The following is a 144179-nucleotide window of genomic DNA, read 5'->3' as shown; positions in this document are numbered from 1 at the left end:
CGGGACATCTTCGGGACATCTTCGGGACATCTTCGGGACATCTTCGGGACATTTTCGGGACATCTTCGGGACATCTTCGGGACATCTTCGGGACATCTTCGGGACATGCTCGGGACATCTTCGGGGCATGCTCGGGACATCTTCGGGACATCTTCGGGACATGCTCGGGACACATTCGGGACATCTTCGAGACATCTTCGTCACATGCTCGGGACAACTTCGGGACATGCTCGGGACATCTTCGGGACATGCTCGGGACATCTTCGGGACATCTTCGGGACATGCTCGGGACATCTTCGGGACATCTTCGGGACATGCTCGGGACATCTTCGGGACATGCTCGGGACATCTTCGGGACATCTTCGGGACATGCTCGGGACATCTTCGGGACATGCTCGGGACATCTTCGGGACATGCTCATGACATCTTCGGGACACCTTCTTGACATCTTCGGGACATCTTCGGGACATCTTCGGGACATCTTCGGGACATCTTCGGTTGTAATAGGGGCCATTTTTTCTTACGCTGAAGGTCATGGCTTTTAATTCAGACTGTTATTTTTAGATGAGCTCAAGAAGTGATAAAAACATTAAATTTTGGCAAAAAATTTAAATTTTACTTTGTTCCTGTTATTGAAATTTTTAAATAGGTAGGTACCTACACCGTACACACTGAGCCTTGGTTTTTCCACGAGCTCTTGTGAGACGATTTTAATTTTTTTATTGTCTCAAAACGCAGAGTAAAAATAATCCTTAAAATAATCAATAAAAAAAAAAAAAAATTTCTTGATTTCATCTATAAGAAGAAGGGATTGACAATCTCTAATAGTTTAAGTTTAAATATCCACACTATTTTGTTCAGGCTTCTTAGCAAAAACAAAAGTAACAATAAGCTCTAATCTTTTCTAAATGCGTCTATTCTGCGCCACCTTCAAAACAAATTAAAACTAAAAACTTCAAAAAAAAACTTGGATTTTTCTTTAGGAAAAAATTTCCCTTCAGTTAGGTTTTCATTGTCTACAAACAAAAATTCCCAATTACAAAGTTTTTCTTCAAAATTTAGTATTTTTTTACCCCAACTTCCTGTTGGAGTATAATTCTTTTTACTGGTTTTGTTGGTTTCAATTGCAGTTAGCAAAAGCGGCAGCAGTAGTCAGGGAGAAAGCAAAAAGCAGCAAAAAGCAAAGCAACCCATCGCAGCGCACAAAATTAAACTATGAAAATGAATTGTCCTTCCGTGGCTGGTCTGGATGGACGGACGGACGAAGTAGCGTCCTGGTAAGGGATATGTGCGGTATGTAGAAACATATACATAATGCTTAGCTCATATATAGATAGGTACTGCAAATAGGAACGTTATCAAATGTCCTTTTTCATATATACACACACAAAAACACACATATGGCCAATTGGTCCCCATGGATGCGGAACAGGGCAAACGGAGGCAAACTTGTGCCCAGTTATAAATCTTAACTTTTGCGACATACGAGCTGTACGAAGTCGAAGTCCGTCCCGTCCGTTGTCCTAGGTTCATTTTCTTCGAATATAGCTCCTCTTTTTACTACTACGGATGTCCCAGGGGTAAATGTATTTTCTTCTTTCACTTTTAGCTTCTTGATATTCATGCTGTTCTAAGCTGATATCGTAGGAGGAATGGTAATGGATACATAGGGCTAGAGGGTTGACAAAAATAAAAAGAAAAAACAAAAAAAAGAGCGATGGCGGTAGGTGAGAACGGATAGTTTTCGGCCCTGAGGCAGGGTGAGGAAAATTTATGTTCTCTGGCACTCGTCCAGATGAATTATGTCTATGTGTATCATCCCTATGCATGGATTACGTTACGACCAACGACCGGCAACAGTATACCTATAGAAAATATAGGTATAGTAAGTTATCGTTAGTCCCAAAAAAAAAAAACTCTACTCAGCCCTTCGTCAACACTAACGAAGCCAAATCAGGAAGTGCACCACAAAAATTAATTTTACGCGAACAGCGAGTGGTTGATAAAACTCAAACATGGTGACACAGTCTTGTTTGCCTGGTTTTTGGCTTCTGAACGCTGCACCGCACCATGACTACGACGACATGCATGTATACCAGGATTAATCTGTCTGGCAGGAAGTTAGTTGGTCGGGGTAGATTTTACATGACTCCGAGGACATAAATTGGCAACAATAATTACCTACCCATAGACTATGTCTTTTCTACCTTTTGTACCTGTCTGATGGTTAATGGAGGGTAAGCTTCGGTTTGGTGTTCGGTGTGATATTTCTATTCTGCGAACGTTTGGCAAATGGGCAATTTGGTAGTTTGCACTTTTCTGACAAACGAAGGGTTATTTATTATGCCAGGACTCCTTGAACGGGGATGCAATTTTCAATTGTCTTTTGGAGCGCCTTACTGGTGTTCTATTAGCCAGGTTCCCATTTGGTATAAGGCCGTCATATGAGCGCACTTGAAATAAACGACAACGCGACGGCAAGAAGAGGAGAAAATCGAATAACTCATGGCTGAAACATGTTGCCGGGAAATCGGAATGTTGCCGGAGTAATAAATACCCACACGTCAAGTGTCGCAATTCCCTGTCCACCCAAACACAGGGCTAAAGTGACAAACAGCAGGCGTTTAGCTTCATACCCCCTCAAACTATGCAATTGCAATTGATTACAAACGTCTGTTCCAAATAATATTGTCTAGCAAAAGGACATGTTTGTGTGTGTAGTGTGTGTTTGTATGTGTGTGTGTGTGTTTTAAAGGAATACAAACAAATCGACAGGCAATATGCGGCAACCATTACGGATTATACGGAATCGTTAATTCGGAGTGGTTGCTGCGGCAAACTGTATCCGGTCTCTAGACGAACGAGAGACTAGCTTCCATATTCCATTAGCAGATTGCTGGCTTCTGTGAGAGGTGTGATGTTACAATACCTGACCGACCGGAAGTCATCAATATCGCACAATGAACTGGATGCAATTGAATTTTCAAAATCCGCCTACAAAATGCACGTACCAACTCTACCAAGTATAGATAGAATAGTAGATATTCAATGTTTCCATCCTTCAGTTACATCGAAAGCGAAACAGCCCCTGATGTGTACAAATTGTTGTCGCTTAGACAGAACGATGGTGGTCAATTGATATGTATTCCGAATTTATATTCACATCCGTATCCGTATTCATTTGGATGTAATTCAGAGAACTTGAACGTGCAAATAAGATGTGTTGGACCGTTATAGCAGTTGAATGAGGGGCTTTTGGTTTTAGTATGTGGCTTCGACTATATTCGATTTGATTCAATTGTTTTGCACGAAGGATATTTTAATGGAATTATGAAAAGGAATAAAGGGAATTCCAATGATTGTTATAGGTATAGGTTTGAAGTTATATTGAAAGGAATTTGATTTGCTATCTTGTACATTGGTTTTAGATGGATAAAGTGGTTAAGATTGTTTTAGGAAAGATATTTCTTAAGCTAAAGGCTAAGTGAGTTCAATGTGTTATGCCTATATGGACAAGAATTAATAAGTAAATTCTGATTAGAAATATTAGTTCATTTTATTCAGCATACAAATGCTTGGATTTCTCATGATAGAAGGAATGTAAACTTTACTGCTTAGATAATAAAGAAACAGCGGTTGACAAAAGCTATTTTTATTGTGTATTGACAGGGGCGAACGCAGAAAAAAAATTCAAAAAATTAACTAACCGTTTTTTTTTTATTAGTAATGAGCCTTGTTCTGAGTTTCACGTGGACATTCGCCCGAAATATTTTTGCTCTCCAGGAATTTAAAAAGCTATTGCAAGTTTCATCGGAAGGAAAATTTTTACCAAAATTTCAGTGAGCTGCTTACCTCGCATATTAACTGAAAAAAAAAAAAAATACGAGGAGTTTTCAACTTGTCGCCCGCAACTGACAATAGAGCAAAAGTGAAATTTAAATTTTCCCGTTCGAGTCTTGTTAACGTGAAACTCCCAATAGGGCTGAATATGTTTTTCGGGGAACATATCGTCGCTTGAAAAATAAAGTGAATGTTGCCAACTTAATTCGAAACTAGTGCGAGCTTGGCCTTATGGTAGTCGGGTTGACACTGGAACTCAACCACTGGAACGACTCAGAGAAAAAAACCAAGCTTTATCAATTTTTACACCGATCGACGAAAATACTCTTCCGGAACACCTTCATAAACATCTCGGTTTCTCTGTTTTGCGATAATCATTCTTCATAAAGTAGTTCAATGGGAAAAAATCTGAACAAATTGTGACGTCAGATTAGTTTGGATGCAGCATTGAAGAGGGGTTTCTAAGTATAAATCTCAATTTCTCGAGAACTTGTCGCACAGAAAATTTGTAAAATTCATAACTATGTATCTTAACTACTCTCATACACTATGCAATAGCTAAGATCGTATTCTTTTTTTGTAAACAAATCACTTAGATTCTTCATAAGGCAAAAAATTGGTGGATCACTCTTAGTGAAGCAAAATGGCTTGAATCCATCAGTTTTCAATTTGTTTTCATCAAGAACCCACAAATCAATCCACATTCACATAGCGAAATTATAATATCTACTTTATAAGTGCTAAACTTTGGGAATTTCAGCAGCAAATTAATGTTTTTTTCAGTTTTTAAAACAAAAAAATTCGGGTGGGGGGGGGGGTTCAAACACCAATCCCGCCCCCCTGCGTTCGCCACTAAGTGTTGATGATGTATAATAGTGAATCAAACTTGTTGAGTCTGATGTCTTCTCGATGACATTTTATAACTGAAGGAATTACTGAAAACATTGCCAAGTTGTCAGCTGGACCTATACTGAATAGCTCTCTCAAACGTGGAAATCCTGTAGAAATGCACCAACAACTAGATACATGAACTACAATGAAATATTCTTCCTAAACAACATTTGAAAAATTCTGGAAGAAGTAAGATCGAAGAAGTCTCAGATCGAAAATTTAATTAGGTACTTTTACGAAAATACGATAATTCCTGAAGTTTCGTTTTGCTGTTGATAAGGACTCTCAGCATTCGAACTGAAATATCATATTCAGTTTAATGTGACGCCACATAGGTAGTCCATAATCAACAAACAAGCAAGATGCTTTAATAGGTTCTTCCCTTTTTAAAATACGATAAATAGTTTATAAGTTATGATGGTACAGATAAACATACAACATACTGATCCAATAGCAATCAACCAAAAACTATTTTTTCCTTCATTCTTTCATTTTTTTGTAAAAAAAAATTTTAACGCCGCACAGTGTGCAATTTTACATATCTAGTGGAACTTTATTAAAATTCGAAGTTTTCCGAATATAAATATTTTGATGTATAATGAAAGGTTAAATTCCATACAATGAAATGTTAACAAAGAAACAAAAATGAACATAAGATTAAAATAAGCAAAAATATATTTAAAGTTAGTTGATTTTTTTGAGTGAAACTAATAGTTGTGTATTTTATTATTTATCAAAGCTAGCTGGACAAACATTTTTCTGTATTATTTTTTGGTATTCTATTATGATGTTACCACAACAAAAATGTGTTGTTAAGTCTTAAAATGGAAGAAAATTTAATTTTGTTTCAAGACCTTAGGCCCTTTATTTCAATTATTTGTTCCGACTTCGTCAAGCGTTTTAAAAATGTACCCGCATGTATCCTTCGTGAAATGGTGCTCAGGACCTCGCTCAATATTCTATTTATCAGAATCCGTTAAGGGTTTTTGTGAATAGCTGCGGCCCCCATACAATATTTTTTTTTTGTTCAGATTTATAGGCCAAAAATGTATTTTCGATATTTTCAAAAATCGTAAATCAGATTTTTGTGAATCGAAAATTATTTTTTTAGACTCCTCATGATGAATTTTTCGATATCTCGCTTCGTTTTCGAGATATAGATAGTTTATACACTCCTGCTCAAAATTAACGCACACTTTTTTCTTCTTTAGCTATACCCCTGCATCTTATTTAAAATGGCCTTAAAATTATTTGTTGTATTTTTTTGTGTTTGCTTATTGTTTAGCAAGTCAGAAAAATGCTAAACTGAAACAGTATTATCAACCAAAAAAAAGATGAACCAAATTTAGCAATTCAAGGTCTGAAAACTGATATTAAAATAATTTTTGTTTTTTAAGAAAAAAAATGTTAAAAAATGGAAGCGCGTGACAGTTCTTTCCAATAATTTTATTCAATACTTGGCATTGTCTCCTCTAGCGCATATGATAATTTGGAGTTGTCTATTCATTCCACAAATTAAATTTTGAAGGTTTTGTTGCAACTTTTTTTTTTACTGCAGTTTTCTGTTGATCAAGAATGCTTAGAGGTGGATTTCGGCCGCAAATGCATTTTTTTCAACATCTTCTAGACATGTTTTATTGAATTGAAATCCGAATATCTGTGTGGTCATTTCAAAGCTGGCATATTTTAACCTTGAAGATATTCTCAAACCACTCTAGCATGCATTATCGTGCATCAGACTCAACTGTGGACCAAATCTAGGGGTGATTGGAACCGGATGCTGTTCGAGGATATCAGTCAAGTATCTTTGGGTACTTAAAGTAGGTCTAGGAGACCTCACTAACTCCGTAGGTGTTGTAAAGCAGAGTTTACTCCAATAAAATTTATGACTCATCTCTAAAAGGTTCGCGGGTTGACAGATAGACTTCAGCATACCGCTCCAAATCTTCCCCACAAACACTTTATTCCATACATTCAATTTAAGCTAACTCCTGTCTTATTTGAGAAAATAACCACGATACTGTGAGATAAAGTAATAGTAGGACTTTTTTGTAAAATAAATATGACGTGCGTTAAATTTGAGCAGGAGTGTATAAACAACTCCCAAAATGGATTGCTCGATGTCGGCTCTTCTCCATCTATTTTGTACATTATGTACTCCGATACCTCATAATTAGATATATATACCTAAAAATCAATAAGGCACTTGTAGAAATACATATTTAATATAATTAAACTGGTTTTCATAGCAAAAATTAAGTGTACTTGGAACCACGAATTTAGTTCCGCTGGATTGGCCAAATTGCACACTGTGCGCCGTGTTGACCTTTACCCATTAAGATTTTTCGATTGTAGATTGACATTTAAATGTCAAATTTGTGTTATTTTAATGTCTGGGTCGAGAAAGGACATTTTTATTAGATGTGGAAATTCAACGAACTCCATTCGTGTGTTTCCTCCCACACATGGGTGCAATATGAAATAAGTTTTTAAACAAAAATGATAGGAAATGTCAAGTTTATAACTTTTTACTTTGCTTTCAATAATAATTCTTTTGGAATATAAAGATTTTGATTTCGAGATACGCGCAACTTCTTGTGATACACCATCAAAATTTACTTTTTTGAAAAAGTTTTTAAATTTTTTTTGTTTCAAAAAACTTTCTTAATCTTTTTAATCTTTTTTTTTTAATGAAGAACTAACTTAAATTGTATTTAGAAGAACTTTAAAATAATTCATAAAATAGAATTTTGTATGTTTTTACTTGAAATAAGCCACAAACCTCATTACCCAATGCTTGTTAAGTAAAGAATTTCAACTTTACCTCAAAATGTTTCTTCAACATAATACATATGTAATAATGATACCTTTAGATTTAAATATCCTCCATGCAAGAATTTTGCATTGAATTTAACGCATGCCATTTATTTTGATAAACTACTTCACATAGTAAATGAAAAGAATCTAAATTACGAACACAATCTCCATCGAACGGATAAGGATTGACTGTGGAAGGCAACAAAAAAGAGGTTGCAAAACTTTATCGGCTTATACACACTTACTTGTTGAACACTCATGAAGTACTCTTAGCTTACACAAGAGTGCCATGAAGAAGTTTATGAACAGTTTATATTTTGGCCTGCATTAACACTTCTTAGTATTTTTGATGGGTTTCTAGAATAGGATTTAAGTCTTTAAGTTTAATCGAAAAAATTAGGTAGAAAGGTTTTTATAGAATTTTTAAGTTTTTTTTTTGAGTTCGACAAAGGTGTTTTCTCTTTCATTTTCCAAATTCTAGTTAAAGTTTTTGAATGCTTTTTTTTAAATTTTGTTTTCAATAATATACGAAGCGAGAGTTAACTATACACAAATCTCGAAGAAAATTGACCTCAAAATTAAATAAATTGCACGACTGGGGTCGCACGTACTTGCTCTTATGCTTAAAGTAACTATAATGTTAAAGCTTTTTATTCAAGAAATTTAAAATTCGATATTTTGAAGAAATTTCATAAGTAGTATAAAAAAATTAAATCTGTTTTTATAATTAATAAAACTCCGTTTTAAAATATCTTAAAAAAAAAAACAAATATGCCATTTTATTTCTCGTATAAAAAGGTATTTTTAGAAAAAAAATTTTGAAAATTGTAGGAGCCGTTTTTTAAAAAAATAATTTTTTATATATAAAATTTTTTTAACATTTTTCAAAAAAAAAGTTGGTATGCCATTTTGAAGAAATAATTAATTTACACATAAAAACTAAATTTCAAAATTTTTCATTGATCCGTTTTCAAAAAATTGATTTTTCAAAAAAAAAATTTGAAATATTTTTTAAAAAACCAAAAATGCGTTTTTTGAAAATTTTCGAAATTTTTAATATTATCTTTACTTACACACGTTTGTATAAAAATTTTCATTTAAATCGGGTTAATTTTGTACGAGATATTCAGAAACGAAAAAAACCGTTCTATGACAGGTACCGTTAATAACGGTACAAAAAATATTTTTTTTATTTAAAATGTTGGCCCTTATGTGTAGTATTACACACAAAAATTTTAATCAAAATCGTTAGAGCCGTTTTTGAAAAAAATTAACTTTTCTATTTCCGTTATATGGCAGGTACCGTTAGTTTTGGTCATAAAAAAAAAATTTCAATTTCCCCTCTAGGGAATCACCAAAAACTGCTAACTACCAAGTTTGAAGAAAATCACTTCACTCGTTTAGGCTGCAGCTCCAGATAGAGACAGACGGACAGACAGACAGACAGACAGACAGACAGACAGACAGACAGAATTGCCGGACCCACTTTTTTGGCATTCTCCATCATCGTAATGTCATGTAAAATTGTTATCTCGAGTTCGATTTTTTTTACGAATCCTAAACTTGCCCTATAGTACCTATATCGCAAGTAAAAATGGTATAAGAAAAAATTAACAGCTTTAAAAATTAATATGTACTATCTGATCAATTGAAAAAGATAATAATATTTTTAACGCATTAATTTAGAATAACATTTCTTCTAAAAATAAAGACCTTTTACAAAGTTCCTTATAAACTTGATTATTCATAAAAATAAGTTGTTTTAAATTTATTTTTTAAAACACTTTATTTTCTTAACACTTAAAATAAGTTTTGTTTCATTTTCTTTATATTTTATAATTTCATTCCTAGTCCAGTAATTTTAGGTTTTATCTGCGAAAATTTTGGTATACACCTTTATTACGTTGTAATGAAGATGTGAAAAATCGACATTGATATCGTGCCGCCTTAAAAAGTTATAAGGGTCAAAAGTTCACGAAAAGTTTTTCGGAAATATCTCGCGATCTATTGATCGGAGGTCATCAGAGGTCATCAGAGGTCATTATAAAAATGGTTCGTCATGAAATTATCTACAACATATCCTTGTAACATTTTTCTGTAAAATTAACCGTTTCGAGAGTAGAGCGCAGAGAGAGAAGGTTACTAGATTGCACTCACATACGAAAAAAATAAATATTTTTGGTTTATTTTGCTAAATTTTTGATTATTTTATCGAAGTAGCTTAAAATTATTTTGGTCTATTAAATTATCTTATTACGTAAATACGGATTAACTAAAAAAAAAGTAAAAATGTAAACATTGAGATGAAAATTAATATATTAATATGTTTTTCTTTTTGGTGCAATAAGCGCCTTCATTATTTAAAACAAACTTTTTAAAGATGATTCAATTTTAGTTTTGAGGTTGTTATCAATCTTAAATTACCATTAAGCATTTTCAGCAGCTAATTTTATGCTGTTATAAGGCATCTTTAAAAAGTGTGTTCTAAATAATGAAGGCGCTTATTGTACCAAAAAAGGAAAACATACAAAATTAAAAAAAAAAAACGTGTTCTCCAATGTGACAGTGAAAATGCGTTAAAAATAAGAACGAACAAAGATCATAGAAAATTCTGTCAAAATTGAGAAACCTTAAAAAACTCTCACGTCTTTTGAATAAAAATGTTGATGAGAAATGTTTTAAAAATTTATAAAAAAAGTGTGAAAAAACTCCTGGGAAAGTGTGAAAAAACTGTGGATGGAAAAAATTTTCACGAGTCAATTTTTGACGTGCGGTGTAACTTTTCCACACTTGAAAGATCATTCTAATTCTTTTCTAAAAAAACATTTCCGTTTTCTTTACTAGAAGATGTCGTTTTGCGATCTTAAAGTGAAAATGAGTAAAATACAAATTTTAGGTAATTTTTTTAAATCTATTTAGTCAAACTGTAAAAACTTTGCTGATGTCAAAGAAAACTGTGTCATTCACAATCAGAATAGGTAAAATAGACAATAAGTATAAACAAAATTGTTTCCCTCATGAGACTCGTAAAAAACACTTAAGACCAAAATTTTGCGGAATATTTCAATTTGTCAGCAAGTAAAAAAGTTAAATACTTTTGAGTTTTTAGCGATTGTTAACACATGACATTTTTTTTAATTTTCGGTTTGCTCCCAATTGCAAGCCTACAACAAAACACGGAACCTTTTACGCTAAATATGCTCAAGTTTATTAAATATAGTAAAATAACAATTGTATATACATCAAAAAATGTGTCAACTGTGATTTTTTCAATAATTCCCGCTTATATTCTTAGCAAATTAATTGTATGAATGTTAAAGTTTTTATTGGGACTACAACCAACAATCAATAATAATTAATTCCGTATCTTCTTAAACCGAAATGATGTTAGCTTTTCAATATGATTGTTTTCTATTTCCTTATTTATAATTTGAGTTTTTAATCTCTTACATCCGAAAGCATTTATAATAAATTATTATGAAAATTTTCAGCTCTATCCTAAATGACACCATTCAAGTTAAATAACTTCCAAGGACAACTTTTCTCATAAAAACTATACCTTCCTTTCATCCTTTCTTTCCCAAAATAAAAATAAAAACAAACTTTACCACTGACCCCAAACAATCTGAAGTGCATCTCCGCCATGAATACCTTGACTTATCAAAAACCAAACTACAAATACCATTACTCAAAAAATAGAGCTATCTTTTCCTCGAGCATTCTGGGTTATTTATTTCAACGAATAAAACTTGTTTAACATTCTTTCATCCATAGAAAGATGATAACTTTTTTTTTTTGTAAACTTCAAAAGAGCAAGCGAGCACAAAGGCGATATCGTACAATAAAAGGTGTGAACAAAACTAATTCCACTAAAAAGTGTACAAATGTCTAACCAACTTTGGCGGTGGAGGCTGTCCGTCGGTCGTCGACTGCAACGCTAACCCTGGCCCCCTCACATCCTTTGCCCGCCAAAAAAAAAAAAAAAACTTTAAGTAATGAGTTTCTTTTTGTGAGCAAGCCTTATTCCTTCAGCTCTTACTGGCTGGCTGCTTGCCTTGTCCCACAAAAGTAGAAAAAATATCATCACTGCAGCATTTTGTACTGCACAATCAAGGAATTCGCAATCCAACTTAAGATAGAAAAATGGAAGAACAAAAAAATAAATATAAATTGTGAAAAAAACTAGAGAATAGATAGAAAACCTCAAAACCATTTTTCACAACTTGCGGTCTGCATTGTATCTCATTCCTTTTATTCGTATCCTTCTGATAAAAGCATTACAAAAATCGCTTGGCATTATATTTCAGTGTTTTGCTGACCAACAAAATAAAAAAGTTTATTCAAAGTTTCTCAGCAAAGCACACAACCGGAGATTACTAACCACACTATCGTCAAGGATTATTACGACCAGCGAGCGCCAGCACAAGGATTTCTTTTCCAATGATGATGGTCGTCGGCGATGTTAGGTGCTGTGGTTTATTCCGCAAGTTCTCTCAGCCAATTGTTTCGCAGAAAAGAAATCAAGGTGAGAAGGCTTTGTGTGGTGCAATATAGCAGTGTTGCATCCAACCGAGAGTCGTCTTTTGTTGATGATGAGAACTTTTTCTTTTGACTTTTTAAAAAAATAAATAAAGAAACAAAGAGAGAAATATTGATATGTGTATGTTGCTTGCCTCAAGATTGCCCACCCGTTGCTATTATTAAATTTATATATCATCCAATCTAACGGATTGACAAACTCTTAACATTATCTTGATATCAAATATTTACGAAAAAGATAAAAGATACAAAGCATTGAAAAAAAAAGAAAAATGAACACAAGTTAAAAAAAAAAATATGAAGACATGGAGACAAAACTAATAATATATCGCATTTCATTGTGATAACGTATGGAACAGAGGACGAAATAGATAGAAAAGAAGCATGCGGAAGACTTCCTGAAGGATGAACACTTTTGCCATTTAAGAAAATCCTCCCTAGAGATCACAAAAATGAAACAAACTTTTATATTTGTCTCCACAGTTAGGTGGGTGGATTGGGATTGCAGTGAGAGTGGGGATTTTTCTCGATGATGTATGATTTTTCAGAGCCGCACTTGGAATTTTTGATGTTATCAGGCATGGAAAACTTACAACTACAACTCAAATTGCCTATTATTATTTGTGTTTCAACTTGGTGGCTTCTAAATGGCATCCAGAACCCAGAATCAGTATTTAAGTTGCCATATAAACAGAAGAATAAACAGATGCACCAACGCACAATGGGACCAAACGACCAAAACCATCTCAAAATTGGTTTTAACAAATGTGATCATTTCAAAAAAGTAATGATTGTTTAACATAATAGAAATGTGCGCAATTATGATAGCATATACATTGTTTGTAATATATTTTGGTTAAAAGTACTTAAAATGAGTCTCGAACCTTACAATTCAATTTTTATTGTTTTTTTCTCCTTTGCCGACGACTGCCGATGTCGAGTTATGAATGAATTTAGAATCTCATTTTACTCAAAATTAATTAATAAAAATAAAATTTTGCGCATATTTGCGCCATTTTGATTTACGGTCAAAAATGTATAAAATACAAATTTTTCAAAAATGTTCGCAAATCTTTTTTTTACTGTCATCTACAGGTTGTCTCAAAATTAATGATTCAAATGAAATATTCTGATAGGCTATTTAAAGGGCTCTTAAAATTTGGTAACTTGTTTATCCCAAATATTTACGGTTTTCGATTAAATGCACTTCTTGTGAAATTCCTACTTTAAAACAGTATTTTGCTTCTTCTGTTCATAGTTTATTTTTGTTTTTTTACAAATCTGTCCCTAAAACAATAATTGACAATTAGGAACAATTGACAAATAAAAAAAAAATATTTCGCTACAAATTAGTTCAAACAAAAGCCTATGTTTTTTATTGTTTTTTTTTTTTTTTACTCTGAAAAACCTTGTTTTGTTGAATTCAAATTATAGTATCTTTCATCCTAACTTCAATTTCCGAATTTTGTATACTTTTTTTGAAAACTTTGATAACTAGGCAAGTTATAAAAATGATAAACCAGTTTTAAAACGTACAGTTAATTTTTTAGAGTGTTGCTCTAAAATAAAAGTAAGAAATTGAGTTTCATTAAAACTGCTAACTAATTTGTAGCGATATGGCGAACATAATAAATAATGTTTTGATTAAATAATTGATTCTTATTTACCAATGTTTTAGTGAACGTTTGTTAAAACAAAAATCAATTATGAACAGGGGAAGTAAAATACTATTTCAAAGTAGGAAAAATTTCACAAGAAGTGTAAATGCACTTCGAAAATGGTAAGAATTTGAGATATGTATTTTAAATTTTTACTTTTGGGATCCCCTATAAAGGGAATTCCCAACAAGCTTGACATTCTGAACGGATTTCAAGTAACATTTTCTGCCGCAAATCAAAATCTGCAGATTTGATTTTATTTTATTTCATCCCATTTTTTCAAACTTTAATTTTTTTACGCTATTTTAATTCTTATCTCAAGCTTTTGTTTTATTTAAAAAGTCTTCTCTATAAAATATAAATTATTTTCATATTCTATTTCGTTTTAATACTTTCCTCTTCAACCCTTTTTTGTTCTTTGAGTTTTATAAAATACACAATAATTTTGATTTTATTAAGAAAGTGGTTAATTTAGTCTCTACGTTTTTGGATACTTATTCTTTTCACATTTTTTCTTTACTTATAAAATAAATTCTACCTACAATAAATTTTATATTATCTTTCATTCGTATGCTTTTTTTGAATTTATAATCTTTTAATTTTTGCTTTCTTATCAATATATTATATAAAGAATAACTTCACTTATATTTAACACAAATTACAACGACTTAAAATATAATTTTGTATATGAATTAAGCCATTAATTGATGAATTTGAGCTATTTTTCATAATTTCTGTTTTTTGTATGTATTATAATAAATACATACATAATTTTTTTAGTTCTGATGTGGAAGCATATACATTGTAGTATATTTGTGTCAAATTTCAAAAAAAAATATTGAGAAACAAAAAAGTTATGGAATTTTGAGATGATTTACATCGTTTGGTCCCATAGTGCAACGCCACGCACAAACCGGCAATGGACAGTGTGACAAAAACTCATTTTTAAAAATCCATTTGCTATCCATTAATAAATAATAATAATAAGAAATATAGATAAAATACATGATTGTTTTTAATGGAGTGCGTGAAGATATCCCCGTTTTTTTTAAAACGTTTCTTTTGAAAGATGTTTAAGATTTTTCCCGATTTTTTCCGGAATGTTCCAATTTTTTTTTTTAAATCATTGTTTTCAATAAATTATTTGTATACCTTTTACGCATTGTAAAAATCTAAGTATGGCTTTATTCTTTAGAAAAAATATTAAACTTTTTAATGGCGTAATATTTTTTAAAGCTTTTCATCTAAAAAATTGATATAATGATAAAAAAGGTATTTGTTTTAGCATTTTCTTGTAAATTATGATAGGATTCAAAAAGTTATTCCGTTTTTCTACAAACCATACAGATATAAAAAATACATACCTATATCATTTTTTTAACAAAAGCACACGACCTGTTTTCTAATGATGTCGTAAAAAATCATCGTCCGTAAACGGCCTTTAGAGAAAACCACCTTTTTTTTTGAAAATTTATCAAAAATGAGTGTTTTAGAGCAAAAAACCGCTTTATTAGTCCCCCTTTTTTTCGAAAGGTTTTAAAAGTTGCTCCTAACAATGTTCCAAATTTTTGGACCTAATTTCAATATTAGAGACCAAAAACAAAAAAATTCTAATTCCTCTTTTCCGATTTTTTAGGTTTTAAATATTTTTTTTTTCAATTTATAAAAAGTGTTCTAACCATTATTGCCACCAAGAAACTGAGGTCGAAAATTTTTTTTCCAAAAAGCTAAAAAAAAAACTTTTATAGTTTTTGTTTTCCAAAAAAGGTATTTTGAAATCGAATATTTAACCATGTTTACAAATACATATTCTTAGTAAATACAGTTTTTTCCAGTAAGAGTATCAACTCTATAATGCACTTTCAAAGTCCATCGTGATGATTTTACAATTTTAAAAATTATACCACAGACACCCTTTTTTCCAAATTTCCAGGTTGAACATTTAAATTTCTTAAGCCCTACCAAAAATCGCTTGGAAAAACAAACAACTAGACATTTTGACATTTTTTTTTGTTTATCAAAAACATGGTATAAAAATATTATCTGTTTCAAAGATATTTCAAGTCTAAAATATTACAAAAAAAAAACACCGTCCTCCAAATTCGAAAATTTAATAATTCAAATAACAGACTTTAAAAAATTCAAAAATCAATATTTACTATACAACATAATCTCTGCCCCTTCCCACCCCCTTTCGAATTCCGAAAAAAAAACTTGTTCCAGGCTGTTCTAAAATGGTCCAGACTTTCGCTTCTTGATATTGATTTTTAGCACTAAAAATAAAAAATAAAAGCTTTTTGTCTCTTCTTTTTGAGTAATATGAATTGACATAAATTTCTAAGGCTTATAGGTTTGTGGGTTTTTCGATAAAAAGGTGAAACCATTCGCATAACACTAATTTACAAAAAATATTTTTTTTTAGACACCAAGTGCCTTAGTGCTTTTCGTATAAATTTGAGCCCAGAAAACTCGAAAATCTAATCTAAAAAAATGTTTGTGGATAGGATTTCGAGATATGATTTTTCAAAATTCTTTGTCGTTGTTTTTCCCAGCATACTTAGTATTCGATTTATATCTTGAGTAGTAAGCAATCACCTGAAAGCTAAATATGTAAGCAAGAAACACTAGAATAACTTTTTTGGGTTACTCCAAATGTTTAATCTAACAAAAATCGATTTTATAAAGAAAATTTTTGACAAAAAATTTACTGACTGAAAGAAAAATTAAAATCTTTAGAATTCACATATAGTTTTAAGTTTTCCATGTGTAGAACACTTTCTGACAAAGATAACAAGATACTTTTCTTCAAAATCTACGGATAAATTATGTAACGATCAAAATTTTTGACTCTTTTTGTTACTTTTTGAGTTTTTGTCTATATTTTGAAAAGCAAGCCGAATTTGAAAATTTTTATTAAGTAGCTTTTTGTAGATAATTTCCTATCGATATGCATCCCTTTAAAAAAATTTAAATTCAAAATATTGCAAAAAACATTATGTTGAAAGATAAAGTATATTTTTTCTCCCTTACATGCTCAATATCTATAAAGGCTCAAAGGATAAAAATATACTATCTAGTAAAAACACTAAAAATGTCTTTTTTTTCTCTATTTTTTAATATTTTTTAAAAGTTTTTTGCAATATATTATAAAAACTATGAAGAATCATGTCTCGAATACGTATCCATCCTAAGCCGTCGTAGGCCACGTTCCAGATTCAAATTAATTTATTTTCCATTTAACCACATCTCTAGATTTTAATTTACCCTCGAGAATAATAGCACCTAAAAGCAGACAAAGTCCAGTATAATTTACTTCCTTACATTGCGTTTTAAAATACATATTTTTTGTGCTTTAATTAGGATTTAGAAGAAACACTGGTCAAAGGTTCGTGATTATTACCGACATCTTTTTTTATTAAAATCGCTTATGCGCCCTGCTTCTCAAATCGTCCCTGTCGATAGTTGTTGGCAGTACGAGTCGATTCGTTTTTTTTTTTCGTTATTGCTGCAAGTGAATCCTTTCTCTCAGTACGATACCTATACCAACAAAAGAAAGTAAAAAAAAAAACACAAAATAGAAAAAAACACAAGCATTGAAATAGAAGATAGACGATTCTTCCTAGATCTTCCTTTTCCCTGTATGCGAATAAATTTCATCGTCCTGGTGCTCCAGCTGGAGTAGAAAATTTGTGTTTGGTGTTTGGATTTCTCGAAAAATATGAAACGTTCCACAAGCGTGTTTATGTATGTGTGTGTGCCATATAGGACCTTCACACAAATTTGGAAACATATAGAAAGAATGAATATCATCCCAGCAAGGACCCAGGTAACTTCACCCAAAAACCCAAACCAGAAATCATATCCTAAACCGCACCCAGTGATGTATGCAAAATTTACTAAACTGTAATAAAAGTTTTATTTGATATTTGCGGTGGGATTTACAATAATTCCGAATTTTGGAGGTTGGTGGCGCTCGCTATCTTCTCCTGCTGTTCCGTCGTCGTGCTTAAGCTCGGATGCTTACTCTCAAGTTTGTCTGTGCTCGTATTTGAATTATGTGGAATGTTGTATCGTCTGCATTTAAATTTACCGAAGGTGGGCGTATACCCAATTTACAGTCTATTATATAAAGGGCAATTGTTTTCTTGGATTGTGTGTGCCCTTTATTTTGGTTTATCGAAGACGTGGTATATATAGTTTGGGTATGGATTTTATTTTATTTCTTACTTACTGGGGGAGTGTGTGTGTGACTTTTGAAATCTACCATTGAAGTTTATTTGCCAGTATGAGCGCAAAAGGGAGGAAATATTGAGACTTGAGAGTCTCGCAAATATGTAGGTTAGATTTTTTAGTTGAACTTGCATATGGGGGATTTTTTTCTTTATTTGTTTTTGTTTTTTTTTTTAAGAAAAATGATTTATGGAAGTTTATTTGCTCAGAGGTAGTTTAAGTAGATTTTTGATATTTATATGGAAAAAGTTACGAAGAGAAATGGTACGTGTGAGATTTTATTGAATTTTTAGAATGTTAGAAGCTTTAAAATCAAGGTAAGTAAGTACTTTCTGAGGTTTTGTTTGACTTGCCAAAGAGATTATGGATGCATTATGTGTTTGTAAAAGAGATTCTTTAGGAATGTGTAGAGTATTATGTATTTGATTTAAATAAAAGTGGTAACCATGAAGTTACAAAGGAGTAAATGATCATTTAATAGATTTCTTCAAACAATGTTAAATTACCGTTTATAGTAGGTAGGTACACAAATATACATTTAACTTTTCTTACCTAAAGTTGAAGTTAATAAAGTTCAAATAAAAGCTTTTTTCCATCCTTTACTTGAAAAACGTTAAAAATAACAAAAAAAAAAATCCAGTTGTTAAAAGAATTATCCATGCCCTCAAAAATTATTTTCCTAAAAGATTTCTTGCAAGCCTAATAAGGTGCTTTTGGAAGAAGAAAAAATTGCAATTACCTTCCCTAAAAAGGTAAGGAACTCAAAACAAAAGCCTAAGATTTTCGTGATCAATTTGCTTTCTCATCAATTGCTACTGAAAATAGCTTTCTGGAACAATCAATCAGGTTACGATTCAATCTGGGTAAGTCATTGGTCCAACAAAAGATTAATATTTTCAAAATAAAAATATTGCATTTTTAGGAAACTAAGAAGTTGTTCGATTTGGAAGTCACTGTGGCGTATGCGTAACCTGTTTATGTATAGAAAAACTTAAACTGTTATTTAAAAATATCTATTCTCGACCTAAAAATTTAACCAAATTATTTGCAGAATATAATTTTCTAGTCATTTGAATGACGTTCATTGCTGATTGCTCAAAAACTGTAGGATGTGAAAATTATAGAGCCGGTCTTGAATAATTAATTTTCTAATAAAGAGGGTGATTAGCATTAGTGCAAAAACTATGTCATGTATGTGGAAATTTAAGCAAGAGGAAAAATTATTTGAGAGGGTGTTTATTTTTGTTCTCAAGCTTGGAATTTCGAAAAATTTACATTTATTTTATTTTTTTCTCAACAAATATAATTTTTTTTTTTTCAAAATATACCTACTCAAAATATTTATTTAATTTTAAGGTATAAGAACTGATTTCTTAAGATAAATTTTAAACAAATTTGGTTCAAATTCGGAAGAGTCGACAAAACTCAGAATCGTAATCTGCTCTTAATTTTCATTTTAATTATGAAGAAAAGTAATCCTTTTTCTTCGAAAATTTGTTGTTTTTAACCCTTTGTACTTGAATAATTATAAAACACGTATTTTTATAAAAATTTATATTTTTTTATTTTTTTAGTTATTTTTTCGACATTTATCAAAATAATAATCATTTGTATCTAAAAACAAAACCGACTTCCATGGGTCAAAACAGGGTTTTATCGTTTTTCTAATAGTTCCCATGGCTTAAACTGAACGAAATTAAAATGGGACCACATTGCAGCCACCAGCTTTCCATTACAAAAAGAATTATAAAAAATGGTTTACTCAGTCCAAAGTTATGAGGTAACAAACATAAAAAAAAAAAAAAAAAAAATACAGACGAAAGGAGGAGGTATTCATCCTCCTTTTTGGAAGTCGGTAAAAAAGTGTAAAATGCTGTTTTCAATTTATAAAATGCGAAAATTAAATCAACAAACTATTAAATATTTACTTTTACACACTTTGCAAAAGTCCAAAAAATTAATTCCAAAAAAAGTATTGTTTTTTTTTTTTGTTGGACCTTTTTTGGTATGTAACAGAAATGTCAAATTTTTGATTGAATACAGTCTCTCAAAAATGAATTAAAAAACATAAATTAATTCACCAGGTTATATTTTTTGTTCCCTATATTTAAGATATATTAAGCAGTATATAATTAGTACTTTAATCTGAAAAATTTTTTAGTAAACAGTTTTTTTTTTAAAGCAAATTTGTGCCAATTTGGGAACATATTCTTAGATAAGCATTCAACCACAAAATGAAAAGAATTTATTTTGAAACTTATTTAAAAGTTTGGGTACTAGCTATGTATAAACCAAGGCTGTAAACTATCATTTTTTTAATGCATTTGTTTTCCATTACAAATAAAATTATAAGAAATTCGACGAATATTAAAAAAAATTTTATATACATACACGTTTTGCATTGATTTCTTTTTTTATGTAGAAATTTTTTTATTTGCAATACTTTTTTTTTTAATGCAAAATATTTTTGTTTCCAATCAAAATTTTATATTCAATGCAAATATTTTTTAATTGTAATAACAATAGAAAATTTTTTGATATGCAACAAATATTTTTTTTTTTTTAATTTCAAATGCATTTTTTTAAATTGATATTTTTACAACTCTGTTACAAACCAGAAATTAAAAAAATGAAAACTCTACCTATATGCTTTTAACCTGGAATATTTCCATATTAAATCTCTGAAAAAACTGGAGTATCTTTTCATTTTTAAATACAGCCATATCATTGGTCTACGAACAAATTGAATTTCAGGTCACTATGGTGTATGTGTAACATTTTCTATAAAAAAAAACTTAGACTTTCAATATAAAAAAATATATATATAATATGTATGACGATGACCATCTTCTAGTTCTTTACACGATTTGTTATAATAGCTCGTCTGTTGGTTTAATATTAAGCTTTAATAGAACTTAGATACCTATACATACTTTTGCACTAATTAATTTCGCCCAGGTATGACAGTGGGTTCATCAGTTACATTCTATTGTACCCTTCTAAGGTGCAATATTTTGATCGATATATAGTGACTCTTATACTCGTAAAAACAAAGACTTGTTTCAAATTTAAAGTTTTATTTGAGCTTACAGAAATTTTATTTATAAAAACAAAACCAAAAAAAAAACATTTCAAACTTTTTAAAAATATTTTCAACCCTTCCCAAAAGATAACAACTTAAAAAAAAAAAAAACATTGAAAATCCGTTAATTTCAAAATCTCAAACAATGTTGAAAAGTATTAATCCCAAGGACTATAAAGCTGTCATACAGATATGATGACTGATTTTGATGCCACTTAAAATTCATGTTTAATTTTCAATATCTCTAGACTCCGCACATTTGTGAAACACTGATTATATGAAAAGTTTCTCTGGGATAATAAAAGGAGGATCCTTTTTTTTCAGCCTATATTCATCTTCATATTATAGACTCAAAGGATTATCAAATAAAGCACATACACACCTACACTGAAGTGAAAAATGTTTATTTAACCCTTGTCTGGAGAATAAAAATGAGGTTTATTATTAGATAAGTGCGAAGAAATATAAACTCCTTTTAAATTTGAGAATTTTTATCAGAGCATTTCCAGAATATGTTCATAAAGTACTGTGGAGAAATAATTTTTTTAATGTAGTTTTTGAAAAAATTTAATGTTAGGTCGAAAATGTTTTACGTAGAGAGCTAAAATGTTGAAAGTTCTCAGTAAAGGAAATACATACTTACAACTCTTATCTTTTTTATCAATTTCAAGGCTTTTATTTGCAACAACTTTGTCCTAAGAGAATAGAAAGTGGTATACAAATGTGTGAATCTAATACCTTAAAAAGTGGGATAGTAAAATTATTTCCACAGCATTGTTTATAGGCGTTAAAAAATCGGCAACAATTTTAATACAGTCTCCCAAATCCTGTTTATATTGTCTTTGGCTCTAATTCTACCAAATTCAATGTGGTTATTATAGCCAAAGAGAAACTTCAATTTAAATTTAATTGAAATTGATTGCATTAATCGCATTTCTCCCAGAAAGTACCACAAATCAGTTTCTCAACGTTCACCTAAAAGTCGAATAATATCGATCGACAGCCAGAGAGTTTGTTTTTTGGCCAATGGCATATTTATTCAGTGAATCTGCTAAACTTGAAACAACACCATCTTTGTCTCCGAGGTCGAAATAGAAACCTCGGTTCGACGATTCCTACCTTAATTAAGGCCATCTCTCTGAATATCATATGTCAAGTAGTGGGGAGCCAGCCAGACAAAGCTAAAAACCCACACAAAACAATACAAAAATATATAGATAACGAGTGTATGCTTGGCAAATAGAAAATTTAATCAAATCCACCACAGGATTTTGGAAACTTGATGTTGTTATTTGGCAAAAAATTTATAGGAACAATAATTTCCAAATTCGAAAAGTGTGTATAAAATATTCACTCGTTTAGACAATAGTTTCATTTTTTTTTTTTTGTTGGAATCAAGTTGGTTAGTGAGTTTTGGGTTTGGGTTAAGGTTAAGGGTTTGTTGGGGCGGACATGAGTGGCAGCGGTTGATGCCACCACATCGTAGCAGGAAGTCTCGAGTGAGTGCAGCACTTTACAGAGGGTTACTCCCTACACACATCGCGTCGCGTCGCTGTCGGTTGGTGGCATCACCGTCATCCTCGTTGTTGGTTGGTGCGGCGGAGTCAACTCAAAAGTTGAAGTTTGGCAGCAAGCAGCAACTAGCACTATCAACCAAGTCTTGGTTCCATGGGGAAATCAAACATTTTGGAAGCTTGGTTGTCAGGAAGAAGAAACTTTGTTGAAATAGCTGTTAGCACGGCGAGTACGAAATGATGACGAGGAAGCATTCTTGTTGCACAATGAAAATGAAATTTGTAAATGTAGCGAGAAAGATACACAAACATACATACATGAGAGAGGTAAGTCAAAAACGTAGCACAATTGGGACTTAAATTCTTGGCACTGTGGTTATGGCTAAAGTTTTCTATTATCCCAAAACGATAAGAACCAAAAAAGGAAGAACAATGTTGTGTTGGCAATGATAAAAGGGACATAGTAAATTGAGTCTTCTTTTTTACTCCATTTCCTCTCTTGAACAAGGATGTGCAGTCTTCGTAGTTATTGGATTATCGGAAGTGGTTTGGTTGACTGTCAAAGATGGGTATAGTCAATTGGTGGTGGGCGAGTGAAATGTCTTTGTCATTGTAGGTATAGTGTGGACTTTTTTTTTTTTGGAAATTTCAAAATCGATCAGGAACAAGGAGAAGTTCGAGGAATGTGTTGAAAATAAACGAACATGACTTGTTTGATAATGTAAAATGAAGTTGATTGAATAGGTAAACGTGTCGCAAGTTTAGTAATTATTGATGGAATTTTTACTTTCAAGGCAGTGAGTTTAAGTAGTTTTCAAGGAGCTGAATTTTTGATACATGGTGGTAAACGAATAGAAGGTCACTTAAGGCAAGACAATGTGATTGGGATTATTAAATATTTTTTAAATTCCCATTTGAAGTACCACATATGTAGTAAATAATTGGTGTGATTTGCGGATTTGAAGAAATTAACTTAAATCTATGTTTTGAGGTGTCAGAAAAAGAAGATTTTTACTCTTTAGAGGATATAGGGCGGAGGATAACCAATTTTTTTTTTTTTTTCGTCAAAGAATTTTAAATAAAATTACGAATTGCGTAATAGATACATTTTATATTAATTCTTAGTAAAGAACGTACTTCCTCCTGTGGTTAAAGTTGCTTAGAATTGTTGCGGTAAATTTTACCACAAAAAGTTTTACCTTCCCATTCCATTCCCTTTTAATCATTTTCTTGAATCCCATTCTTTTGCTGCTCCAAAATGCTCGAAGAGATTATTAGAGACCTGGTCCATCAGCCAGAAGCTTGTTCTTTGAGTATCTTGGAAAAGCAAACAAAACAGGTTTACATTACAACATATAGTGTGACGTGTGATTGATGGTTCACACAGACTATAAAGTCAGTATTGGACGGGCGGTCCATACTTTTTGAGAATTATATTATATCTATTTGGACGGGCGGTCCATAAAATGACTTGAAGAAAGATACATGTGATATGTTTGTGAGAGATGACTCACCCAGGATATAAAGGCATGAAGTATTTACCCATGCCCAACGTAAATGTGAATTATAATTCACCAACATAAATTTAGCATGGCCGAGTGCCCACCATAAGTGCCTTGCATAAAAGTAAAACCACTTTGCGATGTGTTTCCCTTCCCCTAATTGTCTGCGCGAAGGTCTACGGTTTTAGTTTAATTAACTTTCGCGTTTGAATCCTTTCTCGCGGTTTAATTTGAAAATGTAAATGGTCGTGACTCCGTCTAGAAGAAATATTTTCCTCCAATTTATTAGTTCTGGGCCGGTTTGGGCTGGGGACTTTGCGTGATTTTTAAATAGTTTTTCGTTTAATTCTTTTTAAATGGAATTGGCGGAAGCGGGCTGAATGCGTCCACTGAGCCACTGTTGGTGAGAATATCACCAACGCATGAGATCGCATGCGATGGTTTTTCAACATCGGAACAGGCCGCTAGCCAATAGGCAGGGTGCTGTTGTTAGACCGAGACAGAAAACCTCCATGCACTAAGATCAGAAGAGGATGACCATATGGTCGTGGCGGCATGTTCGTTTTGGCCCGCCATTATTACTTCACTTCTTGGAAGACTTTTAAGCGAGTTAGTGGTGAAAAGTTTAAACGAAAAATTATTACGATTTTTGCGATTTTATTTTTGAGAGTTAACTTGCGATTGAGAAAATATAAGTCCAGTTGGGGGCGAATATTTTCTAGTAAATTTTGGAGGAAAATTCTAATTCGGAGGAGGTCCGATAGATACCATTTGAGGGAGGAAATTTGTTGGGGACAAAATACCAGGAAAAAGGATTCAATTGTTGAGATAAGTATTTGGTTTTTATTTGTGAAAAAATAGTATTTGAAATTTCGTTTTTGAGTGGCCCTAAAGTGGGAATAATTTGTTGACCGATTAGGCCTTCGTAACGTTTTGTTTTATCCCGATATTTTGCGGGACTCGCGACCGTTTAGTTTTGCCGTTGTCTTTCGGGATCTTTCCCAAAGTGGTTTTGCTTTGTGTCTTTTTGGCACAAAGAAATTGTAATTTTACTTTGGCTTTTGGTTTTCTTTTATTTTTTTTGCATATCTACATTTTGAATTTCATTCTTCGTTTCAAATAAATTATTATTGTATTTTTTTCTTGTTTTCGAAAAGATACTGGGTTTTTGTCCAGGACTACCAAGGTTTCCCAGTCTTTAAAAATAAAATTTCTTAAATTCCAATTAGGAAATAAATTCATTTCTTTTATTTTCAATTTTTGAAGATTACTTTTCAGTTTAGGTTTGGTTTTGGTAAACTTCCATTTAAAAAGTTTCCTGGCGCCCACCCTAGTAAGTAGAAGTAACACCCTGTGTTTACTTTTATTTAATTTCCATTTAGATAATTTTTTTTTATTGTTGTGTATTTTTTTTATTGTTGTTTGATACATTTTATTAATCGGACGGATTAATAAAGTGTATCAAAAAGTCTGAACCCACCCCATCACACTGAGCTACGGGATACAGCATAATTTTGTTGTATGTTTGCATATTTTATTTCATCGAACGCGCTCATTGTTTGACAGTTGTCATTTGCATCATAAAAATTAATTTCATAAAGTCGCGCTGCACGCAGGTGCTTTCGTTTGTTTGCTTTATAAAATAATTAATTAATTAGATTCGCGTTTCGTTTTGTTTTCATTAAAGTCCAATTATAAAATAATAATAATAATAAAATAACGTAAAAGATCGGTGAAATAAAAATTGCAACAATTGGCGCCCAACGTGGGGCCCATTTGAGAAGTTGTTGGAAAAAAATACATAGTTATCTACCTACCTAACCTAACCTGTGCAGTGTGCATATTTTTGGAGTTCTCTAATTGAGATTGAAAGTGTTTGTTTTGGTGTCATTTTATTTTCTTTTAATTTCTCTTATTGTTTAAATTGGAAACTAAAAGTGTTTTATTCCCTAGGTACAATTTGATTCTTTTTTTAATTGAGTGATCGCAGCAGGGCGAAGTTGCAGTGTTAAAAACAACAACAACATCAACCCCATTTTGTTTGGATTTGTTCGAGTTTTTTTTGTTGGACAAGTGAAGTGAGGAAGTACATTGTAAGGTTAAAGCTTTTAACAAACTTAATTAAAGAATAATTTAATTTAATTTTATCAATAATTTTATAAGAAATGTAAAAAAGTATTAAATTTTTCTTAAATTAAATTAAGAAAACGCCTTTTTAAATGGGTTTAATCTCCAAATGAAGTACAAAGAATTTTTGGATTTTTTTTTGAAAATTTGTAAAGTTATAGGGGAAATGGGGGCAAGACCGCCTATGGGGCAGGACGGTTTTCGTACTATGTTGTATGAAAAAAAGTTAAATTGCCTACACTTGCAATATAAAATAGGTGCCCTTTGGTACGATCGATCACTTCTGTAAGTTTTAACAATTTCGGTTAAGACCCCGAAGAGTTACGGTAAATTTTGTGATTTTTCATCAAATTGTTATCGTTCATGTGAAAAGTCAGTTGTATTTTTGACACTGAAATAATTAAAATTTTTAACTTTTCCTTTTTTATAATAGAAAGTGAATATTAAAAAGTATTTTCTGTAAAAGATGGAGTCATAAAAATAATTTAAAAAAAAAAATAATACAGAACATGAAATTGTTGCCATAAATTAAAGTCTGTGATAAGAAATTGTGATAATAGTTCTAAGTATTTGTTGTAGTGTTTTGTTTAGTTTTTCATGTTAATTTATTAAATTATTTATTTAAAATTTTAAATTCAAACAACAATAATAAAAATGTACTAAAATTTAATTTTCACCACTAAAATCAAATAAAAATACCCTGAGGAAGCTGGAAAGAAACCGGCGAAACGTAGGGTAACAAAAAGATGAATTAATGTTTCATTAATTGCATCAAAAAATAAAGATCATTAAAACCCAAATAAAACCTAAAAATTTAAATTTCAATCATATGATCAAAAATTCACATATAAAACAAAAACAATACTGTAATTGATGATTCTGATGAAGAGGACTTTGCAGATTGTATTTGTACGTTCTATCTGCAACTGTTTTCTAGATCCAATCCACAGTATTGTTGGATTAAGTGCAAAATGTGTACCAAATGGTACCAAAAAGCTTGTGCTGGAGTGAGAACTAATGAAAATATAGCATAATTGTGTTATTATTACAAATAGACTGCATTTAAAACAATAGAAACGGTCAAACACTAAGTGGGCGGTCTTGCCCCCACTTCCCCTACATAAGTATATAAAATATTTCTTTAACAAATTAGGTGACTTTTCTTAAATTTAAAATAATTTTTTTATTGTAGACTTTAAGCCTACAATAAAAAATTTATTTTAAATATAAAATATTTCGAGAATTTTTGAAGAAATTATTTTTCAACATATTTACCTAAACAAAATTTCAAATAAATCAAATAGTAAATAAATTAAAAACAAAAATATTTTTAAGAATCCGAAATTGACTTTTATGAAAATTTGTCTTAAATTTTAAATTAAGGCTACATAAACTTGTTTGTACAAAAATTGTAGTTGAAATTGGTTAAGTGATATACGAGAAAGTCAGAAATCTAGAAAAAGGTTCTGTGGGAGGTTCCATTAATAAAGGTCAACATTTTTACTATATCAAAAGTTAGAACCACAGTACATCAAAACCGTTAGAGCCGCTTTGAGAAAAACAAGACTTTTTACATTTTTTCATATGGCAAGTACCGTTAAGTTTCGTCCCAAAAATAAAATTTCAATAGGAAATCTTATAAAATTCATAATTACCAAAGTTTGAAGAAAATCGATCAAGTAGTTAAGGCAGTACTTGAAGCAGACAGAAAGACAGATAGACATACAAAATTACTGGCTCCACTTTTTCATAATTCTTTACCTATCATCGGTTATGTCGTGTCTGATTGTTATCTCGAGTTATATTTTTTTTACGAATCCGAAACCTACAAACACAATATCGCCAGTAAAAAAAAGTATCATATAATAAAACGGCGAACGTGGTTTTTGTTGTACAAAATACCGGGCCCACAAAACCCGAAGGGCCATAAATTATACACCGAACGATAGAGAATGACCTCTAGAATTGCAGAATCATTTTTTTTAAATTTTTTTTTTTATCGAAATACCGAAATTTGTTTAATTAATTAATTAAAAATTCGATATAAAAAAAAAAAAACAAAACCAAAACAACTACCTGTTGGAAAAATTTCCAATCGACTGGAATGAAATGTTATTCATGACTGAATGAATGAATGAAAGCATTCAGCGAAAATAAAAAAAACATTAAGGTGGGTTCACATTGGTGCGCTGTTTTAAGATCGCATGTTAACTATGGTTAACTTTCATTGTTTTAGTTATTTAAGTTTAGAAGTAAGATGTTTGTTTTATTACCATGGATTTTTTTTTTGTTAAAATCGAATTCTATTAAAATCGAGTCTAGGGTTCAATCTTTTATAAACACTTTTGATACCAATGAAATCTATCTTCGTCCTTTTCTCTCTTGAAAGAATAAAAGAATTTGACAGTTCCTTTACCATTTACCAAGTTTTCACTTTTAGACGTTTTCATTTTTGCATAAAAGGCACTAATATTTTATCGCCGCATGGCAAAGCGCTTTTTTTTGTTCCTTAAATACAATAACCTAAAAAGTGAAAAAAAGTGAAATTTACAAAATTAAATTTTTTTTATTTGTTTCTAGCGCTATTTGTATTTATTTATTAAAGCAAAAAATAAGGTTTCTTCATCATTATTTTTGATTTTAAGGTAAGAAAAACTGTCAAAAAATGAGTTTGAAAATGTTCACTTTTTTTCTCGCTAGCGTAATTTTTTTTTAAAAAAGAGTTAACAAATTGTTTTTATACAAAAAAAAAAAAATGCTTTTTGCATTTTTTGTTTTAATTTTCTAGCCCGAAAACCATACAAAAATGAGTTTGAAAATTTTCACTTTTGTACTTTTTCACATTTTGAGCCAATGTAGTTAAAGGTATAACTACAACGGCCACTTTTTGCAAAAAGTCAAAAAGTGAAAATTTTCAAACTCATTTTGTGATAGTTTTTTCGACCAAAAAATTAAAAATAATGATGCAGAAAGCTTATTATTTAGTTTGAAAAACAATTTTTGTAGTTTTTTCCAAAAACAAAAAGAAAAAAATAATTTTTTTTTTTTACTTTTGTAAATTTCCTAGTTTTTCATTTTTTAGGTCATTGTAGTTAAGCCTTAAGGCTTTAAAAGTATAACTACAACGGCAACTTTTTGCAAAAAGCCGAAAAGTGATAGATTTCAAACTCATTTTATGACAGTTTTTACGACGACAGCATAAAAAATAATGATGCAAAAAGCTTATTTTTTGGTTTAAAAAAAAATTTTGTATTTTTTTTCCAAAAACAAATATTGCTAGAAAGAAATAAAAAATAATAATTTTGTAAATTTCCCACTTTTTCACTTTTTAGGTCACTTTAAGGTATGTATAACTACAATGGCCAATTAAAATTTTCAAACTCATTTTGTGACAGTTTCTCCGACCACAAAATTAAAAATAATTATAGAGAAAGCCTATTTTTTGGTTTCAAAAAACAATTTTTGTAGTTTTTTCCATAAATTTTTACAAAAACAAATAGTGCTAGAAAGAAATAAAAAAATTTAATTTTGTAAATTTCCCACTTTTGCACTTTTTAGGTCATTGTAGTTATGGCTTTAACATAAAAAAGACGTTGTCGTGATACGCAGTTGGTGTGCTAAAACCTTAAGAATTGATTTGATTGATTAAAAAATGTCGATTCTCACTTTCAAAGGGATGTTTTGCTTAAAATTTCACTGCCACACAGTACCACGGATTACCTTTTTACTACTGTATACTGTGAAGATCTACACGTGAACGCACCTTTAATAAATGTGAACATATCTTTAATCATTAATAAGTATCTGAACGCATTCATTAAAATTTTCCTGGAGAAATTTACACGGATTTGCACACACACTTGGAAGATTTGACATTTCTCAAACGTCAAGCTGAAAGATTTCTTCGTGTTGTTAATTTGAGAACACCAACTTCAAATAAAGAGTGAATTCTAATTGAATATCGTTTTTTTATTGCGGAAAAATATAAAATATATATAAAAAAAAAAAAAACAATTTGCGATCAAAATATATTTTTTCCTGGCATGGTTATTGTGAAAAAGTCAAATTACTGCGACTTTTCTTCCCGTGATTGTCTTCAGGATATTTTTTCTCTGTAAAACGACAGCATACGGCCAAAATAATTAACTTTCTACTTCATCTTCACTCAGATCTTAATAATATCTGCAATTTCCTATTGATTTTGATTTAATTGAATTTATATTACCGAAGAAAATAAACAAAATTATTGACAAAAGGAATCTCTGGTTTTATTTTGCAGAAGTTGTTTTGATTTCAGATTGACGTACGTGTAAAAATTGTTGTCAAAGGACACACAGACAGTCGCAAAAAGAACTCGGCTTGTTTTCATGTTCCCTTTTAACACAAAAAATTCGTTTTTTTTAGTCGATTCTAAAAATTGAAAGGAATTCGACAATAAACTACAAGCTAAATGAAAAAAATAATGAAGTGTGAATGACAAATTTGAGTGAAGTTGGTGGAGGTTGAATGATTGACGGATGGAATTTGAACGAATGGAACATGAAGCAGGTTGAATTGAATTGAAATGCATGGTACAAACACAATGCCCTTAAGGCGATTACACTTTGCATTTTTTTTTTCAATACTTTTTTTACGTAGTTGAGCGTAGTTAAAACATAGTTCAACAATATCTAAATTAGGTTTAAAATATATCAAAAAGTATATATATTATTATATAGAAAACAACAACAAATACTATAAAAAATAAAGAAACTATTTTGGTATCATTGTGTTCAAAATTGTTGCAAATAAAAAAAAATAAAGAAATTGGCACTCGAATTTCGAGGGCTGGGTCGGCTAGTTTATATATTTATAAAAAAAAGTAAGTATACACCACAGTGAACAATTTGTTAATATTCGTAAATCTAAATTATATTCACGATTCTTAATTCTTACAAGAGACAAGAGAAATACAAAAACAAATAAAAATAATAGGTAAACATGCAAAAATTATGAAGCAGCACTTCATGCAAACGGAATCCGATGTTTTTTGTTAGGAATTTGTAAGTTGGGTTTTGTTTAATTAGTTTCATTCAAGAAGCAGATTTGACAACACTAAGGTCCATTTTCTTCACTCGGAGTTGAACATAACTTGAGAATTTTTAATATAAAAATTCTCAAGTTTTGTTCAACTCCGAGTGAAGAAAATGGACCTAAGTTGTCTGCGTGAAAGCTTTAGGTACTTAGATACTTAGCACCTAATTTGCTGAAGTGGTCTTTTTCTTCCAATTTCAGAAGATTTTTTCTGGAAAATAAAATTGTTTTTGAGGCACAATTAGAATTATTGTATGATTTAAAATTCTAGTAAGTTCTTATAAAGGTGGATGTATGTTCTTTCTTTCTACAAGATATTTTTAATTTAGTATCGTACTCCCATTACGTATCCAATATAGTCCACTCAATCATAAATTATCGATTTTGAAAAAAATAACGAATTTTTAAAATTAATTTGTTAAAATTTTTTGCGTAAGTTTCATTAATAATTCTAAAATATTAATTTGGCTTGAAAGTTTAACTTTTTCCAGTTTCATTTTGAACTTCCCTCATCGAATACATCAATGTTTAAATATTTGTCATGGTGTTAAAGTTTAGCCGCAACTAACCAAAATGTTATGCACTACATAAACAATGTAAAACTTTAATATGTTAAAAATATAGGTTCCTACCTATATAGAGCTATAGAACTAACGTTCATGTTCACACGAAGTGAGTGCTTATTAACAAAACCTAATTTACATTCAGCCAGACTTAATGATAAGCTTTGGTTCGGTAAAATAATTGGTTTAAATTTTCATTGTTTTTCCATGAATTAAAGATAAACTAGAATAATTTTTTTAATGATTTTTTTTTTTTTTTCTGAACGTTATGTTCCCTTTCTGTACGTAGTGTCCTCTCATGGGTGTAATAATTACGACGGAATCGTTTAAAACCTGATGATTTTCAACAAAAATTCTCATTAACATCTCTGTTTAGGCACCAGTGTTGCCAAGGGATCAGAAAATATTTTATTATTCTTCGGTAATTTGCCAAAAATTAAAAATAGGATAGAATAATGGAGTATTTCCTTCGTGAAGTTTTTAGGACTAGTTAGGTGATAAATCAAATTTCTTAATTTTTTTTTATAAGAACATTGCAACCCTTCCAGAATAATATTTATCCTCTTATATTCCATGCTTAAAGGTTCTAAAACAATTTTTTTTATGCCACTTTTTAGACTGATTTTAGAATTTTAAGTTGGAAATTTTCGAAAAGCCGTGAAAAACTATAACCATTTGTGGCAATACTGATTATTGGCTTGTAGTCAGGGAGCCAACACTATTTTACACAATATTTTAGGTCTACACTTTCACACCAACTACATCAGACATTGTTCTCACCCAACGGTGCGTTATTTTAACTTCAACGCTCTATGCAACAAGCCCAACGACGAACGAAATTATATTCATTTTTGTTTTAAATTGAGATTAAATGGGAATATTTTGCACCACAGATAGGCACAGCAGTTGGTGTATGTGGAAAGCGGGGACAATTTTTCGTACGGAATCCGATCAATTTTTAACCAATAATCTCCCTCCAGTGTCCTGTGTGAGGTTAGTGCGGAGTGGACAAGAGTTAAGGAGGGATGTGCTTTGCATTTTATTGAAAAAAAAAAAAAATAGCTTATATATTTGACCTAGGAGCTTCAGCTATTCTACCTACCTACTTCTCTGAATGGGAAATGACCCAAACCGAAACGAAATATTATGTGGTATTTCGATGCGAATAATTTATTAGTGATTTGTTTAGCGATTATGTTCGGACAACCAAAATAGATGAAATTATTACGTTTTATATTATTTTGTTATTATTTTTTTTGTGTAGCATTTTTGAGCTGCAATGTGTAGCTTTACAAACGATGCGCTGGTCTGTGTCACCGACGCGTGTGTTGCGAATTAATTTGTGTGATGGGATTACGAAATTTACCGATGTAAATAATTATTTTCAATTTCAATTAATTTTAATATTAATAAAAATGTTTTTTTTTTTGTTTTGTTTCTTTGCAACAAATAAAGAGAATAGAAATGATGGCATGGGGTTTATACAAAAAATTAATTTTATAAAAAAAAAAATAATACACGGCCCTCATGCCTCGCCGATATGGCTAGTTTTGGAGCTTAAGCTGTGACAACAGTAGCGGAAGAATCAACATTTATGCAAAGGCTCTTTGTGTAAGTATTTATTAGTCTAGCTAGCAATACATTTTTGGAGATATGGTTTTTTAGTTGCGATATAAGTACCTACTATAAAGGCTAGACCACACCGAAGGATTATGCGGTAGCGGTACGGGTGTACTTGTATGAAAAAAATTCCAAACTGACATATCAACGTTCAGATGTGGGACTTTTTAAATAAAAATATCGTTACCGCTACCCGTACCGCTACCGCATACCCTCCGGTGTTGCCAAGCGTTGAGGCAAGTTTAGGATTCATAAAAAAATCGAACTCGAGATAACAATCAGTCATGACATTGCGATGATGGAGAATGCCAAAAAATAGTAAATAGTAAAGCGATTTTCTTCAAACTTGGAAGTTAGCAGTTTTGGGTGAATCCCTAGAGCAGACATTGAAATTTGTTTTTTAGGAACAAAACTAACGGTATCTGCCATATAATGGAAATATAAAAATTAATTTTTTTCAAAAAGAGCTTTAACGATTTTGATAAAAAATTTTGTGTGTAATGTAACAAATAAGACCCAACTTTTGAAATAAAAAAAATATTTTTTTTTTTGAACTGTTGTTAACGGTACCTGCCATAGAACCGTTTTTTGTTTTATTTTCTGAATATCTCGAAAAAGATAACCCGATTTTAACAAAAAAAATATACAATAAGGTAATTTAAGGTTTAAGAAAGTTTTCAAAAAAAAAAAAAAAAACAAATTATTGGATTTTTTAAAAATATTTCAAATTTTTTTTAATAATCAATTTTTTGAAAACGGCTTAGTAAAATATTTCGAAATTTTGTTTTTAAGTGTTATTTATTTATTTCTTCAAAATGGCACACCAACTTTTTTTTTTTAAAAAAAAAATGTTAGAAAATATTTATATAGGTACAAAAATTATTTTTTAAAACGGCTTTAACTATTTTCGAAATTTTTTTTCTAAATACATACATATTAAATACTTTGTTTATTGATCAAAGTCAAAAACGGTGTCTCATTAATTATAAAACAGATTTTATGTATTTTTTTACAACATGAAAAATGCTTTAAAAAATACAATTATAATTTTCCCCAATTTTTTTCATAAAAAGTTTTAATGTAATGAAAAAGTCCGTGCGATGCAGTCGTGCATTTTATATAATTTTGTTGTCTTTTTTTAGCTGTACCTGACCAGTTTGAATACAGGAATCAGAATATGACAACTAAATACATAGCTACATACATGCTATTCAATGAAAAAATTAAAGAAAAAAAAATAAATGTAAAAAAAATGAAAGGAAAGATTTTCCAAGAAAAAAATAATAATAAAAAAAAATTTGAATTGATTTCTCGAAAACGAATTGTCAGAAAAAAAAAACTAAACCGCTAGCTACAGCCATTTTTAATATTTTTTCATTTTTAATGATGTCAAAAAAAATAAAAATTAAAATAACATATTTATTTAATAATTATTTTCAAAATATATAAATATTTTTTTAATAAAAAAACTTTTTTTAATTGAAAAAATTTGTTATACAAAAATTTTATTTTTGATTTCCACTAAGAATACCTCTTTTTCAAAAAGCTAAGTTATTGAAAAATTCTTTGAAATCCGTCCAGTTGCTGAAAATGAAAAGTCAGAAATTTTGAAATAGGTTATATTAGAGATACCTACTGGTTATGTTTTTGGCCTACCTATTTTATTATTTTGGATGGACAAGAACATAAAACATTTATAACATGACGATTGACTATCCAAACGAGGAAATTAACACATGATTCCATAGATTTAGAAAACATTGGTTATTTTCTGCGGACTGCGGTGGTGAATGTTGAGCACTATGAATTAATAGATTATAATAAACCTCATTATATAATTAAATAAACATATAAGGGTCAATTGCCTTACACAAATAGGGAGTCAAAAAATTCAAAAATACCTATACGAAATCTTTAAAAACAAAAATTCTTGCAAAAAAAAAAATAGGAATTGTGTTCTAAATTGTTAGACCCTCATAATATGTATAATAAAAGCTTTAGGTAGCCTTCTCAAATTCTCATTACTTTCTCTTGTCGTTTATATGGGGGAAAAATTCTTGATTTCTTAATTGATACTGTCACAAAATCTTTTTTTCTCAAAATTGAATTAATTTCTTTGTGCACATTTCCTTATTTGTATGCATATTAGGTCTTATTTAAGTAGGTAAGGGCATTACATTTGTTTGTATGTACGTTAGAGTGGAGCGTTTTTGGAATTCTCTTTCAGATCACTGAGTGCAGTTCAGGGTTCAAGCGTTATGGTCTTCTGAATTTATTTTTCACGTTTTTCACGGAAATCGATAGTCTCTCGGATCATATTATGTATGATTCCCTTTTTTTTTGTAGTCAATGGAAAACACGAAGTCGGGAAGCCTCTGAAAAATGCACATTTTCGCAAAAACTCAACCTCAGATTTATTAAATTGTACAAAATTTCACCTAGAATAACTAGCTTTTACTATTTTTTTAGTATTTGCTACGTTAATTAGAACATTAATAGCTTGATTTTTAGATAAAATACTAGCCTTTGTAGCTGCGCTTAATTTAGGTATGATGATATTTTATTTCTGTCTTTAGAGTAAAGTAAAGTAAAGTAAAAGGAGGGGGTCTATTAAGCCTTGTTTAGCGGGAAGGGACAGCTAAAAAATATTTAATTCATAAAAATAAGTCAATTTTTTTTTAAACTGCCCCCCGATAAACGAGGGGAAAAGACTCCCCCCCCCCCCCTTATATACAATTTTTTCTTGTCTAGACCCAACTTACACAATCTAACTTTTTGGCACATTCCTCCTGAATCACTTTGTAGGTATATCGTTTTGGGATCTGAAGAAACACAAAGCAAATTTTGTGAAATGACAAGTTTGAGAGTCAAATAAATAACCAAATGAAAATTTGCAAAATAAAACCTACGAGATAAATGAATATTTTTGTATATAGCGATATTATGAGCTTGCGGAATAATTACACTGTGATAGTTCAAAAAACCGACAGAGGGCTCTTATGTCTACTAAAGATAATTCGAGTATGCTGAACACAATGGTGTTCTTAGTTTTTCTGGATTAGGTCAAATAAGAAAGATTTTTGCGTTTGAAATTTTGTTTGCACATGCCAAAACTGAGGGTATAAAACACCATATATTTTCCAATTTTTGATTTTTTATCGATGAAAAATTATGCGAAATTTATTTTTTTTGGAAGTATTATTCGTAAAAGAAGTTATTTGAAAAAATCATTATTTTATGGCAAAAAACGTCGACTTTTCTTTAACTTTTTCTTACATTTTTTAACTATAAAGGTACAAATATATGCGAAAACTCAACATTTTTTTTGTACACACCTTTTATGTGTTAGTACTCTGGAATTATTATACATATGTAGATGTAGATATTTAATTAAAAAATCAGGCATGATATCAATATTTTTATTTAATTTTTTTTAAGTTCAAAAAATCATTTTTTTTCAATTTGTTTTAAAATTAAAACATATTTACTATTACTTCCATCTGCATTATATGAGCTCACATACACAACACATAATTGTGATTGTCACAGTCCATCTTTAACTTACGGGGGTTTTTCACTTAAACGAACCCCGTTTAACTGAAGAAAATATTTAAAGATCAGAAAAGTGTTTCAGATAAGCGGGTTTTCTCTTAAGAGGGTTTCTCTTAAGAGGGTTTTTATGCTACTTGAGCCCATGTTCGTTTTGCCCCCTTCCGATCTTACCTGATATTCTAGAATATGTTTTTTACTTAAGGTTCAAACCTTTAAAATTCATTCTTTCACAAGAAAGTACTCTTGAATAATCAACTTTCATTATAAAGAATAAGTTAAAAACTTTAACTATCTCACGGTTAAAAGTGCAACTTACTTTTAACATAAACGGTAACGATTTGTTGAAAAATCACAAGAGTTTCGGCGTTTCAACCAAACATGCTCATACTTTCAGACATGGTCGATCATACCAAAAGCCACTTTTTCATATTGCAAGGTTTGCCAGTTTTATTATTATTTTTTTTTTCATACAACATAGTAAGAAAACGATTTTGCCCCCACTTTCCCTACATATGTATTGCATTTAAACTTTTTGTAATTTTTTATTTTATAAACTAAAAAATTTAAAAAAAACAGTGTTTTACTGCTACTTTTTCACTCTTAAGCTTAACCAATATTGTAGATAGGTAGGCACTGCCTATTCGTATTTGTAAACAAAGCCATATTCTATCCTGAAATACAAGATCAAATCGCTGCATTTTAATTTAAGTAATACGAAAAATATTAGAAAAATTGAAGAAAAATCGACGTTTTTTTGACATAAAATAATGATTTAAAATGTCATTCGACAGATTTTTTTTCAAATAACTTCTTGTATGAATAATACTTGGAAAAAAATAGATTTTCCATCATTTTTCATCGATAAAAAATCAAAAATTGGAAAATATATGGTGTTTTATACCCTCAGTTTTGGCATGTGCAAACAAAATTTCAAACGCAAAAATCTTTCTTATTTGACCTAATCCAGAAAAACTAAGAACGCCATTGTGTTCAGCATACTCGAATTATCTTTAGTAGATATGAGAGCCCTCTGTCGGAAAAAAAAGTTCCATTTTCGAACACAGTGTTATTGTTGATGGAATGTCACGGGTTCCACCTCCCACTTTTCTTCCTTATAACGTTTTCATACAGTATAATAGACTTTATATTGGCTAACAAAAAAATGGTTTTCTAATAAAACCAATTCCACATTGACTTTCACTTTTTTTGTTTGAATGAATGAACAACCTGTTAAATTTATAATTCAATCAGGAAATTGAATCTGATTCTGCACTATCGCATACAATCATGTTTGTTGAATGATTCAAAAGTTGTCTGTCTGGAGTACTTGACTAAAATAAAACACAATTAGGCATTTTGACTCCAAATTGAGTTTCAAAATTGACTTATTTCCAACCAATATTTAGCAATGTTTATACCTTGTTAAGCTTAAATACGGTCCAGCAGCTATTATACGGCGCTGTATTGAACCGTATTCCACCACTGTCTGGTGGCTGATGCTCGCAGCCTGTATTTTCTCCATCCATTGGGATCATATTGAACGTGACTGTCTCTGGCATGCAAATATTGTCAGAAACAAAACACACCCGGTGTTGATTTATTTGTTTTGTGACATTGAACAAAGTCTTTGTTCTCGCAGTCAGTCAGCCTCAGCACCAGCGATAGCGCCAGCGACTAGGTATAGCCGAGAGGTGGTGATGGAGGTGTACATATAGAAATAGATGGGCGTGGCACAACGTTTAATATTGTACAATTTCAATTAAGTTTTCCCCAATTTCACTGATTAAATTGAATTGAAATGTAGATATTGAATTGGCGGTATGCCATTGATTGCTAGTATCTGATATTCAAATGACCGGCGAGAGGTCATGTCACCGTTTTGGTCGCATGGTTGCATCTATACCACCTGTCTGATGTAGGTAGCATAGCATAGTAAAAGCAGAAGCAATTTCCTAATTCTCAGCTTAGTACCTAATAAGGGTAATCAAATCAGACGCGCAGACATTAATTAAACGACGATGAACAGAGTAAATGACCATAGCTATTTGCAAGGAGCAACTATGCCATCGCGCTTTCTGATTGTGCCTTCCCTGGGGAAGGATGGCAAAAGTCATTATGAGATTGCGAGAGGAGCTAAATTGCCAGGGAATTACCCGGGACATACACTTCCATGATGTTGAAACTGTTGTAGGTATACTATGATTCTATGAGTACCTAACAACAGTGAAGCCTATTCCACTTGGTGGTTGGTTCTGGTGCAAATGAGTATTGGCGACATAATGGGACTTCTAAATGAGGCTTTCATCCGACACGACGACAACGACGTGTATCTAGGTATACAAGGCTTGTACCTACATCGCGCAAGGAGAGACCATCATCAGGATCTAGGAAAGTCAGATATTTCCGGATATGATGGAGTCATAACCGGGAATATATTAGGTTTTACTACTTTTGGGTGTTGTCGGTCGGTATGTTCAAGTTGTCCATTGAGATTAGTTTAGATCGTAGATTTTCGTTAAAGACTCAAATAGTTTTCATAGTTTAACTTAAGGGGGGGGGACAAGTTTCATGAAAATGTATTGGCAAGAGTCAAAATTTTCAACACACTCAAAAATTATAAAATAAAAGAGAAGTAGTGTGCATAGTTCTACCTAAATGAATTTTTGAGGTTTATTTTTGTGAATTTTTTGGTAATTATAAATAACAAAATAACTAAGATAAATGTGATTTTATAATTGCTTTAATAAATTGCCGTATTTAGTCATTCGTAAATTTTAATGTTTGTTGATGTTATTGTTAATTTCTGGTGGTCTTTAAAGCAGTTTAGAAAATATTTAGGTACTTTAGAATATTCAAATGGAGTAACGAGTTTTTCAATGGAAGATGTTTTGAATCATTCATTGATCTTTAGTCATCTAATAGACTGTGGGGTAAAAAAAAACTTTTAACAAATAAAAGAATATGGAGTATGGAGACCTAAGAACGCCTCATTTGCTTTCAATTAAACTTAAAATTCTGATGTGCTCGATAAACTATTGAATTAATTTCTTAGGATTTCGATTTTTTTGGTTGTGGTTGGCCAAGGAACTAATGGGTGCACTTTTTGGTAAAAAACATGAAATTTGCGGGGTTAAGCTCGTATGATAGGTTCCTACTTCTTTGTTTCCTTATATTAAATAGCTTAAAAAAGAAAATAGAGCAGTATAACATCTTTCGAATGCAATATCACATAAAGAGTGAGCAGTGAGCGCGTAAACACAACAAACAAAAATCCAAAAAAGTCACAAAAAGTCCTAAAAACATACAATTAGACAGACAAACGGAACGGCAAGGCGGAGGATTTCTAATTGTTACTCCCAAGTCCGAAATCCTTTCTTCAATTCTACTATAATGAGTATGTAAACAATAGCATTTTGTAATATTGTTGGTGGATGTACAATCGCAAAGTAAAATAAATGGATATAAATTTTTAAAAAATCGATTGATTTGCATAAAAAAAAATTTCCGGTTCTCAATTTAAAAACTAAGCTTTCTTCGAGTGCAGTGGGGAAAAATTATTATATTTTAAACTTTAAGCCCTTTTGTATTACTATTTTTCGTTTGTGGCAGCATTTCTTCTAAATAAAATTAGCTTATGAATTAATTTTTGTTTAAATTATATTATTGAAAGTGAAATTTTTTGTTAAAGTATCGAAAAAAATTATTTTTTCGAAAAAAACTTGCAGTAAATATTGAACTTAACTTTCTAATAACACTTTTTTAACATATCAACGAACATTCTAGAACGAAAAGAACATAAGGAACCATGAACTGTATCACAAAATGTGGGCTAACGAAAAAAAGTGATGTAATTTGTTGTAATTAGCATGGTTAATTGAGAAAAAATGTAAAAAGGACAATTTTTACACAGAAGAAACAAATTTTGATTTTTAAGAAGTTGGTAATTTAAAAAAAAAAGTTTTTTTTTTTCGTATACTGAAAAAGAAATCACTTCTCACCATTTTCTATTAATTGTTACTTTTTAAGAATCCTTGGATGTATTTTACTATGCATGTAGCTTTTCTAGGTGCTTATAATGGCAAACCAAAAAATCAATGATTTTTACACTTGAAAAAAATATGTATTTTTTAATGTGAAATAACAACTTAAGCTGCATAACAGGAATGTTATATGGACTACATTCAATCAAGTAAACATTTTAAGACAAATAAATAATTTTAGAGGCGCAATGCAAGCATCAGTGGATTTAATTGTTCTTAATTATAAATTTAAAAAAGGTCACTGTGGTGTATACGTACTTTTCTTGTGTGGTGAATAAAATCTAATTCTTCTATAATGAAGAAAAAAAAAAATTAGGCTATCCTGGGCTAACGTTGGGCAAACGAATCACAGTGCAAAACCAACAATTTTAACACTGAATAAAAAAAATTATTTTTGTTATTTTTGAGGTGAAAAAAAATAATTCCGTTATAATTTTAGAACTAAGGTTGGGCTAGCGACAAGAAATCTTTTGCTATCCTGAGATAACCTTGGGCAATAAAACTAGGCAGGTTTGAAAAAAAAAATAGCTTTTGAGGGTGCCAACTTCACATAGCCCCTGGGCTCACACTGGTATTTATTCTGTTAATTAAAGACTAGGATCCAGTAAAAATTAATTGCATACAGTGATTTTAGAGATTAAAATTAATATTTCAATTCAAAGGGGGAATCGCACAGAAATCAACTTGAAGAACTTTCGATGAAATTCTTGATTCCAAGTTTTATCGATGGCTTCCGCACTAGCAAACGCTATAATGTTAGCGTTTCCTAAGGCTTATCTACAGCAACGCTCACTCTAATTTGATCAACACTCTCAGTACACGTTCCATATACTGAATAGTTATGTATGTTAGGGTGTGTCACTCTTGTGTGGCCGAAAAAAAGTACTCCAATTTTGCAATGTAATAGTGGTCAAAAGTTTTATAAGGGTCTGAGGCTTAATGATATGTTAAAAAAATAATAATATCGTCCGTCTTTGGCTCCCTCAAATTGGTTGAAGTTGTTAAAAAAAAAAACCGTTTTATATGGAAAAATGATTTTTTTTTCTTTCGCTTACTATTTCGCAGCTTCTTTACTAAGTGTTTAATTCCAACAAATGTAAGCTTAAAAGTTTTTTCTTGAAATTATCTTTCGTGAGAAAGCCTAAAAATATTCAATATGTTTTTTTTTTGTATCCAAACGGCGCAATTAAAAAAAACACATACATATGTATATGTATTTCAAAAACCTCTAAGAATCAAAATTTCTTCGATTTCTTCCTATATTTTGAGCGAGCCAAAGATATTAATTAAAATGAAAATGGTAAACGTAGGATTTCATTTTGATAAGCAATGCAACTTTTAAAAGCTATTACATTTAAAGATTACATAGTTCAGCATTTTGACACACCCTAATGTATGTCAAAATGACATTTAATTCATTATCTTAACTTTAATTAGTAATATCGCTATTATACAGAGACTCTAACTATTAACTATGCAGACAAATTTGAGGTTGTTTTTATATTTCCAACAGTTCTAGTAATCCAAACCATCTAATCTGTTGAACTCTGTTTCCTACTTACGGTAATATAATGAAATATTACTTTTAACCGCATAACCTGTTGACTTTTTTTGTCTAACTTCTTATTAACTGAAATTTTCACCAGCCAACATACATAACTTGCAAATACGAGCAAAAATCCATTTAAATCAAACAACAACATTGCTTCGATTCATTAATATTCATTTTATTTCACTGTTTTTTGAAAAATTCTTCAACATTATTCATCTTCTTCTTTCTCATTTTTTAACAAAAAAAAATAACGATTCGGGTACACACATGCGGATAAAGAAAAATAAAATTAAAAAAAAAAATCATTATACACTAATAATAATAATAATAATGATCAAATTTACAAATATTTTACATTACGTATTAAATAAATAATCTTATTTGTATAATATATCCAAATCAATTTTTAAACTTAATAAAGGAAGCATATTTTTCATAAAGAAAAACAAAAAATCACCACTATCAATTTTTCCTCTCAAAAAATACTTTTTTTTTTAAGTTTTAAATCTTAAAATATTAATTCATCTACATTGTTTATAATTATGTGTTGTTTTCCTTGTATATAATATATATATATAATTTGTTTATATATAATAATATTTTTTTAAAGTAATTTTTGGTCTTTTTGATGATGTTTACAAATTTATAATTTTTTTTTTCTTGTGTTTGTGCAAAAATTCTTATACAACTTAACAATAAAAAAAAAGGAATAATAATAATTATAAAATTAACTTATATAAGATTAAGGAAACCGTTTCGATTGGAAATTAATTCTAAGCGGTTTTAAATTGATTTTAATAAAAATAATAATATCTTAAGGTACTGGTTTGAAATAAGTATTACAAAAATTAATTATAAATATACAATTTATATCATATGTACGCCTTTGTTTATGCTTTATATTTTGCTTAAAAACAAATTTATTTTTTTATTATTCATTAAACTAAATCCTCTAGAACTACTCAACGTTTTGACAGGTGGCAGTTCGTGTGGCAGTGTGGTGGAAGTTTATATATTTATTTTGGGTTTTTCAAAAAGATATGTGAGTTCCTAAAATGGAACCTTGTGGAACTCCAAAATAAACGGAAGAACAAAAAACAAAAAAAAATGTCTCACTGCCACTTTTGTCACCTGCTTGGATTTTGTGCTTAATTATTTATTTATGTTTATTATATCTTAATTTAATGGCATTACAATAGTAACGATAAACTGTTCACCGACACATTTTCCTAATAATTTTAAATCGATACTCTATTTATCAATAAGCAACACGCTGCATTGTTGCAATTTTTTTTTTCATAATTACATTTAGTTATTATTTTTATTATGTTTAACATTTTCTCATTCCATTTTGAAGCGTATTTTTCAATTTTGTTTTAATTTTTTATTTTTGTTTGAGAAGCAAAATTTGATAAATCGATTTTTTTCTTTTGTTTTCTATTGCTATAATAATTAAATTTTATGTTTGTTTTTATTTTCAGAAATTTTCATTTGCTCTGTGATAAGTCAAAGACGTGTGTTGCTAATAAAACGTGTCAAAAACATTCGCTCAATTTGAAAAAGTTATGTAAATAAAGAAAAATAAACTCAACACTTGGCGTTGACGACGCTTCAACATGATATGATGCTAACAATTTATTTTTTTTTTGTGGTGTTTTTTGTTTTTAAATTTTTTTTTGTTTGTTTAATCTTATCTAAGAAATTGACTAAAGTTTCGAAATTGCTTTACCGAGTGTCATCGGGGATTGTGATTTCATTTTAAGGGGTGCGTTTTTGAGTGGCTGGCTGAATTAACACAGCAATGTCAACATTGCTACTTTTTGTTTGTTTGCTGATTTACCATGGTAAAATCTATCTTCTGTGGTGATATGTGAGTGCTATTGCAACTGCTATTATGAGTCCTATCAATGATTGCGGTTGGAGTCGATGACCAGCTCCAGGCTCTCCATCTCTACATGCACCCGGATGTCGTGTGTATTCTTCACAATAGAGCTGAAATGATAGGAATTCATTATTTAGGGGTCCTTTGTCTGTGTACATATTTTTCTTTTTAATAAAATGCACTTCCTATTGGTTAGAGAAAGCTTTATAAGCCTTTTTTTAAAACTTTTTACATATAAAACTTTTTTCATATTACAGTGATTTTTTTAACAAAACCTTGAATATTTTAAAAATCGTTCTATAGCTAAAAAATTACGGTTTGTCCCAGAAATTACATTTTCATGAAAAAAAAATGTTTTTTTTTTTGTTTCCATTACCTATTGGCTTGAGCAAACCCGAAGTGAACTTTTTAAACTTGAAACTTAAATTACTTATAAGACGTACAAAATTAATTTTTTCGCACAAAATTAACATGAGCTAGCTCTTATTTTTAAGACTGAATGCCACAATGTGTGCAGGGGTGTAAAATAATCATTTTTTTTTAATGCATTTGTTTTTAATTACAAATTAAAAACAAAATATTTATTGCAATAAAAAAAATTTTCATAAAAAAAATTGCATTAGAAAAAAATATTTATTGAAAAAAAAATTGCATTAAGAAAAAATGTTATTGCAACTGAAAAATAGGGGAGAGTGGGGCCAAATGTAACACTTTTTTCTAAAATCGATGGTTCTCCTACAAATTTGAAAGTGGGTCAACCAGACCTTTTTTAAATTAAGGACCCATGTTTTAGCTCCAAGATCCATCATAAAAATTTAGCAAAACATAACGGTAATGTTGAAAAATAAAGCTTCCAAAAAAAAAAGCGTGTTGTTTCAACTTACCCCACATACGGGGCAAAGTGTAACACATACCGGGGTAGGTTGTACCAAGAACTAAAAATAAGAGAAAAATACCTTTATTTGTTTATATTTATTTATTTTTAATTAATAACAATAAAACAAACCTCAGTCATGAAATTTTGGTGCAAATTTGTAAAAAGTGGAGCAAATCCAAGATTTCCAGAGAAAATTTGACAGTAGTCTTAAATAAAAGTTATTCGAATTCATAAATTGTTTTATAAGCTTTATGAATTCAAGTGGTGGTTCAAAAATGTGTTTCCAATTTCAAAATAAATACAAATTCAATTACAAGCATTCATATTCAGGGTTGTTAATTATATTAGGTAAACAATTTTTCAGTTTAGGTAGGTTTTTACATGGTACAACTTGCCCCGGAAAAATGTTACAACTAGCCCCAGCATGAAATTTGGCACATAAAATCAATTTAAAAAAAAGCGAAACTGATATAGACATAACATATACACGCAATTTGAGCCAAAACACAGTTGCATATAACAAAAAAACACTTAGCACTCTATCTTTTTCGGGTAAAGAGGTAGACCAAAAATAAAATTAAAAAAAAAAGTTACAAACATGCATTTTTTGGGCACCACTAGTGTAACTTCTCACCCTGTCGTCTAATCTTCATCTGAAGAAAATGTGCCGGTAGATATGCAAAAATTGAGCATTTTTCTCCTTTACGCGTTTCTTAATATTGAAAGGAACATCGCTTTTTTTAGCTGTTAATTCTTACCCCTGTTACATTTAGCCCCACTCTCCCCTACTTGCATTGAAAATATATTTTTATTGCAAATTAAAATATTTTGCATCAAAAAAAAAAATAAAAAATTTTCTGCATTGAAAAAAAAAATCAATGCAAAATGTGATCTTTAAATAATTATTTTTAATATTCATCGAATTTCTTACAATTTTTACTATTTGGCATTTAAATAAAACTAATTCAACTATTATATTGAACCGAATGTAAGGCCAAATAGTCAACATTTTTTTTTAAGCAAAATATTTGTTTTTAGTAAAAATTTTATTTTCAATGCTAAATTTTTTTATTCGCAACAAATATTTTTTTTATGCAAATATTTTTCTGTTGCAATACATATTTTTTTTAATGCAAATGCAATAGTTGCAATAATTATTTTTTTTTTTATTTCAAATGCATTGTTTTTCAATTGATATTTTTAAAATTCTGAATGTGTGACCTGTGCATGAACTAGTGAGAATAACAAGAGAACTTGAGGCCGAAAGGATTTTATACAACGATGTTTTATTTTCTCCACAAAATGATATATTAAAAATTACGTCGTTTTAAAGTTTTTTTTTAAAAAAGTAAAACTTTAGTAAAAATTAAACCTTAAAATGCTCATTTACTTCCCTCTGTTTTATGAAAACGAAAGAAACACAAAAATAATCCTGTGCTATCTATAAGGAAAATTTTAAAGCAATTTTCATGTAAAAATAAACAATAATTTTGCATTCCTTTAAATATGAAATCCTATTTACTTGTAGCACACAACCAAACACCTATACATTTTAAATAAATATCTGATTTATATAATACCATAAATTTCAACTCTCAAGATATTAACAATAAAACTGGGAAAAACAATTATTTTCTTTGTCAAAGAAACAAAAACTTACCTTTGTCAAACTATTCGCATACTTGTCTACAAGTTCTCTAGTGAATTTTGCTGCTTCATTACCACAGACTTTTCTTGCTGCATCCTCTGAGCAATCGACAAGTTCATTTATGGAACTGCAAAGATGAAATAAAATTTAAGATCAAAAATATGAAAATCCCAAGTTCCCCAAAGCAAAATTTTATTATTATAGAAGTTGTCTTTTGACCAAAGACCCAATCAAGCAACCAACTTACCAGCATATCGTTTTAATATTCTCATTGAGAGTTATATTCTCATGATTTTCTTGATTCTTATTGGGCTTCATAAAGACCATTGTCTCTTTGTATTTAGAAGAGCACACCTCAAATTCCTTCTTGGCCATTTCTGAGCATGGTGCATGCTTAAGATACTCTGTCAAGGATTTAACATAAAAAGAAGGATGAAACAAAAATTGAAACAATAAATTCAAAGTTCAGGTTCAGCAAGAAGTGCAAATGAGTCGAGGATGAGGAAGAGGACAACACATATCACCCAGACGAACGAACTAAAATGGTTGAATATTAATGAGTCCTCAACCTCACCATCATACACCATCTCACCATAACAATTTATTTTCTTCGGAAAATGCTGAAAATGCTTAAAATGCTTACCGTCCTGGAATTCGCCTTTATTGCATAAATCCCGAATGAATTGATTAGTGCCATGGTATAATTTATTAAATTGATTCCTCTGCTGCAGATCCATGCACCTTCTTGTATAGCTTTGTATACAACGGACACCTTTACGCAGTTCCCTATTTAAATTTTTGACAAAAAGAGAAAGAGAAGAGAGAGAACAGTTTGGTTAATGAAGGACTTTTGTTTGAGTGTGTGTGTGGGTAGGTTTAAAAATTATTCCCATTCCATTTCTTGATGTTTAAGTGACAGATCGACAGGAATTTACTACCCTAATTACATTATTTGCCCTATAACGATGCATGACACTGCAATTCATCATGCATGCAGTCGTTTGTTCATTCGTCCTCGTCCTCGTTTTCGCACATAGTATAGTTGTATAGTCGTATTATAGTCGTCCTATGTCAAGTGCGAAACCATTTCTTCAGCGTGTGTGCATTTCAGAGTTTCGTCTCTCTGACACCCTATCAGTTTTCGAAATTTGCATTTGCAATAAAAAAACATAAAAGTTCTTAGCCTGGTCGTAGGGTCTTGCTCTTAGAAGGAGCTACTAAATAAAGTTGGAGGTGTAGGGGAAAATTTTGCATTATATTGTTGCTGAGAATACATAGTTGAAAGATGCCTGAGCTGAGACCTCCTACTATGCTGAATTTCGTTTAGTTTTCCTATTTGAGTTACCTAAAATATCAGAGAATTCTGAGGTCTAAGAATGAAATTCCAAGCTTTAAGAGAAATTATTGAAAATTATATTTTTAAAAGTCGAATAGGTACAAACGTTTAGGACCTCCTATCCGATTTCCATTTTTTTTATTTTTCGGTTTCGACAGACTGACTAACGGCTTAGTCGGAGAGTTTAAAACAAAAATGAAAGACACCGAGGAATTTATTTTAAACTGAAATTCCAAGGTCTAAGGTGTAGAAGATGGTAAGGACCTCATGGTTATCATGGCTGACTGAAACTTAGAAGAAGAGTTTTGAAGTCTTAGCTGAATAGTTTTGAAAAAAAAAAAAAACAAATAAGTCTTACGATATCCAACTGTAGATCTATTGAGTCCTAGATAAAAGATCCCTAGGACCTCATACAACGCTGAGTTTCTTTAATTTTTTTTTTTCTAAATCGATTGGAAAAATTAAAGTGTAAGATTCATAAGCTTAAGATAGTGACTTAAAAATAGTTGCTGTTAATGTTTAAATATCGTCGCTTTCAAGGCAAAGTGGCATAAGTCAAAATTTGCCATTTTTGAGTTTAGAGCATAGAACTGTAAAAAAAAACGCAATTTTTCTGTGTAATCAGCGCTTTTCTACTTCTTCTACTTCCCACGTTATGAAAAAGTGCTCCTGTTAATTTTCACAAATATCCCTTTCATTTTGTATACATTAATGGCATTTCTTTAGTTATGCCGTTATCGTAGATAGGATTGGTTTTGTGCTGTCGAAGAAAACGGAACAACTAAGAAAATGACCCATAATAAAAGAGCAACCCGGTAAGATTTTTACATCATTTTAGCTTTTTTTGTCGAATTATACTGTTCTTAAGTCCGGTTCTGTAACTGAGTTAAAAAGATGAATTTAAATAAGTTTTTGTTTATGTTTTTCGTATAAGTTAGAAAAATCGCATTTTTTGTATCTTTTTCGTTACCTAGGTACCTATTAAATAAATAAAATTGAATTAACATAAAATAATATTTTTATATTTTTATTTTTGTCTTTTAATAACGTGCAAAACGGCACTTTTTCCTTAGAGGCAGAAAAAGACAATTTCAAAAATAATTCTATTTTTTCGAAAAACGGCATAACTCAAAACTATTTTTGAGTATGAATAACAACGCATACCAAAAAAAAAAATGCAATTTTTCAGTGTATATAACTTCTTTTGAGTTTTGTTTTTTATTGACAACGAAAATGATTTTTTAGTGATTCAAAAAACTTTAAATGTCTCTCCTGAAAATTAGCAAATTCCGACTTATGCCACTTTGCCTTGAAAGCGACGATATATTTAAGACCTCCGTTAAAACTTCCCATTTCTAGTTGATAAATTTGTCTCAATTTCAGAGGACTGAAACGTAAAATTTTTAAGTCACAGACAAAAAAGTAATAATAAACTTAAAAAAATGCTTAGGACCTTCTACTCTAGATTTATTGATACTTAAACAAAATATCATTACGACATCATAGGTACTACCAACTGACAAAAAAAAATAGATTTCCCAAGGCTAAGACGTAAAATTTATAGGTATAAGGTTTTGTAACTTGTTGAAAATAAATGTCTAATTCACAATATTAGCTAACTAATACGAATTCATTTCTTAAATATTGTGAAAGATGTTTAGGACCTTCTTCTTGGTATTAGGTGTAAGTGCGTTGTTGGGTCTTAGATAGAAAACTGCTTGCAAATTTTTTTTTTTGAATGAAAATAGGAAAACTTTCAAGTCTATGATGATTCATAAGATTTAAGTATAGAGTTAAGTTTAAAATATAAAATGCTTTATATTTAGGACCTCTTACTACACTTTTCCAGTGGAAAATTTCTTTAGCTTGTTCTACTTTATATCTATTAATAATTTGGAATTTACACAAAGTACCAATACCAAATATGCAGTTCTCTTTGAAAATTATATTGCGTGGCGTAGACCCACAAAGTTTTTTCAGGCAATAAATTGTTTATAAATGAACAACTTACCCTTAAATTACCAATATTTTTAAATAAAAAGAATAAAAACCCTTTTATAAAAAGGATATACTGATGATGTCACACACAATGAGTGGCACGAATGTATTTCTGAACATCAGACAGATATATCTTGCGAAGGGATCGGAAAGGGGATAAATATCAACGTCACCGTCATCGTCGTTGTCGTATAGTCGTCGTCATGTCGTTTTGGACGAACACCACTTCCATTTCTCCTAATGATTCAATTCAACAACCTGTCGGCGTTTTGGTGTTGTAATAGTTCCACAACCACCGCACCGCCGCATGACGGGAGTAAATTTCATTTTTATATTCACTCGGCTTCAGGGGTGGCTGCATTTGATTTTCAAGACATCCACCATATCGTTTCTCGGGAAAGCTTTTCGCATCGTTCTCCTTCTCTACCTTAACAGCAACAGTGTATCCCTTTACTGCATTACTATAAATAGGTCTATCTTTATAGAGTAGATGGTGTAATTGATCCATTGTTGTTATATTATGTGCGGGGATAAGAATAGTGAAAGTTCAAGGAGGCTAATGTATAGAGGTTTCATCTTTCATGGCAACTACTATATACTAAGGACTTGAGGATGAATTAAAGGGTTTAAAGCGTTGAGTTTACACAAGAAGATTAATATTGAAATCGGTTTTATGCTTCATTTAATAATTTCTAAGGAATAGATTATGAATATGAATTTTAAACAAAAGCACTCTATTGAAGTAATTTGTGGATTATTTCAATTAAAGACAAAAGGAGTAGAAGTATTACAAAAGGACTTTCAGAAATATTTTTTTTTTTTTTTGAAATTCCTTTAAGGAGGTATGGAAGGTCTTATACGTTGAGAATGGAATTGAAATCTAGTGCTAAAGGTGTTAATATATTTTTTTATTAACTCAATTTTTTACCATTGAGTAAGGTTCGGAAAAATATTTAAATATTTGGAACTCATAGAAACGCCTCCATTTCAGATCTTTCAATTGTTTTTCGGAAAGACTTCGATGAAAGAATTAATGGAATTGAAATGTAGCTTAGCTATGATATTATTATTATTATTTATTCTTTTTTATTTTGGTTTTCTTGATTTAAACACTTGAGAATCTATGGTTTTAAGAATTTATGTTCTCCAGATTTATTACACCCTCATTATATTTTAGTTAAATTTTTAAAGTTCAAGATTTTAGATCTTATGTGAGAGAGGTTCTGTATCTACCTTTTGACTTGAAATTTAAGATTTTTGCTTTTTTTCTATTTTATTGGGCTCACAGAATATTGATTTATATGTTATGAGGAGCGAAAACAACAATTTTAAACTGAAAAGAGTGTTTCTTTTTAAATATGTTTTTGTTTCTTGATTTAAAAACTGTATTATCGGTACCGTTTTATGAATTAAGAACTTTCTCGTAAATGATCAAGCCCAGTGGCAGTAAATTTTGTATACATGATCAAGTACGCTTTATAGTTTAAAAAAAGTTTAACATATTTTGGATCTTTAAATAATTTTTTTTCAAAAATAATAATTTTTCGAAAACTATTGAGTAATAAACTTTTGTTATGCATTCTTTTTCAAGATTTGTTTGGAAAACAAAAATTTTTGAAAGTGGGTTTTTAAATAAAATGAAAGAAATAAATTTAGAGCTTAAAAACTATTGGTCTGAAAACATTTTTTTTTTTTCAAAATTTCCTAACGTTTCTAAAACAGAGCATCTTAAAGTTGTGAACAATACACAAATTTGAAATGAACTTAACCAGTCATTATTCTGAATATATTATAAAGATGAAGAATTTGAAAAGTTGGAGAAAGAAAAACGTTATAGACGTAGTTTGAAATAGCCGAAATTGATGTAGTAAGCCTTTAAATTTAAGGTCAGCGACGGACATTCCCCTTTGTTTTTTTTTTTAATATTCAATCGAAGGAATCAAAAGAACGGTTGGTATGGATTAATTTGAAACTCTGTAGGATTTATGTGGTGGTTGTATTGAACTGTAGCGTTTAATTTTTCAATTACATAATTGTACATTAAGAGCCAATTTTTCAATAATAATTTTTCACGAATAAAGTTATTAGGCTCATAAACAATCAGATAAAAACATTGAATTTTTCAATTAAGAATAATTTATTCTACAGAATAACAAAAAAAATTGTCAAATTCAAAAATATTTAAAATTAAACGTCATTTTTATTCATGATTGTTTTTGTTTTCTTGTGTTCCACTGTATTTTTTTCAAAATTCTTTCAAAACAGCTTTGACAACTGACTGAATATTTTTGTTGAGATTATTCCTTAGAATAATTTTTATTCGTCTCTGAAAGAAGCAGATAGTTTTATTCTAAGGAATAGGTAAGCTATATCTGCTTGTTGAAAAATTGATTTTTTCTCTATCCTTAGGAATAAGTACTAAATGACTGTTTAACTGACTATTGAAAAATTGGCCCTAAGAGATATAAATCATCCCAAAAAGGACAGAATATGAGTAATGTGCCAAAAAGCTGGAGCGTGTAGGTTGGGTCGAGACAAGAAAAAAATCGTATGGGAGGTGGGGGGGTTCTATTCCCCTTCGTTTAGCGGGGAGGGACAATTTAACAAAAAACTGACTTAATTTAAAAAAAAATATTAAAAATTAACGGTTACACCTACAATAACGTACTATACCTAGATTTGTAGCTCTTACAGCTAGAATCAATGGGCGGCGAGCACCCCAGACATAGTAAGAAAATCTCTTAGGTAAGTTTTCAGGTGTTATCCTTTTAAAAAGATTGATCAATTTAGGGTTAATCCAATACTGTATCACTTTATTGTATCCTTATTTGAGTCTTAAAATTTAAAAAAATAATTGCCGAATGGTTAATGTTTCATAAATTAATTTATCAACAAGTTCAGCCACGTAAAAACAGAAAATAAAGAGGTTTTTTTTAGAAAAAAGTAGTTTTGGTTTTTGTTAATTTCTCGAAAACGACAAGATATTTTTGAATACGGTTTTATGTTTTTGTTTAAAGACAAAAGAGAGCATCGAATTTCAAAAACTAAATCAGTACTTAGATAACATAAAATTTTGAGAAAAATTAGTTTGATTTTGATTTTGAAAATTAATATTTCAAAAACTGTACCATAAATTGGCTTTATTTTAAATTTTTGTAAAAGACTAGACTAGACTAGCTCTACAAAAAGGTATAGTATGTTATTGTAGGTGTAACCGTTAATTTTTAATATTTTTTTTTTGGCACATTACTCCTGAATCACCCTGTATATTAGAGTGGCGCAGAAAAATTATTTATTTCGATATTTGGTCCCATCCGCAAAGTTTGTTCCACTTATCTATAATAATAACAGGGTAACAGGATAACGTTTACGTTTTGAACGTAATCTTGATTTGTTTTTAAGCTTCTTTGAAAAGCCAATATTTTTTTTAAGTTTTACTTATCTTTACTAAACATATAAAATATTTTTTTTTTTTCACAGACAAAATGTGAGCAATAATTAAACATAATAATAAATAAGCAAAAAGTGCAAATAAAAAGTCTGTGTTATACCTCAGCCAACATCCGTGTGTGCTGTCGGATGTGGATCCAAACTATGGGGTGGCCCGACCACTTTTTGAAAAGCGAAAACATAATTCGTCGCCCGAGAGTTGTTTTGTCGTAAACGCCAAAATGCACTTTTTTAAACTGGATATGTAGTAATAGGTTTTAGAACGTTCTCTTTTCATTTCTGTTATCAGATTTGTCCTATCGTTTACCGTTACTGAGATAATTAGTGTGCATTTTGTCGTATATCCACAAAATAAGCATCGGATTAGCGTTGGTTTGTCGTAAGCGTCAACTTTTGGCGTTTACGACAAAAATTCTATGTATTTTTCAGCTTTTTTTTCTTCAGTATTGGTTTGTCGTACGTCGTACAAAACATATAGGGTAGAAAATTTCGAACTTGTTTTGTCTTACATGTATGTAGGTATATGACCCAAATAGAATATAAACAAATATAATAAACCTACTAGAAAAGTATTTATTGAAAATAAGGACTTCATGTGCTATAAGGACAACGAATTTAAAAACTAAGGGCTGCATTAAGCTTTGCGCTATTTGAGGTTATGCACTATTCCTAGAGGTGCAAGGAAGAAAAAAGTGCATCTGAGTGTTGTATTTAATTTTGTCATGGTTCTTGTCGTTTGTTCCTGCCGCTAGATACTTGGCCTCATCCTCGGTCGCAAGTACCGCTTATAAATATGTACACTTGTTGATCTTCTATCGAACACAAGATCAAGAAGTCGACCGTCGGTCGCAGGCGCCGCTTCGTTCAAGCGCGTTGTCTTGAGCGAAGTGAAAAAAGGTCGCAGTTTTATTGTTTTATTGTTGTACACTTATTGATCTTGTCACTTCGTTCGCGCGCGCTGTCTTCAACGAAGTAAAGTGAAAAAAAGGTTGCTGTTTTATTGCTGTATACTTATTGATCTTGTATCGAACACACAAGTTCAACAAGTCGACTGTAGTCGTGGGCGCGCGCCGAGCCCGTGGCGCCTCTTCGTTCACGCGCGTTGTCGTGAACGAAGCGAAAAAGGGTTGCTGTGAGTTTTGTTATTGCACCCGCTCGCAAAAAACACCTGCTGGTTGAAAATTATTTTTTTAAGGCGCCATTGTTCTTCGCTAAATTTGCGATATTGTTTTGCAAATTGATGATACTGATGATACTTTTACACTATTTTATAAAGCGAGCGGTAGAAAAGTGGAATATAAAAGCTCATCAATATTTAAAACATATAAAAAGTCTAGCATAGCAACTCCTGTAAATTTGTTCAGCCAATGTCTTCAAATTACTAAAAAATCTAACTCGATAACTAGCTATGGAAAAGATTATTGATATTAAAAGCCTTTTCATATTTATGCCTAAATCGGACCAAGAATATTATGAAGCGTTATTCAAATCAAAAAATTAGAATATATTCTTAAGTTTGATATTTATTTAATTTACTTTTATTTATGACCATATATTAATTTATTAATTTAACCAAACTTGGTTTATTTTTATTTTATTTCTTTCATATTTCATAGCCATAGGATGACTTTTATTTTTTGTAAAGACGTTTTTTAAATTTTTTTTATGTTTATGGTCATATTTGTTGGTTTTTCTTTATTTTAAATATATTTATTTTAATAATTGAGCCTCTAAGTCAAACCAATACTACTTCTATGAAATAAGAAACTATATTTTAAATGTTTAATTAATAAATAAAAACGAACTGTGAAAATTTTTTTATTTATTTTTTAGTATTGGAATGTTGTACGTGCGCCTACTTTGTCGTACGTGTACGGGATGGAAAAAAAAGTTGATTTTGGTGGCGTTTACGACAAACTGATTTTGGATAAAAACCTTGATAATTTGAAAACTAAAATAGATGTGACAATTTTGACAACATAAATATGAAGAAGATATCGCACAAAATATTCTATTAAAAATTGAAAAAAATCTATCGGCCAGTTTTTTTTTTATAAAAGCTCAAACCTTAAAATGCGATTTCCTAAAATTCCAAAATTGGCGTATACGACAAAACAATTCTCAGGCGACGAATTGCCAAGTAACTATCCATTAGGGTGTCCGTTATTTTCCAAAGTGATTTTTTCGAGGGAGACACCCCCTAGATCGAAAGTTTAGGGCCTAAATAAGAGGAATTTAGCAAAAAAAAATTTTTTGAAGATCATTAACCCGTGCCTCTAGGGTCATTCTTTCCCCATACAAATTGGTATAGGAAATTTTTAACTCATACATAAATTTTTTTTCTCTCGAGTTAAATCATCTTTTTTTAAAATGTTTGATAATTCTGGTTGGAAAACAGTTACTTTAAAAGATCACATTCAAAATTTTCCAATAAAATATTTTTTTAATTTTCGGAAAAAAATAAATTTAAACGTATATAAAAACGGCAAAAATTTCAAATAAAAATTTAAAAAATTAAATTTTTTGATTTATACACACATTTTTGAATGCAATATTTGAAAATATTTTAAAAACCAATAAAACTGCATCAAACTGTACTTTAAAAATAACAAAATAAAACGTAAAAGCAAAAACTACGAAAACAGCTAATAATTTCAAAAACCGAAATAAAATATAAAAAAAATTTTTAACGAAAAATTTTGAATGTGATCTTTTAAAGTAACTGTTTTCCAACCAGAATTATCAAACATTTTAAAAAAAGATGATTTAACTCGAGAGAAAAAAATTTTATGTATGAGTTAAAAATTTTCCATACAAATTTGTATGGGGAAAGTATGACCCTAGAGGCACGGGTTAATGACCTCCAACAAATTTTTGTTTGCTAAATTCCCCTTATTTAGGCCCTAAACTTTCGATCTAGGGGGTGTCTCCCCGGAAAAAATCACTTTGGGAAATAACGGACACTCTTATATCCATAATCCTAGTTTTGATACATTTTCGATAATTTGTTTTGCTTTAAGGTAACTAAAAACGAAAAATATTTGTCTTCTTTATTCAACAGAAGTCTCTAATACTATAATTATCAGAATTCATCCTGAAAATAGAACAAAGTGCTTTATACTTATTCGTTTTGATAGCTCTTCTTATACAATATCTCCGTTGTTTAACATTGAATATCTACCAAACGATGAAGCTCTTCATGCAATCACTCATTCCATTTTCTATTTATCGTAAATAAATTTCTTAATCAAAATGAAAAAAAAAGAACAATCGAAAGCTTGATAAAACTTTAACCAAAATCAACTCAACCTTGTATAGATATACCTGGTGTATAACAATATACATCCTTATAACTTAGGTAGGTATCACCGGAATTTAAATTTCACAAATAATTAGATTATGTCATTGTCCTTCCTTCCTTTTTCACGACCCATTTATAGTTTGTTTGGTTAGGAGCAGAGCAAAGCAAAAGAAAAAAAAAATCAAGAAACCAGCCCGAGTATTGTAGGAAAAAATCCGTTTATAGAATTTTTAATGAGCCATCAGGCTCTAACTGTGTATATTATGTATGAAACCTCGTTCACTCCTATAACGGTCCATCTTCGTTTTTCATATAGCTAATTCTAAGGAGTGACATTTCCTTTTAGCACAGTTCAATAAGTCATGAATTCCCGGGCATTAATAAGGATACACTAATGTCCTCTTAGTAAAAATAACAAAAAACAAAAAGTACGCACCCAGGATGGCCAGGCAAAAAATAAAAACAAAAACACACACATACAAAAAACCAGAAAAAAGGTCATTCTTTTCTTTAAAATACACCAAAAAGCCATTGATAGTAGCTCAAAAAAAGAAATAAGGAAACAAACGAAAGAAAAAAAAAACTCGATCGGATGTTTTCTATGTCCTAGCGCTAACGGTCGGTCTTCGTTCATACCCGGTCGTCTGTTTTGTGCAAAAGTTATAAATTCAATTTAAGTCCTCGAAAATGTATCGAGAGGATCTTCTTCTCTGCATCTCTTCTTCCTCTTTGCTAGGGGTTTTGTTTTTTAAGTTTTTTTTTTTATTTTGTTGTTTTTTGGTTGTGCTCTGTTTGTAGGAGTGTCCTTGAGTTTTTTTTTTCCCAATTTTCCTCCTACAGTTTTTTTTTACCCATCCTCTTGCCAAAATCTATGGACATGTTTTGAATTGAAAATAGTGCATCGGGATAAGTTGCTTTGGTCCTTCGGTCGGTTGTCTGTTAAATTGCCCCCCTGGTTCCTTTTTGATCAATTCGAATGAAAGAAAGGGCTTTTGGCCACTGCTCTTCTTCTGCTGTGGAAAACCAATTTCAGCAGTTAAAAAAGAAAAGACAGAAAAACAGAAACAACAAGAAAAAGGAACTTTTATCATTTTCCAAAAGCTGTGTGCAATTTTTAAGGAGCTAGTGCGAATTAGCTAAGGAAAAATAGTCTCTGTATCCTTCCCAATTAAAAGCTTATGTTACTTTGAAGGAAAAATAAAATAAAAGGAAATGAGAAAAATTCCAGGAGCAACATCAATTGGTCACAATTAATTCCATTAGAGACTCTCGTTCCCCTTCATTGTAGTCGCCCACCCACGGTGTATATTACAAACGTGTACACTAGGGGTCTACTGATTAGTCCTTTTAAGAAGTTTATATTTTGAATACTTAATTCTGGTTGTGAAGTTGACATTTTTTACCTAGCTATTCGAAACGGGTTGGGTTCATAATTCCGAAAACCCAAAAACCGGAAAATCCAAAATCCAGAAAACCCAAAATCCCCAAAAAAAAACAGAATCCCTAAAACCCAGAATCCTGAAAATCCAAAATCCCGAAAACCCAGAATCCCAAAAAACCAAAATCCCAAAAACCCAAAATCCCCAAAAACCCAGAATCCCGAAAATCCCGAACTCCCGAAACTCCGAAGTCCCGAATAGGATCCTGAAATCCCAAAAATTATATAAAATGAAAACTAACCGCAAACCGGGATTTTGGTTTTGCAGGATTTTGGGTTTTCCGGATTTGGGATTTTTGGGATTCTGAGTTTTCGGGATTTGGGATTTTCGGGATTCTGAGTTCCCTGGATTATGGATTTTGGGCCTTTTCGGGATTGTGTGCCTTTCCCATTAGTAGTAATAGTTAATTTAAGTTTTTTCTGTCTTTTATAATTCACATTTCCTTGTCTACCTTCTAAAAAAAAACTTCATTTAAGAAACGAAGTGGAGGATCGAGATTGATTAAATGTTTGCTAAATTTTGTAAAACTGAATTTATAAATATATTCCCCACAAATTTTTTACCAATCTAAAGAAGGAACCTCAAATATGTTGTCTAAAAAAAAGTTAATATTTATTGTATATCTATTCAATTAACCCGAACTGTATTATGTCCATTTATCTATTTTACCATTTAGTATAAGGATCTTATGTGAGCACAACTTACTGGCAAAGTTTGTCTAGTTCTTCCTTTTTGGAGGCCCCAATTGAAAACTCAGACGTTAGATGAAGCATGTCTAGGGGCTCTGAGCACTTTGTGAATTCCTCTTGGCCACATTCCTCGGCGCTTGTTACCACTGCCATGCACGATGCAACTGAAACGATTCAAATAAGAAAAAAAAAAATAAAAATATCAGTAAAAATTAAACGAGAGGGCATTGACAAAAAAATTTCAAAAAAAAAACCTCACACCATACACACTCTGCTTAAGCAGTTAAAAGGATAACTACTGGTGGATGGGGATTTTTAAAATAAAAAAAAAATGTCATCCAGCTTTTCAGTTAGTCGCTCGTAAAAAGGAATCAAATAGAAATATTTCGCTTTTTATCTTTAGGACTTTTTTTTTTTCTTTATTATCCTTTTTTTGAAACACACACATATCCAGCCCCCAACAAACCCACCCCTCAAATAGTAATAGTTTGCCAAAGATTGGTATATTGGGGGCAAAATTGAAAAAAAAAACACAACAAAAACATTGAAACAATGAAATATTACCGTTATTTTCCCTTCGTGTCGCATATTAGGTATATTCGGTTTGTTCCATTTTCATTTTTTTTGTTTTGTTTTGTTTTGTGGACGTGTTTTTTTTTTTGTGTCGTTAAATTCCATTTCTAGAAAACAATAATTTCTTCGCTTGTCAGTTTTTTTTTAGGGCAGCTTAAGAGGATACCAAAGCACCGAGCGATGGTAGACGTCTACTTTTTTTTCAAACTTAGATAGGTACTACTTTGGCCTTAGGACAAGAGTATTGGTTTCGTGTAAGCTCACAAAAATTTGGATTAATGAAAAATAGTTGACTGATTTTTCTTATACCTAGTAAAAATATTCAAAAAATAACATAAGCGAATAATTTGCTTTCAAAAATTTATTAATTTTATAAATTCAAACATTTTTTTTTTTGAAAATTTGTCACCATAGCCTTCAGTTTATAGTTCACACCAGTAGAAAATGTTTTGAAATTCAAATGAGGCGTTCAGAATAATAATTCAGGTTAAGACAATTACAAACTGGTCCAACATAGGTACACAAAATGGAAAACCTCTGTTTTAGATTAGAAACTGAAGGTGTTTAAAAATAAAATGCACGACTGGGTAGCACAAACTTGCTTTAAATGTTCAATTTCCTTAAATTGTTAAGGCTTTTTATATAAAAATTTGGGAAATGTAGGAAGGTATATAAGAATGTACCTAAATTAAAAAAAAAAAAACATAAAATTCGTTTTTCAAAGCAATAAAACAACATCTGAAATCAAATTGCCCTCCAAAACAAGTATGCAATTTTATTTGATACATTAAGGTGCATTTTGAGCAAAAAAAAATTAAGATTAGTTTTTTTTTAAAAACTGCTTTAAGTTAATTTTTTTAATTTATTTTTTTTATAAATTTCTAATTTTTTGGAAAAATGTTTTAAAATAAAATTGGTACGCCATTTTGCAAAAATCTCTTATCAATATCTGAGAACAAAATTTCAAAAAAATTAAATGCAACGTTTTCGAAAATTTGATTTAAAAAAAAAATTTTCAAATTTTTTAAAAATCAATAAATTTTTTTTTTTCAAAAAATTTTTCTGATTTATACCTATTAAAATATTATATTATATTAAATTATAAAAAAATACATAAATCTATATTGAAATATATATTTATATAAATGCTTTTATATAAAAAATTTCGTTGAAATACAATTAGCAGTTTGGCAGAAAATTAGATTTGAAAAAAGCAGTTCTATGGTAGGCGCCGTTAATAATGATTTTCAAAAAAAAAAAATTTTCATCAAAAAATAGACCTTGTTTAAAAACTAACATTTGAGTTTTTTTTTTTTTATCGTTGGAGCCATTTTTGAGAAAATTAAACTTTTCCGAAATTAGTTTATGACAGGTAAAGTTATTTTTGGTAAGGTCGAAAAAAACCCTACATTTCTTTTCTCTATTAAGTCTTTGCCTGCCATGGCTAACATTTTTCGGCGACACCTAATGTCAAATATCAGAGCATTAAAAATCTGGCAGTCAAAGGGTTAATGTATTGTAATACAGGATTGTCATCGGATACAGGATTTGCATATTGATAAATGTAGTATCAACGTACATATAATATCGTAATTAAAAATTTAGTTAGTGAAAGTTTCTCCCACATTTTAAAACGATTTTTAAATAAAATTAAATTTGATTTTAATACATTCTCCCTAAAAATTAAAATTAAAAAAAAAATAAAAAAAAAAACAACTCATAAAAATATTTTTTTATATACCTAGTTAATTTAAATTTTTTATTGAATGTATTTCGGCATTTATTTGATATCAGCAGTTTAAATTTTAAAGTTAAATTTAAAAAAATTGTATTTTATAATTCTTTTATTTTAAAAATTAAAATTCAATATTTAATTTAATGGTTAAAAACATGGTTTTGAAGAATTAAATGTGAAAATCTTGCCATACTTACAGGTAAAAAATCTCTAATTCCACTGTTATAGTTAAAATTATTTTAGAATTGGGTTTTAATTTAAGAAAAAATCCGTTTTTTCGTAAATGTGTTGGAAAATAATTTTTAAATTTTGTTTTTAAATTGTGGTTTCTATTTCATTTATTTTGAAAAACTGCTCAAACGATTTTGAAGTTTTTTGTATCATTTCTGTAGTTTCTTGAAAAAAAAAAAAAAAAAAAAAATAAAGTAAAATAAAATAAAACAAAAATTGCACATTTTCAAAGGATCTTACATCTACTTTATTTTATCAGTACAAAGTTTGGACGTACCGGGTTCATACACCAAATGCCCCTTGATTTAGGAAAAAAAAATTAAAACAAATTTTTAACTTTTTTTCCATTGATTTTAGGTTGGAATTTTAGTCAAAACTAATTTTTAGAATTTTTTTTAAACACCTTAACTTGATAAAAAATTTAATTTGCTATAAAAAGTGTATTTGAACCATTTCAAAGTTAGGCTTGGTTTTCGAGTTAAATCAGAAAAACTTAAAACCGACCAGTCAGTGTTGCCGTTTTCTCATAAATACATTAATTTAGAAGCATTTTTGGCTGAAGTATACTTTCATGCCAAGGAATTATATTTAGCAATAAAAACTCTTAAACGAATTTGTTCTATTCAAAAGGGTCTATTTAATAGATTAATAAGTACCTACTTGTATATAAATAAGTACCTATAAAGGCAGTTATTCTAAAATTTAAAAAATGACGTGGAGGCTAAGATGACTTTATGACCTTTTGATCCATCAAACATTGTTCACAGAAAACCTTAGTAATTGAATCCTCTCATAAATTAAAACAATTTTATAAAAACAATGCTGCAAAATTTTCGAAATAAGTAGATATTATAAAGATACTGAGTTTTTTTCATTTTATAAAATAATTGCAAGGATTTTGTAATTCGGAGTATAGAGTAGGGTATTTATAAAAAATAATGTAACTATAACTTCCTATGCCAAATTCACTAAGTTTTGGGATTTTTTTAATTCAATTAAGAATTTAATTCAATTTCAATTCATAGCTTCAACTCAACAATTTCGAATTTGGGAGATTTTCGATTTTAGTACTAAAACATAAAATAAAAATTCAAAAGTATAAATTAGTGCTAAACTAGAATTAAACACTAACTTTCTTCAGTCAGTTATTATTATTATTAAACGGAATGAAAAATTTTATAGTTGAGAAAAATATGTCCATCTACAAAAGTACCCTACATCCTACATATATCTGAACTGAAAATTTAATTTTTTTTTGTACCAAAAATTTAAATAAAATCTCTCTTCAATATAACCATTTCCTATTTAAGGAAATCACGCCAAAGCATGTAACCTCCACAGACAGAAAAAAAGCATGTCCTTATTGTGTGCTTATATATATTTTTTTTAAATCCGCCTCTGGGAAAAGGATAAAGTTTTGTGTTTTGCTGTAGGATTATTTCGCTCACTCTATTTTTGAAAGAGTAGAAGATATAGTTTGCAAGTTATCGTTGAAGTTTTTTTTTTTTTGTTTCTTTTTCGTTTTGTAACTTTACGTCACCCATGAAGACAGAAAAAGTAAAAAGACTATTGTTGCAATTTCATTGTTAAGTTCGATGATTTGATTTGAAAAGAAAAAAAAGAAAAAACGACTAAAGAAAGCTAACAGGACATGCGACGCATTTTACTTTAATAATGTAGAGATAGAGAGTCAAAAGTTTGCTTATTTTTTTTTTCCATAGAATATTTTTGGATTGAAGATCGAATATAGATAAAGTAAATTCTAAACGTGTTCATTTAAAAGGTTATTGAAGCTGTATTAGAAAATGGTTATGGTTTATTTCAGTTCCTCTGTTTCTGTGTTGGCGATTTTATAAAATTATACCTAAAAGCTATCATAATTCCAATTAAAACACTTCTACAGTGCTTTACTCCTTACCTGAAAGAACAAGAAAGTAACTATAGTTGTTGTCAGTAAAGTTGAAAAAAAAATCCTAATTTTTTTTAGCGAAAACAGAGTACTTTTATACTCTCATCATATCTGTTATAATAATACTCTTGAAACTTCATTTCAACGACAAAACAAACCTCGTCATTTTATCCAAAGGCATCACAAAAGCGTTCACTTTTGCCATATTCTAAGGACAAAACTAAGCTGCACACTCTTGAGCTTGAATTCTACAAGAGAATGAGAATATTCATCACCATAGTCTTTTTCATATAAAAAAATATACCTACACATAGGCATATGTATTTATATGCAGTGTGTTTGTGTATATAATTTTGAATAGTAGAATGAGAAAAGAAAAACAGTTATTTAAACTCAAGTATTTCAGAAAACAAGGACTTATGAAATAAATGCCCGTAAACTTGGGGATTTTTTTTTTTTTTTTTCATAAATTGAAAGGCGAGAGAGAGTGGTGTAGTTGATGTTGAGATGGTGAAGCAGTTGGGGAAACAGGAACAGGGTTGTCGTTTTTACTATTATTTAATTTCTTTATCATTATAAGTGGCAGAACAATTTCTATGTACATAAACATAACTCTTATAAATAACAAATATTTAAGAAAGTAAACAATTGCGCCTTTAAATGCAAATAATTTTTTTTAACTCCAAGTTAAATTGACAATATGTGATTTTATTTAGAATTTACAAATGTACCTAATCATGATTTTACTATCGAATTCGGTGTAAATTGGAGGTATAATTGAATATCTCATAAATTTTAAATAAATTTTAGATTCCTAGTTTTCTCTCAGGCCTTTCTTAGTTCATAAAATCCCTCACTCACATAAAACTAAATTGTATTCTCAGCTGATACATCTGAAATGGTGAAAAGAAATTAGATGCAACTGTGATGGCAGTATTTATGCGAACTCGAATATCGATATACCTAATTCAAAATCGACACTTTTTGAGTTGTCGCACCAGCCCACATAGAGGTATTTGCATGATCTACTCGGCCAAAAGTCAAAATATCAAAGTTAACACATATCCATTATTATTGCAGTCCACAAGTAGGGGACACTCCAACAAACAACAATCTTCTCCAATTGCGAGAAACCAAAAAAAAAAAAATTAGTCGGAACTTAATCATTGAAAATTTGTAAGACAGGACTGATTTGCAGTGTTTAAATTTTTTCTGCTGAAAATAGCGAAGGATACGGAAACAACAGGTACTAGACATTTCAAATACAATATATTTTATGAAATTTGGTTTACCTTAATATTTGTTTAGTGGTAGGCAAAAAGGGGCCAAAATAAAGATAATTTTTTAAAGAATTTTTATGTATGAAAATAAATTTCGTTGTGTATACTGCTAGATCTCGCAGTTATTGTTATTTGTATGAAAACTTGAACGTTTTATCTAACAAGTTCTTAACAATTGAGCCGCGGAATACAGCAGTCGCGCGAATTTTGAGCACATAGAACATTTTAATATATTTGCAAAATTATTATTAAAAAAATTATAATCTGAATTTTTTCTCCCGTTATCAAATAATTTTGTATATTGGGCATTTAAAAATATTTTTTTTTTAATTTAAAAAAAAAAAAAAATTCAAGAAAAAAAATTTGTTTCCAAAAAAAATAATTTATTTAAAAAAAAGTTTTTTTGTAGCAAAAACAATTGATTTTAGTCATTTGCGTGTTATAAAATAAAAAAAATTTTATCCGCTTAGATTGTTGAAATACCTCTATGTGCACTGTCTCGATATGCAAGTATTTTCTCAATTAAGAAATACTCGATATGCCCATTTAAACTCTAAACTAGTATTCAATGTAGGTATATCTTTTTTTTTAGCTATTGTGGCTTTTGAAATGAAAATTATGTTTTTTTTTTAATCTGTACACTTCTTTTGCTAGAATTTATAGAGAAATCGCTTTCTGCTGTTTAATATTTTTGTGAAGCTAGTAAGGAAGTTCCTTAAGTATTATTAAGCACTGAACCCATATGCGCAACAACAACAACGCATTGCCAATCAAACCATTTGCTCTTAAATTTGTTTAATACAAAAAAAAAAAAATTACGTATACGCCAGAGTGTCCTCTTTTGGAAAAAAGTAGGTAGTATAGTTTTTACCTGCTTATCCATAATGTAAAAATAATTGGTCAATATCACACAGTAACTATTACTATCTCATGATGTAGTGTTTGTCTTTCGTGATTAACAAACCACCGTATACTATACATATTCTCAGAGAAAAATTCAAAATAGATTGTACACTTCTTGTTCCTTATTTTGGTTGTAATATGTATATTAAAATGAACTAGATGCTTTGATTTTTCATAAGATTCTTTTAAAAGAATGTATCCAAAACAATAAAATATTATTGTAGTAAGTACATACAATTGACAGCACTGTTGAGGGAGAGGAAATAGTGGTAGGGTTAAAAAAAGATGTAATTTTTTCCAGCCATTTCTATTTGATGTGCTTAAGTTAAACAGAAATCCAATTCAAAAGAACTAAAGCAGGACACTAAAAGATACGGTCACAGGCAAACAGGACGAACAAAACAAAAAATAAAACAAAGGACGAATGAAAAAAAAAAACGCGACAACAGGCCAAAAAATATAACAAGAAGAAAAAAAGTTTAAACAAAACAAGAGCAAAAAAAAAAAAATACAAAAAGTTTTCTGTTTGTTTGTTCTCGGCACCTTTTTGTTAGCAGTGTCATTCAGCAACAACGAAAATTCGCATCAGCCATTGTGAGGGAGCATTTTGTAGAAAATTATGTTAAGAGGATTTGTTTGCGTTTTCCTTCATCTCTATACACCATCTGAACTGAGTTCATGGGCTATTCTAGGCCAAGCAAGGGGGTTCACAGTTTAGGCCATAGACACATGTAAAGATGAAGACAAAATACAAAAAAAAAAAAAAAAATTAAGAAACATAAGAAAAAATTAAATATTTGCTCGAAATATGAATATTGTTTAGAGAGTAAAGTGCACAAGTACATCAAGAGATCAGCAGTGAAATAAACACTTGACATTCAATTTTTGTTTTGTTTCTTTTTTTTTTGACACTCAGATGGTGTTAGGATGTTTCTCAGTGTGACACGTTTTGTCTTTATTTCCTCTCTAAAAATCTTATGCATAGTGATTTTTTTTTTGTCTATTTCAGTTGAACTTGGGACACGAAAAAAAAAATCTAATGACACTCCCTGCATCATTCCGAATGAGTGAACGAATTGACAACCTTGAAAATCCGGTGTAGTGTGTTAAACATCACAATAAAATATTCCTATGTAGAAGCTATATGTGCAATTAAATTGTCTTCATTTCGAAAAGTGTTTGAGCACAGTTGCTCAAGGATATGCACTTTTTTTTTTTTTGCATATCGTCGTAATGACAGTCTTAAGAGTGATAGAGGTATCATGGATGTTCTCAGATATATATTAATATCATATAGTGTATAGTTAAATAATTTAAAGGTAATTAGTTTAATGGACCTAGCAAAAAGAAAGTGAGTTGGCGCAAGTTTTTTGATGAAAACTTCTTGAAATGTATATACCTATCATATTATTTTCGTTTTCATGTGAGCAAACTAAAAGATGTTCATTTGCAAGTCTCAAGGTGTTTTGATGAATTGACTTTGAGAAGAGTGATGTGTTTTTTTTTTTTTTGTGAAAATGAAATAAGACTTTGCTAACTTGAAGGTGAAAACAAATATTGTGAAGGGTATGAAAAGATTTTTCGTTAAGGAAGTGTATGAATAATTTAATTTGAACTTCTGGAACCAACATATTGAGTTAAGTCTAAAAAATTAGTTCATTTTTGATGTCCAAACAAAACTCCATCGCAGAAAATTTTTTTCGGAAGGAACAAACTATGGGTCCGATTTTATAAATGCACTCAACAAGCAATAAAAAAAAATATTAAGTGACTGGAATTTTCCTTATAATAAATTGGTCTCAATGGAATTGAAGGATTTTGAAGCTGAAAATTTCTAGTTTTGAGATCTAACAGTGACAAAATTCTGTAAGCAACGTTTCTCCACAATTTTATTGAATATCAATTTTTTTTTACTTGCTCTATAGGGCAAGTATTCTTTTGGTGTAGAAAAAAAAATTCGAGGTTTTAATCAAAACCAAAATTACGATGATGGAGAAGATAAAAAAGTGGTTTTCGTCATGCCATCCGTCGGTGTGTGCGTTTGTGCGTCTGTCTGTGCGTCCATCTGTACATCGAGAATAACGTTTTCGAAGTATTTCAATTTTCTCGAAAACGGCACCAACGATTTTGATTAAATTTGGTGTACGTAATACTCTTATTGCTTCTAACAAAACTGCGTTTAGTTTTTCTCAAAAAATTCGAAAAACGGAAATATGGCGTTGCCGTTTTTCAAAAATTGACATATTTTTTTAGGTTCATATATTTGATCTTCTCCATTATTTTTATTGCAACTAAAAATATTTTGCATTAATAAAAAAATTAATTTGCAAATGAAAAAAATTGCACTGAAAATAAAAATATTTTTCACTGAAAAAAAAAAAAAATTTATTGCAAATAAAAAATCTTCTGCATTGAAAAAAAAAAAATCAATGCAAAGTGTGTACCTACATTAAAAAATATTTTTGAAGGGAAAACTTCTTTAGTATCGTAGTGATTTGAAACAAGATAAAACGACAAAGCGACAGGAAAAATCAATTGACTATAACTTTTTTGTTTTAATAGATGAATGAAATTTATACTGTAGATAGGTAATCAAATAAACTATAGCTGTGCAAAATTTCAATTAATTTCATCCTTAGATAACGGTAAAAAGATGTCTTTTTTCTAAACACGTTATATCCTTTGATCTAGCGCACATACAAATTTTATTTAACTTTAATACGCATGGTAATAATATTACCTTGCACAAATAACGGTACGTGCTCTTTAATTAAAAAAAAAAACTTTAAAAAAAATACCACAAAACACCTGTGGAAATCTGTTACCGATGACCAGCCACCAGTGTAGGAAGTACCGTAATCTCAGTTTGAAATTTCGACATGGTTGGCTTTATAAAATTCTTACTTTTTTTGTAGGTATGGTAGAAATATGATTGAAGCACAATATTAAAGGTGAAATAATAAGCTTTCAGATGATATATGGATTTAAAGGTGATGGATTTTTGTTTGCAAGAAAAATGATTTTTTAAGGTTTCACTTCTACCACGTGTGAATTGCACACATAATTTTTTTTTTAATATTTGTCGAATTTCTTACAATTTTGAATATTTGACCATACATTTTTTTTTTTTTTTTTTTTTAAGGGATTTTTTTAATAATTTATTAGGATGTTCACAAAAGTAATTCATAGAAACTATACCATAACCTGTCATAAAGTGCACTAATAGCTCAAATAAAAATATGAAGAAGTAAAGGCATGTATGACCTATGTACATTGTAGGTGTAACCCTGAGATTTAACCAAAGTCTCTGGAGGTTAAACACAATGATGAAGTTTTACTTTGCAGGTACACCGAAAAAAAAACCAATAACAATTTAACATTTTTTAAATATTAAATATCAGCCAAAAATGCTCTATAAAATGTGTTTTATGATATTTAAAATGTTAAAACAACATTTTTATTATCAGGATGATATTTAAATGTCACATTTTGGAAATTTTTTTTGATATTTTATTATCATTTTTTCATATCAATTTCTCATCCCAAATTATTGAAAAATATTAAATAAAAAATTCTTATTGTGTACTAATTTAAAGGCGCTTTGTGTTTTTTCGAAGTAAAATGTATGCTTTACTGAGAAAATTTGATTGGCACTAAGATTTTACTTCACATAGTTTGGGAGAAAATAACAAAACAATTATATCACTTATAATAAAAAAAATAATATCACCATTATTTTGTAAAGAATATTCCCTTTCAGTAATGTTTTGAAAAAAGAAAGAAAATTCTTAAAATAATAAAAATAATAAAAATGAAAAGGAAAGAAATAGGTTTCATTATAATAAACTAAAACGTAAAATCTAGTCAACATTGGCATTTTAATTGTCAAAGTGAAATTTTCACTATCCACTAAAACTTAAAAAAATGTCAAAATGATATTTTAATTGACAAAGTGAAATTTTCACTATTCCACCTGAAATTAAAAAATGTCAAAATGATATGATAAAATATCAAAATTGATATTTTAATTGTTGGACGACTTTTGTCACTGAAAAATGTTAAGTTAATAGCTGTTATTATCAATTTTTTTTTTCGGTGTAGGTATTTAAAATTTCGCTTATAAATGTAGTTTCATTGAGAAACACTTATATATGCATTTTTATGAATTTAGTAAACAAAATATTTCAAATAGTTTTGGATTTGTTAAAATATGTAGATACTTGGATTCTTTAAACTGAAAAGCTTCTAATATTTGCTTCATCTCTATATCATTTCATGAAAAATTTCATTAAAATTCCCAAAAATACGCTCTGTTTTGGTGTTCCAGTCTTTTATTTTTATTTTTTTTTTAATTGAGTTTATAAACTCTTCCAACTGAATGAGTAATTAGTGTTTTTTTTTTTTAACTATGCTGGCCAGTTCTGAATAATTTATTCGTAATAATTATTCTGTTCAACTTGTCTATCGTCCAGCAGGCAAAGTGACTAACGTAGTTTTTCTGAACTCTTTTGTTGTACCAGTACTTTTACATACATAATTGTGGGTTTATTTTGTATTTTATTGAGACAAAATAATAAAGTGCGATCGAGCCATATCCTGATGGTTTCTCATGGAATCAGTTAAATAAAAAAAAAAAAATGTTTTCCTTTTTTTATTTACCACTTAAGCCATCGCACATAACCAAAACATATTTTATATGTAACCGTTGCCATATATATAAAGTACACACACAGATGTGTGTGGTGATGCGTATATACACCAACCAATGCACCAGCAGCAACACACGATTCGTGAAGGTGGTTTCGTTTTCAATTTCCGCCAATAAATTCATTTAATTTAATTAGCTAGTGAACAGTATTAATGTGAATTATTGGCCGAGTACTCATTGCATCACATTGAACAGTGAGCAGGAGTTTAATGAAAATCATATAAAAAAAAAATAGTACAGTTTTATTGAAAAAATATATAGTAGTGGTATTTATTTATAGAGAATTGTATACCTTACCAGCATAAGCATAATGCAGGAGTGAATTTTAAATAACGTTTAATTAAAAATATATTTGTGTAGACTCTGTTTTTTTTTTTTTTTTTTTTTTTAAATAGGTATCTCATCTCAGGAAGAGGAAAAAGTTTTTTTTTTTATTTTTGTACAATTTTATTGGTAAAATAGGTATGAATTTGGTCGATTGGATGAATGATAAAGTGGAATTTGAGTGTCACCAATGATAGCATTATCTGCTTGATGTTAATAATAATCAAAAACTAAAGTGGCCCTTTATAAATAAATAAATTGTACTCAATTGAAGTTTTTCTTTTTAACAAAAACGTAGTGGGAATTACATATTTGAGGTTAAAGAATATCAGAACCGACTGTGGGTTATCTGAAACTATTACAATTGTTTTTAGTTTATCTGTTAATGTCATATGAATTCTCATGTATTTTTTCAATAAAGTATTTTTCTATATGAAGATTTTTTTGGTTTGTCTCAATTATTTCAATAGCGCATTTTCCGACAAATTGTACAAAAATATTATTTAGAATGTAAAATAATGTGAATTTTACAACTATTATAATTTGGAAACTGTGTACTTTTATTTTTGGTATACCTTCACTCCTATAATTTGCTGTGATCTTTTACACTATTTCCTTGAATGCAGGATAAAAAATAATCGATTCCAGGCAGTTTATAGTATTTCGCAGTAGAGCTTCAGAAAATCATATGGGAAAATCACTGAGGGAAAAAGCGCAACGTGAAATGTAATATGGTCAGCGTTGAAAAAACTAACATGAAACATCTTTAAATTAAATTTGAAACAACGTAAAAAAAAACAGAGGTTGTCTGTAAACCCAGTTTACGGACGATGATTTTACGTGATAACGTCGTAAGAAAACAGGTTGTGTGCTTTTAAAATGAGTCAATGAATCTCCAAAAAGAGCTAGAATTTTTTGAAATCGATCAATTTTCATCAAAAAAAGCAAAAAAAAAACATATACCTAATTTTATGTTCTCACGGTATTGAATCAATTTTTTTCAATGACAACCTATACAAAATTTTATATCATGTGATATATTTCACCTTACATTACATAAAGCCATACTTAAATTAAAAATTAAATGCGCAAAAAGTAGGTACAAAAATAATTTATTGAAAACAATCATTTTCATCAAAAAAAGCAAAGAAAACATGAATTTTTATCTTCTCACGTCATTAATTCCATTTTTTTCAGCAACAACCTACAAAAAATTTTATATAATCTGAAAGCTTATTGTCTTAGCTCAAAATATATATATCGATCAGGTTTATGAGACATCCATTTTTGAACTAACCATTTTTGAACTCGATCAAACTTCAAAAGTTATAACCTGTTGAATTCTAAAATTATTATTTATTTTACCGTTATCTCAAAATTGTGTTTACGAGAATGATTGAAACTTCGCACACATATAGTCGTAGCCATGGTCTATCATTACTCTTAATACTTTATTCCTGTATCTATTAAAGAAAAAAAGATTAAAATAAAAAACAATTAAAATCGGTTAAAAACTGTCAAAAAACGTGTTTTTTTTAAACTTGTTTCTTCTGTTATTCAGTCAAAACTCACTAGACGATTCCAAGTTTTTGCACATGTATGCATAAGGCAAAAAACTACGTGTTCTATAAGTTTGAGATTTTTTGAAAGCTCCAAAAAAAAATCTAAAAATCAAAAATTACACAAAAATACCCCTAAAAAACAAGGTGTTTTTCAAAAATTCATATTTTGAAACGCAGAGTGTTGAAAAAAAATCCGTATTAGACGCCTAATTTTTTTCCCTCATCTTTCATATGGCATCTTTAGAATTGTCAAAAAAAATTTCCTTTACACAAAATCATCATTTTGTCATAGCCCCAACACGTGTACAACGTTCAAACAAAACGTTACAGCTTAGTTTCAAAATTTTTGAGAATTTTTTCTAAAATTCTAATTCTAAAATTAATCTCATCTATCTATAGCAAAAAAAAATCAATTCTGTACGATTTTGCGTTTAGATTTCAGCCCAAATTTCATCTTTCCGTTTTACACCTGTTTTCCCTATTAAATGACGGAATTTTTAAAAATCCTTCATTTGAATTAAGCTTTAGGTTATTATCTTTCAAATATTTAATTTATAATTGAAATTTTTTGCCGCACTGCGGAAGTGCGAGAGTGTAACGTTAGAAAATGGCGTGACTTTTTTGTGGTGGCTGCCATGGTTAATCAATTTATAAGACGTTATCACGTCAAAAAAATCAATTTTTGTAGCACTTTAGCTTTTGTTGCATTTTATCACCCTAATTTTCAAAAGTGAGATAGCACGTTGGTAAGGCATTCGCCTAGAGACCAAGAGTTGTGGGTTCAATCCCCAGTGGCTGCCAATTTGTTCTTTTTTTTATTTAAATTGATGCTTTTTTTCAAAGTTGAAACAACTTCGATTTAAGTATGTTTTGTAAACCACTGTAAACCACTTTAAACTAAATATGTTCTACTTTTCGTCTTCAACGCAAAATCATTCCGAAAAATAGTTGATTCAACGTGGTTTTCGTTAATTTTAAGTTGTTTTTCCCCTCAGTGTATTCGTTACTTATATTCGAATAATCACTTTAGTAACCATTAACGAAACGTTACTTCTTAAATATTGCCGTTATTTGTATTTTCCGTTGCTGACACTGAGCTAGTTTTAAGAAACATACGAAGCTAACGAGTAACAACGAAATTCAAATTCCAATACCAAATCAGATATACGAGATACGAAACGAAAACGAAACTGTACATTCAATTTGTTACATGTAACATTTTTTATTGGTATCGTTACCATAGTCTAACATCAATTTTTCCACGCAGATATTTCCATTTTCCAGCCAACAAATACTTTTGGCTCAAAATTAGAAACATTTCAAGCCATAGGTCCAACTCTTTTTCAAAACATGGTATACCTACAGATCAACAAAGTCGAAAGATGCAATGACTGATATAGTATATGAAAGTAGAAAAATATATTGCCCACAAACAAATTGGGGGAAAGATGGTGTGTGGAGCGCAAAAATCGTGTTTTTTACGAAGTTAAATACAAAAGATTCAGATAATACAACTCTTACACTTTTTCTAAAAAAAAATGTTTATACACTTGCGCAAATTAAATTAATTTAGTTAAAGGCACACAAAAAATAGGAACATTTTGGTGTTTGAAGAGTTTCATTGATTTAGCCATTTTACCATTAAAAATAAAATATTTAGTAGGTACTTAAATCAAAAAACTAGAAGAATGTAGCTTTCGCATGCTTTTTATTTTGTCATGATACCTACGATCATTTACTGCGATACAGTCTATCGAAAATCACAAAGAAAATCACAAATTTTTCTTGTCCCTTTAATTTTTTGGGCTCAAAATTAATTAATGGGAAAATGCAAAAATAAGATTTTTCGTTTTTATTTTTATCTTTTACAGAAATATGTAGTTGGATTTTAATAGAACTTGGTTAAAACTTACTTTTTTTATGTTTTTTACCAATTTTTTTCAGCAAAATATTATCTTTTAAAATTTGAAAAACATCCGTTTTTTAAATGAAAAAGGTTCCTGAAAAAATTTTGGAATGTCGTGTTTTAGATTACCTATACCTTTTATTTAAGCCTATGTGGACAAATTACACTTTTTATTCAAAAAAACAAAATTGACGGAAGCAGCTTTAGTCAGCAAATCCTGTGATTTCACCAGAGCGATTAGTGATTTGATCGAGAAAACATCTCTGCAACACCAATGCAAGAGTTGGGCAACAGCATTGCGAAAGAACTTGCTGTTGGAGCTCAAGTTAAATTAGCTAATTCAATATTTATTTTTGCATTGAAAAAATCGCTGAAATTGAACCATTACCTACAAAATTTGTAAGACATTCAGAAATTAAAAAAAAAAAAACGGTTCTACCGTTTATAACGATTATTGAAAAAATTTGTTTTCATGAAAAGATAGACCTTATCTAAGAAGTAATTTTTAAATTCAGAAATAAACTTGTAAAAAATTTTTTACTGTTACTTTTGGTAAATTTCAAAAACCCCTCTGCATAGGGTCCAAAAATTGCTACCACCCTGTGTGTTTTTTTTTATGTGAGTAGGCATGTCGGATGTAGGTATTTATTTATTCCCAAAAAGAAAACCTTTTGATTTGTCATAATTAATTAAGAAACCACAGCTAAAAAAAAATAATAAGTAAGTAGTGCCCGAGGGTAATTTATATTAATTCATATTAATTTAATGCTTAATAAACCCTTTGAGTTAAACGGGTAGTGCAGCAATGCGTTTCATACTACTACACGCTGTAGCCATGTTTTTATCCCTAAAAGTAAAAAAAAAAACACAAAAAAACAAAATGAAATCTACTGCAATTTGTGCAGCACCTTTACACCAGCAGCAGGAGCAGCCAACTAAGCCAACAACCGAAACGAGAAACATACGACAAGAGTTTAACACTATGAAACCCATGTAAGCCCCATTGCAGTGGTCCCTTACTTGAAGCACATTCCGCTCGGATAAATTTCACATCGATTTACCCCGCCGCGTGGCGCGTCGTTGTTGTCGTCCTCCTGCCTCCATGAAGATTTGTTCTTAAAATTTAATTCAATTAATGGAAATGCTTTCAGTCACTTCTGGTCTGCTTGAATCGGCAGCTCCGCGGCCGGGGCGGTTTCTGGGCCGCGTAGAAAGCCCATCTTTCGGCCAATTCACGCCTGACCGAATCCTGTAAAATCACAACCCGACAACTTTACATAGTTACACAAGAGAGGCAAAAGCGAGTGGTAGCGGAAGCTGCCCTACCTGCGAAGTAAGTTCTCTGGAATCAGATTCTGAACTATACAACGTGAATTTTTTGGGTTGGAAATAATGAAACACACACGCTGCATATTGCAGAAGCGATTCGCGAGATCGAAATTTAATTAGTTCGCATTAAGTTTCGTTAATTAGGACCATGGGTGCATTGTGCCACTTCGTCGGATGATGTTGACGATGACGACGATGATGATGATGGTCCATGGAAATCATTCACACCAAGCATGCCAATCATTCTGCCACATTCACTGTATCCACGCAGTATTCATCCCATGAGATAGAGGTAGCAATTGCAAAACATATGGGCGTATATGTATGGACGTGTGGCAGCCCAAAGATGGTCGACCAACAATTAGCCGATGCATGGTTGCTCTTCCGGTGAATGCTAGTGTCCATTATCACTATGCTACCACCACCAGTTCGCCGCACCCTAGCCTCCATGGTTGGCCATTACATTTATTGTTGTCTACGTTGAAAACGTCGTCGCCGGTCGTATATTGTGATGGAATGATATACACCCTGTGTGTCACTATTGATGTTGAACGAACAGTGTCACCATCACATTTCTGCTGTCTGTGTTCATGCAAATGATTTAAGTTAATTATTTTTGTTCTGTTTAACATGCAAAGTGCTGGTGATTGGTACTTTCGTCCTTGTCAATTGATAATGCTGTCCCAATCAATATACTGTATAAGTTGATGCAGATACATTCAAAACTTCGGTATTGATAAAGAAGGAAGCAAAAAAGTAAGGAAACGGATACAGATACGCATATAATTCTTCTGTTGAAATTCATCAAATAATGGGACTCAAGTTGAGTTTTACTAAAAATAAAGGTGATACTAGGTATATTTTAAATTTTAATTCAGTTGTTTGGAAAATAAAATAATCCATTAACAAAACCTTAGCGGAACAAAAAAAATTCACTATTAAAATAACGGGGGAAAAAAAGTACCTTTATATCTTCTATAACATTTTTTGTTTCAATATTTTTGTACAGTTAAAAAAATGCCAATCAAAAATATCAAAGGACTTTGATTGATTTTAAGGCTTCTTTTCATGAGTTTTTAAATTGATTCTGAAGTTGAAGTGGATTTTTCTCTATAAATTCATTTTATTTTCGTGCATTTTCCATTGAAACAATAAAATCCATTGATATTATACTCAAACATAAAAACATCTGAAAAATTGATTCCCAACACTAAAAAAATTCAATGAGAACCTTGGAGCACTTTTTGTTTACGAAATATTCGATTGAGGAATTGTCGCGTTATCCCTGAACATGTTTCAAAATTTCTAAGAAATTTATGGTATTTATTGGTTTTAAAACATTTCATGTATCAAGTGCAACTTCGGATGATCTAGCAAGATAGAGTTCAACAAAATGAAATATTTAAAATTTCAGCTGAATATTTGTTGCGGGAACGACTTTACTGGGCTTACAAATTTATTAATTACGTTGACTTACGCCATCGTATTTAAAATTGATTGCTTTAAATTAAATACTTCTTAGTTTCTACATGTTCAAACTTAAAAAAATAAAAATTTCGGGAACTTTGCCGCCCTATATCTTCTCAATCAGTAACTAGAGAGATTCAAACCCGTGACATAAAATTTTCAAAATTTTGAGTTGAATGTTTTTTGCTCTCAAACTTTTAAGCTATCATTTAAAATAATTTCATTAATTGGATTTGAAAAATTGAGATTCTGAAATGGTGGGGAACGGTGGCAAGGGGGAATACATCAATTTGTATTTTAATATTTAGACTTCAAGAAACATTAAAACGCAAATAAACGCAAATAAAATAAATGATCAACCGCACTAACCATTAAAATATTTGAAGTTAGATATAGAGAATGAGAGAAATATTTTTCTACGATTATGATATAAAGCGGTATAGGGTCAATGTGGGTAAATGTAAACAATTTCATGTCTTTTTTTTTTCTTTTGACTTTAGATTTTAATATGTTTTCACGGAACAACTTGACTGGTATCTTCAAATGCAAATATGAAATGATGGCAATTCTTTTTTATAAATATAAACAAATATTTCCTAAATTGTTTAAATTACTGTTAAATATGGCATGTTTACAAATACCCCACCATGTTTGTGTTTTTTTTTTTTTACAAATTCGGGGTAAATGTAAACAGTGGTTTAAAATTTAGAATTTCCGCTGTATCATATGAATAACGACTTGAAAAACGTTGAAGAAGGTATTTGACAAAAAATTTTTCAAATTCCAATAAATGTTTTTGTTTTCTTCATTTGTTTCTTTATATAGGCACCTAATATGCATCCTGAGCAGCTCTGAACGTCATATTTTTTTTTTTATTACGTCAAAGACCGATTTTGCAACATCATCCACTGAAAATGATGGTGTTGGATACTTCAAAATGTGACTCCGCGGCACTTTAGCAATAGTAGTTGACTAAAAATACTTTAGGTATTTTTATTAAAACCAATAATTTCAGAAAAAAATATATGTTTACATTTACCCCCAGAATACGTTGTTTACATTTTCCCATTATGAAAAATTGACATAAATGTTCTGTATTTTAAAATTTGTTTGTTTTACATAGAATCTACGTATATTTGCAAATTATACTGACTTAATAGAATCTGCAAAAATAATTAAATTTTTCTGAAAGAATAACGACTTTAAAAATTATTTTTCACGGAAAATACGCTCGTCGAATGAATTCTCTCTTGACAGCAATGAGTTTGAGGTATAAGTTAAAAGATACATGCGTCCGCGATTTGTACTTATGTACTTATGTACTTATGTATGTATGCGTCAAAGAGATTTAACTGAAGCTTGTTATGAGCCATGTTTTCATTTACCCCTGTTTACATTTACCCACATTAAAAATCATTTGAAATAACCCATAGAATAAATTAAATTAAAATAAATAAAATTAACAAAGAGAAACATAATTCAATAAAAGTAAATTGTTTTTTAACCGGATTTTTTCTAAGATAACTAATTTGTTTAAAATTGAATTTTTAGGAGGTATTGATTAATACTTGTTCAAAATGCCATGCAAAATTTTGTAAATTTTCTATTTTTGATTGTTTTCTTTTTAAAATTTGCATTTTAAATTAATGAGCATACAGTTAGACGAACATTTTCTAGTTGGAATTTGCATTTAAATTTTTATTAAATTTAATTTATTTTACTTTTTTTTATAATTTTTGAGATTCAGTTTTTTAAAACAAACAAATTTATTAAACAAAAAAAAAATATTTAACCTACCGGTTTCGTATTATAATTTCTTAATTATGTACTTCCAAAATAAATAGATAGATATTTAATTCGTAGCCAAAATGTTTACACTTGTTTACACTTAATATTTTAGTATAAGAAAACAGTGATTTTCTTCGTCTTTTTTAAGTTCCTAAATCATAAAAGTAAAACTTTGTAAAAAAATAAACCTCAAAAAATGGGCGGACTTAAATTGCTATTGAACATGAACTTAAACGCCACGTTTCCACTTTTCGTGTTTTCCATTTTGATCATGATTTGGCCTTCAATGGAAACTATTATATTACACCGTTTAAAAAATTCCCAATAAAAAATATCGACCCAAGTCTTGATTTCGTAATAAGCAAAAAACAATAATCCAAGTAATATTGTCCTGGTTATTATTCAAGTTTATTTTCTATTAAAGTTAGAAATAGATTAATTAAATTGTTTCAAGTCAATATTTAAAGAACTTAAAAATTGGTAAAAAATTGGTTTTCTTTTTAAAAATGAATGCGTCTTGATAAATTCAATTTGAAATTAATTTGGAAAAAATTTAAAAAGTACTAAACCAAAAGTCACTGAAATTTTTGACACCTTTTAAGTCTTCATTATAATAAAAGTAATTTCTCTAATGGATCATTTGAATTCTGTCTTCCTAAATTAATTTTAACTTTAATTCTTAACCAACCAATCAAAGTTTTTTTTTTTGGATTTCTATTATTTATTTATTTAATAAATGCTAACCATTCAATATTGGTTTGTGAAATAGAAGACGAAAAAATAGAAATAAACAGTCTGACATTTACAACTTGTCACAAGTTACCAAATCAATTCAACTTGCCTGCTGCCTCGCCGCCATCGTCGTTACTTATATCTGTCAAGGGTAACAAAACTTATCAAACATTTACCCTCTCTCTTCTCATCATTATATCTTCTACAAAAGTCTCATCTATAGAAATTAATTTTCGAAAAACTTTTCCCTCGATTTCACTATATTCCCCAGGTGTGCTATCTTTTAGCCTCGATACCGGCATTTTACAACTACCACAACGCGCAGTAATGGAACATTAATAAACTTTGATTTGATTTTTCATTTAGCTGAGAGATGAAACTAAATTCTCATGACACTCGTTTCACTGTCATCCATCAACACTTTTTATTTTCTTCTTATTTTGCACTGCAACGTGTATCGTAATATACCTAAATACAGTAGAATAAATATATAGCCAAGATTCAAACCACAACTGTGTGTGGTTTCAAGGTATCTTCTTCATATTTTCTTTTCCCTAATGGATGTCGGTGTTCGTCGTCGTCGTTCATAAGGTTCTCTCTCTTTCTCTCTGATGCTAGCTGATGGGTTTGGGTCTGCTCCTTAGTTGCAAGTTGCAACTGCTGTTGCATCAGTGGAATAATTATCAAATCCACTGAAATCAAAGAAGCCACCAGGGAGAAGCTATAAAGCGCCTTATATCTAGATATACCAACATTTTGCGGATAAGAATCACTCAACTGTGGACAAAGTTTCTATTTGGTATCATTTTTCTACCCAGTTTTCGTTTCTTTGGATTTTTCGTTCCATCTTTTTCTCAAAGGCTTAGTCCAAGGAATTAAAAAAAGAAATAATAATAAAAAACTTGTTCAGATATATTTATGTGAAAGTTTTTAATTATTATTTCTTCTGCGAGAAGAGATTGGGTATCCTTTTCTTTGTTGAAGCTTATTCCCGAGAATAAAGTCGAGAAGGGAATCCACATTACATTCAAAGCCTTTTACTTGAATTAGTGAGCATGATGGAGTGGCTTCTTAAACTCAATAGAGTGACCCTTCCATGCTTAACCCGGATGCAATTAATTGGAGCTACAGGAATTTGAAAAAAATAGTTAACTGCTACAAAATCCCTCAATCTGATATTCGTACCATTCTCGAGAACTGTTTGAAGTGTTATAAACAAAGGACAATCCACCAGGGATAAATTGAATCACAGTCCCAATCAAGACCGAAGCCATCACCTTTGTTTAACTAAGAGCACTATCTGTTGGAAGACCTATTGCAGGCCTCTTCCTTACACGGGATATCTATCTATGGTACTCGAAACCGCGTGACGATTTTCCAGTTAGTTTTAATGATGAAATTCGGAGGCAAATTCATGGTTTTGAGATTGAAATTCATTCGCTGCTGCGGCTTTTGAATCAAACCTGCAAGTTCTGGAATTTTGAGGAGCATAAAAGGGTATTTTCATTCACCGTTTCACAGCAGCTAAGCCAAAAGTGAAATCTTTATTTTGCCTTATATCCAAATGCTTGACGAAAGGATACTACATTTTGAAGAGTACGATGCTGTGCAAAAAATTGTGCTCTTGTATTTATTTTTGTCAAGTTGTTGATTTCAACATTATGCGAGTTGCTTAAGCAGGTTCCTCATTTTACTTAATTTTCTTTTTTGTTTATCTTTAAGAAGATTACTTTCTTTTTTTCCTTCATACATGATTTGAAAACTGTTTGGTTTTCAAATCAAATTCAAATTGTATACTTTTTTGAATTTTATTACATACATTTTTGAATATAAAATGCATCACTGCACTTTCCCTGCACGAGATACAGACTTTTGCCCATATAAAAAAATAATACACTCATCGAGACATTTCATTTGATGTATGTCTCAATGTGTTATACCAATGGGCCAAAATGCCCAGTCTCCTTTGTGGAACAATGAATCTAGGGGTGAATACGAATTAAAAAAACCGCAAAAGTACAGAAAGAGAACATCTTCTTCTTTTTGTTGGCCCCATCCGCTAAGTAAGAAAACAGTACCTCTCACTTAATAATTTTGTGAATTTTTAGTAAATCTTTTGATCATAACATTTTTGAAGTTATACTTCTTATGGGAGGGTGGGTATGAAAATTTACTTTTTGACAAGAATGTCAAAGGGATTATGACGCGATCACCCTGGGTAGCAGGGCTGTCGTTTCACCTTTAGAGTACGCAGTACTTTAGTATTTAAAAATGCAGTACGCCACAGTACGGCAAACATAAAACACACAACACGTAGCAAGTTACATGTTTCATGTGGCAAGTTGCATGTGGCAAGTTGTATGTGGCAAGTTGCATGTGGCAAGTTGCATGTGGCAAGTTGTATGTGGCAAGTTGCGTGTGGCAAGTTGCCAGGGTTGCAAAAAGCTAACATTTCAGCTCAGCTCACAGCTCAGCTCAAATTTGAGCTAGGTACCATAGCTTAGCTCATTTGAGCTGAGCTGAAAGTGAGCGCCCCAACTTCCAACGCCTATATCTCGGAATTTTGAAAAAAATGAAAAAAATTTTTTTGATGCCAAAAGGTAGCGGGGACTCTAACCTACATTTGGGTACAACTTCCATCCCTGTAGGTACACGCGTTCTCAAACCAGGAGAACTTAAAGGTAAAAAAAAAGTTAAGCCCGATTCTGAAAAAATAGGCATGATGTGGCGGTTTAACATGCAAAGCGATTTTTTAAAAATCTGACAATGTGCAAAGCGTAGGCCCATGACACAAGCTATCATTTGGCATCACTCCCAAAAATTGCTCTCAAGCGGCTTAGCTTCCAGGAGCGTTCAAAGATTCGGGGATTTTTCGAAAAAAAAATTTACCCCAACTTTCAAACACGATTTTCTCGGAATTTTGAAAAAAATCGAAAAACCGGATTATACCACTTTCGGGTAGCTGAGAATATAAGCTTTCATATGGCACCACTCCCCTGTCTCTAGATCAAAGCCTTCCAACGCCTATATCTCGGAATTTTGAAAAAAATGAAAAAAATTTTTTTGATGCCAAAAGGTAGCGGGGACTCTAACCTACATTTGGGTACAACTTCCATCCCTGTAGGTACACGCGTTCTCAAACCAGGAGAACTTAAAGGTAAAAAAAAAGTTAAGTCCGATTCTGAAAAAAAAGGCATGATGTGGCGGTTTAACATGGAAGGCGATTTTTTAAAAATCTGATAATGTGCAAAGCGTAGGCCCATGACACAAGCTATCATTTGGCACCACTCCCAAAAATTGCTCTCAAGCGGTTTAGCTTCCAGGAGCGTTCAAAGATTCGGGGATTTTTCGAAAAAAAAATTTACCCCAACTTTCAAACGCGATTTTCTCGGAATTTTGAAAAAAGTCGTAAAACCGGATTGTACCTGATTTTTTTTATGATTAAAAAAGAAATATTTTACTAAAAAAATAGAAATATATTTACTATTAACCCTAGAAAGATAATCTACGTCTGTAAGACGTATGGCGTGTAAAGAACTGTTTTATCTAATTCAATTCAAATTTCTGGGTTTTTGTTAAATTGATTTCATTTATTATATCACTTCTTTAAAATAATCTAAGTAATGAGTTAAATAAATATGACAAAAAGTGTTAACATAAGACCAAAAATCTTTTTTAGAATCATACGTCTCTGAGACGTATATTATGATTATCTTTCTAGGGTTAAAAAAACCAAGAGAAAGATCACGAAAAATTATCTGTTTTATTTATAAAAATATCCATGTGTTAAAATAATTCCATTAATAACTAGAACTAAACATCTTGAGCTATGGTGTTTTATAAAAGTTTAAAATATCTTCATATTTCATTATACTTTCCAAATAAAAATCAATGTATCCTCTCACCCATCACAGCTCAGCTCAGCTCACTTTACTTTAGCTCACCCAACAGCTCAGCTCAACCATCAGCTCAGCTGAGTTTCAGCTCAGCTCAAATGAGCTGAGCTATGGTACATAGCTCAAAAGTCAGCTAGCTCAAAATTTGAGCTGAGCTGTGAGCTCAGCTCACTTTTGAGCTTTGTAGCAACTCTGCAAGTTCCATATTGCTACTACTAGTGCTGAAGCGCACACAATTCTCATAAAATAACCATATCGCACATTTTATGCTCAATTCATTTAGTTTCGTTAAGCGTATACCGTACGTTCTGAACCGCACAACATGTGTAAATTTCACAGAATAAATTGAAAACTACATGGACGCAAGGAGGATGAAAGAATTAATTTATTGTTCACTTGATAAAAATGTAAAAAAACGATGTGTGGATTAATTAATTTAATAATAGAAATTAAAAATATCAAATGAAATTCATTTACATATACTGAATGAGAAGTATAACTTCAGTCGCGTGTACATGTGTACACACACTCTTTTTTTTTGTTTTTAAATTAATATTAACCAGCCATAGAACGGTTTTTATTAACTTCGGAATACCTTCCCAATGTTTAATTTCAAAATTAGCCATATGACCAAAATTGAAAATGTTGTTTTTCTCAACAACGGCCATTACGATTTTGAAAACAAAATTAAAATTATATGTTATTCGGCAGGTAAGATAAAACTGTTAAAATTAAAAAAAAAAGTATTTTTTAGACTGTTATTAACGTTGCATGCCATAGAACCGTTTTCTTGATTTCTGACTTTCTCAGAAACTACATAACTGGTTTCAACGAAATTTTTTGTAAGAAAACCTTGTAGTAGCCGTAATTTAAAAGTTTAAAAAAAATTTCAAAATTGGATTTTTAAAAAAGTTTCAATTTTTTTTTTTTTTTTTGAAAAATAATTTTTATAAAATGGATGAATCAATTTCATTTTAACTTCATTTTACTGTGTCAATAAATATTTTCTTTTAATTAGCATAAAAAGAAATGTTTTTGTAAATTTAAACAAATTCTTAAATATTTTTTTAATCTTTTATGAATTTTTGAAAGCTTTCTTATCCATGATAGTTTTAGAATTCGAGCTCAATTTTTCTTCGAGAAATGTGTGGTAAACATATTTATTATTAACTATTACACTGGTTAACAAGGGTTCTGTTGCCGGAACAAAAATATACTTTTCTGAAGGTTTTTGGTGTGCTGAACTCGAATCCGAAGTCAAAAAAATTCTAGCAGCTCCCGTTTTTGAGATATTACCGTTAGAAAATGCAAAAAAAACGTTTTTTTGAGTTTTTCGGACCTTATTCTATTGTATAAGGAAAATTGTTTGAGCATATTTAGTAACGGTTTCTATAAGAACTATTTCCCATCTTTCGATACCTGTTTAAATCTTTTCAATATCTTATGTATTGCCCGAGATATCTTAAACTGAAGTCAGTGGGTTTGGCTTCATATATCATAAAGAAGATAATGACATTATAAAATTTTTAAAAATATCAAACAACTGAGGATATCTCGGGAAGTAAAAAAGATATCGGAGAGATTCAAACAAATTTAAAAAGGTGGTAAATAGTTCTTATAAAAACCGTTACTAAATATGCTCAAACAATTTTCCTTATATAAAAGAATAAGGTCCGAAGTGCTGCACTTTCTAACGGTAATATCTCAAAAACGGGAGCTGCTAGAATTTTTTTGACTTCGGATTCAAGTTCAGCACACCGAAAACCTTCAGAAAAGTATATTTTTGTTTCGGCAACAAAAAAAAAAGTTTAATTTTGTAAACCAGTGTTATTATTTAACTCTATAGGCACACCTCTTTTTTGCGAATTTCGTTTATACTTTTTCATGTCGCTACAACTTTTTTCGGTCTCACTATTTTATAGAGAATCATATATGAAATTGATGAAGAATTTTCCGAGGAATTCGAATATTGTATTCATAATTCCAAAAAAATGTATTTTCATCCTTATAAAGACACTTTTTTGTGACCACTTTGTATTTTTCTCCTACCAAATTCGCACCCGTGTGCCGACAGAGGGTTATTCTGTTAATTAATTAAATCTTTACAAAATTCGACGTCAACTTAGTTTGGATGCAGTATTGAAGAATATTTAAAATCTCAGTTTGCTTGTACCAAGCAACGTGTAACTCTTTAATAAATTTGTTGGATAATTTATCTGTGAGGATTTTTCTGTTTGGAAATATAATTCTCATTCATTAACATATAGCTCTCAAAGTAAAAGTTACAAAAAGTGTGTTTTTTAATATTTTTAACAGCCGTAAGAGAAAACCCGGAAATCTATGTTTTTGTATGTTTGTTTACCTCATAACTTTGGACTGAGTAAACCAATTTTGATAATTCTTTTTGCATTGGAAAGCTGGTACCTGCCTGTCTAGTTGCATTTCGTTTAGTTCTGGCTATTGAAACTACCAGAAAAACCATATACCCAGTTTTGATCCATGGAAGTCGGTTTTGTTTTTTTTTTTTTATTTATTTCAGTATTTCCAGATATTGCCAGCTAGACAATAAGTGTCTAATAGTGTTTTACTTTAAGTGTCTGGAGGGCGTTTTATGGAAGTGAGACTGTATCTTCTTGTCAAAAGCATGTTGTTGATGAAAAAAAAAACACCAAATGAGGTGGTAGCAGCGGTCTAAAGTCAACTGTAGCTCTTTATTGCTTTTTCAGAGTATTTCATTGACATTGGTCTCAGGAAATCAAGTCAATTTAAGGTTTCATTTTCTCTATAATTTCTACGAATAGTGATAAATTAACTTCAACTCCCTCCAACTGAATTTTTCACCCAGCACTGTAGGCCCTGGTATTTGGGCTATGTGTTATGTGGTCTTCTGCAGTGCATCATCACCGACATGCTCCAAAGCTGTCAATGAATAGATTTCGTTGTTTTTTGTTTTCACCTTGATACCGTATGGTGAACTCTCATAAAAAAAAAAAAAAATGAAATCAGCATCTCCCTCGAATTTCGTGAAAGAAGTTGTTTTAGCGGAAGAAAGAACTTACGAATCTCATAGCGAGTATAATGAAAAGCCATGATGCTGTGCATCAAGTCCCTCAACAGTTTTCACAAGGCTGTACCAACTCTTGCATATGTATTTCGAAAGAAAAAAAAAATTGTAAACGTGTGGTGTTCGGAAAACATATCGCTCTGGTTTTCCTTTTGGATTTGGGTTTTTTATCAACCACGAAAATAAATCCGCTTCAGCTAAGATTTTTACGATTTTTATGATGTGTGAGATTTTAATATGGAATTCAATTTTTTTTTCTTCTCACAAAAAAAAAGTGACAAAAGCTATGAATTGATGACACAAAATCGAAAACAAGAAAAAAATTGAAAAATCTGAATCCATTCGATTTCGAATGAAACCGCAAAGCTATATAAACCTCAGCAAGTTTGGTTGTCTTTTTTGTCTGTTGTTGTTTTTGTTCGGAGAATTTTTTTTTCCAATTTTTTTAGTATTCCATTAGTTGAACATTTCAGCTTCAAGGATTAAACTGAGAAGGCTTTTGCATCAACACCATATACACTAGCGAATGTAGTGAAGCTTGTCTCTTTTATAATGGGAACTAGCTACAATACTGTTCCTGATGCAGCACCACAACCACACCGTGCTGCTGGAAGAGGACATCCAACTCCATCATATCAACATGGTCTTTGTGTGTAAAAGAAGAATTACACACACTCAATAGGTTTACGCTTTTCAAAAGCAAAATCCTGGAATTTTCAATGATTGACTTTGGACTTAGTATATATGAAAGACAGAGGCGACTGTTAAAAGTTGTGGAGTGGTTCTTTCTTTGGTTGCTGTTGTTGGTTAGTGTGTTTGCTCCAGATGGGTTCTTCAATCAAGTTTAATTAATTTAAACGAAGCACATTTATATACATATATACTCAAGAATGTGTAGGTGGGTATAATGGTATACCTATACATTTTCATTTATGCGAAATTTGAATGAGGGACTTGTGTGTTATAAGATCGTCAAACACACACACACAGAAATATGCACACAAATACTTGTGTGTCACTGACCTCCGGTTTAGGTTTGGCTAAATATTATAAATAACTTAACATAACCTCAATTATGGTGGTGGCTACATTAATTTATTATGAGACCGTTTGTCTGGTTGATTTGGTATTGGGGAATGCAATGGAATTTGGGTGTTGACACAGAAATGAATGTCACAATGCATTAAAAATGGAATTTACCTGGGTGTTATTCAATGGAATGTGACCACAGATGGATATTCTGTCAAAAGCTTCTAACACCAGTTCAAATGGTGAAGGTGAAGGGATAGGGACAAATAGTCAATAAAGACGTATACAATTTCGAAGTTCTCAGAAACAGATCCAATTTTGATGATTTTTTGTGATGACTTTGTGTGTTTGTGATGTTTATGAAAATCATATTTGCATTGTATGGTAGAGGTTCTTTATCCCCCAACAATAAACCATTCCGCCTAAACACAAATATCAAAGCGTTTAGTTTTATTTTATTATTTTATTTATCTTTAACTCCATGAAGAGCTCACACTACGAATTCCAAGAATTTTGGCGCATTCACCATACAAACAGTGGGGCTGTTTGTATGGAAGAGTAAGGAAAAACTCCATGAAAACTGAACTACTCAACCGATTACGATGTCCACTTATAAAATAAGTTGAATTCGCTTAAATTTTTATAACTTTAAGGTGAACTTCATTTTATTTTAATGTTAATTTTCATCTTAAAAAACCGACAAAAAAATAAAAATTTTAATATTATAGTCAGACTTTAGTTGCAGTTTATCATACTGTTTTCCCAAAGTAAGATAGGCTGATATTAAGGCTGCCAGTTTTTTTTTATTATTGAAATGTTTCCACATAAAAAACGATGATTTTCAGCTTAAATTAAGTGGATTTTTTTTTTAATTTGCACATTCAAGAAATGAATTTTCTTAATATTTGTAGACTACTTAATTTTCTCCCCGAGAACTCAAATTTCAGTCAATCATTTGAGATCGTTTGTTTAAAATAAGAAATCTTAGAAAATTAATATTCTGGAGTTTATAAAATTTTAATAATTTGGAAGCTTTTTTTTCATTCAGATAGGTAGAAATCTTGCCTCTTTTGATAATTAAAACATTCACTAACAGAAGGTGTGGCTTTTTTGAGCAGTGCCAATTTATCAAGCATTTCTCGTTATTTTGTCTATTGACCGAGAAATTAAAAATACTATTTAATCTTCAAATGTTGCATGTCTTAAATAAATTTTAGTATTGGTTCACTGTGGTGTATACGTACTTTTTTTTAAATTTATTTTGAGAGCTATTTAATGCCATGCTTTTATATTTACATAAACCAAGGATCAATCTAATTTGGTACAAAAATATTTTGTATAATGTGTTTGAATTTCGATATACAAGTGTAGTATGGCATATATGTACGTACTTTTATGATATTAATAAAACTGTAACTAATGATATATAATTTTTAACTTGCGATATGCATTCGTACAAAAAAAAAGTTGAGATAACATTTTTCTATGACATTACGATGGTAGACAATGCCAAAAAAGTGGGTCCCGGAAGTCCGTCTGTCTGTCTGTCAGTCTGTCTGTATAAGGAGCTACAGCCTAAACGGATGGACCAATTAATGTCAAATTTGGTATGTAGCGTTATTTGGCGACTCTCCAGAGGGGTTTTTGGAATTGTTTTTTTTTTTTACCAAAAATAACGGTACTTGTCATATACCGATTTTAGTAAAATTGAAATATCTCGAAAACGGCTCTAAAGATTTTGTTTAAAAAATTCAAATGTTAGTTTTAAGGTAATAGTCTAAGAGCCGGCAGCATATTTTGGCAGTTTTGATATAACCGAAATTCGAGTGTGCACATATCTAGATATGCACCACAGTATGTCAACGGAACAAGTCTGGCAGTGATCTTTTTCAGCTTTCCCTTGCCAGACGCATCCAAAGTGCAGCAAAAAATCAATTTTTGGCGTTTTGGTATAACCGAATAAATGATACACCAAAAAATCATAAAAAATCCCCTGATTCCGAATCTGTGGGTACCGCAAGTTTCTTTTTCAGCTTTCCCCCCGCCAGACCGCTTTAAAGCATATTTAAGTGCATTTTTCTAATAAAAACCTTGATTACTTATTTTCTGTTAGGTATAACCGTATGATGGTAACAAATTAATATTCTATGTCTATTCCAGGTCTAGAAAATATAAGTTTTAGCCAGATATTTTTCAGCCTTCCCTCTGCCAGACGCATCCAAAGTGCAGTCAAAAATCAACTTTTGGCGTTTTTCTAGGTATTACCCCAATAATTGATACACCAAAAAATCATAAAAAATCCCCTGATTTCAAAAATGTGGGTACCGCAAGTTTCTTTTTCAGCTTTCCCCCCGCCAGACCGCTTTAAAGCATTTTTAAGTGCATTTTTCTAATAAAAAACCTAATAGCTTATTTTCTGTTGGGTATAACCGTATGATGGTAATAATTAATAAATTAAAATTCTATGTCTATTCCTGGTTTAGAAAATATAAGTTTAAGCCAGATATTTTTCAGCCTTCCCTCTGCCAGACGCCCTTAAAGGTTTCCCAAATAGGTTTTTCCATAGAAAAAACACCTAGTTTCTGTTTTTTTCTTATAAAATTGAAATAATATTTTTTTGTTTAGAGTAACCATATGATGGCCAAATATTAACTTTCTCTGCCTTTTCCTGATTTAGAAAATGTAAGTTTAAGCCAGTTTTGTTTCAGCCTGCCCTCTGCCAGACGCCCTAAAAGGTATTTCAATAGTACGGGAAAGTTAGATTTTGCTATATGGGGCATGAGGGTCTCTGAAAAAATCCGAAATGCATTTTGACTTCAGGGCTCGAAAGGCATAAAGACACGAGTCGTAAACCAAATTTTGTTCAATCGCACTAAGAGTCATTTGGCCACCATTTTTTTTTTAATACAAATTTTAGTTTTTCACATAACTCGCGTATTTTTGAACCTACAAAAAAAAAACAATGTATGACAAACTTGAAATAATTTAATTTTCTACAATATATGTTAAATAACATTTTTCGATTATCCCTTTGGTTTAAAAGTTAGGATGTTTTTTTTTAAACACGTCAAAAAGTGATTTTCTTATTTTTGTCATATCTCTTTTACTTGAGCGTTTTTTTTTTTAAATTTGTTCGTTGTAAAAGTTGTAGATCTTTTAATTACCTTCATTTGTTACAATATTGGTTTTTCGATTTGACAGACCGTTTTCGATCTGTAGGCAAAAAACTTCAAAAAATTGCAATTTTTTGTATAGGGACAGACAAAATGATTCTTGGTGCGGTTGTACAAAATGTGGTTTTAGACTCTTTCGATCCCTGGGTTTATGCTCTTTTAATCCCTGAAGTCAAAATGCATTTCGGATTTTTTCCCAGACCCTCATGCCTAATATAGCAAAATCTAACTTTCCCGTACTATTGAAATACCTTTTAGGGCGTCTGGCAGAGGGCAGGCTGAAACAAAACTGGCTTAAACTTACATTTTCTAAATCAGGAAAAGGCAGAGAAAGTTAATATTTGGCCATCATATGGTTACTCTAAACAAAAAAATATTATTTCAATTTTATAAGAAAAAAACAGAAACTAGGTGTTTTTTCTATGGAAAAACCTATTTGGGAAACCTTTAAGGGCGTCTGGCAGAGGGAAGGCTGAAAAATATCTGGCTTAAACTTATATTTTCTAAACCAGGAATAGACATAGAATTTTAATTTATTAATTATTACCATCATACGGTTATACCCAACAGAAAATAAGCTATTAGGTTTTTTATTAGAAAAATGCACTTAAAAATGCTTTAAAGCGGTCTGGCAGGGGGAAAGCTGAAAAAGAAACTTGCGGTACCCACATTTTTGAAATCAGGGGATTTTTTATGATTTTTTGGTGTATTAATTATTGGGGTAATACCTAGAAAAACGCCAAAAGTTGATTTTTGACTGCACTTTGGATGCGTCTGGCAGAGGGAAGGCTGAACAATATCTGGCTAAAACTTATATTTTCTAGACCTGGAATAGACATAGAATATTAATTTGTTACCATCATACGGTTATACCTAACAGAAAATAAGTAATCAAGGTTTTTATTAGAAAAATGCACTTAAATATGCTTTAAAGCGGTCTGGCGGGGGGAAAGCTGAAAAAGAAACTTGCGGTACCCACAGATTCGGAATCAGGGGATTTTTTATGATTTTTTGGTGTATCATTTATTCGGTTATACCAAAACGCCAAAAATTGATTTTTTGCTGCACTTTGGATGCGTCTGGCAAGGGAAAGCTGAAAAAGATCACTGCCAGACTTATTCCGTTGACATACTGTGGTGCATATCTAGATATGTGCACACTCGAATTTCGGTTATATCAAAACTGCCAAAATATGCTGTCGGCTCTCGGTCTATAACGACCTGCCATAAAACCGTTTTTTTAAATCCGATTATCTCCGAAACTGCTTATTCGGTTTCAACAAAACTTTTTGTGACGAAGCATTTATATAATTTAAATATAATTCAAAAATGAAATTTCTAACAAAATAATTTTTGGATTTTTAAAAAAATTTTGAAAATTTTTTTTTTTTAAATCAAATTTTCGAAAACGGGACTTTGAATTTTTTTGAAATTTTGTTTTTAGATGTTGATTAGTGATTTTTACATAATGGCATACCAATTTTATTTTAAAACTTTTTTCCAAAAAATTATTTATAAAAAATTAGTTTTTTTAAAAAACGGCTCTAACGATTTTGAAAATTTTTTTTCTAAAAATGCATGTTAATATATCAATTAAAACTGCATACTTGTTTTGGAGGGCAATTTGATTTCAGATCTTATTTTATTAAAAAAAAAAAACGAGTTTTATTTTTTTTCCAAATTTCTATATAAAAAGTCTTAAAAATTTAAGCAACTTTAACTCTAAGAGCAAGTTCGTGCGACCCAGTCGTGCATTTTATTTTACTTTACAAGACGAATTTCATAAAGTTACTCTCCACAGTGTTGGCCTTTAAAATCTACAAAATAACCTCCAAATAAGAAGGTAATCCTTTTTTTTGTATTCCAAAAGCATTTTTTTTTTTTTCAAATTTAAAATAAAAAAATATACATAACCTACATGCTATTACTCTCATAACTTTAAACAAGGTTAAAAGCTTAAGTTCATTTCGTTAATTATGCTAAATGTCAATTTAATGAAAATCAAAAAGCTTATTAAAGTGGTTCACCTGGATATATCCTTCCAACAAGAGTCTCTAGACAACTTCGCACAAAGATATGACTTCTTAATGATTATAAACATGAACATGAACTTGACGTTCATACACACGAGTACATTAACACAAATTCTTCTACAAATATTGCACACATTTTTTTCTATGCCTCTTCTAGGCTTGAGAGAAAAAAACTAAAAAAAAAATATAACTAAAAACAACTCTTTAGCATGCCATTTGGATTTCATTTTATCCCGCTATCAAGAGGTTCCTGGAAAAAAATAATTTTAAGTGTTTGCAGTATTTTGCCGCATACCTAATCGCTTCTAGCTACATTCCTGTGGTTGTGTGTTCCCCTAGTGGGAAATATTATCCATCCCCGAGCGATATGCCAAGCCAAGTGCCAGAGTACATCTCGCGTGCTAAATTCTCTACCAAGAAAATTCCAAATGTCTAGATGGAACATTTTCTCCGAACACAGTGCACTGAGTGCATATTTTTTGAGTGCAACCTCCGCGGTCCTGAAAAGCCCACCGCAGGTGCAATCATCATCAAAACCTCTAGGGAATGTGGTTTTTATTCTTTGAACATTTTTCGTTCTCATTCAAGGAGTCACTATATATATCTCTAATTGATGCAGAATTGGTGGTTGGAAATTAATCAGGTCATGGTTTTGGCAGCCTTTGGAGACCCAAATATAATGGAACCGCGCGCACATCCATATTCATAAATTTTCGAGGCTTTGAGTTGTGATGCATTGTAAGGAGAGAGGCACACTATCACCAAAACCAAATGTCATTGTATTCCGATTCACCTGTCGTAGAGAGGTCCTTGCTGTTGTTGTCAAGTTTTCTTTCTCATAGTTTACAAACAACAACACAACAAAATGTCGTTGTTGCTGTTAATGTTGCCGTCATTGTCCTTTGGAAGTTCCTCGAAGTTGCTATGCCACTTCCGTGTGACTATTTTGGGTTTGCTATGAATAAGTGAACACACATCTCGTGCAGTTATGTAGTGAGGTACTCGTTAAGTTGGTTTATTGACTCACCCACTCCATTTTGACAATTTTTATTTTAAACAATTGACTGTCAACAGTGGCAGCAAGGCAGTGAGTGTGTGAGGGAGAGGAGGCAGGCAGAGAGTGTAGAAGGAGGCCGACTTCCCTGCATTTGACTATGTGAAGGATATTTGTACTCTCAATAAATTCCAAAAAAGGAATCAATACTCGTTCATGGTGGCTGAACAATGAGTATCGAGTATATTCTGAGTAGGAGTAAAAGCTGGAACGCTAGCTGCCTGGTGCTGGAGTATGGGAGGGTCTTTGTTTGTTGTTAACAAATGGCATGATGAATTATTTTAACAAAGCAAAAGCAAATCGAGCTGAATAAATCAAACAGTTTGTATTAAATTACGTATACGACCGAGTGTACCCTCTACATATACAATACCTAGTACGAGATCCTTGCCAGCTCTGAAGTGTGTTGTATCTGTGTGCGTGTTTTATATTTTTGTTGTTGTGGGGTGGATATGGCTTGTTGTTGAATGCGCCGACAGGGGACTGGGTTGTGTCAATTTAATATTCACCAATTAATTTTGCGCGTTCCAAAAAATATACAGTGCCAAAAAAAAGTTCAAAAAACACACAAATTGAGATTTTTTGGAATGTTTTTTTTTAGTCATTTTGGAAGCTTTTTGTGCCCAAACAATTTGTTTTGTTTATTTTAAAGGGTGGGTAGGAGGAGGAATAAAGTAGGAAGAAGAAGCGGGAAGAGTTTGCAATGATGTTTTCATGTGTGCTTTATTTGAAATTGACATTCAAAAGGATTTTATTCTGTTTTGCAAAAAAAAAAAGTAAGAGGAAAAAAAAAAAATTAAACACAAAACAAAATGGGGAGAAACAGATTTTTGCGGTGCAGGCAGTTTTTGAGTCTATTCATCACCAGATAGGCTATTTCGAAGAATACAAGGCCTTTTTTAATAGACCTCGTTATGTGGGGATTTAAATTGTTTATGTATGTGTTGTGTGTGTTTGTGTATAAGGATTTTGAAATGCAGTCTATTTAACTTACGTCATCCCTATAAGCCAGTTGAAAAGGTTATCTTTTGGCCATTTTTGGAATGATAAATGAGAATGTTTTTGGGTATTAGTTATAGGATTTTGTAATAAACTTGTGTGGTCAGGTGGAAGTATGTATAGATAGTTTGAGAATTTATTAAGAAAAAGCTAATAAAAGCCTTTCAAAAGTCAGACGTCTGGTTATATGTTTCTAAAACATGTGATGTGGTTTTAAATATACTTATAGTAATATAAGTTTAAGTATAGTTTTATACTACCTTTAAAATAACGAATTTAAAACTGTAAGGACTTTGAGTTCCTAAATATTTCTTATGCAAGAGAATTGTATTAGGCAAAGTGCTTTGTTTGATATTCACCAGTTAATTCCAAGATTGAACTGAATTACTCGAAAAATAATCTTGCTGTGATAAACCATAATCGAAAGCATTGACGACACGTTTTCGAGAAAAAGTTATTGTTTTGTATTTGACAAAGTTGACACAAGGACTGTTTTTTCTACACCACTTGATGAAATAACATCATAAAACAAATAACACTTTAACCTCAATAAAGATAAACAAAGTTAAGTAAAATGGTTTCTTATTAAGATAATTTGCAAGACTGGGTCACACGTACTTGCTCTTGTGTGTAAAAATTGCTAGGAATAATAAAGCTTTTAAAAATTCATAAAAGTTTTCGTAGAAATTTAAAAATAAAAAAATCAAAAAAACTTGGTTTAAAGTTACAAAAACATTCTTTTAAATGGTTTTGCCATTTCTAACACAACAAAGAATTTTTAGAAAAAAAAAATTTTGGACCCGATTTTTTTAAAGAAATATTTTTATATTTTAATATATGTAGGTACCTATCCTGCCCATAATTTCGTAACAAAATTTTGGAATTAGAGCATTGTCTCTGATTTATTCTTATTTATTTTTTTTAGCATAGGTCTTTAAAAAAGTCAGAAAATTACAAATATTTTTGAATTTTTTTGTGTTTTCCTCTATAATTCAGAAGTATGAAAAATGTAGTAAGGGCCTTTACGAGATTATGGGCAGTTGTAGGTATCAATGTATCTATTAACATAAAAATTTTCAGAACAAAATTCCAAAAAATAATTGGAATGTCATTAAAAAACTAATATTAATAATTTTGAAAACCCGTTTTAAATTTTTTTTTAGAATCCATATAATTACTTTAATCTTTGTATACAAAAATTTTCATTGAAATCGATCGTCACTTAAGAGAAAGTCAGACGTCAAGAAAAAGGTTCTATGGCAAGTACCTACCGTATTATGTAGGTATAATGTTCCGGAAATTCTTTTTTGAACTCAGTTATGAGAAAAGTACCTTACCTTCCAGACTAACTTTGTTAAAAATAACTTTAAAAAATTTCCATTTCCATAATGTGGTTAAAATTGTTATTGTTTATCAAAAAGTTTCAAAATAAGGTTAAATATGTTCGATGTACCTACTTTTTTTTTATCCTTGAATTAATTTTGGCCATTTTGCATTTTAAGTTTCGTTTTTCGGCTAGTGACCAAACACTAAACTTGTCAATGATAAAAAAAGGACTTATCAAAGACCAAAAATATTTTGTCTATCAAAACAACTGTAATGATTTTGATAAAAAATAAAATGCACGACTGGGTCGCACGTACTTGCTCTTGTAGTTCACAGTATCTTTATCTTAAATATCTATTGGTTATTTAAGATTTTGTTTACTGTCGCGAAAAAAAAATCAAAAAAAAAAGCGAAAGTTTAAGAATTAGATATAGGTATTAAATTTTTTTTTCAAAAATGTTTTTAAAAATATTTTTTTTTTACCTTTTATGCTTCAAAATGATGTCTGTAAATTTTTAATAAAATTGACTTATGCTTTGATGAAATATATGAACTTAAAAAATATGTCATTTTTTGAGAAAAACTAAAAACGCAGTGTTGTTAGAATCAATAAGTCTATTACGTATACCAAATTTAATCAAAATCGTTAGAGCCGTTTTCGAGAAAATTGCAATACCTCGAAAACGTTATATGGGAGATATGCGTTAAAAAGGAGATATTAAAAAAAATAAAAAAAACAGGTCTAGGGAATAACGTAAAAAGCATCTGTACCAACTTTTAAGCAAATCCATTCATCCGTTTAGGCCCTAGCTTGATGTACAGATGGAGGCACAGACGCACAGACACACACACGCACAGACCGACGGACGGCATGACGAAAACCACTTTTTTGATCTTCTCCATCATCGTAATGTTGGTTTTGATTAAAACCTCAAATTTTTTTTCTACACGAAACCAATACTTGCCCTAAAGAGCTAGTAAAAATGGTGAAAATATTGTTTTGTTTACCGCATTGAACTTTGCTGGCTTATTCTTATTATAATATATAATAATAATAATAATTATTTAAGTTGTAAACTATAAAATTAGTTTATGCCACCAAATCGTAGCTTATGACCATCACTCTAACACCTTAGAAGAAGTACAGATTTATTTCCTTAACATGTATCTCATATTTAAGGTAAGGTTGGGGTCATTTAGTGCAGAAAAATATGCACACTTTAATTTTTTCCAACATAAAATTCTTTCATCTTAAAAAAAAAAAAACAAAACTCCCCTGCTAAGCAATAAAAGGTGCAACTTCCCTTGGTCAGCAGGTAAATGTACCCAAGTGGAATAATCTGAACCTCCACTCATACATAGTTTCATCTGCATTATACAAAAAAAAAACTATCACACAAAAAAATGCCAACCGATTCAAATTTTAGGATAAAACTTAAATGGGATTTACCTACTTTTAATTTGTTCGCAAAAATCTGTGTAGTGGTTATGTCCGGCTATCTAGCAGCCATTCATTCAAATTATAATGTGTCCCACATGTAGGTACCTACATCCCGTATCTCCATAAATTCTCTGATGAAAACTTCTTATTCGCTGCCACTGCCTGCAATGTCCTCTCCTGATGGTTGTAATAGCGAGAGCCACCAAAAAACCCAACGAACATTTTCAGCCAACCAAAGAAAAGCAATTTTAACAATTCCGTTTCATTTATATTTTTTAATTTCACGAACGTTTATATATTTTTATTATATATTTTTTTTTTGTTCTGTTTAAGTTTCAACTGTTTCAAGATTTATCCGGGCCACTTTTTTAATAAGCGCGATAAAAAAAAATTAAGCACAAGGGAGCAACAGCAAGAGCATCACACGATGTGATGCGATGATGAAAATGATGGGTTATCTTTCACAGGCTTTAGGCTGATTCAGCTGATTCACAACAGCATTCTGTTGAGCTTGTCGTCATCGTTGTCGGTCGTCGGTGGTAAAATTAAATAATATCTTTAATAATTTAACTTTTTTTATATGTTTTTTTTTTTTGTTTTTATAAATTTTCTTTTTTTATTATTTATTCGCATGAAAGCTCCGATCTTTTAATCATCCGGAGCCGATGCCTCTTTGAGTTTGAGTTCTCTTTGTGCGTCAGAAGAGGATACAAAAAATACAACAAACGTTTTGCTGAAGATATACTTTGGTTGTGTGAGTAAAAATATTATGAATCCTTTTTATCATTAAAATTATTCGAATTCTGTTTTATAGCCTCGCGAGCTACGCAAAAATCTTTTTTTTTTTTGTTTTTAGTCTTGTGTTCTTTAATTTTTTTTTGTAGGTCCTTGGAGCTGGATTTTCACCCCTTGCAATTAATGGTTTTGCTTGTTTAAGAGTTCAGAAGTGACGTTGCAGGGCTGTACTTGAAATTCCTATAGGAGAGGGTGCCATCCGAAACACAAATAAACGGTTTGTCCAAAGAAGCAAATTTCGTACAGTCACATTATTTTCAAATAAGAATCTAAATGTATGTATTTTGTTTGGTCCTATTTCATTTAAGAGAGTGCAATAAAGGCTTACCTTCCAATTTCACACTACGTTAAAATTTTTAGACATCTTAAATGCGTTTTTAAGAAGTAACACAATTCTAAAATATTGCACACGATTTTTAGTGCCGGTTTGAGCAATACCGGCCAGGGGCTCTCGAAAAATCAAACTTTCACTCTATATGTATCAAATGGGTTGGGTTCGATATCCCGTTTTTTATATTCCCGTTTTTTAAAATCCCGCTTTTAAAATCCCGTTTTTCATTATCCCGCTTTTTATAATCCCGCTTTTTAAAATCCCGATTTTTATAATCCCGTTTTTTACTATCCCGATTTTGCAAGCAAAACTAGTTGTTTTATTTTAAAAAAATCGCGCGATTTTTTAAAATAAAACAACTAGTTTTGCTTGCAAAATCGGGATACTAAAACAAATTAAAAAATGAGAGATTGTTCTAAACGCATTTAATTAAAACCTTTAACAAAAAATATAATATATAAAAAAAAATAAGAAAAAGTAAGGAATGTGATACTAAAAAGAAATCAATTAACAAACTAATATTTACTTTAAAGTTTCAGAAGAACAACCAAATCGTGATAATCCCATAGATTAATAATAACATAAAATGATCACACCTTAAATTAAGTACACACTACATAATCAAAAGAAATTTCATATATTTAAATGAACTTATTCAACTTATATTTAAATGCATTTCAACAATTTTGATATTTAAATAAATGAAATTTCTTTTATTTGTGAACTCAATTTATAGACCAGTGCCGATGCCTTCAAAAACATTAAAAAGTACAAAAAAATCATAGTAGGATGAAACCCATTGGAAAAGGAGGTGAATATGATGAAAATTAAAGGAAAAATAAATTACGGGCGAGCCGAGTTCGGGAAGTGGGTGGGTTGAGTTTTTAATGGTAAAAAATGGTATATCTCGATTTCCGGCAAAACTACAAATCCTATAGAAAAAAGTTGTATTGCAAAGTTGTAGGTAGTAAAAAGATCTACAACTTTTGTATCAACAATTTTTTCACATAACCTCAAAATTTATGTGAAAAATTCAAAAAACCGAGTTTTTGGTTTTTTATTTTTATCTTTTTCAAAAACAAAAATTTTTCTACGAAATTTGGTGAAAACTTACCTTATTATGTCCCAAATACACTGTAATTTATTTGATTTAAAATATGAATTTGTTCATTTTATTTTGACTTAATACCAAAAAACACCCTAATTTTCAATCGAAAATTCACGTGTCAAAATATCAGCTTTTTTCAAAAAGTCGGTGAGCATGACGTTCGTTAAAATGTCTATTTTCTGATGGTGTAAAAAAAATTTTACATTAGTATACTATAGAACATGTTCTAGTAAAATTCAAAAAATGAAAAAAGCTTGAATTTTAGTAAACGGGATTTTGAAACTTTTTTTTCGGGATTTTCGAAAAACGGGATTTTAAAAAGCGGGATTCCGATACGCTCCCGTATCAAATAATTTTAAAAATCACGAAAAAAAATGAGTTTTGTTTTTTAAGATGAAATTTTTATTAGGGATATTCATACGGTTAAAAACTTCGGTAAATTGAATACTTTGATTGTATACCTACATTTTTAAGTCTAAAACAAATTTTTTGTAATAAATATCAAGGACGTATTCCTAAATTTAAAGTTTTAGTTTATTATAATGATATTTCCTTCTTTTTCTTTCTTTCCTTCCAAATAGTACAAATTCATATTTTTACTTTTTTTATCAGAAAAAAGGTTACCAAATGCATTTTCTGAACCAAAATAGTTTTATGAAGGTACTTCTTCAGTTAGCTATAACCCTAAATCCAGGCACAAACAAGTTTATTTCTTTTTTTAAAATGGTTTTCATTTTTGTTAACGTTATTAATACAGTTTGATAAAAGTTTGATTTTCTTGTATTAAAAAAAAAAGAAGACGAGTATTTAATTTCAATTCTTAACCAGATAAAGTTATAATTTAGGTGCAAAGGAATAAGTTTTGAATTCAAATTTTCTTATATTTCAATACTTTTGATTAGATTTTAATGTTTTAAAACTATAGTCCAGTAATTTTAGGTTTTATCTGCGGAAAAATTCCTACTGGGCTGAATTTTGGTATACAGCTTAATGACGGCTTTGTTATGAAGATGTGAAAAATCGACATTGATATCGTGTCCGCGTTAAGAGTTATAGGGGTCAAAAGGTCACAAAAACTGGTTTTTCACGATTTTCAGCAAAACGGTAAGTCTTATCAAAAAATATTCAATGCAAGAATTGTAGACCAGATTATTATATATAAAAAGTGTCATGACACTTTTTTTCCTAAGACCCACCGTTTCTTAGGTATAACGATTCAAAAAGTTGAAGTTTAGTTGTAATCGTCATAATCCTATTCCTGAAAAAAAACTCCTAACTGAAAAGTTCCTGAAATTTCATTATTTTTTTAGCTTGAATTTCGTTCCTCAACTGTTAAGAATATGGGGAAACCAAAAAAAAATGGAAATTTTCGCCATTTTTCCGATTGGGGCCCTTCTCCCGAAACCATTTCCCTGGGAATTTTTGTTTAGAATATGTCTGAAAATATACAGGGTGTGCAATAGAGAATGGACAACCCTAAAACGGCTTATAGCTACACTTATGATTGTTCTAAAAACAGATAGAAAAAAGTTCTATCGCAAGCAGTTCATAAAATATGGACTTTTTTTCGTTCAGTGTATTTTAAATTTTATCATCTTATGTTTTCGTTCACTACAACCACGAATGAATGAATTTTATTTATTTCTTTTTTTTATAATTTTCTACAATAATTGGATGAGTACATAAACACTTTAAAAATTTCATAGCTATTGCACATTTTCGTAAAAAAAATTTTGAAATCTGTTTTTTGATGCAAAATGTAAAAAAAGTATTTTATGAAAAATTTTAAACACCTGTGGTATAAAATAAATCTATAGAAACCTAGGTGGCCAACTTTCTTAAAAATAATTCTCCTTATACCAGAATATTTTTAAGAAAGTTGGCCACCTAGGTTTCTATAGATTTATTTTATACCACAGGTGTTTAAAATTTTTCATAAAATACTTTTTTTACATTTTGCATCAAAAAACAGATTTCAAAATTTTTTTTACGAAAATGTGCAATAGCTATGAAATTTTTAAAGTGTTTATGTACTCATCCAATTATTGTAGAAAATTATAAAAAAAAGAAATAAATAAAATTCATTCATTCGTGGTTGTAGTGAACGAAAACATAAGATGATAAAATTTAAAATACACTGAACGAAAAAAAGTCCATATTTTATGAACTGGTTGCGATAGAACTTTTTTCTATCTGTTTTTAGAACAATCATAAGTGTAGCTATAAGCCGTTTTATTGTTGTCCATTCTCTATTGCACACCCTGTATATTTTCAGACATATTCTAAACAAAAATTCCCAGGGAAATGGTTTCGGGAGAAGGGCCCCAATCGGAAAAATGGCGAAAATTTCCATTTTTTTTTGGTTTCCCCATATTCTTAACAGTTGAGGAACGAAATTCAAGCTAAAAAAATAATGAAATTTCAGGAACTTTTCAGTTAGGAGTTTTTTTTTTCAGGAATAGGATTATGACGATTACAACTAAACTTCAACTTTTTGAATCGTTATACCTAAGAAACGGTGGGTCTTAGGAAAAAAAGTGTCATGACACTTTTTATATATAATAATCTGGTCTACAATTCTTGCATTGAAAATTTTTTGATAAGACTTACCGTTTTGCTGAAAATCGTGAAAAACCAGTTTTTGTGACCTTTTGACCCCTATAACTCTTAACGCGGACACGATATCAATGTCGATTTTTTACATCTTCATAACAAAGCCGTCATTAAGCTGTATACCAAAATTCAGCCCAGTAGGAATTTTTCCGCAGATTGCGCTTAAAAATGACTAAAATGACTGGGCTATAATACATTTTAAATTTTATGTATTGAAACTAAAACATACAAAATTATTAAAAAACTGTGTCATAAAATCGCAATATTAAAAAATTAATAATTTTTGTTTTGTATAAGATTGTATTAAAAACTATGTACGACAGAATTTTTAACCGTGCATGAAACTTTGTAAGCTCTGGGTAAACCTAGTAAAATGGTAAATGTGGTAAACAAACTGTTATAGTCATTTGACACAATTTTGACACATTCACCTTATTACTGCGATTACCAGGTACCCAGAGCTTACACCGTTTCATGAATATATACAAAAAAAAAAACAATATCAATTTAACATTTTTTAAATATCAGCACAAAATACTCTATAAAATGATAAAAACATTTTTGAAATTGTTTTTGATATTTCATTCAATTTATCATATCAATTTTTCATTTGTTTATCATTCCAAATTATTGAAAAATATTAAACAAAAAACTCTTAGGCCCAATTTATTGACTCTCCATTAAACTTAAATCGCCATTAAAAAAGGGAATTTTAAAATTAAAAACCAATTTCGTTTAATTCAGTCTCTTTTAAGGATTTTTTTGAAGTTTGGCATCATTAACTAAGTGAGCATTAAATTTAAAAGTAGTTTTAGTTAAAACACCAAATTCGACCTTTTAAGAGGGATTTTTAGAGCAAATGGAGGTTTTAAACAGAATTTCTATTTATTCACTCTCCATTAGTGTCAAATGTCATTTCATTTACCTATTTTTTTTATTTGAATTATTATTTTATTTGAAAAATGTCAAATGAGCTAAAGAATTATTAAAAAGTCCAGACTACAATTTTTTGTAGGTAGGTATACACACATGCATTTGTACCATAAAAAAGAACTGCATAATACATACATAACATACATAACATTGCAATTGAAGCCATGAGAAGAAGAGATATAAAGCTTACTTCTAAACCAATGACACGAGATGAATGCCGATAACACTTAAATTTAAGTAGTTATTTGACACCGATGGAAAAAATTAAAAATTTCACTTAACTCCTTCTTCTTCTCATGGTTTCAATTGTAGGTTGCAGCATTCTTTGCTTACCACTGGTATATCGTTAATCTCTTGCATTTTCTGGCATTTTCAGCTGCAAAATACTTACGGGTCATAGTTTTTTGGTTTTTCTTCCAATTCAAATCTATTTGATTTGACAAAATTGTAGCTTTTGACAGATTATTTTTCAAACAAAATAAAAAATCCCTAGGATATTTTTAACAGAGTTTTAAATTTAAAGTTTCCATTAAAAGTAAGGACTTTAACTAAAGAAGAGTGAATTAAATGAATTTTTAATGATGTATACTTAAACCCGACAATAGTTTAACGAGGCCGTTAACTAAAGCGATAAATTTCAAAATTTAATGGAGGCTCAATAAATTGGCCCTTAATGTGTACTAATTTAAAGGCGCTTTTTGTTTTTTTCGAAGTATAATGTAAAATTTACTGAGATTTACTGATTTGATCGGCAATAAGATTTTACTTCACATAGTTTTGGGAGACAATAACAAAAGAATTATATCACCTTTGAGAGAAAAAATAATATCACCACTATTTTATAAAGAATATTCACTTTCAATAATGTTTTCTTTGATTTTAAAGAAAAAAGAAAGAAAATACTTAAAACAATAAGAAAGAAAAAGAAAGAAATATCATTATAATAAACTGAAACGTAAAATCTAGTCAATATTGATATTTTAATTGTCAAAGTCACTATCCACCTAAAATTAAAAAATTTCAAAATGATATGATAATCATATCAAAATTGATATTTTAATCGTTGGACGACTTTTGTCACTCAAAAATGTTATTTTGATAGCTGTTATTATCAATTTTTTTTTCTCGGTGTACCAATATTTATATTTCAATCCTTAAACAGGTCTTTTTTTCCTATACTGCTCTATACTGATTACTCACTAACATAAACTTGAATAAGAATGAGCTGAAAGTAACGAAAACTCTCGTTTTTTTGTAAGGAATTATCTACTCCTACACCAACATAGTTCGAGAAACATTCCAACGTCGTTGGAAAAATAGAGTATGAAGTTCTAATAGGTAAGCAATATGAAAACCTTAAAAAGTTAAAATTTCAGAAACAATGTATATTGAAAACGAAATTTTGCTAAAAAATTCCAGAACGCATCAAATAACCACAAACTTCAAGATGTATGTATTTAAGAGAGATATCAGTAGTCTAGTTAGTTCATGGTGGAGATGCTACGTCCCTGTCAGTATAACAACTCAAATCCACACCCAACCCATCATCTTGCCACAAAAGATGAATGAAGAAGATTTCCCAATGAATTGTTTATGATAGAACAGAAAAAAAAAGTTAAATTCTCCTAATTAGTTAATTTATATTAAAAATTATGATCTACGGGGAATAGAATTTTTGGATATGGTTTTGGAGAAAGTCTAGAAGAATCAAGGCAATGGCGACGACATCATCCTCGCCATCATCATCATCATATCGCCCGATGCCATTGCGCCCGCCTTGTCGTCACACATACTCGGCAATAAATTATGAAATCCTTTAGATATTTACTGTTCTTTACTCTTATTAAAGTCTACCCTACCTCTATATTTTTTGAACCCCTATTTTATAAATCTACCTACATCAGCATGTAGGGGTACCTCTACTATGTACGTACAAGAAATCTGCACCAGAAATGTGGTAATTAATGGAAAATTGCTTCATTATTTATGCAAAGATATTGTGGATCCTTGCAATGAATTAATTTTCACAAAAGTGCCATGGAAATACCTTGGATGGCCAAAGTTCCCTTCAACTAAAAGTTGACGACTATGACTATGTTGGGGCGAATGAAAAAGGAGACTGAGGAGAAACGAGAAAAAGTCCTTCTCATCCTCTTAGTTTAAGAGTTCCAATTCATTCGTATACTATGTAAGGTACACTCAGCTACTTCTTGACGATAGAGGACAAATTTCTGTGTATTTTAAATTATTTGCATCCGATATGGTGTAGGTAGAGGTTGGTATTTGGTGTTGGGGAAAGGATGGCAAGAGTGCGGTTTAGTTCTATTTCAGTAGCAAATGTTTGTTATGATGTCCTGTAGATAGCCAACACTATATACCCGACTTCTAATACCTTAAGTTTTTCTTTTGTTGTTCATACCACATAACCACTTAGATTCCTATTCTTGCAAAGAATTGGGAATAAAGTCTTCATTTTTTTTGTATGACTTATTAATGAGTTGTTGGGTAGTCAATTTGATTTTTTGACAAAGTAATCGTTTCTGTTTATTCAGTAGACCAACATTTTTTGGGTGGAAGAAAATTGTAACTTTTGTCTGATTCTTTAGAATCCTTAGAGAATAAGTCAGAAAGAGGGAGACAGAGCGAGAAAGAGTAACATAAAGATTGAAGGTTCTTAAACAAATATATTGGTTCGAGTTTTACATGTCTCTCATTTGTTTAAAAATAGTTCAATGGGTTATGATTAGATTTCTTTTTTTTTTTTCAAAATCACAACTGCTGAAATTCATATGTGCATAGTTGTTACCTAATTACGACAAAGCCAAAATGAGGTTTTTGTGTTTGTTTTGTAGAAAATAACCCTGTTAGATTCGGTTGAACTTCTACAAAAATTAAACTATTATTCATATTAAGCTCACATTTGGAGGACTTATTTCTCATAACATGATCTGTCAAATGACACCAAATTTGCATTTATTAAGAAAAGTTTAAACACATTTTAAAATACTAATTGACAAAAACAGCAAAAATATCGAAATCCTGCAGTTTTTAGTAAATCCCACATAAAAAAAAATACCTTAATTAAGGAAAATGTAAAATATCAACGCCCATTATATTTAATAATAATTAAAATATGTAAAGAAAACCATAATAAAATACATTAAACTAAATTTGTACGTGTTTTGTAATTTTATATACTATTTTTCTATTTAGATATATCTTATTTGTAATAAACCATTCGATAAACTGCCTTGTTCAGCTTCAGATTTGTTTTTGACGTGCTTAGTTAGAATCCGATGTCAAAAAAATTCTATCACGTCAGGATTTTGAGATATTCGCATTAAAGGATCACATAATCAAGTTTTTTTTTAGAAAATCTCAAAAAAACTACTATATCTCAAAAACTAGAGCCGACCGGTTTTTTTGAGTTCGGATTCAAAATCAGCACACTTAAATCCATTAGGAAAGTATACTTTTGTTATAGGGAGAAAGATATATGAATTTTTAGAGATCAGTTTCTTTATTTTAAGATATGCTAATAATACTAATCTTACTTAAATTAAGATGTCTCGGAGAAGAAAAGAGATATTGAGAAGATTGAAACTGAATTTGAAAGACAAAAATAAGTTCTTTCATAAACCCTAACAATTTAAATTGAAAAAGATTACATTATGCGAAGATAATTCTGGGAAACCACCAAAAGAATTGGTTTTTGAGTTTTTCTAACGGGAATATCTAAAAAACTTGATGTGTTAGGCCAATTCTGACTTCGGATTCGGAATCAGCATACAAAAATCCTTTAGAAAAGTATAGTTTTTTAAAAATAGGATTTTTTTGCAGACCAGTGTTATCTTAATTTGACAAATGTGGTATCGTCCGAAGCGTCTTGCTTGTCCGCTGATTATTATTGGTTATGTAACGTTGCATAAAATTGAATATAGCGCCCTCTATTTTTTTTTTTTTTACAGTAGCTCTGTAATTTCTATATGATGAAATTGTAACCCAAAAATAGTAATTTGAATCAGCATCAGATATTTCAACATTAATAAAAGTACGAAAGTTTGAGTTCCGTAAAGATAGTTACTAGTGATTTATTAGAGCGGTGATTTCAAAACTTAATTTGTTTTTCTATTGAAACAATATTTTATTAAATAGTGTATTCTATTGCGAATTCAGCTTTATTTTTTCAAATTGTCCCTTTATAAGTCATTCAAGTTACAAATCCAACTACAGTCAACTTTCTCTAAGTTGAATCTCCTCTAAGTCGAATTTTTCCACAATTTTCTGTTAAATCGTTTGACGAATAAAGATTATATTAATCGAATTTCCCTCCAACTTGAACGAATTTTCGTTTAACGTGAAAATTCGACATAGTGGAGTAACTAAAGCTAAAAAATTGGCAATATAAGGGAACCCGGCCGAACAGCTTAGATTTTGATGATCTTTTTTTTCAAACGTCGGTAATTAAAAATACTTTAAAGTCTATAGATTAAAAATTGCCGGTGTTGCCGTTTTGATTTTTTAAATTTAATTGAAGATTTTTGTGAACAAAAACAAATTTTTGTCAAAAATTTTTCTTAAATTTCATAAATTAATTGATGCCAAAAGATTGTCTATAAAATTCAAGAAAAAAAAAATATATGGGAGTGAGGGACAATCTTCCATAGTTCAAGCGATAGATGCAATTTTCTTATTAATTGACTTCAAACACAAAAAAAAATATTTGAATATAACGGCAACACCTACAATATTCAAATATACATTTTTTAAAAGCTAGAAGCTTAGTCATATATGTTAAATTAAAATTAAGTTAATTGAATGAACGGCTTTCGAAAGAATGGTAATTAAACTCAGATTTTTGAAAAAAAAAAATTATTGAAAAAATTTTAACATGTCATTTTTTAAACTTGGTCGTAATATAAAATGCATTTATTTTCAAATTTTTTTGGCCGCATTTATTATGATTTCAAATTATAAAAGGAAATGTCAATATGTATATTACGGTTTATGAAAAAAATTAAAAAGTATTTCATTTTCGAAGAACTTTTTTTAATAAAAGTTTTGAAAAAAATGTAACTTATTTTTTTTTTTAAAGTTCAACATCTAAACATAAAATTATTTTTTATTCATTTAATAACCCTTACTGTTGAAATGTTAAATAGCAAAAATTTAAAGTTCCTATTTACCACAGTCTTTGAGAAAATTAATTATTTCAATGCAAAAATTCAGTTTTAATAAAAAAAACCATTGAAATTAAAGTAATTTTTCATTTTTTTTTTTTCAAAAATGTGATATATTTTAACTTTTTTGCTTCGAAATTCAACTGATAATATTTATGGCCAAACATTTTTTTTAAATAAATTCATATTTTATTAGAAAAAGTTTGGAAAAAAGTCATTTTAAAAAAATTTTTCTAATAACATTTTTTTTTTAATTCTGAGTTTGAGGACCATTTTTTCAAAAAGTCTTGATTAAATTTAGTGGATTTAAATTTAAGAGATAAAAATGAGCTTCTGGTTTTTTAAAAATGTATTTTAAGATATTGTAGGTGTTGCCGTTGTTTTCAAAATATTTTTTTTGTGTTTGAGGTCAGAATGTTAGAAAATTGCATTTATCGCTTAAACGATGGAAGATTGTCCCTCACTGCCTTCTATATATTTTCCTTAAATTACCTAGAGAATCTTTTGCTATCATTTGTTTTATGAAATTTAAGCAAAAAAAATGGTTTTGTTAAAAAAAATTAATTTTAATTTTAAAAAACAATACGGCAACAGCGGCAATTTTCAATCTATAGACTTTAAAGTATTTTTAATTACCTACGTTTGAAAAAAAATCGTCAAAATCAGAGCTGTTCGGCCGGGTTCCCTAATAATTTGCTTTAGTTACTCTACTATTAGATAAATTTATGAAGTCGATTGTTTTTGTAGGTCACTATGGCGTATATGTAACTTTTTTTTTTTTCTAGTGAAAAAATTCAAACATTTAATATAATTTTTTGAATAAAAACAATTTTCAAAGATTGAAAGATAAAATCGCTATTTCATTCCGAAAAATTTTGAAAAACAAGACAGGTACTTTTTTTCAAAATTTTGAGTTTCAAAAGGTACTTAATTCTATTTTCCTGATTTTGATTTTAGAGAAAGATACATATACCTACACTTATGGCTTTTTAAAAATGTATATCTTATTGTTGTATGTGTTGTAGTTCTTTTTTTATGATTGGAGTTAATTTGAGAGAAAATACCAGAAAATTATAATTCATTTCCAGTTATTTTGTCCTTATAATCTAGATTATCTTTTTAATTTATGAAATTAAAACAAAATTTCTTGTTCTAGTTTCAAAAACAATACGTTAACAGCTGCCATAGAGGTTAAATTATTTTTAATTAAGTATGTTTTAAAAAAGATGATTCGAAGCTGTACAGTAATTTTCTTTAGTAACACCACTAAAAAATAATTTCCAGAAAAAGATATTCAAATACAAAGTTAAACAATTGTTCAAAACAACTACCAGTCTTCAAATGCTGATTTCAAATACAAACAAAACTAGATGAGCTATTTTCTTAAAAAATACATAATTTATCACTTTCAGATCTTTTAAACTTGGATCAATACCTTTTTTGATGATTTGTTTAAACTCACCAAATATAGAAAAACTACTAACAATCAAAAAACCATCAGACCTACTTAAATAAATATGAATTTTAAACATAAATTAAATTTTAATTCAATTTATGATTATGATTTTCAATCAATTTAATTTTAACTCTCGATAATGAGAATAAATCGTTATCATAATATTTTCTCTTACAACAAAAAAAATGGCACTCTAGATTAAAAAATATTTAATAACAAAATAAAAACAAAAATTGTCAACAACAAGTAAAATCTAAACAAACAAAAAAAAAAAAACGTTGAAATAAATTACAAAAAAAAAAAAAAAAATGTTTAAAATTAACTCACCCGTGACGAAAGCTGCAGCCAGTAGAAATCCTCTCGATGTTTGCATTGTTAAACCCATTATATGCACTTTTCACAGTGACAATTTTTTGTTCACTAGATTTTTTTCTGTATTATCAGTAATTTATTTTAACAAATTTCTTTATTAAAATTGCAGTATTTTATTTCAATTTAATTAACCCTGGACAAACAAAAGTGAGCCACCAGTCTGCTGACACAATTTATTATTTTATGCGTTAATTTAAGTTGCAATCATTTTTTTTTTATTCTATGAGCACATCACGCAATATACAATACGACTATATACGACGTTCACAAAAGTCACAGCAACAAAGTGTATTTGTTGAACAATAAAATAAATTCAATTTCAAATGAGAATCGTGTCTTTGTATGATCCTGCAACAAAATAACAACACAAAAAAAGAGGCCAATCAAATTAACTCTAAATTCGCACAAGGACCTTCGTCCGTTTGCCAGCCATATAACTTTACGAAAGACCAAACAACAGACCTCCCAAAACTATACAAAAAAAAAAAAGATCCTAACGTCTTAATGTCAATCCAATAAAGGTAACACCATTAAACCTTTTGTCCTTTTATTATTACCCCAGTGTGTGTGCTCTAAGAAAACGAACGACAACGACGACGACGACACTCATGGTAGCTAAACTCCTTTGAGAATAAAATGAAAAAAAAAAAACAAAAAAATCTTCCTATGATCCTAGATTTCCCGCGTTCTTTTCCCAAAACACTGAATGACCTCCGACTCTAAAAACCCCAACTCTTAACGACGACCTGGGTTATAAAGAATTTTGATCACGTCCTTCTTTTTGCAGCACATTTCATTACACAATGAAATAGCCTCAAGTTGGCAACAAACCATGAGTAGGGGATGAGTGGGTGTGTGTGTGAAGGTCGGCTATTCGACTCGAAACGGGGATTCGTTGCGATGGATACGGTGATTTTAGGGGGACAAAGTGGCACAGCGGGTGGAGGCGGATAGAAATGTTGTTTGGAAAGCCATTTGGGATTCATGGGAAACTAAGATTGGCAGTAACACTTAGTGCCGTTGTTCGGAAAGAAAGAGGTTGTTGTGTTTCCGTTTTCTCTAGTCTGGCATTGTTTTCGATATCGAAAATGGATTAATGTTTGGATATAGTGTTACATTATGACAAAAAAGCAAAAACATTTTCTAGGAATGGAGGCAAAGGTATTTTGAAGAGAGTTAATGATTCGATAAACAGCAAGCTTTAGTTAAAGGGTAATTATATTGTGAAATAATGCCTGTGGGGCTTATATTAAAATTGCTACTTGTAACCCTGAATGTGGTGTTGAATTCTAAGGGACATTTTAAAAAATGCTCTGTAATTTGATTTGACCCCAAAAAATTTGACCATGAACTGAGATTTATGTTTGGTCGACTTTGAAAACTATACATGTCTTTAATGAGTGTGGGATGACTTTGTAAAAGTTGGTGGGATATGTTTTATTGTGTTCTAGGTTCATGTCATGTCGGTTGGAGTTGGAACCTTTAATTATTTTTTATAAAGAATTTGTTGGTTTACTTATTTTAAAGAGCAAAAATTAAACATAAAAAAAGATATAAAAGGTAAAAATAAATAATGAAGTATGTATTATTTAATTTTTTAAACAGTGTAAATTGTTGCTTGGAAAATGTCAGTGGCAAGCACCCATTAGAAGAAATGGGTTATTCATAAATAAAGAGCACAGTTTTGTAGCACTTTAAAAATACAGATTTTATGTTTACAATTTCGATGTGTGGTGACTCAGAGGATTTTTGAAAATATTTTTTTTGAGAACTTAAATTATAATTTTGAAAAATTTAATTCGCTCATTATTTTAATTTAAAAAATAATTTGCATAAGATTTTTCTCTTGGTGGAAAATGATTTTTTTTTTTTCAAAAATCATAAGCTAATTTCGCAAATAAGCTTTTTATCAACTACAAAAGCTCTTAAGTAGAGTTAATATCAACTAACAACGAAACTGTCAAAAATTAAACTTTTGGATTTCCTAGAACAACACTTTTGAATTTTTTAAACATCAATTTTTCGAAATTTTGAATTCTTTTTTCTAACATAATAACGCTTATAAATCGATTTAATTAGCAAAAATATCTGGCAATCTGCCGATTTGAAAGTTTTTAAAAACTGGCTATTAAAAGAATCGCATCTTATTAAATGTTTTTATGATTATTATAGATTATTATAGCAATAAAAATTGCGGAACAAAATGATTTTTTATAGTGGATGATTTTTTATTATCGCTTAAAAAAAAGCAATAGCTTAAGGTTTATGGCATTTTGTTTTGTGAAAACAAAAAACCTGATTTTTTTCTTTAATTCATCAATGTTAAAAAGAAAAAACTAATGTCAAAAGTGAGGAGCATTTAGTTCAAAAATAAAAGATGGGGAGTTTTGAGGCCCACATTCAATGTTTGACAAAGTTTTAACGTTATAACGTTTTGTTTGAACGTTGTACATGTGTTGGGGCTATGACAAAATGATGATTTTGGGTAGGGAAATTTTTTTTTTGACTATTCTAAAGGCGCCAGGTGAAAGATGAGAGAAAAAAAATTAGGCGTCTAATACTTATTTTTTTCCAACACTCTGGGTTTCGAAATATGAAATTTTCTAGGGGTATTTTTGGGTAGTTTTTGATTTTTAGCTTTTTTTTGGAGTGTTCAAAAAATCTCAAACTTATAGGACATGTAGGTTTTGGCCTTATGCATACATGTGCATATCGTTTAGTGAGTTTTGACTGAATAACGGAAGAAACAAGTTTAAAAAAAAACACGTTTTTTTACCGGTTTTTAATAATTTTCTAAATGTATGCGAAAATTGAATCATTTTCATTTTAGAATTCAACAGGTTATAACTTTTGACCAAGAGCATATAGAAATTTTATTAAACTTTTATGAGCATCCTGATACAATTATCTTTCATTTGGTATATAAAACATAACGGTAGACTTACTACAAGCTACACAATGTTAAATCAAGAAACTTGCGAAAAACCTCAAAACACCAGTGGAGATCTGTTGCCCCCCCGAACAGCCACCAGTGTGGGAAGTACCGTACCTAATCTCATTCTGGAAATTCGACATGGGTGACTTTAAACTTCTAACTTCTCTTGTAAGCATCTTTGAAATGAGATTGATACGTCACATGAAAGGTGAAATAATAAGCTTTCACATGGTATACAATTTTTTATAGGTTGTCAAACAAAAAAATTGATTCCGAACATAAAATTAAATGTTTTTTTTTTGCTTTTCTTAATGAAATTTGATCGAGTTCAAAAAATTCTAGCTCTTTTTGTAGATGTCTCATACACTTGATCGATATATACATATATTTTGAGCTTAGACAATAAGCTTTCAGATGGTATAAAATTTTGTATAGGTTATTAGGGAAAAAAATGAGATTAATGACGTGAGAAGATAAAAATTCATGTTTTTTTAGACAACCTCTTTTTTTCATAGCCACGCACTGTTATGAATTTTTTGAATGACCTGAAGGAATTTTTAATAAAATTGATTTTATTAACTTGGCATTTTTTTAAAACAATTAAAGAAAATCTCTTGAATAGTCCAAACAATGCGAAATCATCTTATCGAGTGCCAAAATAAACCAGAAAATGTTGCTTTGAGAATACATTTTTATATGGCGCTGAAAACTTTCATTTTACTGTTGCATTATAATATATTAAATTGAATTGTTAACCAAAGATGATGCTTTTAAAATTAATGTCTTGCTAAAAAATATTTTTAATTGCAACATAAAAACAATTCTATTAAGACAATCCCCTACATTTTTGAATCTTAATAATCTTAGTAATTAAAAGCTTCTGATTCGAATTTCTCGTAATATAAAACAAAAAATTAAAATCTATGGAGTTTTGCCAGAATTACTACGATTTTTTATTAATGTTCTACCTTTTCTTTTTGTATTTACAATTTTTGCACCTTCTTATCATCTCATTTAAATTAAATTCTAAATTACCTACATGTATGTAAACGATTTTACTTTGCCATTAAAAATCTTTAAATAATATATTCATATACTGGTATATACATTTACCAATACTCTTACAAAACATTTGAAATTTAAAGCTTGTAGATATTTCAAGAACACTACTATACCCTACCCCTCAATTGCCTTTGAACAAATAGCATCAAACTAAACAAACAAGAAAGCTTTCATCGTTGTCGTCTCAAGTAATAATTTATCACTTAGGCACTTGTTCATGTTAAATGTTCAAAAATAAAATAAAAAACATAGGAAAAAAAAGCAAACTTTCAAATCAAAACAAATCAACTTCAAGGCATCCCTCCCTCCTCTCAATACTTTTTCACACCCTCTTTTTGAAATGAGAGCAAAATAAAAAAAAAAAACCTAAACTTCAAACAATATTTATCACTTCGGATGCAAAATGGACGTAAACAAATTAGAGTCTCGACTCGACGTAATTACACCGTTCTACTTGTTACTATAAGCATTTTGCCAACAACACCTTTTTATAGGTATTACACCAAAATACAAACGATATACCGCTTCAGGAAGGTTTGTTATCATATCTTCCCTTGAAATAAAAAATAAAAAAACAAACAAAAAAACCCGATAAAAGATAGAAGAGCTACGTCACAATCCACACTGACGCTGATAGCATAGAATTCATCATCAGATAAGCAGCAACCCAATGTGTTGGTTCTCACAACCATAAATCCCCCCCAAAGAAATTTGTCTTTTTTCCGAGTTGGTATTAAAAAATCACCGGACCCGGTTGTTCAGTTGTTGCTGATTTTATAGAAATAAGCAGCATTTCCGCACTTCTGTAAAACATTTTCTCAAATTTTGTTCTATGTTTACATTAGTTCACCTCTCATTTGTGTCTGTTTTGTGCTCCTCTTCTTCATCTTAACCAGGGCCAGTTTAATCTTCTTGACAAAAAAAAAAAGTAATCCGCGTATTTAGTGTTGATAATCAAGATAAATCGCGACCAAAGACCCGAAGGATATTTAGGGATCTTCTGGGCGCAGCCAGGCACTGCTCCTGGGTAAGGTAAACTTAATGGATTACTCCATTTCTCAAAGGGAATTCAAACTCTCAACACATTAAACATGATTGGGGATCATTGACTTTTCTGGCAAGGTCTTCTCTGAAGCTGATGGTATTGGTATGATACACCCATCTTGCTCTAAACAACATTCACCTCGGGGCGGGTGATGGGGAAGAGCGACACACCTCCTTCCAGTTCTTGTTAAGATTCGTGGAAGTATGCGTATTTCTTCGTTTTAACCTCCACGCTCCACAACTTGTCTTTAAGTTGAGTGTGTGTTTCTTTTTTTTTTAAGCGAATAAAACTGATACCGCATGAATTGTGTTTACTCGTTTCAAAGCTTTAAACCAAACCGATCAACCGGTTTATTTGTTTTTGCAATAAAAATATACTTTAGCTGCAATCTCTGTGAAGTCTGAACATTAACCATGTTAACCAAAATGCCAACAAAACATGAAAATAAATTGAGAGACTGAGATTGTGTGAGAGAGAGAACGATATAGAGAAAAGAGAGGAGAGGAAATTGTTTTTGCATTGAAATAAATGTACAATGAACCGTAACTCTTGAAAGAACAACTCTCTGCAATTATCGTCAATCAATGCTGGCACGGCCGGAAGTGTTTTTAGATAAGAAATAAGGCGCAAATGGAAAATTTATTTATATTTGGAGATTTTCAAGTGGGTGCTTGAAAGATTACGAAAAATCTGTCTAGGATTTATTTTTTGATATATGGTTCATGACTTTTATCTAATCTAAAATCCATATACATAGTTCAGAAGAAACAGCTGACATTTTAAAAGAGAAAAAAAAAGTTGAGTGTTTTTTTTTTTTTTTGTTGCTAATTAAATAAAAGTGAAAATTCTGTTTAAAGTCATGGAACACTAATAAAATGTGGCGCGTAAGGTGTTTTGCCTTTAGAACTGTTACAGCAACACCCTGTCAAATGTTAACTTAATAATGTTTATCAATCAAATTCTATCAAAGTATTACATATGGCATTAGAACTAAGAGTTAAAAGAACTTATTTATGGCAAAAGGGTGTTTTTTTTGTGGGATATGAAATATTTAATATTATATCTTACATATTGAAATTTTCAAAAATAGAAAAAACAAAAATAAAATGCACGACTTGGCTGAACGTATTGGAAAGAATGTTAAAGCTTTGTATAAAAAAAAAGTTACAGAAAAATAATTTAAAATTTATTTTGTAATAAAACAAGTTTAAAAAAATAGAAAATTTGTTTTAAAAATCTGTACTAAAATATCTTTAAAATGGTCTTGAATCGCAAAATGTAAGTGACACCTTCAAAATGAGTATAACTCTATGGTACCAAACTTTAAAAGAAAGAAAGAAACACTTAATATAATCAAAATTAGTCGTATTATTTTCATGAAATTTTAGTCAAGAATAATTTAATTATGAATAAAATGAAAATTCTTGGTCATTGGCATTGTACTTTTCAATTAAATTGAAAAAATTGCATCAAAATCTCATTTTCGAAAAAAAATTGTAGGCGAAGAAATGTATTATTCTTTCTTGAAAAAAAAGAGTCAAACAAAAATTCAAAGTCGTTTTAAAAAATATTTTAGATACCTACACAAAATTAAAAAAAATTTAATTCAGTTGCTAAGAACATAATATTCGGCAAAAAAGCTAAATACTATAAAAAAAATTATCCAGTTTGAAAAAAAATTGTTTAGCAATGTTTTTTCTAGGAAAATATATTATCTTTAAACATAAAATTTTGAAATAAGTATTTAAAATTGTTTAAAATTTTATTTTAAGAAAATTAATGGGAATGAACAATTTTATATGATTTGTATTAAATATCGTGTTGGATTTTTTAAAAACATTTCAAATTTTTTTGTTGAATTTTTTGTTTTTTGTTTTCAAAACGGGTTAGTGAATTTTTTTTTGAAATTTGGTTGTGTGGAAAAAAAATTTCTCCAAAACGTGAACCAAATTTTTTATTTCGATAATTTTACTAAATGCAAATTTTTATAGACAATTCGTTTTTATATAAGAACTCAAATGGCATATTTGGAACCTAAAACCATTAAAAAAGTAATAATTGTAATTTTAAAAACAACTTTGAATTCTTTTTTTTTGTGCATATTTTATAAAATTAATAATAAAATTGTATACAAATTATTTATGAATGCTATTAAAAAACTTTAACATTCTAAGCAGCTTTCAACATAGGAACAAGTACACCGAAAAAAAAAACCAATATCAATTTAACATTTTTTAAATATCAAATTAACATTTTTTAAATATCAGCCAAAAATGCTCTATAAAATGTGTTTTATGATATTTAAAATGTTAAAACAACATTTTTACTATCAGGATGATATTTAAATGTCACATTTTGGAAATTTTTTTTGATATTTTATTATCATTTTTTCATATCAATTTCTCATTCCAAATTATTGAAAAATATTAAATAAAAAATTCTTAATATGTACTAATTTAAAGGCGCTTTGTGTTTTTTCGAAGTAAAATGTATGATTTACTGAGAAAATTTGATCGGCACTAAGATTTTACTTCACATAGTTTGGGAGAAAATAACAAAACAATTATATCACCTATAATAGAAAAAATAATATCACCATTATTTTGTAAGGAATATTCCCTTTCAGTAATGTTTTGAAAAAAGAAAGAAAATTCTTAAAATAATAAAAATAATAAAAATGAAAAGGAAAGAAATAGGTTTCATTATAATAAACTAAAACGTAAAATCTAGTCAACATTGATATTTTAATTGTCAAAGTGAAATTTTCACTATTCACTTTAACTTAAAAAAATGTCAAAATGATATTTTAATTGTCAAAATGAAATTTTCACTGTCCCACCTGAAATTAAAAAATGTCAAAATGATATTATAAAATATCAAAATTGATATTTTAATTGTTGGACGACTTTTGTCACTGAAAAATGTTAATTTGATAGCTGTTATTATCAATTTTTTTTTTTCGGTGTAGGTGTGACAGTCGTACATTGTATTTCTTTAAACACTTATATTTAGGTACTCCTTTGGTTGCTAAATTTTTGAAAATTTAAATTTTTCAAAAGACTTTTATTTTTTTTCTCATCCAAAGAATGTCACTTATTAACCAAAACCTACAATAAAAAAAAAATAAAATAACTTTGAGAGTTAAACGGGCTCAGAAAATTAAATCTCAACAAGTATGACATTTTAAAGGTCTGCTAAAAGGTTGAGGTCTTCTTTTGAATACTGCATCAAATTGAACCTCATGCCTAACTGGGTGGAAAGACCTCCTTCGAATATGATTTTTGTTCTTGCTTTTGTTATTGCTTATACCAAACCTAAGTACCCAGTTTTTTTATCACATCTTATGTAAATCACCCTGTTTAACATCACATTCAGTCGTGAGATCAAGGGGCACGGTAGTGCCCAGCCAAGTTCTCTAGCAACTTTGGCACTACACCCTTATTTACAGGAAACAACTCAGGCCATTTTCGACCCCCCTCTAACTTCCACACCAAAGATGCTAGAAATTTCAAACTCACTACATTTGTTGAGCTCGTAAAAACCAAACTCCTCACAAAATTTCAGCCTCCTACGATGAGTAGTTTCTGAGATATAGGGCTTCAAAAATCGCAAAAACCGTAACTGACTCACTGACTCACTGACTCACTGACAGATCATCAAAATTATGGAGAACTTCCCGATATCGTAGAAACTTGAAATTTTACACGGTGATAGGACTTGTTGTGTATACAAAGGAAAAAATCGAAAATTTGAGATTTTCAATTCAGGGGGCGTGGCATCCGCCCATTTCCGCTAAATTTTCATCATATATTATAGAGCACTTCTGATTATTGTAGAATCTTGAAATTTGGTAGAATAGTAGAGCTGGTAGTCAATACAAAGGAAAAAATTTAAAACTTGAGAATTTCAGCCAGGGGGCGTGGCAACCGCCCATTTCCGCTGAATTTTCATAAATTATTATAGAGCACTTCTGATTGTCGTAGAATCTTGAAATTTGGTAGAATAGTAGAGCTGGTAGTTTATACAAAGGAATAAATTTACAATTTGAGAATTTCAGCCAGGGGGCGCACAGTGTGTCGAGCCCATACAAAAGTTTATCATAAATACTTGCAGCTAAGTTTTTGGAGTTTTAATTTCTTTTTTTGTGTTTTTATGGCAGGAATAGAAAAAAAATTACAAGTTAACAAATTAAACAACCTATTACTTTTTTTTTTTAGTATAATTTATGAAATTAACATTTATTGAAGAAGCCACTTGTGAGCAAAATTAATTTTTTTTTTATATATATAAACAAAAATATACTTTTCGTAAGGTTTTTGGTGTGCTGATCTCGAATCCGAACTCAGAAAAATTCTATCATATCACGTTTTTGAAATATTCCCGTTAGAAAATCTGAAATGTCGTTTTTTAACAGTTTTTGAGGTTATGTTCTTGAACGTGGTGATTTATTTTAAATAAATTTGTGACAGTTTCTAAAAGAACTAAATGTTTTCTTTTAAAGCCCGTTTAAATCTTTTCAATATCTTTTTTCTACCTTGAGAAATCTTAAGTTGAAGTCAACTTGTTTTGTTTATATTCTCTATACAAAAAAATTGTATGTTTATTTGCGTTTCATAGCAAATCTCGAATAGTTTTTTGTCAATCGCTTTCAAATTTTGAAATAACGTTTTATTTGCATTTTCGTAAATTCTTATATCGGCGAGGTTGGTAAATACGCTATAATACACAGTAGAGCGTGGCCGGGTCAAGTAATTATATTAAAAATCTAGGATGCAGAAAAATATAATTTTTTTCTTGTTGAAAACAATATTTAAAATATTTTTAATTACATAAACAGCTTTTTGTTACTTGTGTATGGCTAAAAATTATTAAAAACATCGATTTTTTCATTTTTGTGATCCCCTTGAAGATGTTTCTCAAAAAATGAATTATTTTGAGTACTTGACTCGTAGCACATAAATGTGAATATCTCTGGTAATCGCAAACAGAAGCAGACCAAACTTTGCCAATATTAAGTATAGGCCTATGGCAAAATAATATAAAAAAATTATCGATATGATTTAATAAGTATTTTTTTAAATTAAGTTTAAAAATTAAATTTTTTTTTTTTTGGCCATTTATCAAAGAAATTTTAATAACTCATATATAATTTTATAAATTTAATTTTTTTTTGTTATACGTTTTACAACAACACTCAAATAAACAAAATAACATTAACAAAATTTTTCAAACAATTACCAAACGTGAAATATATACTCTCAAAGATTCCCATAAATTCCTCAAAATATTTTCGATTTCCGAGGTAAAATTTTGATTGTTTACTTGGCAATTTTTGAAATAACTTTAAAAAACGATAATTAAGAAAAATTGTCAAGAGAACAATCAAAATTTTATTGATACGAATTTGACCCCAAACTTTAGAACTTGGTACACTTTTACATCTCAGTACTTTTTGTGCCAGCATAATTTCAACATAGGAGAACTTGGCTCTTTTTTTAACAGTAATGTTTTTGTTGTGATTTATTTAATGCGTTAATATATTGATAACAAAAAAAGATATAACAAAAAAAAACATTAAAACATCTAATTTGCTTAAACGACTCATAAAATTTACTAAAACTCGTTAGTTAACTAATTTGCCAACTACATTGTTATTACTTGGAAATTAAAAGCAATGAAAATAATGAGTAATAAATGTTCAAATAGTGCTCATTATCACGCCATATTTAGTTACAGATAACAGAGAGGCTACAGTGGTTCCAAGTTAGATATCCAGTTGTGTAATTTACTACATATTAACTAATTTAACTCATTCGAATTTGTGTCTCATCTATTATTTTTATGATTAAAATAGAATTTTTAAAATTGAACAAACAATAGTGAACACTTGAAAAAATATATAAAATTAAACTATATTTAGAATCAATTGAAATTCCTTGACGAAACCGCACACAAAATCAAGGGAAATGTTTAATTCAGATGGAATTCACATTAAATCAATCAATTTCATTCAACCCGGAAGAAAAAAAAAACATTATTTCATTAATGCAATTCCAATGAATTTATAATGAAACAATGAAAATACAAAATTATTAATTCAATATGTTTCACTGAAATTCAATCAATTTCGCGAAACTTATTCAAAACAATAACAATTAAAGCATTATATTTTTGGTGAAGGTTTTAAAATAGTAGCAATTTGATTTGGCAAATAGGCTACTTTATTATTTCAGAAAATATGCAATATTGTGCTACGAAATTATAAAAAATATTATTTCAATACATTACTGCCTACATAATAGAAAACTTAAGTTTTTTTTATTCAAAAAAAAAAAAAATATTCCTACAAGAATTTGTTTTTTTTTTTTGTTTATTGTGTTAGTGACGCAAGCAGAGGGGTTATATGTTATAAATTAAATATTTCAAACAAAATAAAAAGTTCTAAATGGTCTCTCCTACGATATATGGAGCTTCTTCATTTTCGGTTTATCTTAAATTACCCTTGAACTTTCTTGCTCCCATAAAAAGTTCTGATGGTCATCAAACCAAAAAGTAGACCTAACTGTCAAACCATTTATTTTGTTTGTAGGTCTTTTTTTGTTGTAGGATTTTCAGATATAGAGTTTTTTTTTGTTTAAAAAAAATCAATTGTTAAAAAGTTAAAGTTTATATTAATAGGCTATATTTGACAACATATTACCATCATGAAGGTAGGAAAAAAAAAATAAAGAATTCGGAAAGTCTTAAGACTTAAAGTTGAAATTTAACTCGTCGAAATAAAATAGAATAAAGGTAACTAATTTCATAAATGTGGGAAACGAAGTTTTTTTTTACTTAAGTATTTGATAATTTTAATTTTTGATAAATTTTAATGTTTTAGTTCTTTTGATAATTTAGGGATTTAACTAAGTAAAAACCTGAGTTATTTCTTTAGCTAAGCTCATCAACTAAAAATCTTCTACAGAAATTTAAAAAAAGGTGTCAGGCAGCATAGGGTACTTATACATCTTTAAAATTTTAGATTTTTTTAAATAATCGATTTTGGTGAAATGTTGTAAAATTTATATTAAAGAGTTAAGATAAATTGTATTTTTCCTAACCCTGTTGTCTATATTCCGCCTTTTATGTATTTGGGGTGACAATATTGTCTCCAAAGTTGAACGAAAAAAAACCAAATCATTGGAATACGATGTTTTTATTAACGACAGTTGTATACAAATTGGCAATCAATCAAAATGAACGAAAGTACCTTACATGAATTTATATATTTTTTGGTTTTACTATCTCCCTGAAATGAATACCTAATTTATAACAATTGAAGAAAAATTAAATTTGAAAATAAGTTTAGTTTTATGATTGAAACCATCTTCTTATATACCTGCTCTTTTAAGTTTCTAATATTTGTTTAGGTAAGAAAACTATATTTTCAACCTAGTCTAGTGAAAAGTTAAAAAAATTCTTTTCGAATTAAATTATTATGTCAATATCATGAAAGTAGAAAATTTAGTGCTTCACAGTTTTATTTTTAATTTATAAAAAAAATTGCAAATCTGTCAAATCGTATGCGAATTTTAAAATTTCCCATTTTAATTATCGAATTTAAATTAAAATAGAGAGTAAATAAATTAGAAAATATTTTGTTTTTCTGTTTATTTAGGCAATAAAATTGAGGACAAAGAATATGAAATTTTCGTTCAATTGATTGAGTGCAAGTGTTATATAATATCAATTAAGGTATGTTGGCACCTAGACAAAAGTTGTAATTCACATTATTTTCACGTTAACCACGTGCACTATGGCGTATACGTGATTTTTTATTTATTTATTAATTGAATTTTTGTTTTTTTTTTGTATTTATTAATTTTCGCTCTGAATAAAATGTAACACTTGTGCAAGAATTAAAAGAGTTTATACAAATATCCAAGATAAAAGGGTGTTTTTTGGACTGAAATGAAATGTTAGATTTAATAACTTAAATTTTATTTTGGAGTAATGGAATTATGTTGTGCATGATTTTGTGTGATTTGTTAATGCTAAAATATATAAAAACACTGTTTTTTTTTTTTAAATGTAGATTTTTCAGATTCTGGTTATTAAACATGCTTAAATCACGTACCATTGCTTTGAAATTAAATTTAAGTTATAAAATCAAACTGTTCATTCTTCCAATGAACAAATTTGCCTAAACAAATATAAACTGTTTTGGTTCTAAATTCACCCATTTACCTACTAAAATTTTTACACATTAAAAAAAAAAAAAACATATATTTATCTATGCTTTTCTTAACAAATTCTTATTTGAAAAATAAGCCGTGTTTTATTGGTAACTTAGTACTTAGTTCAGTAAAATTTTGCATGGTAAGCAAGAATAAATGTTTGCTAAAAATAATCAAAATATTTGGTTGTTGTGGTTAACAGAGAAACTTTTTTTCTAAAGTTATAAATTTATACAAATGATTATTAATAATTAATAAAAGTTGTATTTACCGTATAAAATGCTAAATCAGCTTAATACTGAGTTACCAGAAAAACACGGCTAAAATGAACAAAATTTCCAAAAAAAAATCATCAACCTTTTTTTTTTAAATTGAAAATTTGCCCAAAAATGTGTTTTTAGAAAAATATAGACCTACATGCAAGAAATTCCCACTGCCCAGATTTTAAGAATGTAGTAAAATTCGTAATCAGCAAATTTTGTAATCAGTGTGACAAGCCTCAAAAAGTTTGAAAGGTCTAGGACAAAGTATTAATTTTCCATAATGGTTATACCAGCAAAAAATATTCCATTCCCTCCCTCTAGCGCAGGCATGTCAAACTTGCGGCCCGCAGGCCGCATGCGGCCTACAACGCTTAACTCTGCGGCCCAGTCCGCATTTTTAATAATTTCGAGTTTAAGTTTATAATTTACATTACTTTGCCATGTTATTAGGCCTAAGCGAAAAAATTGCAATTTTTTGTTTCATGTTGCTCAATTTTTAAAGTTTTTGTTGAGATATCCAACATTTTTTTTGTCTCATTTAATTTTAAATTTTGATAAAAAATAACGTAAATGGAATAATGGTAAATGTAATACATCAATGTAATCATTTTTCCTGTTTTTTTTTTTTAATAATTTGTTTTATAAAAATTTTAGTTCTACTTTTTTCTGCGGCCCATAAAAATTTTGATCTCGCTGTTTTGGCCCTTAGTTACCATTGAGTTTGACATGCCTGCTCTAGCGGATCACTAATAACTACCAGTTTTGAACCAAATCGAATTTTTCGAAATCTTCGAAAACAGTTTGAAAACAAAAATCAAAATTAATTTCGCAATTGTATTCAATTTACCTATCTAGGTATAGTTTCGGCAATAAATAAAACTAATATTTTATGTTCAAAGCTAAAGCTTGCTTTGAAATTTGATTTTGTAATGTTTTTGTATGAATTTTATCTGCCACAAAAAATCTTAGGATAAATCAAAGCTCAAACTCAGGAAAATTATTTTTAATAATCAACAATTCTTAACTTTGTAATTAATTTTTTTTTTAATCTGTGATAAGATTCAATACAACTAAAATACCTACAACAAAACGTAAAACCACAATTTGTTCTTCCTGTTTTTTTTTTATCTAAAATTTGCATCTTCATAATATTCCTTCTAATATTCATACATTCTTATAGCTCTACCAATCAATATTATATTCAAGGGCGCCAAAAATTCAAATCTTTATCCGATCAGTACCTTACTCAATAGATCTGCAAGCTCGCCTATACCATCCGCCCCAGTATTTCGATGTATGTCTTAACAATTAAACTTGTTCCAATATAGTAAGAGGCCAATAAAAGATATACTATAAAAAAAAGCTCCCTCCTCAGCTGTTTGGATCTGACACTTTTTATCAACAATCTTTGGAGGAAACGAGAACACAATAAAAGACCAGTCAACTAGTCTATGGGTAAACAATTTAATTTAAATAAAAAAAAATGTATAAAAAAAATAACAGAATACAGGTTTAAAGGGTATTTCACGAGAAAGAAAACAACACAACAACACTTTTTGTAAACAATCTCAATACGAGTATAGTGGGTATTTTTGTATAGGTATTCACTGTATTTTTTTAATTTATTTAAATTATTCATCAATCAGAAGGAGAAAAAAAGACATATAATTACTGATGAAAGGTAATTGCGCGGAATTCTATGTGCGATTAATATATTCAAACTAACATAATTGACAGAGGGATTCAATAAAGTTTACGTCGTCGTCGAAGTTGTCGTCACTTTTTTGTCGTGCAACGTCGTGAGTTGTCACAAAACAACAATGCGACGGCAGTGGTTTTCCTCAACTTTGAGGGTCGTTACTTTTTATTTAATAGAACCGATTGACAGTTTGGCACATTATACAAACTGCACGACAATATTGCGGGTGGTTTCTCATTTGAATATTAATTTACACCGTGTCACCCGAAAACTAACGCAAAAAGTGTGATGCAATTTATATCGCACAACACACAAAACACGGCATGCATACAGTTTGAATATAAATAAATTCACAAACCAACAAAAAAAAAAAAAAATGACAAAAAATAAAAGATATCAAAACACGCGACTTTTTGTATTTTTGTAAATATACAACTAGCATATTTTTTTTTCTTCTTCTATTTACATATAAATATGTAGTTGTATTTTAGACAAAAAAAAAAAAATGAGAGAGAAAATATATTTTCATGTGATGTTTTAGGTATATAATATGGTTTGAGGGTATTTTTATTCGAGTGGGCTTGAGACTCAAGAACGCTCTATGCAACCAGCAGCAGCCAAAAGCATCACAACACTCTACTCCACTCCTCGCACGTTAAACGCACCGTAAATTGAATTTAATTGAATGCAATGCCTAAAAACAACATTGCCATCGCACATACATCAAAAACGTCGACGAAATTAATAGTGTAGATATACTCTATTTGCTGCAGCAAAAATGATATATCACTATAATTGTAGTAGAGTGAAAGACTGATGGTTTTTTTTATTTTTTTTTTACTTGAAATGCTTTTCTATCCGCGGTTCACTGCTGACTGACTGTCGAACAAGAATCAGCGATCGTTTATAAAATAAAAAAAAAAACAAAAAGTATCTAAGTATCTTTAGATGTACGACGATACGACAACGTGGAATGTGATAAAATTTATCTTCGTCGTAGTCGATGTCGCGCCATGTGCGTTCGGAACTTAACTCGTCGCTATACTTTGGCCCAAACGTTCAACGTGGAAGGCAAGCAAACACTGAGTCAATTTCTTTGATGCTCCACAGCCATAGGAAGCAGAGCAGACAGCCACGAAGCAGGTTGTTTATGATGTTTGGGGGGACTTCCCCAGCAACATGTTGCTAGAAACATTATGTTGCCAGCTTGTTGAATAGAAGAAGTATGGCAACACACAACATTGACGGTGCGCAAGTGCCATATTTCTATTTCAGAGCAGAAACAACAGGTAAGCGCGTAAGCAAAAGTCAGCGGAGCGAAGATGAGACTGAAGCTACAGAGGGGGCCAAGAGGAGGCCGGGCCATATAGCTATAACATGTAAACAAGAGTCCGACACCGACCCGAACCTAGGCCAACACAAAAACGTGCTCTTGATCTCAATGCTATCAAAACATGTAGCTCATCATAATGCCGGCACGATGATGATGGGGATTGGGATGGCTGATGGCACTGGGAATCTCGTTCTCCCTCGTTACCGTTGCCGTAGCCGCCCGCCCTCGTGCTCATTTCCTTCCTCATAACTTTGATAGGGCTCATTTATTTTTCCTGTGTGTTGTTTATATGGAGCAACAAAGTGGCCGAAGGAATTTCGACTTCGTATAGACGACGATAGACCTATGAATCAAAGGGTAGGTAGGTTGAAATAAAAGAGAAAGAGGTGTTTTGTTTTGGTTTAGGCCAGAGTTTATAGTCAAGCACGCAATGATGCTCCAGCCAGCAGCTCGATATGGCCTTTTTGCCCTGGTGTGTAGCTATAAAGTGATTAGGGGCATAGAATTTCAATCCATAAACACAAAATGGATTTTTGTTTTGTTCTTATTATTTGTTGAGATGGAAAGATATATAAATTATTACGCACGTTGTTTTTGGGTGTAATGTTGAGATAGATATACACTGCTTTGCTATGCCACAATGAACTAATACTTATTGGAGACTGGAGGGTGATTTCTCCTGTTGTTTCTATTCCGAGGCGAGTGTTATCGGATGCTTAAATATGAATTGTGTGACAATATATCGATATATTTAATATACGGACATGCTTTGCAAATAAATGAAGTGTGTGCCTCTTGTAGATTGTATATAGGAAAAGAGTTTTTTTATTTACCTACCCCCACTCTGCTTGGCTGCAGGGAAAATGAATTTATTCTGATGTTTTTTTTTTATAATTTTTAAATAACTGATAGCACGGTGTTACAAAAATGAGGTTTTAAAATATACGCGGGCGGAGACCTATCAGGTTTTGTAGAGCTAGTCGCACTGAATACGAAACGGTATTTGAAAATCCCCTAACACCCCCAAAATCTGGAGTTACGGGCAAAAAATGGTTTTTTGGACCTTCACCCATTGAAAAAATTCTAGCTTCGACAATTTTTTACCCATTTTCGATTTTTTTACAGTTTCTGATAGAAGATAAATATACCTTCTTAACAATGTATAAAACATGTAACTCGGTTAAACCACTTAGAATTTATAAGATGTCAAAGTTCAAAAATTAAATTTTTTTTGTCATTTGCCCAACTTCGGCATCAATTTAAAGTATATGTTTTCAAAACAACATGCTATTTAAAAAATATATTCTAAGACTATATCTATTTCCCAATTGATCGAGATATTTTTTATGAAAATAACTTCAAAATTGGCTTAGAAAATAAAATTTTTCGATTTCAACCCAGATACAGAAATTCGAACTTTTAGGTATAGAACAAAAATGTTGTTTCGGCACGTAGTAGGATAAGTTGGGCGCCAGGATTTGATGAAGGGTTTTTGTAGAGGAGCTCAATACAAACATTTTTTTTCTTTGGGAGGGGGATCTATCTCCCCCGTTTAGGTGGGAGGGGCATTTTTCTAAAAAAAATTATCAAAATAAAAAAAAATTATTAAAAAACAACGGCAACACTTACAGTAATAAATGATACCATTTCCAAAAGGCAAAATTGTGCATTTGATTCTAATTTTTAAATCAATATAATATTACCAATAGATTTTGAAATAATCGATTTCAAAGTTAAAAATAGGGGAAAAAATTTTTTTTTAAACTCATTTTATACTATTTTTGTCCAGACTGTGAATTTTAGTAAATAAATTTCTTAGACAGAAAACTGTCTCAATTGATTCCTTATCGAACCGTGAAAACTATATGTTTCTATGTCTTCCAGTTTTTGAGAAAATTGAAAAATAAAAACAAATAAAAACAAAAAATATTTTGAAAAAAGAAAAATCTGATAAAATAATTTTTTAATTTTCCCAAAAACTAGAAGACATAAAAACATATAGTTTTCACGATTCGATAAGGAATCAATTGAGGCAGTTTTCTGTCTAAGTAATTTATTTACTAAAATTCACAGTCTGGACAAAAATAGTATAAAATGAGTTTTAAAAAAAAATGTTTCCCCTATTTTTAACTTTGAAATCGATTATTTCAAAATCTATTGGTAATATTATATTGATTTAAAAATTAGAATCAAACCCACAATTTTGCCTTTTGGAAATGGTATCATTTATTACTGTAAGTGTTGCCGTTGTTTTTTAATAATTTTTTTTTATTTTGATAATTTTTTTTAGAAAAATGCCCCTCCCACCTAAACGGGGGGAGATAGACCACCCTCCCAAAGAAAAAAAATGTTTGTATTGAGCTCCTCCACAAAAACTTTTCATCAAATCCTGGCGCCCAACTTATCCTACTACGTGCCGAAACAACATTTTTGTTCTATACCTAAAAGTTCGAATTTCTGTATCTGGGTTGAAATCGAAAATTTTTTTTTTCTAAGAGAATTTTGAAGTGATTTTCATAAAAAATACCTGGATCAATTTGGAAATAGATATAGTTTTAGAATATATTTTTTAAATAGCATGTTGTTTTGAAAACATATACTTTAAATTGATGCCGAAGTTGGGCAAATGACAAAAAAAATTTTATTTTTGAACTTTGACATCTTATAAATTCTAAGTGGTTTAACCGAGTTACATGTTTTATACATTGTTAAGAAGGTATATTTATCTTCTATCAGAAACTGTAAAAAAATCGAAAATGGGTAAAAAATTGTCGAAGCTAGAATTTTTTCAATGGGTGAAGGTCCAAAAAACCGTTTTTTGCCCGTAACTCCAGATTTTGGGGGTGTTAGGGGATTTTCAAATACCGTTTCGTATTCAGTGCGACTAGCTCTACAAAACCTGATAGGTCTCCGCCCGCGTATATTTTGAGTGTTACACCGTGTAGTTTAAGACTTGCGTAAATACAGAAAATAATGTTGATTTTGAAGTGAAAATTTATTGAATATTTTAAACTTCATTTTAAAGAGAATTTACTAAATTAAATTGTAGAAGCTTTTCTGGATGAAATTAAATTACTTTCAATCATTTTTTCTGTTGAAGGAAATGGGTAGAGTAAATAGTGAGGGAAAATATTTCAGTAGGTACTGGGTTGCGATTGTCGATACATGTTTGAGTTCTTTAATTTTTTAAGGCTCTAAATAAGAATTTGATATTATATGATATTTTTTGATCTGAAATTAAAGTGATTGCAAATAAAAAATTAAGCATTTTTCCTTTTTTACAGAAAAAAATTGAAACTTTATAATTTTCGGTCATTAAAACTCAATTTTCAATCAATCAATGATTTATGGATAATAACAAAAAATAGTTATCCCTTAGGCTCTATTTTCGTGCCCATAGGATATAACAATATATTTACCTATGTATTTAGGTATCTTGGGATTTCGGCAAACACGACTATAAAATAAGGCCTCAAGTGCATCACTTAAACGATACCAACTTCAATAGTAAAATGGGTATTATCCTTTATCAATTAATTTTTTGTCATATTTCTTGAGAGTTGGTAAAAAATTCCCATTTTAAATAAATATATTATAAAAACAGGAAAAAATGAAATTCTTTTTTAAATTAAAAACAAGATTTTAGAAAAATTCGTTAAACTTACTCCAGAAAAAATAATTAGTGAAATTTTTTCAATCGCTAAAGAAATATTTGTGACTAAAAACATTTTAAAGCAATTTTTTTCCATTTTTTAGTACTTTTTTTTTGCCTAAGCTTAGAATACAGTTCAACCTTAATTTTGCTCCCATACCTATAGCTACCGCTTAAAAGAATTTTGTATAGGAGCTTAACAAAAATTGTGTGTCTGTAAGGACGATAAAATATATTTCACGTGATAATATCATAAGAAAACAGTATGTTTGCATACCGAAATAAAATGATTAATTTCAAGAAAAAAAAAAAAATAAAAAAAAAGTAATGGGCTGTCTTGGGACTCGAACCCCAGTACCTGGTGCAATAGACACATAGTTAAGCGGTTTAACAAACTGATCTGCTGACTCTGGCTGACTCAAGTTTGACTTGGCCTCATATGGCTTGGGCTTTAAGGTGAAATTTTAATTTATACCACATTCCTTATTGAAAATAAAAAAATTATTAGCAGCATATGGGTGGTGGGAAAATTTAAAAAAAATGGTATATGAAAGGGGAAAAATAAATTGCCCACAAAAAAATTGGGTGAAAGGGGGTGGGTGTCAAAAATCATGGGTTTTTACGATTTCTGTCAAAATTAGACGTCCAATCGAAAAAAGTCAAATACAAAAGTTGTAGGTAGTACTAATGTCTACAACTTTTACTCAAACAATTTTTTTCTATAACCTCAAAAATATTGAAAAAAATGCAAAAATACGATTTTTTGATTTTTTATTTTTATCTTTTACAAAAACTTGGTTAAAAATTACTTTGTTATGTTTTCTATCTATTAAAAATGTTTTTTGAGCAAAAAGTTAATTTTTGGATTTTTGACGAATTTAATTTAAAAAAATAGCTTATTTTTCAATCAAAAAAGTTACCGAAAAAATTTTTGATTTTTGAAAAGTTTGGAATGCAATTATTTAGCTTAAAACCGTTTTTTAAAGATTGTGTGGAAAAACTATACTTTTGTTTTAGAAAATATTGAGAAAAATTGAAAAAAACAAAAAAAACGATTTTTAAGGTTGATTTTTCTGTAAATGACAGTAATATTGGCGAAAAATAATTTTCTATAGAAACCAAATTATACTTTTCTAATGGTAATTGACCTTTTTAATTTGAATCAAGCACTAGAATAGCTGTAACGTGCAAAGTTTTTGAGATATTGAATTTTGAACGTCTCAAACACTATTTTTCTGATTTTTGGCATGGTAATATGTCAAAAAAGTGATGTGATAGAATTTTTCTGACTTCAGATTCGAGCTCAGCGCACAAAAAACCATTAAAAAATTATACATTGATTTCTATAAAATAAACTTTTTGACTAGTGAAATCGAACAAGGCATTCGATTTTTTCACCCTTGTTCGATTTCACTGACTAAAATCCCTCACTAAAAATATGTACATAAGTAGAAATTAAAGTGTTTAAAACTTTTTGTCATTCGAAGAGGAATTCTATGTTTTTGTATAGTACATTTCTTAATAAAAATTACTTTTACGAAAGTTCAAGGTCTCAAATATGTAAGCGTCTTTAACATAAGATCAAATACGGATGATCTACAAGTTCGTTTTGTTTTTCTAAATAAACATGTTTACATATTTTCCTACTTAAGAATTCTGTTTTTATGCATCATTCCACATTATAATACCCATTTTAGTATTTATAGCTTAATACTCATAAAAGGCTTCATTTTCAAAGTTTAAATTCCGTTTCGATTATTTTATTAGGTATAAAAAAATTTAATTGAACAAAATAACAGACATGAGATTTTGGTCGCGCGATTATTCAGTCGCAAAAATAAATTACAATGTCTGTGAACACAGACATCCCGCGATTACAAATTTGATTTTTCGATTAAAAAGTCGCGCGACCAAAATCGCTTGTGTGTTCTTAGCCTAATATTATAAACAAGAGTGTCCAACGAGCTTTAGGAAAAAAAATCAAGTGTGAAAAAATTTTGAAATTTTCTTAATTCATAAACTAAGTGTTAAGTTTATAGTACAACCATTGAGGAGTGACTTTTCAAAAAAAGGGATAAAATCACTTTTTACTTTTTCATTCTGATGAAGCCTGTGGGGAACGGCACGCTAATAAATAAAAAAAAAAAAATATAATATAAAACTTATAATAATAACCACCCTAACATAATACTTACCTTATAATAAAACAATAATAATATAATAAAACAATACTTACCTAAAAATAATATAATAATACCTATAAAATAAAATAACCTAATACTTACCTTATAATAAAACAAAAAAATAATATAAAAAAAAACATACTTACCTATAAATAATATAATATAACCTATAAAATAAAATAACCTAATACTTACCTTATAATAAAACAATAATAATATAATAAAACATACTTACCTATAAATAATATAATTGTACCTATAAAATAAAAATAAATAAAATATAATAATATACTTACCTTTAATAAAAATCGACGATAAAATAATACTTACCTTATAATACATACAACAATTATAATACATACAACAATAATAATACAAACAACAATAATAATACAAACAACAATAATAATACAAACAATAATAATACATACAACAATAATAATACAAACAACAATAATAATACAAACAAAAATAATAATACAAACAACAATAATAATACAAATATAAACAATAATATAATATAAAATAATAAAAATACATAATCGACCGACCCGCAGTGTGAATTTAATTCGACACAAAATTATGCCCAAAAATAAACAACAACAAATACACAGCATTGCATAGTTTTTCTTCTCTACGAAGTACCGCTGCCTACCATGTATGCTAAACATAGCGACGATGTGCTTGGTAGGGAGGAAAACCAAATCCATTGCCACACAGCTTGCGCTTGCAGAAAATTTTAACTGCTATGTGTATGGTGTGATTTCAAGGGCAAGCTAAGTAGAACTTGTTGCCGAAAGATAGCGGTCCACTATATGGGCTGATCGTGTGCAACGGTTCTACTTAGGCAAAGGCAGAAAAGAAAAAAAGTATGCAAGTGCGAGCTGAGTGGTGATGGGTTTTTGTTTGGACAGATCATATTTATCATTCAACCGGGGCGGTTCGCGAACTTAAAAGAAAAAAAAAAAAAGTAGTTAAATAAAAAAAAAAAAACTTAGATAAAAGTTAAATAATAAAAAAATATACCTAAGAAAATAAAACCTATTTTATTAAATTAAATAAATAAAAACTAAGTGCCTAATCTACAAAATAAAGAAAAAATATACCTAAGAAAATAAAACCTATTTTATTAAATTAAATAAATAAAAACTAAGTGCCTAATCTACAAAATAAAGATAAAATATACCTACGAAAATAAAACCTATTTTATTAAATAAAATAAATAAAAAAACTAAGTGCCTAAACTACAAAATAAAGATAAAATATTTTACTTACCTGTCCATGTCCATACACACAGTGGGACATTTGGAAAATAAACTGAACCTATACCTACAAAAAAAAAGAAAAAAAATTATTAAAAATTAAAAGAAATGAGTAATTAAGAATTGTGAAAAATAATCTAAAACCACAAAAAGAACCTACCTACTTACTAATTAATACAAAAACAATACTTACCTGAGAACCACCCTGAAAAAAAAAAAAAAAAAAAAAAAAAAAAGAAAAAAAACGTTAATAAAAATACACATACAAAGTAGCAGCAACAACTCCAGCAGCAGAAGCAGTAACAGTAGCAACAGCAGTAGCAGCAGCAGCAGCAGGAAACGGAGCAGCCCTTCCCCTTTAATAATAGTGTCCCCGTTTTACCCCATTTAAAAAAAAAAAACCAAAAAGCAAGTTTCCCTATAATCCCCTCGTTTGTTGTGTTTGTGTGTTTAGTTTTAAGTTAAATAATTGTAAATAGTTTTAAGTGAAAATGCACAAAAGGGTATAAAAGTGTTAAAAAAAAAAAAAGAGATTAAAGGTTAAAATTAAAGAAAATATATAAAAAAAAAAAAAAAAAAAAAAAAAGAATAACTAAATCGACAGTGAATGAACAAAAGGGAAAGAAAATTTCTTTAAATAACCTTTTAAATCTTCCAGATTTTTTTTAAATCGCTCCAAGTTCCAGAGTGGTGCACTGCTGCGGAAATTGACCAATAAAAGCGAGTAAGTAAATTTTTGAATCTTAATTATTTAAAGAATTTCTCTTTTTTATGTTCGACAATTCAAAATTTAATATTGACTTTCAATAAAAAATAGAAAATTTACCTGAAAAAAAAAAAAAAAAAGAAAATTAATAAAATAAACAGAAATACTTACCTACACTGAAAAAAAAAAAAAGAAAAGATTTTAAATACTTACCTACCTTACAATAAATAAAATTTTTATATTAACCTTTTTTTAATTACACTTAAATAAAAACAAAACAAAATAACAAGAATAATAAAAATTATTAAAATTATTTTTATAAATTGAATATTAAATATATTCATCATACACTGGAAAAAAAAAGGAATTTAATTAACCTTAAAATATTTACCTTAATATATGAATACTTACCAAAAATTGTTTAGTATATAAGATTAATAAATGTATGCAATAATTTAAAAATTAGAGTTTTCATGGTTACATATTTAACCGTTGCAAATTGATTTCTTTTGGTCGAAAATCGATATGATAACTAATTAAAATTTGGGTCAGAAGCAGAGGTAAGCTGGATGTTTAGGGGATTTTAGGGACAAGTTGGTTCGGGATTAGGGGCTACCACCGAATACTGGAGGTCGTGGTAGCCATGGTGGTATCTTATAGATACATGGGTGGGAAAATCCTCCGAGGGCCAACAACATCTGGACCCTCGGCCCTACTGGAGTCACCGCTCCCCTAAAACTTTTGACATCGGGTTCCCCTCATTTTTTTTTTCAGCATAGATCGGCATGAGGACAGTGCGTAACAACAGTCCAATACTTCGGTTCCAAGAACTCACCCCCATCCGACGAGCAACGGCCGGTTGCCAGCATGCCGAACGGGGGCCGGAGTACTGGACACCCCTCTGCCTCTTGCTGCCCGGACCAGCCTCATGTACCTGTACATATGAGGTTGTAAGGGTGGTCTACGAGGAGTGCAGAGGGGCGAGAGTCTAATTCGTTACAGGTGGCGCCCAACGTGGGGCCCGAATGTACTTAAGTAGTTATACAATTTTTTTTCATCTTAGGGGAGTGGATCCAGAACACAGGGGCGGAGTTTTCTTCCTGGATTCGTCTAGATTAATAACACCTTGTACAATAATAGTGATACTACAATCGTCCGGTAAATGAGGTTGACTCGGTTTACGTCAGTTGCGCATTGTAAAATTTTCAAAAATTAAAATTCACTTTTCAGCATCGTACATTATTTGAAATTACTAACGTCCGTTAAATGAGAGTAGTTGTCTCGGTTTACGTTGCGTATTCTAATAATTTTTTTTTTAAATTTCAAATTTTTTTTTTGGTCGAAGCCTTAGATGAGGTGAACTCGTCTTTAGTTGTTCGACCATAACTAAAATTAGTTATTTGACTTTTTGATATTTTTGTGAGCTCTGAAGCTGGACTGACAGTCGGTATAGGTGCCACTGTGCACTGCCAGTTTCATCTCATTAAGCGAGTCCAGGGCCGGAGCCCTACCTTGTGTTCACAGTGGTCTACTGGTACTTCAGTAGGGGACAACCACCTTGTTCCTTCCCCAACTATACAACCAGCTCCTCTGCTTCGACTTTTATGTTTATTAAATCGATCTATAAATATTTTTTTTACAAACTGTTCGAATCATTGAATTTTTAAAAATATTTTAAGCCTTCAATATTTCTAAATTCATTATTTTAATATTTTTGAATTTTATTATTTTTTTGTGTGAGAATTCACAATTTACTTTATTTTTATTTTATTTTTTTTATTTTTTTTATTCCTTGCCATCGATTAATTTTGTGTTTCAAATCACCGTAAAATTGAAAAACCATATTTCTCCTTAAATTGAAAGAAAAATTTATTGGAGTATCGATTAATTTTAACTTAATTGAAGTATTTTGTGTTTCAAATCACCGTAAAATTGAAAACCTAAGTTCTCTTTTAATTGAAAGATTCATTGGAGTTCTCGTTAATTTTAAGTTAATTGAATTTTTTTTTTGTGTTTCAAATCACGTCAAAATTGACTTGTAATCGTATACTGAATTTGAATTGAATTCTTAAATCTTTCTGCGTATACCGTTCTTCAAAATGTCTAGCCGTCGACGTGGCCAAAAGAAGGCCAACACCAGTCTTCGAGGTAGGGTTTTAAGATCACACCTACGCTCAGACTCATGGGCTGACCTCAGAGATGAACCGGAGACCCCAAATGGTGACCGTCCGATAGAGGAGGAAGGAGCTGCCTCACTACAGGCTCAAAATGAGACGCAGGGAGCAAAGAGGAAGTCCGATCTGAATCTACCCCAACCTTCACCTCAGATTCGGCAATCTTTGGGTAATGGCAACTGCGAGTTGATGTCGGATTACATCGAGGATGTCGTAACAGCTATGGTGGGAGCGCAGCGAGCTCAGGATTTTCGGTTCCTCAACGGTGAACTGGAGAGAACGCGTGTGACATTGCGGGAGGAGGTTATAACCATCCTTCGCGAAACCCTTGCGGCAGCACCGACACCTGAGGTAGGCAGAACTGCTCATCATCGAGAAGATGGCCTACGTGGAAGCTATCCAGCCCAGGCTGACCAACAAGCAAGACCGATAAGAGCAACCGATCACTCTCCTTCTCGCAATCGTTACCCGTTGAATCCTGAACCCTCACGACGACCATCTGTTCAGCTTCCAGGACCAACCTCAACCCGACATCCTTCACCTCCGAGAGGCCAATCCCCGCACCGACCTGGACAAAGCAACGCAGACGACTTCCTCCGTCGCCTCGACGATCTCTCCCTCAGTGACCCCGTCTTCAATTCCAGATCAGCTCCGCGACTTTCGGGATTTGGATACCGATACCCGAACTACGACAAATGGGGACTGAAGTTCGACAACCGCAATATGTCGGTAGACGACTTCCTGTTCCGGTTGGAAAGATTACGGGTCAGTTATAAAGCCACCTGGGAGGATGTCGCTACGAATTTCCATCACTTTATCGCAGGCCCCGTGGAAATTTGGTTCTGGGCCTTTCTCAAAACCAACCCCGATGTTCCCTGGCTGGTGTTGAAAAATGCCATGATAGAGCACTTCAGGAGTCTTGAAACTGATTCTGAGCTCTCGAGACGCCTTTACGACCGCCATCAAGGAGCGAACGAAACCTTCGATGATTTCTACCTTGCGGTCCAGCAACTCAACTGCCGTCTTAGAGTTCCCAAATCGGATGCGGAGATCATTGACGTTCTCAAGAACAATGTGCGGAAGCAGATGGGTCTGTTGGTGATCACGTTCGAAACCAACTCCCTCGCAGATATGGTCCACGTGTGCCGGAAGGTAGAAAAGTACTTGGTGGATCGAGAAGCCGCGTTCCAGAGGACCCGTCAAGCTCCCACACCCCCACCTCGTCGCAATGTGGTCTCGGAGCTAGTTGCAGGAGAACCCGATGAAGAAGATTTGCGAGTGCCCGAAATCGAAGCCTTCCACCCTAAAAGAGAAAGGGACACTCGCAATTACACTTGCTGGAATTGCAAAGGTCGGGGCCATTCGTTCTTCGAATGCCCAGACTCCCAGAGAGCCCTTTTCTGTTTTAAGTGTGGATGGGAAAATACCACCAGTCCCGAATGTCCACGATGCTCGGGAAACGAGCCGAAGAGCAGTCCAAGGTTCCGGGGGAATTGCTCTTCGGAGAAAACACCGGAGACCTCCTAAATCAACCCACCCAAACCCAACACCTTAACACCAGTTCCAGTCCGGCCTCCGACGATGTTCAATCCCACCAGCTAGCTCCAGTCATCAGCATCCTCCCACGACCTCCTAAACTCCGCGACGAAGAACTCGAAGCAACACCACCCCGGTTGAGGCCCATCCTGCCTTTGCACGAACGTCTGCACAATTATTACGAGACCAGGAAGCGGATATTCGGCACAGAAGGGACGGCTGTCTCTGAAAAGGTGGACCGACTGAGGAAGAAGTTTTCGGAGAAGAAGAAAGCCTATAAAGCCATAGAAGCGACCACCCTATGCAGCTCAGATGACTTACGACCTTATGCAAACGTCAAAATTTTTGGAGAGTCTGTCCTAGGACTATTGGACAGTGGAGCCAGCATAAGTTGCCTAGGTGTCGATGGACCCGAGTTCCTGAAGAAGCATGGCCGAAACTTCTCCAAACTTTCTTCCGAGGTCAAAACTGCCGATGGAAATCAACAGCGCATAATAGGGAAGTTCTATGCGGATATCTGCTACAAAGGGATGACGAAAACAATGCCACTGTATCTGGTTCCGTCACTGCAGCAGAAACTGTACCTGGGAATCGACTTCTGGAAGGAATTCGGCATTGCGCCTCAGTTAATCTCTGAACTTTCAGCAGTTCAGTGCCCAGTCGAGAAGGATGTGGATCCAAACGCGCACGAACTCACCTTTGAGCAATCCAAACGGTTAAAAGATGCCATTAACTTGTTTCCATCCTCTGCCGTTCAAGGCTTAGGAAAAACATCTCTAGAGGTACATACTATTGATACAGGTAATGCAGAGCCCATTAAGCAACGTCATTACCCGGTTTCTCCAGCGGTACAGAAACTCCTATATGAGGAGTTGGAGCGCATGCTTAAACTTGGGGTGATCGAAGAGAGCAATAGCGCCTGGAGCTCTCCTGTAGTTTTGGTTCGTAAGCCTGGCAAAAATCGCTTATGCTTGGACTACAGGAAAGTCAATGCGAAAACCAAGAAGGATGCGTATCCAATTTCTCATATAGGGGGATTGCTATCGCGTCTGCAGGATACTCGTTTCATTTCGAGCGTGGATCTTAAAGACGCATTTTGGCAGATCCCGCTGGAGAAAGAATCCCGAGAAAAGACGGCGTTTACTGTGCCCGGCATGCCCCTGTTGCAGTTTACTGTCATGCCCTTTGGCCTCTGCAATGCTCCACAACGCATGGTCAGATTGATGGACAAAGTGGTACCACACCAACTGCGAGAAAAAATCTTTCCGTACTTGGATGACCTCTTGGTAGTTTCGAGCACATTCGATGAGCATGTGGAGCTGTTGAAAGTTTTAGCCGGTCGCCTGAAGGAAGCAGGATTGACGATGAACGTCCAGAAGTCGAAATTCTGCTTCAAGGAGCTGAAGTACCTAGGCTACATTGTTGGAGATGGCTGCCTGAAGACGGACCCAGATAAAGTAGCAGCCATTGCTGATTTTCCTGTTCCGACCACATCTAGACAGGTCCGACGCTTCCTGGGACTCGCAGGATGGTACCGACGTTTCGTGCGGGATTTTTCAACGCTTGCGGCACCGATTTCAGACACGCTGAGGAAGGGGAAGAAGTTCCAGTTCAACGAGGCTGCGCTGGAGTCCTTCAACCTCCTCAAAGAGGCCCTGACATCCCAGCCGGTGTTGGTGCACCCGGATTTCACGAAGGAGTTCATCATCCAGTGTGACGCATCCGACACAGGAGTCGGCTGCGTTCTGAGTCAGGTTGACGAGAGTGGTAGTGAACGTCCAATCTACTATCACTCACAGAAGCTCAACACAGCCCAACGCAACTATAGCGTTACCGAGCGTGAGTGCCTTGCTGCTGTCATGGGAGTGCAGAAGTTCCGGGGCTATGTAGAGGGACACCCATTCAGGATAGTGACCGACCATGCGAGCCTAAAGTGGCTGATGGGACAAAAAGATTTGAGTGGACGGTTAGCGCGATGGAGCCTAAAGCTGCAGGGATTCGATTTCAGCATCGAGCATCGCAAGGGTACCCTAAACGTTGTGCCGGATGCACTTTCACGGGTGCATCAGGTAGATGCACTGGGTTGTGATGTCTCGGAGCTGGAAGATCCTCACGATGTTCTGCATATCGACCTTGAGGACCCAAGTTTTAAATCTTCGGAATACCTCAAGATCATTAAAGACATCGAAGAACAAAAGGAAAAGCTACCTGACCTTCAAGTCTCGGAAAATTTCGTGTATAAGAAGGTCAAACATTGCACAGGGAATCCTGTAGAGGACGACCTTATTTGGAAGCTTTGGGTCCCTGAACCGCTAACCGACCGCTTAATTTCCCTTGCTCATCGACCACCTAGGGCTTCGCATGGTGGAATCGCAAAAACCCTGTACCGGCTGCAGCAACGATTCTTCTGGCCTAACATGGCAGCGCAAGTCAAGGCCTTTCTAGAAAAGTGCGACATCTGCAAGGCCTCGAAAGCTCCGAATGTTACCCTTAGACCTCCTATGGGTAAAGCATTCGTAGCCGAGAGACCCTTCCAGATGTTGTACATCGACTTTTTGGGCCCGTACCCACGCTCGCGAGACGGAAACACACACATTGTAGTTGTGTTGGACCAGCTGACTAAGTTCGTGCTGATAGAGGCTATTCGTAGGGCGACAACGGACATCGTGCTGAAGTTTCTCTACGAAAAGGTATTTTGTGTATTTGGCGTCCCAGAAACTTTATTGTCGGACAACGGGAAGCAATTCGTCAGCCGGGAGTTTCAAAAAACCATGGACACATACGGAATAACTCACGTTCGGACCGCTGTTTACTCGCCACAGGCAAACGCTAGTGAGCGGGTAAACCGGTCTATTCTCGCCGCCATCCGAGGGTATATTGACAGCGATCAGAGAAACTGGGACAGCCAACTGCCAGCCATCGCCAGTGCCCTTCGAACAACAGTCCACTCAGCCATCAACATGTCGCCCTACGAAGCGCTCTTCGGTCATGGTTGCCTGGAACACGGATCCGACTACAAAATCTTAAGGAGGTTGGATGCCCTCAACAATTCGGGAATCGACGTTATCCCAAGGTCTGCTAGGATGAACATCATCCATTCCTACCTGAAAACCTCCTTGGCTAACGCCCATTCTCGATACGAAAACGCGTATAATTTACGGAGCAAAAGCGCAAAGTTTTCCGTGGGAGACGTAGTGTTCCGGAGGAACTTCGCGCTCAGCGAGAAGTCGAAGAAGTTTTGTGCAAAACTGGGCCCAAAGTTCCTTAAGATGAGGGTGTGTCGTCTAGTGGGTAACAACCTATACGAGCTTGAGGACATGGCAGGAAAGAAAGCGGGGGTATACCATGCTAAGGACTTAAAGAAATAACAAAAAAACAAACAAAAGAAGAAAACTTTATAAGCCCGGCTAGCAGCCTGTGCATGAGACTCTTAAAGGACATCGTTCCTTTTCTTCTTCTTTCGACTCAATTAAAAATCTCGCCGAAATAAGAAGTTTTGTGGGGAACGGCACGCTAATAAATAAAAAAAAAAAAATATAATATAAAACTTATAATAATAACCACCCTAACATAATACTTACCTTATAATAAAACAATAATAATATAATAAAACAATACTTACCTAAAAATAATATAATAATACCTATAAAATAAAATAACCTAATACTTACCTTATAATAAAACAAAAAAATAATATAAAAAAAAACATACTTACCTATAAATAATATAATATAACCTATAAAATAAAATAACCTAATACTTACCTTATAATAAAACAATAATAATATAATAAAACATACTTACCTATAAATAATATAATTGTACCTATAAAATAAAAATAAATAAAATATAATAATATACTTACCTTTAATAAAAATCGACGATAAAATAATACTTACCTTATAATACATACAACAATTATAATACATACAACAATAATAATACAAACAACAATAATAATACAAACAACAATAATAATACAAACAATAATAATACATACAACAATAATAATACAAACAACAATAATAATACAAACAAAAATAATAATACAAACAACAATAATAATACAAATATAAACAATAATATAATATAAAATAATAAAAATACATAATCGACCGACCCGCAGTGTGAATTTAATTCGACACAAAATTATGCCCAAAAATAAACAACAACAAATACACAGCATTGCATAGTTTTTCTTCTCTACGAAGTACCGCTGCCTACCATGTATGCTAAACATAGCGACGATGTGCTTGGTAGGGAGGAAAACCAAATCCATTGCCACACAGCTTGCGCTTGCAGAAAATTTTAACTGCTATGTGTATGGTGTGATTTCAAGGGCAAGCTAAGTAGAACTTGTTGCCGAAAGATAGCGGTCCACTATATGGGCTGATCGTGTGCAACGGTTCTACTTAGGCAAAGGCAGAAAAGAAAAAAAGTATGCAAGTGCGAGCTGAGTGGTGATGGGTTTTTGTTTGGACAGATCATATTTATCATTCAACCGGGGCGGTTCGCGAACTTAAAAGAAAAAAAAAAAAAAGTAGTTAAATAAAAAAAAAAAAACTTAGATAAAAGTTAAATAATAAAAAAATATACCTAAGAAAATAAAACCTATTTTATTAAATTAAATAAATAAAAACTAAGTGCCTAATCTACAAAATAAAGAAAAAATATACCTAAGAAAATAAAACCTATTTTATTAAATTAAATAAATAAAAACTAAGTGCCTAATCTACAAAATAAAGATAAAATATACCTACGAAAATAAAACCTATTTTATTAAATAAAATAAATAAAAAAACTAAGTGCCTAAACTACAAAATAAAGATAAAATATTTTACTTACCTGTCCATGTCCATACACACAGTGGGACATTTGGAAAATAAACTGAACCTATACCTACAAAAAAAAAGAAAAAAAATTATTAAAAATTAAAAGAAATGAGTAATTAAGAATTGTGAAAAATAATCTAAAACCACAAAAAGAACCTACCTACTTACTAATTAATACAAAAACAATACTTACCTGAGAACCACCCTGAAAAAAAAAAAAAAAAAAAAAAAAAAAAGAAAAAAAACGTTAATAAAAATACACATACAAAGTAGCAGCAACAACTCCAGCAGCAGAAGCAGTAACAGTAGCAACAGCAGTAGCAGCAGCAGCAGCAGGAAACGGAGCAGCCCTTCCCCTTTAATAATAGTGTCCCCGTTTTACCCCATTTAAAAAAAAAAAACCAAAAAGCAAGTTTCCCTATAATCCCCTCGTTTGTTGTGTTTGTGTGTTTAGTTTTAAGTTAAATAATTGTAAATAGTTTTAAGTGAAAATGCACAAAAGGGTATAAAAGTGTTAAAAAAAAAAAAAGAGATTAAAGGTTAAAATTAAAGAAAATATATAAAAAAAAAAAAAAAAAAAAAAAAAAGAATAACTAAATCGACAGTGAATGAACAAAAGGGAAAGAAAATTTCTTTAAATAACCTTTTAAATCTTCCAGATTTTTTTTAAATCGCTCCAAGTTCCAGAGTGGTGCACTGCTGCGGAAATTGACCAATAAAAGCGAGTAAGTAAATTTTTGAATCTTAATTATTTAAAGAATTTCTCTTTTTTATGTTCGACAATTCAAAATTTAATATTGACTTTCAATAAA

General features: G+C 30.6%; 1 protein-coding gene across 4 annotated transcripts; it reads right to left on the bottom strand.

Moving 5' to 3' along the window:
- Nucleotides 1-44337: 44337 nt before the first annotated feature.
- On the bottom strand, nucleotides 44338-126825 carry LOC129917684 (uncharacterized). 4 transcript variants are annotated; one of them, XM_055997732.1, is made up of 7 exons: nucleotides 126723-126825; nucleotides 110425-110817; nucleotides 59237-59384; nucleotides 47651-47793; nucleotides 47255-47411; nucleotides 47020-47134; nucleotides 44338-44592 (listed from the first exon to the last, which is right to left on the bottom strand). In XM_055997732.1, the coding sequence occupies exons 2-7, from the start codon at nucleotides 110480-110482 to the stop codon at nucleotides 44452-44454; spliced, it is 762 nt and encodes a 253-aa protein (XP_055853707.1). In that variant the 5' UTR covers nucleotides 110483-110817; nucleotides 126723-126825; the 3' UTR covers nucleotides 44338-44451. The 4 variants fall into 4 exon arrangements, with proteins under 4 accessions (XP_055853707.1, XP_055853705.1, XP_055853706.1 ...); XM_055997730.1 differs by having other exon boundaries at nucleotides 126531-126779; XM_055997731.1 differs by lacking the exon at nucleotides 126723-126825 and adding an exon at nucleotides 126355-126519.
- Nucleotides 126826-144179: the final 17354 nt, after the last annotated feature.

This window comes from Episyrphus balteatus, chromosome 4 (assembly GCF_945859705.1).
Source record: "Episyrphus balteatus chromosome 4, idEpiBalt1.1, whole genome shotgun sequence".
NCBI lineage: Eukaryota > Metazoa > Arthropoda > Insecta > Diptera > Syrphidae > Episyrphus > Episyrphus balteatus.
This window is presented reverse-complemented; position numbering and strand designations above follow the sequence as displayed.

Excerpts from the sequence above, each read along its gene's own strand:
- LOC129917684 (XM_055997732.1), bottom strand. The coding sequence starts at position 110,482 with ATGGGTTTAACAATGCAAACATCGAGAGGATTTCTACTGGCTGCAGCT. Across the intron at positions 59,385-110,424 it reads GGCTGCAGCTTTCGTCACGG|TTGCATCGTGCATGGCAGTG; the intron begins GTGAGTTAATTT and ends GAATCGTTTCAG. Across the intron at positions 47,412-47,650 it reads TAAAGGCGAATTCCAGGACG|AGTATCTTAAGCATGCACCA; the intron begins GTAAGCATTTTA and ends AATCCTTGACAG.